At 42.0% G+C, this 144,179-nt stretch overlaps 1 protein-coding gene across 4 annotated transcripts; it reads right to left on the reverse strand.

Moving 5' to 3' along the window:
• Window positions 1-32,727: 32,727 nt before the first annotated feature.
• SLCO2B1 (solute carrier organic anion transporter family member 2B1) lies at window positions 32,728-119,399 on the reverse strand. Of its 4 annotated transcripts, none has more exons than XM_072610834.1 (15): window positions 119,193-119,386; window positions 118,937-119,051; window positions 93,476-93,606; window positions 91,665-91,782; window positions 89,076-89,238; window positions 84,399-84,650; window positions 82,812-82,910; window positions 72,444-72,625; window positions 60,266-60,371; window positions 53,265-53,619; window positions 45,277-45,442; window positions 38,342-38,514; window positions 37,022-37,086; window positions 34,845-34,965; window positions 32,728-33,575 (listed from the first exon to the last, which is right to left on the reverse strand). In XM_072610834.1, exons 4-15 carry the CDS (start codon window positions 91,758-91,760, stop codon window positions 33,395-33,397), a joined length of 1,959 nt encoding a protein of 652 aa, XP_072466935.1. In that variant the 5' UTR covers window positions 91,761-91,782; window positions 93,476-93,606; window positions 118,937-119,051; window positions 119,193-119,386; the 3' UTR covers window positions 32,728-33,394. The 4 variants fall into 4 exon arrangements, with proteins under 4 accessions (XP_072466935.1, XP_072466932.1, XP_072466931.1 ...); XM_072610831.1 differs by having other exon boundaries at window positions 91,665-91,802; window positions 119,193-119,289; XM_072610830.1 differs by having other exon boundaries at window positions 91,665-91,802; window positions 118,937-119,399.
• Between the last annotated feature and the right edge of the window lie 24,780 nt (window positions 119,400-144,179).

Raw genomic sequence — 144,179 nt, forward strand, 5'->3', positions numbered from 1 at the left:
GCAAGAAAATTTCAGATGTGCTAAGACATCAAGAGCTATGTGTAGTATTGTAAATTGGGAAGACATCTTTACATTTAGCAATTCTGATAAGGATCTGATATCCAAGATATGTAAAGGACTAACAAAAATATCTAATGCTCAAGAGTCATGACTCAATGGATATGAACTAACAGAAGAGTATGAACTAATAAATCTCAGTAGAAGAACATCATGATGTTCACAAAATGAAAAATTGCTTCAGAGGTATTCTGCAGCCAGCTCATACTCTCTCCCAAGAGCTGGATGTTAAAATTTCAGCACAAGCATTTTTACTTCCAAAATTGGCAAATGCTAGAAATCAGGGCTTAATTGTTGTTTTGTTGACTGCCTAGATTTAAGAAAATGATGGACCAAATGTTATTAATGCAAATTAGATTGAAAAGTGTATTGTATATACCTTTTAAAATTATTTTTCTGAAATCTGGTTTTTAGCAGTACACACTTGGATCGCTCCAATTCACTCATAAAAGGAATGCAAATCAGAATAACTTTGTGTTCTTAAATCATAACCAGAAATTTGGCAAAGATGACAAAAGATGAGAATAGTTAATGTGGGAGGGAATTGAAGAATGACAGGTACATTACAACATTATTGGTAGAGCTGTGATTTGGCTTACCAATTCTGGAAATCAGTAGGAATCATGCTAAAAAGGTAATTAAATGTTCATAATATTTGACCCAGAGATACCACCACTAGGTCTATATTTTAAGGTAGTTGGACAGAAAGAAAGGTCCAATGTATCCCAAAATATGTATAGAAACCCTTTTTGTGATAGTTAAGAATTAAAAAAGAGGTGCCCATTGACTGGGTAATGGGCTAAACAAATTGTGGTACCTGAAATATCGATGCCCCATTAGAAGTGATGAATATGAAGAATATAGAGAAACATGAGAAAACTTATATGAACTGATGCAGAGTGGAACAAGCAGAAGTAGGAAGCCAGAATACAAAATGACCCCCAAAACTGCAATAGAAAGAAGAGCAACAGCAAATTGAAAATTAAAGCTGTGTAAAGGCAAAGACCAAACTTGGCCTCAAAGAATAGATGAGAAAATGCACCTTCTTCTCTACTTTGCAGAAGTGGAGAAACTACAGGCATGAAACAGTGCACATATAATGCTGGAATTTGTTGGTGTGCTGGTTAGTTTTGCTAAACTCCCTTTTTTTGGTTTCTTTTTAAAAAAATGCTTAAAAGGGATGGTTCTCTAGGCAGATGAGAGGCAGAGATATATTGGTAGATTTGGAAATGAGAATGACTTAAAGATAAAAGTTATCAATAAAAATAAAAATATTCTCAAAGTCTATAAATAGATAGCGATTTCTTGTTTTAGGACACTCTTCTCTCAATTACTCAATTAAATTGGGCCTTAAAAAATAAACAGGATCTGTCCAGTGACAGGGTTCTCACTACCTGTCAAGAAACTTATTCCATCGTGAGTAATATCTGATTATTAGGAAGTTTTTATTTTCTTACAGAAAACTGAAATCTGCATCTCTGTAACTTTCCCTTTCTGTTTCTGGTTTTCCCCTGAATAATTTGCAATCAAGGTAAGCAAACCATGGGGGCAAGCCTTCTAGTCAGGGGGATTACAGAATCATAAAATCCCCAAATTAGAAGAAACCTCAGAAATGTTACATGCAACCACCAGTCAACATATGAATTTCATTTTTAGCATTGTTAGTAAATGGTCATCTATTTTCTGCCTGGAGAATCCAGTGATGGGAGCTCACTCCATCTTGAGGCAGCCCAATTCATGACTGGACATATCTGAACACTAGAAGGTTTTTCCTTTTATTGTAAAAATCTGCTCCCTTGTAACTTTTCCCTGTTGATTCTAATTTTGCCCTCTGGAACTGAACAGAACAACCCTAATACCTTTTCTTCAAGGCCACCCTTCAGAGATTAGAAAAGAGCGATTATTTTCTTTCCCCTCCCCATCCCACCAAGTCTTTTCTTTTAGGGGTTAAATATCATTAGTTCTTTCAGCCAAATCCTCGGATGACATAGTTTTGGGCTTCCTTAGTGTTGCGGCTGCTTTTAATTTGTCCCTTCAGATTGTGACCCAAGAATTGCATGTAACTCTTCAGACATTGTTCCTTCAGCAAAGAGTTTAGAGGGACCATCAGGACCCTCACTCTGGACGGTAGACTCCTATCAATACAATCTCAGATGTCATTATTAATATTGTTATTATTATTTGCAAGGGGGTTCAAGTGGAAATTTTCCAGACATTCAAAATTCTGAGACCAACTTGGATTGTATCTGAGGGAACAGTGTAAGGATGATGGAAATATTGGCAGAAAATAGACCACAGAAGGACCTAAATACCAGGTTGAAATGTTTAGATTTTGTTTTGTGGGTCAAAAGAAGCCACAGTAAAGAGGAGAAATGTTTGAACTTTAGGAATAACAATGAATATTAACAATTATATAGCACTTTGTGAATGTTACCATGTTTGATAATTATTATACCCCAGTGAAGAAAGTTCTATTATTATCATCACTATTTTCTAGAAAAAGAAACATAGGCTTAGAGAGGTTAAGTGACTTACCTGTGACAATACAATTAATAATTGTAGAAGGTGGAGTGATGATATTTGAATCCATTTCAATGTTCTGTTCAATACACTGCTGCACTTCACTAAGACTTTGGGGACACTGGATAAGAAGAACATTACTCAGCTTGGAAGACTGGAAAGCAGACTGGCAAAAAATAAGTTTAAATGAATATCTTATGCCATATATTATGATCAACTTCAAATAAATAGATCGCTTAAAGATAAAATATCATGTCATTAAAAAGATTAGAGGAAAAATGAAGAAGTAACGTTCACAGCTATGACTGGGGGAGAATTCTTACCTAATTGAAGACAGTCTTCACACAAAAAAATTCAGTTACAATCAGAAGGGCAACAGTGAATGGTAGGGAAATCATTACTGCAAATTTCTCTAATGTATGATATTAAAAGTATAAATGAATTGATATTACACACACATACACATATTAGTGTCTAAGGGATATTAGCATGCAATTCTCCATTAAAAAATGCAAACTAGCAATAGCCATATGGAAAAATGCTCCAGATCTCTAATAATAAGCAGCTAAAACATCTGTGAGGTTCCACTTCATCCTCATCAGTTTGGCAAAGATTAGAAAAAGAGAATGATAGCAGTGATTTGGGAAGGTTGTAGAAAGACAGGCTGCCCCACTGGTGGAGCTGCGAATTAGCTCAACCATTCTGGAGACAAATTGGGAACTCCACCCCAAAAGTTACTAAAGTGAACATACCCTTTGAGCCAACAGTATGACGATCAACCATACCCCAAGGAATTCAAGGACGGAGGGAAAATAAACCTATATTTATAGCAGAACTTTTTGTTGTAGTAAAGAATGAGAAGCAAAACAGGTGAATAACAACTAGGGGAGCATCTTAACAAATTATGTTATATCCATGTAATGGAATTTTATTGCACCCTAAAAAATGATAAATATGAAGGAGTCAGAGGACTATGGAAGGACTTATAGGAACTGATGCAGAATGAAAAGGGAAGAATGAAGAGAGCAATTTATGTACAGACCACTATAATTACAGGAGGGAAAATGATTTTGAAAGACCTCAGAGCTCAGATTAAAACAGCAATGGATCAAGACTTCAGAAGTCCTGACAGCAGAACACACCTTTTGCCTCCTGGCAGACGGGTGAGAGACTAGAGGAACAGAATGAAATGTGCCTTCACAGGCGTGCCCAAGGTGTTGATTTGTTTCACTTGACTATATGTATTTGTTGCAAGGGAGGGCTTTCTCCTGGAGATAGGGCAGGGAGTGGGGGGAAGGTGGGTTAGTGGATAGTGATAGATGTGAAAGAAAGAGCTCCAATAAGACATTTTAAAAATGCACCAAAATAAAACAAAAGGGAGGAAGCAGAGCAATTTTATTACCTTCTCATTTAACTATTTTTGTCTTTCTCTTTCAGTGTCTCCATCTCTCTGTCTCTCTCTGTCTCTCTTTCTGTCTCTCTCTTCCTCTCTGTCTCTGTCTCTGTCTCTGTCTCTGTCTCTCTCTCTCTCTCTCTTAAAAATCAAACTACATTACTGAAGTTCACAGTGCTTTCCTATTCTTCTTTGCATTTGTAAATGATTGTGTTTGTTGATGATGGTTAAGTTCAAAAGAAAAAGATAAAATTGTTACTCTGGCAGAATACTTCTAATGAACAGTATTGGAAGAGACTGGAAGCAGGAAGGACTATTACTAGGCTGTGGTATTATTTGAGGTGAGAGGCAACAAGGTCAGGAATGGGACGGAGTCAGGTAGATGGGAGATTGTAGAAGTGGGGATGACTGATGTTGGTCATCTTACATCTTCAGCTAATAAATCAGAGAAGAATTGAAAAGCTGGAAGGGTCATTGGGGGCAACAAGTCTAACCTATATTTAAGCAGAAATTCTCTCTCTCCCTCTACCCTCATCCAACCTCTACCAGCATATTTCGAATAATCTGGAAGTCATGCATGCCTCCCACTTCAGACAATTCTAGTTGATGAGAAATTTTTCCTCATATGGAGCTGTTATATGTCTCTTTGCTATATCCATCCATTCATTGGTCCTTGGTTTTTCTCTCTAGGACCTAGCAGGACAAGTTCATTCCTTCTCCCTTCAGAAGCAGTATGGGATAATGGAAAGAATATTGGATTTAGAGTCAGAAGTTGCAGCCTTTATACTCATTAGTGGCCTGCATAGGCATACTTTTCTCTCTGAGCTATACCTATGCCTATAAAATGTTTATAATCTGCCTCATGGCACTGTCGGAGGGAAGCATTGTGTTAATCTTAACTCACCAAATAAGCATAATTTATTATTATTCTCTATTACAATCATTTAACTATTTGTAGGCAATTTTTATTCTTCCTCCCGCTACTCCCACCCCTTAAAAAGTCTTCCAGATCTTTTCTTCTCTAGGTTCACATTCCTAATTCCTTTGCCTAATCCTCAAATGATGTGATCTCCAAAATTTACCTCCTAAGGATGCACTACAGTTTGTGAGAGTACCTTTTAAAATATGGCCCCAGAACAAAATCCCAAAGTCCGCATGTGGTCTGATTCAGGCAGAGGAGAGTGAGATTGTCAACTCTCATGTTCTGGACACAGTAGCTTACCTAATTGTGGCCTAGGATAGTAAGAACTTCTTTAGCTGCCACATCTCACTGTCGATTGCTGTTGAATTTACTAAGACCCTCAGGTCATTTTTCACCTTTATTACCTGTGCTGATATACACACCTGTGACCTAAATCCTAGCCTTAGATTTGGATACTTCTGGGGAACATCCATTTTGTGGGGTCAGAATGGAGTTAGGGAGCAACCAGACCCTGAGTCTCTTAGCCCACCTTTCTGAGGGTGGATTTAGCCAGCTCAGAAGATGGTTTCCCCAAAAAACAGGCCCATGTCTTGATTATGATGTCACCTTGCCATTCCTCAGCCTGCTGAGTGCTTGCAGCAAAGGATACCGTCCCAAGACTCCCAGGAAAATCTTTGACACTCCTGACTTTGGGTACGAGCAGCTTCAGGATTCCTGCTGTCTCTTGGCATTCCAGGGAGCATATGGCTCTGTGCTTATCCCTTGCCCTCAGTTTCTAGGTTACTGATTTGGGTGAGAGGATGCATAGATGGTATATTCTGAATACCAGGAGACAGATCTGACCTGCTCTTGTTTCCTGTTCCTCTCCCTTACCACCCCAGCCCCCTTCTTAAATATTAGACAGATGCTCTGAGTTGCAGTTTTGTAATCAGTGACATGCTTGTATAATTTATAAAAGTTCATTTATTTTTAGTTTTCAACATTCACTTCCATAAGTTTTAAATTTTCTCCCCCTCTTTCCCTTCCCTCCTCCCTTCTCAAAACAGCATATGATCTGATAAAGGCTCTACATATACATTCCTATTAAATATATTTTCACATTAGTCAAGTGGTATAGAAGAAATAGAACAAATGGGAGGAACCATGAGAAAGAAAGAAACAAAACAAAACAAAAAATACTCTGCTTTGCTCTGTGTTCAGACTCCATGGTTCTTTCTCTGAATGTGGATGGCATTTTTCATCACGAATCCTTTGGAAATGTTTTAGGTCCTTGCATTGCTGAGAAGGGCTAATAAGCTTGTATAAATGAGGGAGAAATGAGAACTGGAACTGGGACCAGGGTCAGGGGTTAGCATAGGATGAGTTCAAAACTCAGCCTGGAACTGGAATCAGGGCTCAGTGTGCACACAAGATTAGAGATGTCAGGAATTGAATGGCTCCATCTGGGACCAGTGTCAAGGTTCAGTCTGGGGCTAAGAGTCTCAGTGTGTAGCAAACTCAGGGCTCAGTCTGGGACAAAGGTAATGACTCAGACTGGGACCAGGGTTAGGGCTCAACCTGGAGCTAGGACTGGGAACAATATGGAGGCATGGGGGGTATCACATCCAAGGAACTTTAAGGAGGATTCATGAGGGGAATGGAGATGAAATGATAACAGGTTCTGTTGGAGGACCAAGGGCAGGATATGAACCCAGGTCACTCTGACTCAAAGTCTAATCAATCAAGTGACATTTATTAAGCATCGACTATATGCCAGGCACTGTACTAAGTGCGAGAGGCACTGTTTAGTGCTCTACCCACTATATGGTGGCACCTTGAAGGGAGAAACTGTTCTCTTTTGTGGTTATTGTATCCCCAGCATCAAGCACAATTTCTTGCATTCAAAAGGGGCTTAATAAATGTGTAACTGAATTCTGTGACACAACAGATCTGCTGGGATTGTTTCTGAATGACCATTTGATTTCCCTCCTCCCCTCTCCCCAGTCTTTCTTGCCCACATGGAGGAATCAGCAGCAGGCTCCGAAGTCTAAGCTCATCTTCCCCCTTCTTCTCCCTACGAGTTTTCATTGCCAGAGAGGGCCTTGTCTGCCAAGCACAAACTCCAATCCCTGGTTACATAAGTGAATTATTCCCTAACTCCTTGCTCTGGTCAGACAAGCCCCTCCTCTTCCTCTGCTTAATTAATTTAATCTTCTCCTCCTGAGTCAAGTCCAAGCTTGGGAGACAGGGCTGAGCAGGCCTCTGCTCACTGGTGACTTAAGCTCCTCATTCATTACAAAGAATCCAGCTTGTGCCTGAGTCCCTGGGACTGCCCTCTCCTTACCACTCCTCAATGCATCTTTGTGGCTCTTGTTGACAAGGGAAGTCAGAGGGGCCCTCTTTTTTATTTTAGGAACAGCAGCATTACGATAGACAGACTTGCATTCTTGGGGCAATGGGAGGCCTCCCTGCTCCAAATCTTTTCCCCTGTTGCCCTCCTGCACATTAGTAACTGAACTCTAGATCACCCCAGGGAAAATTGATTTCCCTGATGCTATATAGCTGGGAACTGAATATGTGTATGACTACTGGAAAAGAAAGGGAAAGGAATAAGCAATTACCTAGCATTTATTATGTGACAAGCACTATGCTAAGGACTTGGATCCTCACAACAACCCTGGGAAGTAGGTAGTGTTGTTAATTCCATTTTATAGATGAGGAAAGTGAGGCAAACAGAGGTTAAGTGACTTACCCAAGGTCAAATAGCTAGTAAGGTTGGATTTGAACTTGAGACTGACTCTAGGCTGAGCATTGTCTCCACTTTCTCACTGATTGGGGAAGAGAAAAGGAACATTTATTAAGCACTTCATATGTGCCAAGTGCTTTACAAATATTATCTCATTTGAGATTCACAACAACCTCAGAAGGTAGGTGCTATTATTATACCCATTTTACAGATGAGAAAACTGAGGCAAAGGCTAAGTGACTCTCTCAGAGTCATACAGTTAGTGTTAAGGTTCAGATTTGAACTCAAGTCTTCCTGACTCCAGGTGCAGATCTCTATCCACTGTGTCACCTATCTGCCCACAGACAAGAGATTTACAAGTGGTACTGTAAAGCCTTGAATTACAGTTTGGGCTGGTACTGTAGTAGGCTAAGGGCTTTGAGAATCAGTATTGTCAAGAGTACCAGCCTTGGAGTTAGAAGAACTGGCTGGAACTTAATTCCAACATTCATTAGCTGTATGGCCTTAGGCAAATCACTTCCCTTCCCTCTGCCTGGTGTCACATTTGCAAAATGGGGCTCAATAGTTCTTATACTACACATCTCATAGGGTTGTTGTGAGGAAAGTCTTACATCACAAGCCTTAAAGTGCTATAGACATAATGTTGCTACTTGGTTCATTCATTCATTCCTGTACATCCCTAAAGGCTGATTAAGCACTTGTAATATCCCTTTCTCTAACATCTTACTCTGATACCTAACCCTGGCCCAGCCTAGACCTAGGTTAGCTTGGGTTTTAACTGCCTTATAAAGGCAGATGCCACACAGTGAGTTCTAAGAGGTGTCTGGAAAGGGGTCTCTTTCTGGTGATAGGTTGTATGTCCTTTATCTGAGGACCAGCCTAAGTGTGGAAAGGCTCATCAAGAGAGGACTGCCCAGTCTGATATAGATTCTTTTCAGCCACAGCAGCTCAGGAAGATTAAGGCTGGGATCGACGACTGTCACTGATGAAGCCGATCTCTGGAGTGTTGTAAAGCTTGTCTATAGCCAGAAGAGATGGGGGAGTCAGCTGAACAATTGCTGCTCCTGCAGTGTTCAAAGAAGGGGAGTATATTAGGTCTATCTCCTCTGGGGGAGCTATGGAAAGACATGGAGAAGAATTGTCCAAGGTGAGCTACGGGGAGCGCAGCTTTTTTGCTTTGTTTTAGGGGGCAATTGGGATTAAGCAACTTGCCCAGGGTCCTACAGCTACTCAGTGTCTGAGATCAAATTTGAACTCAGGTCCTCCTGACTCCAGGGCTGGTACTGGAGGGCTGGTACTCAGGTATCCCCTGAGCACCTTGATACCCCTGGGAGAGTGCAGTTTGAACTACACTGTTCAGGTGTAGGGAGAGCCCATAGTGATGAGATCATGGATCACAGAGTCTCTGTCTTCCAGTAAGATGCAGCTCAGGCATCATCTGCGTAAAACCTTTCCTGACCAGCACTTCCTCCTTTCCCTCAGTGCTGGTGCCCTTTCTCCCAAACCACTTCATACGGAATTACTTAGCATATATTTGTAGTTACCTGAACATTGTGCTTGTTGTCTCACCCTTAGAAAAAGGGGGTCCTCATCAATGTTAATTTAGGTTCACTCAAGTGTTTAAGAAGTTCCTGTCATATGCAAGGCAGTCCTAGATGCTGGAGATATAAGGACAAAAATGAAATCATCTCTGCCACTAGGGAACTAGTATTCTTCTGGGTGTAGGGGTGGGATCTAATAAGTACACAGATAAGCAAATGCTCTCCAACTTCTGAGTTGAAGGAAGGCTTTATGGAAGAGATGGAAATTGAATTGGGTTTTATAGGAAGATAAAGATTCTAAGAAGTCAAAATGATTAAAGGAATGAAATCCAGACAGGTGATGTGGGTAGCGTGTAGTAATGCAAAGAGATGGGAGGGAGAATGTTGAATCTGGGGAAGACTGAGTAGTCTGGGTTGATAGGGATGTACAATATATGGAATGGATTTATGTAAAATAAAGCTAGGAAGATGGATGGAGACAGACTAGAGGTTCTAAAATACCAGATGGAGGAATTTTTATTTTACTCTAGAGGCAATAGGGAGTCATCAATAGTAAATGGTTCTAGAGCTGAGAAGGTGCATGGACTGGACTGCACCATAGGTAGCAATGACAACTGTGTGCATTAGAGAGGAGAGAGACTGGAAGTAAGGAGACCAGTTATGAGGTTGTATCAATGAGAGGTGATGAGGACCTGACCTAAGGTAACCATATGAATTGAGAGAAAGGTATGGTTTTGAGAGATATTATGGAGGGAGAATTAATAAGATGGGACAACTGATTACATGTGGGGGGAGTGTGAGAGGGGAGAGTCAAAAGTAATTCCTATACTGTGACATGGATGGACTAAGAGGATAATGGTGCCCTCAACAGAAATAACAGAGGTTGGGGTTGGAAGAGGGGTTGGTTTGGGGAAAGAATTCTTAACCTGGGGCCCATGAACTTTTGTAAAGAATTTTTTTTGATAATTATCTGTCAATGTAATTGACTTCCTTTATAATCTTATGTATTTATGCATTTAAAAACTTTATGCTGTAAAGGGATCCATAGACCTCACCACACTTCCAAAGGTATCCATCATACAAAAAAGTTAATCACACCTTGTTTAAGGGAAAGGAATCAATTTCATTTGGTTAGATATTAAATACATTGAGTTTGAGATGTCCACCTAGACATCCAGGTGGAAATGTTCAATGGTCAGTTGGTACTGGGGGACTGGATCAGGGATGTGATGGATCAGTGCTTTAGGAAGACTGATTTGTCCATTGTATGAAGGATAAGGGGGAAGAGATGGGAAGGAGGAAAACGAATAACTATCAAAGGCTACTGCAATAGTCCAGGAAAGATGCTTGAACTTGGGTGGTGGCCATGTCAATGGAGAGAAGACAGATCCTAGAAATGTTGTAAAAATATAATTGACATTCCCTAATTGATAAATGGTCAAAGGATATGAACAGGCAGTTTTCAGAGGAAGAAATTAAAACTATCAATAGTCATATGGAAAGATTCTCTAAATCAATATTGATTAGAGAGATGCAAATCAAAACGTCTCTGAGATACTACATCACACCTATCAGATTGACTAACATGACAAAACAGGATGGTGATAAATGTTAGAGAAGTTATGGGAGAGTTGGAACACTAATTCATTGTTGGTGGAGCTGATCCAACCATTCTGAAGAGCAATTTGGAACTATGCCCAAAGGGCTACAAAAATGTGCATACCCTTTGACCCAGCAATACCCCTTTTAGGACTGCATCCCCAAGAGATCATAAAAATGGGAAAGGGTCCTACATGTACAAAAATATTTATAGCAGCCCTCTTTGTGGTGGCCAAAAACTGGAAATCAATGGGATGCCCATCAATTGGGGAATGGCTGAATAAATTGTGGTATATGAATGTAATGGAATACTATTGTGCTATAAGAAATGATGAACAGGAAGACTTCAGAGAGGCCTGGAAAGACTTACATGAACTGATGCTGAGAGAAAGGAGCAGAACCAGGAGAACTTTGTACACAGCAACAACCACAGTGTGTGAGGATTTTTTCTGGCAGACTTAGAACTTCATTGCAATGCAAGGACTTAAAAAATTCCCAGTGGTCTCTCAAGGCAAAATGCTTTCCACATCCAGAGAAAGAGCTATATATTATATTTTGATCTGTTTTATGATTTCTCCCATTCATTTTAATTCTCCTATGCAACATGACTAAGGTGAAAATGTATTTAATAGGAATGTATGTGTAGAACCTATATAAAATTGTATGCCATCTCAGCGAGGGAGAGGGAAGATAGGGAGGAAGGAGGGGGAAGGAGAGGAAAAAAAGTCTAAGTTATATGGAAGTGATTGTAGAACACTGAAAACAAATAAAATTTTAAAAAAAATTTTTTTAAAGAAATTTAAAAAAAGAACACAAGTTTCCCACCCCTGAAAAAAATATAATTCACAAAATTTGGCCATTGAATGGAATTAGAGGGAGAAGGGAGGGAGAGTTAAGAGTAAAATATGACCCTGAGGTTATGAACTTGGGTGACTGGAAGGCTGTATAACATCCTTGACATTTGGAGATAGAGCAAGTTTGAGGGAAGATAACACATTCTGTTATGGATACATATAATGTGAAGTTCTATAGGAATCTAAGTGGAGAGGCCTAATAAATAATTGTTGTTAGAGGGGTGAAGCCCAGGAAAGAGAGTATGACTGGATATATAGATACGGAAGCCATTTAAGCAGAGATGCTGAAATCAAGGGAGAGAATGTAGGAGAAAGAGGTGTAGGGCAGGCCTTGGGAGATGTCCATGTTTAAGGGGGCAGAAGATAGAGAATAATCTGGCAAAGGAAAGATTCAGTTATATGGGAAGGAACAGAACCAGAGGAGAGTGATATCATGGAGACCAAGGGTAGAAAGAATTTACAGGGAGAAGGGCTGGTTGATAAGTGTCGAAAGCTGCAAAGGAAAATGAAACGAGAAAAGTCCACTGCATTTAGGTCAGAAGATCTGGAAAAACTGGAAAATCTTGGAGATTAGACACAAATTGGGGATATTAGGAGAGTTAGACATATGCTACTGACCCCCAGATGGCTTTGGAGGGATCAGACATCAAAGTCCTGAAAGGCAAATAAAAGGAAGAAAGCCTCAGGTAGCATTTGAGAGGCACATATAGTATAGTGGAAGGAGCATGACTTCTGGATTCAGAAGACCTGTGTTTAGGTCTTAATTTTGACATTTCTTAGCTGTGTGACCTTAGGCAAGTTGCTTTCCTTCCTAGAGCCTTCATGCTTTGACTCACACAGTTGGTGCAAAGAAAGTGCTTTGCAAACCTTATGGTAGTTATAGAAATGTGAGATAACATTATCATTATTATTGAAATAGCTAAATCTGCTTTGGGCTTAGTGCTCCACTTTCTAAGAAATTCCGCCTTTCTGATATTTCCCTCTTTCTCCAAATGGTCTCTCACAGTCCAGATCAAGCCTGAGATGATTAGAAATCCCACTACTCCTTTAATCATATTTGGTCTGTTGGGTTGCTGTGACTTTTGGTCTTCCCTATCTTGATTGTGGCCAAACAGAATGGAATTTCAGGATCTAGAATATCAGACTCTAGCACATAGACTATTAGAGCTAGGGAGCTATTTAGAGTTGGAAGAGACTTTAGAACATAGAACATTAACATTTAGAGCTGGAAGAGACCCAAGACACTAACAGGTCCAACTTCTTTATTTTTATAGAGGAGAAAACCAAGACCCTTAGAAGAGAAGCCACTCAGCCAAGATCACACACTGAGTTAATCCAGTAATTAAAATCTTCTCAACAAAAAAGAAGGGGAAGTAAGAAATTCATTTGTATGACTATAGCCTAAGGGAACATCTTTCTGAAAAGCTATCTCTAAGATAATTGTTATAACAACATCTGCTTGGTTTTCCCAGTCACAGAGGCAGGTGGTGAGGGGTGAAGGGAAGTGGGTTGAGAGTCAGGAGCATGAGTTCTAATCTGTGTAACCTTGGGTAAGTCTCTCTCTTTTTCTGAGTTTTAATTTTATTTGCAAAACCAAGGATTTGGAATGCATCATCTTTAAGGTCATACCAGGTGCTGATATTCTAAGGACCCCCTCAAGCTATTGTTTGTTCTAATAGTCCATTTTCTATGTGCTAAGATTCTTTCTCATGTGTTTCATGACTTCTTCTGTTTTCCTAACCCATTTATAGCTATAGGATGTTTAGTCCATCTTGTCTCTCCCAAAATCCTCCTCGAATGACTCATTGTTGGAAGGGACCTTGGTTTCTTAAAGGCTATGCCAGGGGGCACAAACTCTGGCAGATATTACCAAACTGTAATGTCTTTGCCTTCAGGCTCCACAATGGACTATGTGTCTGTTTTTTGAGGGCCAGTCTAGTCCCAAGCATGTAGAGGGCTGACTTGGCCACCAGGAAATGGTGAGTTTGGCCAGAGAAAACTGGGAAATCTCCCTGTTAAAACATGGAGGGGTTAAGTTCTCTGTGGTTGGAGGGAGCACCTAGCAATAAAAAGGGATCTTTGAAAGTAAAGATGTCTGAAATTAAGCCAAATTGACGGTCTGGTGATGACTTTGTTTTTCTATACCTATAGGATGCTGAGTCAGTTCCTTAATGGCCTCTGGGGCTTAAGGTTTCTTTTAAAATGCAGTTGAAAGGTCTATTCAACCCAGGACTCCCAGGGGCATTCCCAAGCCTTTAATCCACCTGTATGGTAGACTCAAACCGCTCAATTCCCCATTTAGCTTCAATCATAGAATATTACAACTGGACAGGACCTTAAAGGTCAATTATGAACCCTTCAATTTTGACAGTAAGCTTAAAGGGGGAGGTCACTTGCCTAAGGTCACACAGTGAGTCAGTGACAGAACCAGGACTAGAATCTAAGCCTTTTGAGTGTTACTTAAGGTCCCTTTTCACTAAAATGGGCCATCAAATGGTCCAATATTAGTGCCCAACTCCCCCATTATATTATTAGAGTAGTGAGTTCCCAGTCACTGGAGTTGTTTAAGAAGAATCTGGAGGACCACTTAGGATTCTTGTTTCAGTTCAAGGTTTTGGACTAGGTGGCCTATGACATTTCTTTCTTCTTGTAGTATGGTAGAAAGAGTTCCAGACTTGGAATGAGGAGATGAAGTCAGAAAGATATGGGTTGAAATCCTACCTCTGGCACTCACTAGCTGTGTGACTCTGATCAAGTCATTTAACTTCTCTATGCCTCAGTTTCTTCACTTGCAAAATGTGAGGGTTTGGATTTGATAAACTCTAAGACCTCTTCTGGCTCTAAATCTATGACCCTGTTATATATAATACAATGACCTAGATCCATGCCATGCTTTTATACTTTCTGGTGACTGTGGTTATATCACTTAAAGTTTTCAAACTTATTTTAATCATCTGGCAAATGAGGATAATCCTGCATGCACAGTTTATCTCATAGGGTTGTTGGAAGGCAAGGACCTGTAAAACTTCAAGTATCATATGAATATATGTTATCTAATGTTATTATCTCCATGATTCTTCCCTTGTCTTAATATGTCTCACAAACTCCCTGACCTTTTGGTTCCCCCATACATCCCAGGGTATCACTTTTCCTCTCCTGTCCAATCAGGACAGTGTAAATCTCTTATCCTTTCTTATGCTCCAGTCCTTGAGATTTCTGGAGATGAGGGATTCTGGAACATTTCCAGACCAAGCTGTATAAATTGAGTTCATCAACAAGGAGAGGGGAAAAGAATATGGATAAGACCTATGTTCAGGGCCATAATCAGAAGGAGACAAGGGGACATTCATCACATGGGCCAGACGAGTTAAAAAAAAAAAAAACAAACAAAACTCTGGGCTGAAATCAGACTGCTGCGTTGGTCTCTGTCCAAGGTCCTGACATCTTGACAGACTGCTCATACACATCATAGATTGTTATAGCTGGAAGAGATCTTAGTAATGGCCATCAAATCCAACCCCTACTCCCTATTCTATAGATGAGGCAACTTGAAGGGCTGGAGAAGGGAGGTGACTTGGCTATGGTCACACTGCTGATTCAAGCTAAGAGATGAACCCAGATCATACTCTGCCATCTTGCTGCTTGTGCTCCACTCTTGACTTTCAATCTGACACTCCAGCTCCCACTTTTACTTCTCCATATCTAGTGGTCCCCAGATCCATCACACTACAGAATGTCTATCTTCCTGCCTTGCTTTGGTCTGTGCCTTCATTCCTCTCCTCTGCCTCTTGCTCTGGGAAGCATAATCAAAGCAATGATACCATCCCTAGAAAGGGTGATCACTTGCCATATTCCTGCATTCACCATACCTGTGACCTTCCAGACCAAGATGCTCAGCTTTGATAATCACTCACTTTCTGTACTAGGTTTCTCTGTTATAATGTAAAATCCTTGAGAGCAGAGGATTTCTTGCATCTTGTGTTTGTGGCTCTGACACTTAGCACAATGCTTGACGTATAGTAATCTACAGTAAAATAGAGGTCTTCTGCTCTCAACTTCTCATTTTACAGGTGAGGAAAGTGAGATTTGGAAAGGTTTGGTAATTTTTCCAAAGCCACACATTGGAATTTAAACCAAAGTGTCCTGACTCTAAATTCTACCCTACCCCTTCCCCACCCTCCATTGATTCAGTCCACTCAGGGAAGGCTTCCTGGAGAAAATGAAATTTTATTCAATAGAGTGAATAAAATGGAGGACTAGGTTGCAAAACTGTGAGCTTCTTAAGAGCAGAAATCATCTCCTATTTGTTTCTGTCCTATGTATGCCATTCCCAGCTCTGCCACTTCTTGGCTATATTATTTTTCTGCCCTCCCTTCCCACTTCCCTACTTCTGCTGTTGAACACACAATAGGTGCTCAGAAATTTTGTTTTGCATGATTGAGCGTATGAATGAATTGATAGAGAGGGTTCCCTGGGAAGGAACATGAGACTTGGAGAGGTATGGGTGAGAAACAGGAGGTAGAAGAAACTGGACTATGGTGAGAGCCAGAGGCTGTAATGATGGACAAAGACATTGAGAAGGGAGGGGATGGAGAAGAGGTGGGACACGTGTCTAGAAACTATTGAACCCCATGGTTTGGAGGCAATTCCTTTTCCTCTCTGCTGGAGATATTGAGAGAGACTGCACAGAATGATTTCATTTGAATCAGAGACTCACAGATGGAATCTGAGCTAGAAGAGGTCTCAAAGGACATCTAGTCTTATGATTCACATTGATTGTTCAAAATTTTCTTCTTTTTGTAGACTTGGAGTGACCTCCATTTGACTTTCTCTCATGCTACTTGTTCTGTGTTCCAGGAAGAAGCAGAAAAAACTAGTATCACCTATATCATGACAGTCCTTTTGATATATGGAGGTGGGTGGCAAGGTATAGATAGAGTTCTGGACCTAGAGTTAGAAGGACCTGGCTTAAAATCCAGCCTCAGACATTGACTAGCTGTGTGACCCTAGGCAAGTCAAATAATCTCTCTGCCTCAGTTTCCTCAACTATTCTTGGGAAAAAAATAACACTTCCTTCCTGGGATTGTTTGGAGGATAAACCAGTATAATATTTGTAAAATGCTTTGTAAACTTGAAAGCACTATACAAATGCTAGCAATAAAAATCACAATAGCAATCATAGTTACATTAGGCAGGTAGGTGTATCCATCCTGGAGCTGGAGATAGTTCAAAGAATGGTAAGAGTAGGCCAAGCTAAAAGGAATTGAGGACATAAGACCCAGGATGTGAGAACTGGGTGGGACATCACCTAATCCGCTTACATCAGTTTCAGAGGAAGAACCTGAGGAACAAAGAGGAGAAAAGGGAATTACCTAGGGTCACCTAGTGAGCTAGTGGTAGTCAAGACAGATCCCAGGTTTTCTGTCCACGGTATTTTCTAGCAGTACTAATTAGCACATTATCTGTCAATTCAAAGATGATCCAATGAATACATGAGTCAGTTGTGCAACTTGAAAAGAATTGTTTAGTTGGCTTGACAAGTGGGTGTTTTTAAAGCTATTTATTTTTAATTTGTGGAATAAAACAAGGATTTCCATAATGTAAAATAAAAAGATGATTGCACATGGAACTGCAAATCTATCATGTACAACTTGCTATTTCTTTTAAATATATAATAAAGTTGTCATGTAAATTTCTTTTTTCTTCCTTCCCCCCATCCCACTCTAGAGATGCCGGCCAATAGACACAAATATATATATGCACAAACATACATACATATATTCACACATATACATATACACACATATATGCAAAATTATTCTATATATACTTCCACTTATTAGTTCCTTCTCTGGATGCAGATAGCATCTTTCTTCATATGTCCTTTATTTTTAATATCTGTATTCATGATAGACAGGTGGTTTTAGTGTTTGAACCTATTACTTGCCCAACTGACCAATGCTGGAGATGTGGGGGAGGGTAGAGGCTGATCTCTCTGTTCCTTGAATGTTGGTGACCTTGCTGCTCGCTCATACTCCTACCTTGAACCCTGCCTCCTGTCTTACACCATAATTCTGGTAATTGATCTGTGAGTCTATACAACTGACCTGGTACTTCTGAATCATCCTTCGAAAAAGTCCTCTCTGCCACATCCTTCTGCTTCCTGGCTCTCAAAACATCTCTCTCTGTGCTTTGGGGAATTTCCTAGATCTACCTCATGGCACGCCCCAACCTCGGCCCCGTTCCAGATAGCACTATGACACACAGCACATGAAACTATTTTATTTAGGTTTATAAAGAATTTTGTCATTTACAAAAGGTGGTATTTGTCTTTAAAGGACTTTCCAGTTTACAAAGAGAATTGTGGTACTGGAGAGAAGCCTGGATGGCCAGTTTTCATTCTACTTCTGGCTGTGCTTCTGACTTCCTGGACTTTAACACTATGCTTCACCTGCAGTCTCATCCTGGAACTGTCCTCAGCACTTGGGGCCTCCTCCCTCCGGAGCATCCATCCTTCCCTGGGGCCTTCTCACCCTAGAATATCTTTCTGTCATGTTAGCCTTTTTTTCCCATCATTGGGTTCTTCAAGGGGCCTCCGTTTTGGGGAGAGGCCCAGGCTGGTCAGCCTTCATTCCCCTCTTAGCTCTGATTCTGACTTCCTAGATTTAAATCTCATGCCTGGGCTTTTGTGACTCTCTCTATGCTCGGCCTTATCTCAGTTTTTAGCTCATTTTTTGTGTATTGTCTTCTTTGTGTGTTGTTGTTTGTCCTTCATTTTTGAAGAGGACCAGTGTCATCATGGGATGATGTCTTGACTTTCTTAAGAATTGTATTTAAGTGCGGTAGAGCTGCGTAAAGTTGTCAGCCTCACTCTCCCTTCTAGAGTCATTGCAGTCCAGTGGTAAGACAAAAGTTAGGATGACTGGTGATGGTTCAGCATGCAGTGGATGACCTTGGCCATAAGTTCCCTGAGGGGCCTTCCTTTTTTATTTTATTTACAACCTCAGCACTTAACACGAGGACTGGCACATACTAAGTACCTACTGTGGTTATCTTCTGGACATTGGATTAGAAGAACTGGGTTCAAATCCACATCTATCATTTACTAGCTGTATAGCCTTGAGCAAGTGAGTTATTCCCCCTCTCTGATTCTGAGGCTTTTTTTTTCTGAAAAATGAAGTTTTACTAAATGATCTCTAAGATACCTTCCTAATATAACATTTTGATTTCAGTAAGTGGATTTTATATTTTACAAAAATGCTTTATAGTTTGCAAAGAACTCTCTAGAATTCAATGTGCTTTAAGGTTCAAAAATGCTTTCTTCTTTATTTTCAACAATATTCCAGTGAGGCTGACAGGGCAGGAATTATTGTCCCCATTTTACAGATGCAGACACAGAAGACCAGAAGAAATGAATTCAATTTATTTTGCCTTTTAAGCCAGAGGATTGCCCTTGAGCTGTCACTGACTGTGAACCCTGGTGAAGGAAATATAGCATGTCCAGAGGTAACTTCACAGACTGATCCTCTCTCAGAGTATCAGGGTCTTCTTACTGGCAGACAGAGGGGCTGGGAAATGAGGGAAAATCAATAAAAATGTAAATCTTATCAGTTAAAGCCTGCCCCAGCCTGAGCTCTGGCTGTGGGGAAAGATAAGACTGTACTGGACAGGAGAGGCTCAGATTAGTCTGGGTTGAAACAGAGTAAGGAATGGAGTTGGAGCTGGTAAAGAGGAAAGAGAGGGAGAAAAACCGTCATTTAAACAAAGGAGAAATGAAGGGAGTGGGAAACAATGGAGAAAAGGATGAGAGAGGAGAAATTATCAGGAGATTTGAGTTCCCTGCAAATTTCTCAAGATCAGAGTCTTTCCCCCCTACCCCCAATCAGACGCTCCTTAAAGGAAGGGTCTTGTCCTCCCCCAGAATGGGAATTCTCAGAAGACAGAGGCTGTTTCTCCTCAATTGTATGTGCATGTGTGTGCAGACCTGTGTGTGCACACGTGTGTATGTGTATGTGTATAATTCCCTGAAGACAGGAGGCTATAGAGTCATAGAATCTTAGAGCTGGGAGGAACTTCAGAAGGCATCTAATACCATCTTTATCTGTAGCATCTCCATCAAATGGCAGTATCCTTCTGCCTGAATATGTCAAGTAATGACGAGCTTAATACCTTATGATGCAGCCCCTTTAATGCCTAGCAGCTCATGCTTTCATGCTCATACTTTCACTGAGCCAAACTCAGCTCCCTGTTGTTCTTGCTGCTGCTAGTTCTGACTTCTGGAGTCATAGAGAAATTTGCTTTCTTTGCTCTATGATAGTCATTCAGGAACTTAAAGACAGCTATCATGTCCCACCAGAGTCTTCTGTACACTAGACTGGTCCCCTGCTGATTCACTTGCAATATAATCTTCAAGACTTTCCCCATTTTTGGTTCCCGTCTTCTGAAAATGTTCCAGTTTATCAATGTCCTTCCTGAAATGGGACCAGAACTGAACACAAAACTATTCATGGGTTCTTGGGCTTTATGAACTTGTTTTTAAAATATTTTGAATATAATATGAAAATGGAAGTTGAAGATGGAAAATATTTTCAGCATAACTAGTTTCCTTTATAATTGTATGTGTTTTTATGAACTTTTTTTGAGAGTTTTTCACCCAACTTCCAAAGGAATCTATGAAAGAAGGAAATGAGGAAAAGAAAAAAGGAAATGTGCCAGACACTATGCTAAATGCTTTACAAATATTATCTCCTTTGATCCTCACAACAGCCCCAGGAGGTTAGTGATATTATTATCCTTATTTTTATAGTTGAGGAAACTGAGGCAGCCAGAGATTAAGTGACTCACCCAAGGATGCACAACTAGTAAATATGTGAGGTCATATTTGAACTCATGTATTCCTGACTCCAAGTTCAGCACTTTATTTGCTACACCACTCAGCTATATCTATATGCCATAAAAGGTTAAGAACGCCTGTTCTAGGTAATCTGATCAGGGCAAAGGATTATAATTTCTCTTTCTCTGGATGCTAGACTTCTAATCACAAACCCTAAGATAGAATTAACTATTTTTTAGCTGTCATTTCACACTGTTCAATCAGGTTGAGCTTGTAGTCCATTAAGACTCTCCAGATCTTTTAAAATACAAACCATGCCTTCCTCATTTTATACTTGTGAAGTAAGCTTTAAAATTCAAGTATACGTGTGTTCTTGCTAAATTTTATTCTACTAAATCTGACCCATAATTCTCTTGAGAGTTTTTGAGACCCTGGCTCTGTTATGTAACTTCTTAGCTATCTGTTTTGCTTCATTTGCAAATTTGATAGACATGGATCTATGTCAGCTTCCACTCTACTGATAAACGTTGAATGGTGCAGTGTCAAGGTCAAACCCTTGGAGCACTCCATTAGTGACTATTCTCTATATTGACTTCCTGATAATGGATCCATTAATGATTACTCTTTGCATTCAGTCATGGAAAGATGTGTCTAGCCTACCTCTATCCATTTTTCCCACAAGGATAATAAAGCACTTGCATATAACCCCAGCTTATACAGTAGGTCCCTTAGATATAGCTACCCTAGTTTCAATGCACTCTGTGAGTCTATATTTCCTCAAAAATCATAGGTTTGAATCCCCATTAATGTGTTTATTTTTGCTAGTCAGTCAGTGGTCACAATGAATTCAAGTGAAAGGTATTTCACAAAAAGTAAAAGGAAGAAAAATAGCAATGATATATTTTCCACATTAACCTAATGCATACTCTCACAAATATACATAACATCAGTGAGAAAAATGAACAGATAAGGAATTTTTATGAAGGGCCTCACGCATGTATGCCTCAACATATGTCTTCTGGAGAGGTCATTGCACTACTCCCATCAGCCCTGCTCCAAGCTGATCTTGTATGGAATAGTATCTCTGCTATGCAGCCTTTGCCAAGTATTGCTCATCAGTGGTTTCATTAGCTACTATTCAACATTGCTTCACTGGTCCCATAGCCAGTGCTGACCATTACCAAGGCATGATTCCATGGGCACAAAGTTGTAGAACTTCTCTTTACTTGTAGATTTGGTAAGAGCGTTATCTCTTTCTCAGAAGGCAGAGTGAGCTCTGCTATCACTTTTTAAACTTAAAGTCTATTGATTTCCTCATGAAAGATTTTTGTTTGGGTTTTTAGAAAATTAGGAACCTTACAAACCTTACAACATTACACAACAAACCCAGTTATGATACTAGTTTTTTTCCCATAAGGAGAAACTTATCTGTCTCAGAATTTTGGCTAGAATGGGTCTTCCTTTCCAGAAAAAGAGTCTTTGATCTAGATGTCAAACTCACTGGACTTTAGAACAGAGCTATCACTAGCAAACCATTGTCTTCAGGCTTAAATATATTTTACCACCTCTGTTTCCTGCTCACTAAAGGCGGACAAAACAAAGCAAGAAACATTTTAGAAGCACTTACTCTATGCTAGTCCCTGTGCTAAGCAATTTAGATACAGATAAAAGCAAAAAAGAAGAGGGTTCATGCCCTCAAGGAGCTCACATTGGAACTGTGGAAGACATAAAACAGAAGAGAGCCCAAGAAAGGGCAGGGGAAGGGGCAATGAGGGTGCTTGTGCAAAGCCATGGTATTGAAGTCCAAAAAGTCAAAAGCACATCCAGAAAAGGATCATTCTGGGCCATTCTGCAAAATGGAGGGCCCATGAAAAACTTAGCAATGAGAGAAGGGGTTGGAAGGGGCATAGAGGTGTTTCTCTCTGATTTAGAGTCCAAAAATTCATGTTACTCCTTGTTTAATTTATAATGGCTAAATTATATTTAGCATCCATATTAGATGTTGCCCTCTCTTCCAAAATATTCAAGGACTCTTAAGATTTGGGGTCTCCAGTTTCTCAACTTCCCAATTCTTTTCCTCTCCCATAAAAATGAGTGGAAGGGGGAAAGTCACAACAAACTAAGCCCAAGAGACAAGGCGATCATCTTCCTCCTGCCTAACTAAACCCGCCTTCCCCACCCCCCACCAAATTCCTTGCTGAAAAAAAGTTAAGAAATGTAGATTATTTAGAAGTGATTCATATTCCAAGTAGGAACTGAACCAGGTAATCTCTGAACTTCCTTACAATCATGAGATTCTTCCATTAAGTTCAACAAGGTGGGATGAAGAAAATTCCTTTTTGTTCTTGATGTTCTTTTGAATCCTTTTTTCTGGGTGATGGGAAACACTTCAATGATATATGATTGTTGTTCAGCATGTACAACTCTTTGTAACCCAATATAGAGTTTTCTTGGCAAGGTCACTGGAGCGATTTGCATTTCCTTCTCCAGTGGATTAGACAGAGGTTAAGTGAGTTATTCAGGATTATACAGCTAGTGAGTCTTTGAGGCTGGATTTAAAGTCAGGTCTTCCTGATTCTAGGTCCAGTGTGCTATCCACAGAGCTATACAGCTGCCTCAATGGTATGTGAAGATCTCTTTATTCCTGACTTCCCTTGAGATAGTGAGAAGAGAGACCACTAATTGCTCAGGAAAAGATAGAATTTATGTATTTTTTTATTTATCTTTGTCGAGAAACTTCCAAGTAGGGTCACAAAGAGTCAAATATAACTGAAAAACAACTGAACAACAGCAAGACCTCATACCTTAGAGTAAGAATAGGTCCCAGGCTTTAGGCTAAGAGGGAAAAGTACTTGGGATTCTTGCACAGGCGGAGTGCTCTCATAGACTGAGGGAACTGGGTTGGTCCTAAGGAGAATCTCTAAATATCAAGCCATTTGAGAACTGAAGTTCTTCTAGAAGTTGGAGCAAGTGTACCATTCCAGCTAAAACATATGCTTGATGGGAGACAGGGAGGTGAAGAGGTCTCTTCTTGATATTTATGGATAACTTTTAGAGCATAGCCAAGTTTCTTCAGCCTATGGGAACACCCTTCCTGAGTAAATTTACCCCATTTCCAAGTACTTTTCACTCTTAGTCTAAAGTCTATTAATTGATTGAAATTTATTCTTACCTCCTTAAGTAGCAGGACATCTTGTCCTTTAAGTGGGAGTCGAGTGATTCAGTTGAGTTTATCAATCAATCCCACTCCTAATTAAATGGGTAAAGTTATAATGCAAGTAGGGGCACCAGAAGCTGGCAAGTAATCAGAGAAGGTCCTGATCGACTAAAAGGGATCTTGGCCCTGAAAGCTAAAAAACTGGCTTTAGGTTTTGAGCAAGGGTCCTGAAAAGCTGAGATCAATCAATCCATTAGCTAATCTTGCTTGTGCCCCCTCTGTGGGCCTCATTGCCTGGATGATAAAATACAAACTCACCACAACCTGGCTTCACACAACCTTTCCAGCTTTATTTCACTTTATTTTCCATCACATATTCTACAGTTTAGCCAAACTAGATTACTATAGGTATCTTAGATTTGACATTCTGTCTCATTTTTCCTTGCTTCTGCCTTCTACTCAAGACCTCCAATGTATTCCTCCCCACCCTGATTTCTTAGGATTCTCATCATCCTTCAAGATTCAGCTCAGGCAACAATGGAAGTATTCCATGATTCCCTTTATTGTTAGTGCCCTTTCCTCAATCTATTTATTTGTGAATATCTCATATCTCCCCCTTCTCTTAAGTAGAATGTAAGTTTCCTGAGTGGAGAAAGTCATTCATCTTTGCTTCTGTATCCCCAACCCATGGTCTCACATGCCTGCTTCTCATCTCTATGTGTTTATGAGAATATGGATAGAGTATATCTTCTATGAAAAGGAAAATAATGTTTTAGCAAATGATTCTCTATCATATCACATCTTTTCAGTCACACAGCTACCAAAAAGGTTAGAAAATTCCTCTTATTAATGTTTATTGTTTGTTGATTATTAAAAGCATTTGACGCAGCAGAGCCAAGCACGGTCCCAAAGGTTGTTGCCAAGTGAGAATTCTCTCATACATAGTGTAAAAACGATACAAGCTTCCTTGATTGATACAGCCACAGAGAAAACTCTCTTTGGTGACTCTGCATACGAAAGAAGGCATAAAACAGAGATATGCTCAACCTAAGGCATTTGCCCCTGCCATGGAGGATGTTTTGTGCAAGGTCTAAAAGGGAGAGGGATTCCTATTAATGCTGAGGTTCTCCAGATGCTCCAGTTTCTGAACAATATTTTGTTGATTCGGTCAAGTTTTCAAATATTACAAGGGCTCATCAATGAGATGAATGAGAATGAGAAAGACATCAGTCCAAGAAAATAATAAGGAACAATAAAAGCCCCACAGATACAATAATGTATTGTTCAGACTATGACGATAAAGCTGGTTGGCCAGGCCATTGACTTGGTTATCAGTGTATATATTTGTGATAAAAAAAACTCCTGATAGATGGGGTGTTGAACCCAAAACAAAGCAGGAGAGAGTACATCGGATCACAACAGGAGAATTGTGCAGTGGTTTTAACCTCCCCGATTTTTCTTCCTTATGCAAAAAGGCTAATCTTTTTTTTTTTTTAATTAATGCAAATGTTTTCTCAGGGATACTCTACATTTGCAGGTCTTGGAACACCATAATTTCTAAGCAGTTAAAGTTGCAGGTAGCCCAAAGGGCAATAGAGACACAGAAGTTGTATACAAATAAGCTACAGCATATCTCCAGGAATGATCAACGAGCAGTATACAGCATGAAGGAATCACTGAGGAAATGGACAATTAGAAAACGAGGTGGGCAGATAATATGAGTGAGTGAGGAATGAGATGAACAGCCTGAAAGCTTCAGGGATATTCTTGAAATGTTATTTTAAAAAAAGACATAGAGGAAGACTTTATAGAACATGTAGAGGACCTATGGAAGAATATGGATGCTTGCTTCACAGAGAGTGAAGATATGGAAGGCTGAGATCCATTCATGGGATTGTTTGTAGAATCAGGCTCAGTGCTGTGGTTTGGATAGCCAACATACACATCATAAAGCTAAGAAATTTGGAACTATGGATTGAGGGAAAGAAAAGCATTTGCAAGTGACTTGATTTAGGGATTTTTATCCCTCTGTTTTTCATTTTCCCATTGATCTGAAAATAACATAAAAAAGATCATGGGGTTAGGAATATCTAGGAGATGCCTAACAATTTGTTGGAAAGGGCATCCTCTAAAATTCTACTGAATAAGTAGGTTGATAATTAGACATTAAGTAGGAAGGAAGGAAACAAGCATTTATTAATTGCCTACTATTTGCAGGCACTATACTAAGCACTTTACAAAATATTTCATTTAATCACAACAACACAAGCATCTATGAGGTAGGTGTTATTGTCACCTTCATTTTACAGCTGAGGAAATGGAGGCAAACAGAAGTTAAGTGACTTGTCTAGGGTCACACAGTAAGAGTCTGAGGTTAAATTTGAATTCAGATCTTCCTGAATCTAGGCCCAATACTCTATCCACTGTGCCACCTAGCTGGAAAGTTAGAAGGACTTTTCTAACCTTACGGTAGATAGAGCTTTCAGACAGAGATATTGCCCTTAGTGATCAAGAAACTGAGGTTAAAAAAAGGTTGACTTAATGCTTGTGAGCTCTACTTAACTCTATGGAAGCTCTATGTTCAAAAGAACTTGGCTTTTGGAAAGAAATCTTTTACACTGAAATTTGATATACTTCCATGTATACATGCTGTTTTCCCTTTATAGATTGCAGATTTCTTGGAAACTTACTGTTTTCTCTTTGTCCCCACATAGTTCTTGGTACTTATTAAATTCTTATTTATTGATAGGAGAAAAAGCCTATCACAACTTTTTTTCTGTGGTCTGATAACGTCCCTTTATGGAGGGAAAAACAGTGTAGTTTGTTCACCTGATGGCTGGTTGTATGAGGGTCCTGTATTGCTGAAATCTCTTACTTAAGCCTTTCAGTTTTAAGCTAAAACAGAGATGACAAAGGCCAGTGCGCCACTACTACAGAAGATATAACACTTCAGCCCATGACTCTAGCTGAAGCCTGAAGCAGAACTAAGCAGTACCAGCCCAAGCTTAGAGGAGTTATGCCTGGCAAGGAACAGACATGACATGTATACCACGTAATCTCTATCATTACCTCTGAGAGGCCATCAAAAAGCAAAAAGAGATGATATGATGTGCAGGACCATCGGGGGCAGGCCAAGTGGAAGCAGTGTGATGATCAGAACTCTTTGGCATCAGACTGGGAGGTGTTTTCAATATATGCCCTCCAGCTATGTGTTTCCTGTATATATGACTTTTCCTGTGTCTCCCCTAGCCTCCTGGCCATATGTGTTCCTTCCACATCTTAATCAGTGTACCTACTCTTCCTATTGGTGGCATGTGTATTTGTGGAACAGCGTCATTCAGGTTTACGGGGGAAATGTGGGGGTTTTTTTGGTACTTTTTAATTATCTTATTTCATTTCTTTAGTTATATCATTTCACTGTTTTGAATTCACTTCTCTCTCTGGCTGACTGAAAAGTAAGCACACTTGTAAGCTTTGTCTTTCAGTGGATGAAATTACATTGAAATGGTCTGACAATTTGATACACATGGTGTGTGTGAGCTCTCAAACTCTTCACCCCTTTAGGTATGAAAGTAGCATCAGTGCCTACATTATAGTAGATGCTTAGTATGTGAGAAATAATTCATTTAGACCCTCCCACAAACACACTATTCCAATAAGTATTAATCATTTTGATATTTTACATAAATCATATAGGGATAATTGGATAAGTTCTTATAGTAGGCCTTTATAATAGACTTCAAACTGTAATGCAATATTCACTACTTGTTGACCAAGTTATGAGACTCACTTGCACAATCACAAGAATGCTGATAAAGATATCTCCATCCTGTTTTGCTCAAATTCTATGACCAAACACAGCATGGGGGATACCTTGATCCTTTGGAAAGGATCAAGCTGGATCCCCCAACTTATTTTTGTACCTCATATCCAACATGAGCAGATGACTATCTTACGACCACTTAGTCAGTGGAGATGCTCCATGCTTCGCCCATCCTGGGACTCTCCTGTTGTTAAGCCATTTTTGGCCTTCAAAATCAGGGTCTATCAACTGATGAGGTTCTGTATTTTACCATGTCTCTTTTGTATATTTGGGTATCAAATGCTATAAAACCAAGGTCCTGGGGACCAGGGGTATTTCAGATTGTGAGAATGTGAGATCCACTTCATTAGAGGGGGCCATGGACCTTTAATAAAGTGCCATTGGCTCAGAGCTGTTTCAGTGGTTTTTCTTGCTGATTGGGCAATTGTAACCCTCACAAGTAAATGCTTATTTGAACATAGTGGGAACTTAAGTCTATTAAATTGAATTTTTTCTCTGTCCTTGTCTTTTATTTGCTTCCCTCTCTCATTTATTATGCTCTTCTCTCTCTGTCTCTGTCTTCAGGAGCTCTGACTAGTCTCTTTGCACCCCTTCTTTCCTTTCTCCCTTTCTTTCTCACTTCTCCTTCTAGCCTGCCAGGTCTTGCCCTGAGGGACTGAAAGGGATGTACAGGTTTCACAGGAAGGAAGGAAGGCATTTTCTCACTGGTGGGCTCAGTTCTAGGTTTGTTTACACAGACAGATGGGGTCAGTCAGCCAGGAAAGAAGCCCTGCCCTCAAAGCCTCAAGAAAATCAGGTGGCTGAACAGAAAAGAAATCAGGCAGTGGGCCAAGAAAAGTCATCAACTCAAAATCAAAGAACATTAGAATTGGCAAGGTCCTTAGAGATTGTGTAAGACCAACTCCCACATTTTACAGTGGGAACAAAGGCACAGAATGGGGAAACGACTTTTCCAAAGACACAAACCAGTCAATGGTGAGACCTAGTTGCTAAGCACTCAGGTCTGAATCCCAAATCAAGACACTTTCCATTGCACTGGGCTGCTGCCTGTCCTGTGTAGTTTTTTTGTTTTTCTGTGTACGTTTTATCTCCTTAAAGAAACTGGCCACTCCCCATCATAGGATGGAAAGAAGGTCGGGGTCAGGACTGATTGCGGCTTGGGGAGGTTGGACTCAGCCCTATTCTGTTTTCTTTCATCTCCTCTAACTCTCTCTCTGTCTCCCACACAGTCTCCTAAGTGCCCATGACCCAACTGTTTCCTAAATCACCATTTCTACCCTCCTGCCTCCCCCCCGCAGTGAAATCACACTGAAATCACTGATTTCACATATTGAATCACATCACTGAAATCACACTGACAGAAATCAGTCAGATGGCTGATATTTCAGGGGACCCTCTAGTTTAATAGATTTTCTGGTTAGTTCCTCACCAGAGCCCTGCTAGAGCTCTACATCTGCTTTCTCAGGGCCCTGGCATAAAGTGACCTACAAATACCAGGCACTACCCAGGATCTGGGCAATGCTACAAACCAGGCATTTCATGGAAAAGGGTGGAGACAGGAACAAGTAACTTGGATCCAGATGTGACAATGAAGGCCAGATGGAAAAGAGGATTTTTTTCAATGTAACCCTTTCCCCTCTTTTCTCCCTTGGCCACTGAGAGACATTGAATGAAATGAGGTGGAGACTGTTCCTGGAATATGCACAGTCTATTTAGACTTCCCCAAGTTGACAGGAATTTTTGACTTGGAAGGGACTTCCTTTTGCCAAGGATACCAAGATATGGAAAAAACATGGTCTTGTGATGGAAGAGGGGCTGGGCTTTTAGTTGTGCCAGTTCCCTATGGTTCTCCAGATGTGCTGGCAGAACATGGAGGTGGGGGGTGGGACTGGGACTACTCATTATCCCTGTGACAATAATCATAGAAAACAAGTAGAATCGATATTTCATAGACCTGTAGATCATATAGGAAGGTAGAGAAGAGACATTATGGGACAGCACGCCAGGGTTGATGTGACTACTAGAATCTACTCCACAGACCATTCCCCCTACCCCATTTCCTTTGGAGCACTCATCCAAGGAAATCTCCAATTCTTTTCCTCATCCTATCCCTTTACTTCCTATTTTCCTTCAGAGGGTGAAAGATATTCAGCTTCCTTGGCTGTAGTCATTCTGATCTGCAAGAGGAAGATGATTCCTTTAAAAACTTTATTCATTCATGATATTTGAAATTGCTATTAAAGTAATATGGTTATTTAAAATAATTTCTGTCCAAACCTATAAGTACACAGTTTGAAATGGAGGGAGCAAGGTAATCCAAAAGGGAATGGAGATTTTCCTCAGTTTAGGCTGAGGTAGGAGGTAAAGTGATTAAAGAAAGACTTTCTTAAGTATTAGTAACATGGGATATTCATATCCCAGACTACTTGGGAACCTGGAGAGAGACTTAATGAGGAAATGAGACAGTGGGTAGAAATTGGCAGGTTTTTGTTCTTTAGATAAACATACATTTTGCACACAGCACACAGTCAACCCCCACCTCCACACATTTTTTTATGTTGCTTGGTTAAGTGTTCTCAAAGGTTTTGAGGAAGAGCTTTTCCCCCTACCCCACTGAGAAGGGCCGAGGCCACATCTTGTCTCTTCAGCCTTGGGTTTTCCTGAAGGCAAAGGCCGTCTTTGCCTAAGAATGAGGACTCACTGTGAACAAGGTTGGTATCTTATCCCTCACACTGGGGCCTTCTTGAAGTAAAGGGAAAAACGTGTGTCTTCTCTTCAGGTCAGAGGATGTGTCTGGACCCTCAGAGTGAGGGGTCCCTAAGAAAAGGGAATGATTCTTCTCTTCCTTCTTTTGCCATTTCTCCTCAAAGTACAAAGGTGGCCCTTGGTTGTGCCTGACCAACGCTAACTGATTGACCATCCCACTCTTCACTAACTGTCAGCATTCGGAGATAGGGGAGACCTTGCTCACAGAATGCAGACCTATCCTCCCATTCTCTCTCCTGTATTTCCCCATAATATCTTTGCTTGGCTTTCTCTTTTGTTATTATTATATTGTGTCTGCATCATGGCTATTTGTGTATTTGTCTAATTTCTACTAGTAGGCTGCAAGCTAACTGAGAACGATGTCTGATTTGTCTTTGTGTCTCCCTGTGACAGCCCAACCTCATAACACTGAACATAGGGTTCTGGCTATGATAATCACAACTACCTTTTCTGTAGCAGGTTAGGGTTCCTAAAACACTTTCCCCTACCCCCACAGCCCTAAGAGGTAGGTAGTGCAAAGATTATTACTCCATTTTACCGATGAGGTAATTGAGGCTCAGTAAGGCACTAGAATTTATCCAAAGTTGCACAGGTTGGTAGGACTCCAAAATGGAATTTGAAACCCATTACTCTAATGCTTAGAATTCAGTGTTCAATTGTACCATGCAGGTGTTGAACACAGCTGCTGAATTAAATAAAACTGAATATGCTTCAACCCCTTATAAGCAAAGAATGTTTCTTATGAACTTTGGAGGGGAATAACTCCTCCTTAGGAGAAGTTCATTACCTAAATTATTATTTTATACTCTAGGGGGAATGTTGGCCTCCATGAAAATCTTTGTGAGAACAGGAGGCTTCCTGAATGGCCAAGAATGAGCCAAGGATTGGTAGAATGAGCCAAAGAGCTCAATCCAGTGAGCCAGGTGGACAAATTACAAAAATTGGCGAATGTTCTAGAAAATATCATTCTCCAGCATTACCAATGAGTTGGTGTTGTGGAGTTCACGACCCAGAGAGAATTATGAACTAAAGTCAGCCTATGATGCTTTAGTTAAGGATTAGATTAGATAATTAAGGTGCCATTTAATTTGGGATTAGATCTGCATCTTTAGACATCTGCATATCTAACACTCCATGGGTTATTTTTTCTGGATTTATGTATTTTTTTTCCCTTGTGAATAAACTCTATGAAATGTACCCATAAGCTCTAAAGCATAAGAAGATGGGATAGCAGGGAAGAGAGAAATGGATGTATACAGGGTAATAATTAGCAATTCTTATGCTTCAGAGAAATTCACCTGAGTGGAGGCCAGCAGTCTAAGAGACAGCTTGATCATGGTTACAACTGTAACAGAATACGGGTAGCCAGGCTCCCAGAGTCTGATCCCGGCTCCTGTGGGGGTTAGGAGGGAAACTGGCCATGGGAAGGGAGACTTAACAGTGACTAACCTTTTGGGGGAGCAGACAAGGGGCTAGCTAATGAAAGATAAGGCACAGGGACAAAGCTTGCTATAGGTGGAAAGCTCAGTTGAGGGAGAGGAGACATAACCCCTTGGATATCAGCAGCCTGGGTACAAATTCTAGGGTGCCCTATTTTAGTAATGGCTCTGGGTACAAAGACCAGGAAATGAGACAATGGTGGCAAAAGGGAGAAGATGACCAGGAATTGGGGACATGACAGATACCTGAGGCCAGGAAACCAAACCAAGCTCTCAGGGGTCAGGAAGATCTACTGGATTCAGGGTCATAGGGATCACAAATTTAGAGCTGGAAGGGGCCCTTGAGGGCATTTAGTCCCTCATTCTTAAAGTGTTCTTAAGAGGTAGAGAATGAGACCTAAAGGGTACCTGAGAGACCATCATAGATTCATAGATCCAGAAGTAGAAGGGACTCCAGAGGCCACTGGGTATTACCTCTTCCTTTTACAGATGAGGAAACTGAGGTCTAGGGACGTTAAGTGACTTGCCTACTATCACAAAGACAGTAAGCATCAGCAATGAGATTTGAAACCAAATTCTCTGATGCCAAAGTCAATGTCCTTATCACTGTGACACATCCTACCCATCTGCTGTACCACTACCTTCCATTATTTCACACAAAGCAAACTGGGGCTCAGGATAAGAAAATGACTTACCTAAGGTCACTCTAAAGATTTTGTAGGGACTAAAAGCAAGCTTTTCTCATCCAAAGGTTGGGGAAATTCTCTGCTTTATGTCAGTTCTGGATGAGAGATGTGGGCTTGGGCAGGAATTTGTCAAGAAGAAGCAATTGTTTTGTTAGGGAAAAGGAGGCATCCCCTGGATGAATGCCTGGGCAAGGATAAGGAGGTGACTATCTATAGTTTGTGTAAACAAAGGCATGTGAAAGCAGGGGGAACCATACCTCTAGATAAATGCAAGAATATAATGAAATATCACTGCACCCAGGCAAACATACAAACCTGCCAAGAGCTTAGGCAAAGAAACCTGGGGCTCGTTGTTCTCAGTCTAGGCTCTGAGAATGATCAAAGGAAGAGTATAAAAAATGGAGTCGGAGTATACAAAAGATAGTCAATCCCTGATGTTAGTGATTGCCAAAAACCAGACAGTTCGTTCTTGGGAATGACTGCACAGCATCCTTGACATGAATTTCTTAGGTAACAGGTTGGGATGAGGTGCAGGAACAGAGAAGCTGTCATACTCATAGTGAACTTAGAATCCTGTCCTTCCATTTCCCCACATGTGAATTTGTGTGGTGACCCTGGAGGTTGGTCCTCTTGTCTCTTTGTTTCTAGGAGAGCTGAGATCACTGGAGAAAGAATCCACTGGTCTCTGTCTGTGGGTAGCAGAGATAAGCCAACACTGAAAGCAAGCAAGATGATCAGATCATAATGGGGAGTGGCTTTCGGCGACCTCTGCCCCGTACTGATTAAGGCTCTCTATCTGAGGCTCTTGCTACAAGAAAATTAGAGTACTGAGAGAGCATCTTAGAGAGAGAAGATAGTGTCTTCCAGTCCCTTGAACGGTTCTTTGGGGAAAAGATCCCAAGTAACCAGTCTCCATTTGCCCCTTTCACTTAGACATAGCCCCCACACCATCCCATGGCACAGGACTTCAGCAAAGGCTATATTTGTTGCAGATGTTACTCCTTCTCCTCATCATTGGTAGGATCATTTGCTCACTTCAGAATGGAGGAAGGAGACAGGCTGGGCCTGGGGCAGCTGGCTCACATTCTGGAATCCTCAGATCTCTTCTCTGAGCTAAGGACCAACTTCTCCTCCTTGGAAACGAGTCCGTTGTGGGACCTAGAGCTAGCAGCCTCCTTCTCCTGCTGTCGTAGGATGATGAACACCAGGGTGAAGCAGACCAGTGTGCCCAGCTTGAAGAAGAATTGGAGCCCGATGAACCTGGAAGAAGAAGGAATGAGAAATGCCGTTGGGCTATGGTCACAAATTCCACTGAGGTTTCCCGCTATACATCTTCCTGAATGTGATCCCATTTGAGGGCAGGGGTACAACCCTAATGAGGGAAGTCTGAGAAAGGCACTCTTCATCAAGTCCAGTGGCCCTATCTCTAGAGGAAAGAATTGTTTTCCATAGCCATCCCTGTGTTCCCAAGTTCTCATGAGCCCTCTGTCACCCTCATCTTCTCTCCAAATCTCAGCCAGGCTTCAAGATCAGCTCCATCCCCATTTCTTCTAGGAGGTTTGCTTTGATTATTCCAGTTTACACTCATCTTTCCCTTCTCCAAAACTCTTAAACTTGAAGCTAGCATTACTAAACTAGATGAATGTTAGGCAATTTCAAACCAATCCCTTTATAGAAGAGGAAACTGGGGCCTAGGAAGTACAAGTAACTTGTCTAAGGCCACACAGTTATTAAGGGACAGATTTGAGGATGAAACCCAGTTCTTCTTAATCTTTGGCCAGTGTTCTTTCCACTGAAAAATAATTTCAAATATTCTGTCCCATTCACAAATGCAGAAAATAACCATTTGTTGGATCATATGTTCTGATTTTAGATTCTGATAAAATATCATCAAAATACTCAAAAGTGATCCAAGTCTAGGAGTAGAAATCAAGACAAGCTTGAAATTAAGTAGACTGAAATCAATCAGTTTTATCTTGATGGGATTAAGATTTATCTGAGTCTCTCTTTGGATTCAGAGACAATACAGCACCTTGATGTTAGAATGCTAGGAGGCCTTAGAACACCAAGCATGGAAGCTTAAAGGGTCTTAGAATACAAAGCATAGAATTTGAGAGTTGGCAGGACCTTAGAACGTAAACATTGGAGTCATATTCTGGGTGACTGATTCCTTCAGGAAATATCTCAGTTTCCCAAATTGTACTCCCTGTCTTGTCCAACTGTCAGACAATTCTCTCCTAAGCCACTGACTATTTCAGAAAATTTCTAGACTTCCTGTGATGTCATGTTTTTTAATGGGTTCCTTCTGACCTGTCCTGTACAAGGTAACAAGAACTATCCTCTTGACAACTTAACAAGTCCCTTGTTTCCCTTCTCAAAGCCAAGGATTTATCTATAAAATCCTCTCTGGGTCAGAATTTGGGATTAAAATCCCTGTTTCTAGACAACCTTAGTAGGGCTTATTGTGTGGAGTCTTTCATTCTCCCTCCCGCCCTCCCTCCCTGACCACACTCAACCTGTGGGACTCACCGATGCCTGAGAAGGTCATGGTCATAGTATCGACAAAGAGACCGCATCCCACAGGTATCAGCCCAGAAGACACAAGCAGTGTCAATGGCACTGCCATGGATCACAGGGCTGGGCATCCAGGCTGTGGGAGAAAACATGGGTTATATAAGTAGGACTGCCCAATTCAGATCTATGGGAATCTACTCTTCCTCCCCAGGGCTGACGGGGGTCATTTAGTGAACACATTTAAAGCCACTGACTGGAGAAGGCAAGGGTGAGATTTTTAGGGGATGATTACCCTGAGGGAAGGCTTTCTCAGATTTGGGGGGCTCCCTGGAGCCAGGGGTTCCTCGAGTATAGGAACTGTTTTTCCCTCTCAGACCAGAGGCTCTGCCAGGGCAGGGGCTATGTCTTTCTCTAAGAATAGGAGGCTCTGAGGGCTAGTTCTCACTCTAGGTGTAGACGTACAAGCAGTGATGAGCAACCATTCTCTGACTCCCTTCAGTAAATGGAAGACAGTGGAAGATGGTTAGATAGTATTCTAGTAAGTGTTGGAAGACATTGGATATTTTACCAAGAGACATAGTGAAGATGTCTTCCCTGAAATATATTAAGAAAAGCATCTTTGTGGAATAGAAGCCACCCTGTCTGAAGCAGAGGGTATTTAATAATCATAGCTAACCACTTTTACCCATGATCATAGATATCCAAAATACCTGGAATACATACTGGAGGCCTATCCTGTCCAGTTCTGTACACATTAGGCCTATCAAGAAGCAGGCTCTGAATGCTGCCCTTCCCCTGGAAGTTGATCTCCCATTAGGTGAGTCCAGGGTGAAGCAGACATTGGGTACTGTCCTCCTATTCAGACTTGTGATCAATTCAGGGACTTTGGGTTATCTTTCACGGGAAGGAGCATGGGGTGGGGGTGGGGGAACATCAGCATCCAGCCAAGAGGGCAAAAGTCCTTACCATCTGGCCACTGTGTCTCTAAACTCTCAACTATTTCCATGTGACCTGTCAAGGACCTCTGGGTCCTTCCATCTGCTTTGCAGCTGGACTCTCCCATGTGTGGTATTTTCTCTACTTAGAATTCACTGACACCAAGGACTGCCTTGTTTTCCTTTTTGTATCTCCAGCATTTAGCATAGAGCCTGACACACTGTAAGCACTTAATACTCCCCCCCTCCCATTCATATTTATAGCTGCTCAAGGCTGAAAGGGATCTTAGAGGCCACCTTATCCAACCCCTTCACATTCACAGACCATCAGAGAAACATCATGGATTGAGTACTGGAATTTCTGAGGTCACAGAGTGCAACCTCCACATTTTACAGATGATAAACCTGAGCCCCTGAGAAGGGAAGCAATTTGTTCAAAATCACTCAGGTGGTAAATGGCAGAGCCAAGATTTGAACCCACATCCTCTGTCTTTAAATCCAGTTTCCTTTCTATTGCCCCATGCTGCTTGTGATTCACCTGGGGTCACCCATCAAGCAAGTAGCAGAGTAGAGATCTGAATCTAGGCTATCTGATTCCAAATCCAGGCTTCTTTCCATGATACCAGACTTCCTGCCCTTTTTTCCTCCAAGTCTTGGTCACTTTCTCCATGGAGCCTCCCATGATCTCCCTTCCCCCAACCCCACCATTATAGGAAGTGATCATTTCTATCCCCTGATCACATTGCAATGTATATCATACATAGTTGTGCCCATGATATATTCCCTGAGTAAAACATAAGCTCTTTGAGGGCAGAGTTTGCATTGTTTTTCTGGTTTGGAGCCTCATTGCCATGAACAGGTGCTTACTAAAGGTTTGTTGAATTGGATTTGCTCTTATTTCTAAGATATCTCTGTGAGGTAGCTAGAACAACTAGTAACTAAACTTATTTTATAGATGGGGAAATTGAGGCCCAAATAAAGAAAAGTAAGATATTTAGGGTCTCATAAGGAGTGAGTGGCAGGGCCAGAACAAGGATGTGGGTCTTCTGACTCTCTAGCTAGTGTTACATACTGCTCAACCTTTCTTGGGATTCTGAGAAGTCCAGGAATCTATGACACCTTGGGCCTCCCCAAATACTGATTAGAATACTATCCATGTCTCCACATTGTGCCTTCCTTCGCCTTCTTTTCCCACTTCTTCTTCCCTCCCTTCTGACTCCATAATGCATCCCACCCCACCCCAGTTTTTGTTTGTACCTAAAACTCTCTGCAACATGAACTGCATTCCAACAGCCAAAGACTTATCTTCTTTCTTCACCCCCCTGCAAACCAAAGGCCACAGATGAATGAGAAGGTTTATCTTGCAAAAAGAGAAAACTTAGGGGGAGCATGATAACTGCTTTTAGGTTCTTGAAGGACTGTCACAAAGAAGAAATATGAAATTTAATTCTGCTCGGTCTGAGGTGGGGGAAAGAGTAAGAGTAATTGTTGAAACTTTTAGTGAGGCAGTTTTTAGCTTCATGTATGGAAAAAAAACTACTTCATTACAATTAGAGCCATCCAAAAGTGGGAGGGAGTGGATTTGCCTTCACCGGAATACTTCATGAACAAAAGTTGGATGTTTACTAGCATGGGATAGGTGCTTATTTCAGAATGGGCTTGGACTAGATGTCCTCTACTTCTGAGATTCTATGCAAGACTCTGAACCTCTTCTCAGTCCTGATCACTGAGTTACTCTTTCCCTACTCACAGCTATGAAAAACTTAGGAACTAAGGAATCTGTAGTTGTAAGATCATAGATATAGAGCTGGAAGAGACCCCAGAAAACATCTGACCCAACCCCCTTAATTTTATAAATGAGAAAAATGAGGCACCTATGGAGAATGACTTGGCCAAGGTTATACAGGAATTTAATTTGTTCATCAGTTCATTCACTAACTCATTTATCACCTTGTTCATTTAGAAATTCATTCATTGATTCTTCAATTCATCCATATGATTCAATCATTCATTCATCAATGACTTCATAGATTCATTCATGTGATTTGTGATCTGAGTACTTACTGTGGGCCTCCCATTGCGGGGTGGTAATCAGGAAAGAAAAGATGTCCCCATTAACTGATAGCCCATTTCTTTATCTAATATAAGAAAATCACTTTCCATTTCTAGAAAACTTTAGGTTTATGAAATACCTTCCTCAGAGGAACAGGGAGGTAGCAAATGCAGGGATCATTATCCTCATTTTACAGATAAGGAAACTGAGGCTTTGAGAAGTTAAGTGACTCATCCAAGCTCAAATGGCTAGGAAGTATCAAAGTTAGAACTCGAACTCAGATCTTTTACTTCCAGATTCAGATCTCTTCCCACTACATTATATGGTCCATTATAATCTCTTCCAATAAACATTTCTGTTACTTCAGCTCATTATCTCAAATTGTGGGCTTGCTTCCCCTCAATAACTCATCCCTTACATTCACTGTTGCCTTTGTTGTAATATGTATAACTGTCCCATCACACAGTGTAATGTCCCCCCAATCTCAAGCATTCCACAATCTAACATGGTATGTGTGCTATTACCTTAGGATAAGCATGAAGGAGGGTGTGTGAGTGATACTGGCCACAGCCCCTCCAAGACTGACGAGGAGAATGAATGGAAGCACTAGATGACTACAGGATGATTCACAGGAACCAGAGGTGACTGAACTATTCCGAAGTCCTGAAAGGAGGCAGCTGCAGTTGGTATAGATAACCTAGAAAATAAAAGGAGAGTCCTGGAGGTGAGAGAAAGATATTGGTAAGCCCTGGTACATCTGGATGAAGGATTATGCATTGACTCTTATGCTTTCCTGCACTACATCAGCTTCATAGGGTACTAGGTCTTCCTTGGAGATGACCCATTGGATCTTTTCCTTGGTCCATTCTACTCCTTAAACATCTGTAACCTATGAATCCCACCCACCCATGACTCCCAGAATCCTCTGGTCATATTTTTTTTGTCCCTGATGTTGCTAGACTTAAAAATATGCTTCTCTCCACCCCTTACCTCCTATCCCCATTACCTTGTTCCTTCCTTTGTCACTGCTACCAAAATTGATGACCAGTTCCGGGTCCCATTTCTTTCTTTCCCTTCTCATTGTCTCCACATGTGCTAAGTCTCAAGAGTGGATTTTTTAGGGTTCATTCACAAGGGAAAAAGGAATATTCAGAACTATAACACCAAGGAGAGGGCAAAAAACAGATGTGGATAAAAGGAAACTAGCCACTTTCTGACTAAATTGTGCTTATATTTTCTGACCTGATCCTTAACTTGTTCCTATGGAATATCCTGACACATGATCCTTTCCAGGCTAGGTCACAGAAACAGACTATCCAAGGGACCTCAGGGGACATCTACTGTAACCTGAACAAGAATCCTTTACAATATGTGTGACAAATAGTCACCTAATCTCTACTTGGAGACCTCCAGTGATGGGGAGCCCACTTCTGAGGCAGCTCATTCCACTTTTGCCTAGCTCTAATTGTGACAGAGTTTCCCCTTGCATCAGGCCCAAATCCCTTTTTCATGTGATAGCCCTTTACATACTTGGAGGTCCATGTTCAGCTCCCTTTCCACAGCCCAAGACAAGAATAACATCTTCCTTCCAAGACATACCCAAATGCAAGTTGCATTTACCTGCTTGGATTCTCTAGATTTAACTCATTGGTCTAACCCAGGGATGGGGAACCTGTGACTTTGAGGCCACATGTGGTCTTCTGGGTCCTCGGATACAGCCTTTTGACTGAGTCCAAGTTTTACAGAACAAATCCTTTTATTATGGGGATTTGTTCTGTGAAGTTTGGATTCCAATGGCTGCACCTGAGGACCTAGAGGGCCTCATGTGGCCTCAAGACCCTTGGTTCCTCACCCCTGGTCTAATCTAAAGTCCTAGTTCAACAATGAACTCAGTGGTCTGTTCTACCATCCTAGGTCTCATCTTCCCCATATCAAGACAACTGGAAGTCCACCTGATTGCAAAGTGAGTTTGTGTTACCTTACTCATATTGTTACAGAAGCACTTGACTAATGAGCTATCTCCTCCTCCAACAAAAGTGAGGGAGAGATAAGAAGAACTATTCTGTATTTCCCTGTCACCAAAATTCAGATTAATTTGATACCACCCATCTCTACAAAGGTTCAAGATAAATGTTTCATTGCTCATCACACCATCCAAAGCCCTCTAGTATATTTCTCTCTCTCTTTTTCTCTCATCAAAGCTGTACCTGTCAAATGGTCACCAAGCCTCTCCTTGAATGCTTCCATGAATGAGAAGCTCATTACCTTCTAAGGTAGCTCATTCTTTTCAACGAAAAATACAGCAAGTAGTCTTTCATCGAACCCAAATCTGCCTTCGTAATATATTCAGTCCCTCTGGGGTCAGACAGAATAGAAGCCAATTTTCTACCAGATAGCTACTTGAAGATAGGATTTTGTCCTCAAATTCAACTACTCAAAGAGACTCACCCTGCTACGGCCCCTCTTAGCTACTCAGTATGCATCTTCTACACCAGCTAGGCCAGTTTCCTTCCTTACTATTCTCTCTCCTTTTTTGCAATCTTCTCCATTCTTCAATGCCTAGCCTAAGCTCCAGTTTCTTCTGGAAGGCTTTATTGGCCACTTCTTCCCAAATTGGTTTCTTGAGAGTTAGATGCTAGGACTCCACATGCTCCTGGGTTAAACAAAGGGTAGACCACTGAAATATGAGCCCTGGCAGGTTCTACTGTGCTAGAAAGGTTTTAAGAAGTATAGTTTTGCCGGTATACTATCTACTTTCTGATGGTCAGCTTATCTTAGTGTCATTAGAGCACATATCTAGAGTGGGAAGGGGCCTTAGAGGTCCTCAGCTCCAACCTCCTTATTTTATTGTACCGAGGTACAGAAGTTAAGTGATTTGCTCCAATTCACATAACTGTGTCTGAGGGGGGATTTGAACCCAAGCCTTCCTGACTCCAAGTCTAGCTTTCTGTCCACCATTCCATGTTGCCTCTACAGCATGTACACAGAGGTTTCTCACCAGGAGCCTGGCCCACTTGGCAGTGAATTCTTTGTCCATAGAAATTCATGAAGCAAAGAAAAATACAAAATGGTGCACAGTCCTTTGTGGCTGCCATCTTTCTATAGTGGCAGTGGTAGAACAGAAAAGGATGACTAGATGGCACAGAAGACAGAGCTGGAAATCAAGGAGATGCCTACTAGCTATGTGACCCTCATCAAGTTACCCAACCTTTCTTAGCCTCAGTTTCCACATCTGTAAAATGGGGATAATAGCACCTACCTCCCGGGGTTGTTGTGAGAAACTCAGAGCTATGCTTGCTGAAACCTTTATAACATGGTAGAACTAGCCTGGGCTTATACTGCAGTGGTACAGCCTTTGTTAATATAGATAGAACACCCTATCAACCTTAAAGTTATACACACACACACACACACACACACACACACATATATATATATACATATGTACACACACACACCCAACGTAGGTATATGTATATATATGCTAGCTATCATCATCATTGTCCCTGTCATTATCTTCAAAATCATCATCGTCATCAAAGAGTGTCATAGACTGCTAAGAATCACACCATTTTCAGACCATCTCCAAATATTAGTTTATCTATTGTTGTTCTACAAGTGAGATTCTCGTCCACTGACCAATGAACAAATGTACTACTAGAGGAACTGAAGCCTATCAATTTCATATCTTCACTGTGATTAAGTCAGAAGACCACAGGAAGTCAGCTACAAGAAAGGACGGCTTGGAGAAGCAAATAAAGGCATTGGCAGATTTAGTTTTATTGTTCACCCAAAGGCAAGAAGAAAGATGTTTTCAAGAATGCTTGGTCATCTTGTATTGCGGTGGCCTTGTCAAGTGTTTGTAAAAATGCTGCCATGGAGATAATGGCAGCTTCTATGCCAGCATCTGTTGTAGGGGATGATGGAAGTAGAGAAGTTCTAAGAAGAACTCAGTAAGTTCCTCTTTATTAAATCAATTTCTATTTTAATGTGCTTAGTGACTTCAACGGGAAGCTAGGCATAGGGGAGAAAAGCAAAAATGTTGAGAAGCATGATCCCAATAAAGGAAAAAACAAGAGCAGTTAAAGAATGATCAGAACTCTTGTCTGTCTGTCTCTGTCTGCCTCCATCTGTCTGTCTTTTTCTTTCCCTCCTACTCTTCTTCTTTCTCTCTCTCCCTTTCTCCTTTTCTCTTTCCTCCATTCTTTCTTACCTGTCTCTCTCCCCTTTCTCTCTCTTTAGAAATATATATGTGCATACACACATATGTACATGCATATATCATGCACACACATATGTATGTATCAAATGGAGACTTTCTTTAAGAAAAGAGTTTTGACATATGGTCAGATATAGACATATCCCTAGGACATATGGGGAAATTGAGACCCAGAGTGGGTAATTCCCTGAGAGAGGAACAACACCCCCCCCAGTGCACAGAATCCTAGAATGTTAGAACTGGAAGGTACCTTACAATGTGGAATGTCTGAGCTAGATGGAACCTAAAATACTGTAGCTGAAAAAGTCCTTATAAATCTTACAAAGTGCAACCTTGTCATTTCATAGGCCTATTTAACATTACAACAGATACTGCAACACAACAGCAAAAACTTCTATCCCTGGTCTGGGAATTAGTTTTTGTCCTAGGTTTGTCCCTTAATTTCTATGTGACTTCTGTAAAATGAAGAAATTGGATTAGCTCAAGGTTTCTTAGCCTGGGGTCTGTGGGCTTGTTTTTTAAATACTTTGACAGTATAATCTCAACTATTGTATTTTATGCATTATGAAAAAATGATTTGGAGAAAGGGTCCCTGGGCTCTACCAGGTGCATACACACACACACACACACACACACACACACACACACACACACACACACACACACACACACACACACACACACTGAACTAGATGATGTCTCCAGGCTTCCCCTACTTCAAGTCTCATGAGTTTTGGAAGGATCCTTCCTGGGTTGGCCAGCATGGGAACCAATCAAATTTCTGAGCATGCTGAAACACATCCTCAGCAAACTCTGACCCTCTGTAAACACAGAAAGATTTTATGTTTAGATACAATACAGCTACCACAACATGAAGAAATTCTACAGTCTAAAGCCAGAGGGCCCCATCTGGTCCAATCAAGTCCAATCAGTCTTGGACATAACTAGTCCAGTCTCCTTCATTTTGCTGTTGACGAAGCTGAGGTCAGAGAAGTCACATGGATTTGGACCAGTCTTCTGATGCTGCTTAAAGTCTAGTTTTTCCATCGTGACATGTTGCCTCAAGATTCAGATAGGAAATAGATAAAAACCACCGAGGCAGAGCCCTACCTTAACTACAGGGTCTCCCAGGAGGTTTCCCTAAAATTAGTCTTAGATACACTATAGTAATTGGAATATTTTTTTGAATAGCTATGGTAGGATGTGAAGATTCTTGCACTTGGGTCCCAGAGATCTGGCTTGGAATTCTGATCCCAGACTTACTCACTGTATAATTCTGGACAAATCACTTAACTATTAGCCTGTGAGCAACCTGAGGGCAGGGACTCTCCTTTCCTTTCTTTGGTGCCTGGCACAGTAGGAGCTTAATAAATGCTTACTGACTTTATTGAACATCTTAACTGCATTAGCTTCTTGGATAGCTATACCACACAGTGGATTCAAGCTGCACCCAAGGTCAAGAAGTACTGCTGCAGTTTGTTCTTCAATGTCAAAGAGGACTGTGACATTAGGGAGATGATGCCATGACATGCAAGTGAGTTGGACTTAAGTGAAGGAGAGCTGTGCAGAGTCACCAGCCTCACTTTCTCCTCCACCCGGGTCCAGTAGTCAGATATGAACTGGGACAACTGGAAATGGCCCAGGATACAGTGGAGGATCTTGGCCTTTTCAACAAATGACAAGACTGAAAAAGGCCAAATTCTATGACCAGAGATGATAAAATGATGCCAATTAAAAATAAAAAAAGAAGTGAATAGAGTCTCTAAACTATAGGCCAGTCAAGGGGTGGGGAACCTGACCACAAGTGGCCTCAAGGCCACAGGTTCCCAACCCCTGGGCCAGTTAATTTGACTTTAATTCATGGCAAAATTCTAGAATGTATTATATTAAAGGGATATTTAGTAAATCTCTAGATCGCAAAGAACCAGTATGACTTCCTTTATAATGGATCATGCTAGACTAACCCCATTTTCTATTTTTTTCTTCTGTTGACTGGGTTCTCTGAGAATGCCATAGGTATGGTTTACCTAAACTTTAGTACAACATTGGATGAAGCCTCTTAAGTTGTCCTTATGGAGAAAGAGCAGAGACTTTCGCCATACAATAACACAAATAGAAAGATTTAAAATGGGTTCAATGGCTATACTCAAAGAATAGTCACTGATAGTTCTATGTCAGCTTGGGGAGAAGTCTCTAGTGGAGTGGCTCAGGGATCAGTAGTTGTCCCTGTGCCATTTAACATTTTTATCAATGACTTGGATGCAGGTATAGACAGCATATGTATTTGACTTCCAGATGACACAGTCAGTGCTAGGGGAGGGGTACCTAACACTTGGCATCAGTCAGGATCCAAAGAACTCTCAAAGGGCCAGAAAGTTAGGTTGCAAGTAATAAGATGAAATGCACTAGGGTTAACTGCAAAGTCATACACTTGGATTTGGAAAACCAACTTGACAAACACAAGATGGGGGAGACTTGGCTAGCTAGCATTAGTCAAAAAATAACTGGGAGTTTTGGTGGATGGAAAGCTTAAGGAGAGTCATAGTTAAATGGAAACCATGAAAGCTGAGGAGGTCTTGGGTTGCCTTAAGGGACATAGTGGCCTGTGGTAGGGAGGGGATGGCCCTGCTGTCCTCTGCCCTGGCCAGTCAGCTATGTTCAGTTCTGGGGAGCCATGTTTTAGGATAAACATCCAGAGGAGGGCAGCAGGGAAGGTAAAGGACAGATGTCTGTTAGCCCTCATGCCAACTCTGATCATCATACATGGCTCAGCTGAAAGAACTGAGAATAGTTAACCTCCAGAAGAGAAGGTTTAGGGGGACATAACAGCTGCCTGCGGATATTTGAAGATCTCAAATATGGAAAAGGAATTGGGTTTGTTCTGTCTTGCTCTAGAAGGCAGATCTGGGTGCAGTTGCTAGAAATAGTGGAAGTAGGATCAGCCTTGATGTTAGGAATACTACAAAAAAGGAGAGCTGTCCCAAAGTGGACCAGACACCCTTCGGTGATCGTGGGCCTGCAAGATTGGAAGTCTTCAAGAAAAGGTTGGCCGAGTGCTTGCCATTCTGTTCTGCTATTTAGTAAACTAGGTGAAGTCTGAGGTCTCTCCCAACTTTTAAGATTCTGTGAATGAACCGTACTCCCCACTCTCACCCGAAGGCCTCCCTCCACTCACTCCCCTGTTGTTGTTACCATTGAAGGAGAGAGAGGAAGAAGGAGAGATCAGTAAAGGGAACTCACTGGGCCTTGACCTGGACCTGGATCACCCTGCAGGCCTGTGCAGCCGGCCTGACAGGGGGTGACATACTCAATGTGGCTCCTGGTATCACACACAGGGTTAAAGTCACTTTTGGAGCAGGAACACAGCTGGGTGCAGCTTAGGAAGTCCTCATTTTCAGGAAGAGTGCTGGGAAGAAAGCAACATCACAAAATCAGATCTCCGCCCATGATACTGCTCCCTGCCCCCAACTTCTATCTTTCCCATATCCATCCTGATGTTACCCAAAGAGCAATAACCTCAGGAATTTAGACACTTGTTCTAGACTCACCTGTAAAAATGGGGATTCAGTATTGAATTAACATAGAGAATAATATTGCTGGTATTGGCATTGCATTCTGTCAAGTTACTAATATTTAGGAACCAAGGGAGATGCAACATTTAGCTAAGATCCAGTCTTCCCCTTAAGGAATCAGCCGGAGCAGCCCCTGCTTGAGTAAGGTATCATCATTTTTTTATAATTTTGAATCCTGGAGGTTCCACTGGATTTTTTTGCATGTTCACTATCAAAATAAATCTTTGCTTCACTCCATATGAAAGCTACTCCTTGCTGAGATGGTATGTACCAGATACACCGAGTTGGAGTCAGTTTCTCTGCAGCTCAAACTGCTAGAGCTACAGCAACCTTCTCACATGCAAATTTTTCTAGGGTTTTTACAGATGAAGCAATCAAGGCCCTGAGAGGTTTAATGCTTCTGCCCTGGGTCACAGAATGTCAGAGCTAGAAGGGATCTTAGATGATAACAACTCAACAAGCAATATTTGTAAAGGGGCTTTAAGATTTGCAAAGCACTTTACACACATGATCTCAATGGATCATCGCAACAGTTTTGTGAGGTAAGTACTTCATATATTATTTCTATTTAACAGATAAGGAAACTGAAACTTGAAGAGGTTAAGTGACTTGCTCAGGGTCACACAGTCTTGTTAGTGTCAAATACAGGAACTGAACCCCAATCTCTCCTGACTCCAAGTCAAGAGCTCCTTCCACTATACCCCATCCCACTGTCTCTTAGCAAGTTAATGACTGAAGGTCAAGTCTTTTGAAGTAAATGACTGATTTAGGGGATCTTGGGGTGGGTCTTTATGTGTGGCTAGCATAATACCTGACATATAAGAGATGCTTAATACTTGTTGAATTGAGTTGGGGGTTGGTTAGTACTCAGGTTTCCTGACTCCCTGAGGCTCTGAAACTCACTAAGAGATCCATCATGAGGCACAATTAGAGTCTGTGTACCAGAGGGCCTGGTTAGCCCTTTGTGGGCAAATTTCCAAGGTGGGTACTGTGAGGGAGCAATGGAGAGTGGAGGCAAGCCTCTGCCTTCAGAGAATCTCTGGCCTGGAGTGGAAGGCATTGTCCCTGCTGTGAAAAACAGATGTGATCTCTGTTCTCAGAGAGTCCCAAGTCAGAAATGGCAAGATCCTGTTCCAAAGAAGCTCTGAGTTTGAGAACTGGTGAGAAACAACCCCTGTCCTCAGAGAATTCTTAGTTTGAGTCCGGAGTCTGAAGGAGAGATAAGAACTGCACCCCAGACATGGACATGAAATAGAAAAAATTAAGGCTAGAATACAGTATAAATAATCTGTAAGCCCTGAAGGAATGCCCAATGAAAGAATAAGTAAAGCTAATGAAGTTAATCAGGGAAAGCTTCCTAGAGGAGGTGATTTAGACAGCAAATACATAGAGGAATAGAAGGGAAAGGGGGAGTAGGTATGTTACTGGGGGATCTGGATGATACAGAGGGTGAGAGGAAGCCCTGGGAAGGAAGGGAAGGCAGGTAAGCAATACATCTATCATCGCGACAGAAGCACAAGGTGGCAAATTTTTGCTCCATATAAGGAAGAACTTCCTAACACATAGAGTGTCTCCCAGTGGGACGAACTCTCTCTCATTCCTGTCATAGGAGTTATTTAAATACTTTATGAAGCCCCTGTTATAGGCTGGCCCCTATGCTCAGGGCTGTAGGGAAGGAAGAAGGAGGGAGAGGAAGAAATGAGGAAGAACAAGAAAGGGGAGGAAGAGGAGGAGGTGGAAGAGGAGATGCGATCTCTGTCTCAAAGGGGCTCAAGTCCCGGGATTCAAGTTCTCAAAGATCAGTCATGATTTAAAGAGTGATTATTCTTGTTTTTCTTGGTCCCACAGAGCAGAACTGGGAACAGTGAGTAGAAGTTACAGGAGAGCAAATTCTGGCTCAAGAGAAGGAAAAACGTCCTAGTAATCGGAGTAGTCCAAAACTATAATAGGCTACCTCATGAGGCAATGAGCTCCCCATCACTGGAAGTGCTCAAGCATTGGCCATGTGATTGGCTATTGTTGGAGATGTTATAAAAGAGAGTCAGGCTCTAAGGAGGGGTTAGATAGTTTCCTAAAGTGCCTTCTGACTTTGAAACTCCCAGAAATTCTGAGGTACTCAAAGAGTTTGGGATGAGGCTTAGGTGGAGGCCAGGTTGGGAAACCCAAATTCTTCAAGATGGTCAGTAGTCTATGGGATAAAAGAGGGAGGGGGTCAAGCATTAAGTACAGAAGTTGAGATGATGATGAGGGTGAGAATGGATGAAGGACAATGATTGGTGATGATGATAACTTTTAACTAGAAATTCCAGCACCTGGGGCAAATTCAGTTGAGCCGAATTAGAAGGTTGGGGCTGAAGATGCCATTCCTAGATTGAGGGAGAATGGTGACAGAGGGTATGAGATTTGAGAAGGCTGAGGGACCAGAAGGCCAGGGCATGCGAAGAGGATAGAGACTGGAGTGGAGAACCCATGAACCAGGTGTTGAACTTGTGGGGGAAGAGGATGGGTGACCTAAAGGTCAAAGATGGTGGCCATAAGGTCCCAGACATGACAGAGAGAGCTCTAAACGAGGAAAGATTTAGAGGGAGAGTTGACTACTGATGGCAGTGGGAGACTCTGGAATGGCAAGTAAGGCTTATGCCAACTCCTCCTCCTGGCCTGCTGTCAGGAGTTTGAAAATGAAAGAGCAGCTAGCTTTGAAGAAGGTGCCAGGAGTGTGGGGGCTTCAGAAGAAGGCGTCAGTGAGCACAAGAAGATAGAATTTGTTAACAATAGATGAGAGCTCCAGAAAGCACAGTAGAGAGGAAGAGGAGAGGAAGAGAAAGAGACTGAGAAGGGCAGCCCTTGAGGGCCTTCAATACTGTCCTCTCTCTTTCTCCCACTCCAGTTCCATGCTGATGGAGGTTATAGGTCCCCAGGACAGGCAGGGGACCTTGGGGTGGGAGTAGCCCAGGGGTGGCACGAGGGAGCAGGCCAGTTGAGTAGGCAGTAGCCCTGACCAGTTGTCCTATACCTGGAGCAAGCCCTGGCCACCCACTGTTAGTTCCAGTTCTGATCAGTTCTCTGATTCTTATAGAACCTCAAAGTACAATAATTCTTTGAAGAGTGTCATTCAAGTCTACACACCCCATTTTCCGGAGAAGAAAATGGAGCTCTAGGGAAGTTTGTCCAAAGTCATACAGATAAGAAGCAGTGAATTCAAAGATTAAACCCTGGCCCTGGTCTCCAAGTTCAGTCTTTTGCCTCTCTAAGTGACAGGTCTCCTGGGAGAGCAGATGGGGGCAAGTCAGGCACTGGGGTCAAAGTGGAGGTGAACTAGTGCCATTCTGTTGTTATGACACTCATAAATGGGAGGGAGTAGGAAAGGCAGAGACCAAAAATCCTAGCACTGAACCTTCTTTCCCTTGAGAAAAAACAAAACAAAACAAAAAACTGTTGATGCATCTAAAACTGTCTTGACATGTCTGACACAAGGGATGGGAGCAGAGGCTGGAAAAACTTGGCTGCCTCTTTCTGTGTGGTAGGACCCAAGCCAGGTGGCACTGGACAAGGGGATGCTGCCTAGGGAAGGGGAGTTTTCCAGAGCAATCTTTGCCAGGCCTTCCAAAAGCATGGCCAAGGACTTGAGAATCAGGCTTCCAATGAGAGAGGCAGTGCAATGAAATGGGGGAAAACTGACATCGGGGCTGGAGGAATGAGGCTTTTATCATGATTATGTTCCCTGTGAACCTAGGCAAGGAAATCACATCTTTTCCCTGTGCCTCATTTTCCTCCTCTGAAAAATGAGGGGCTTAGACTAACTGATCTCTAAAGTATTTTTTAATTTTAAACCCTCTGATCCATGATCATACACATCATCCTTAGGGGTTGTAAAGATCCTTGGGACATATAGAGTCCAGGACATCCCTAAGGCATGGGAGGAACCTGATACATCCCTGGAGGAGTTTGGGGATAGGTGTCACTATCAGTCTATACATGTGGATTGATGTTACCAGCTTTGGCACCACTGGATACAGGAAGGAAGCCTCACGAACAGTATCTTTACCTGCAGGCAGGACATTTTTTATGAAAGAGAGGGAAGGGGGAAGCCTAGCAGTGGCCAACAGAGAGAGAAGAGTTTCTTGGAGGGATCCAGAAGGGAATGTTGAACAAATATGAAGGCTAAAACGTATACAAAATAAGGGAACACAATACTTCACACTTAAAGTGATGGTATGTCCTATGTCCTCCCTGGGACTGAGTGAAGAGGCAGAGGTGGGAAGAGGGGAGGGAAGTTGGTCCCAGAGTTCAGGGGCCATGTTTCTCATTTCTAAGACTAGTGAATCCTGGAGGGCAAAGGTTGTATCTCCTTCCTTCCCCTCAGACATGGGCACCTCCTACTGGACCCAGTATTAGAGAATTGGGCTTAACACAGAGTAGATGCACAATTAGTTCAAATACTTGACTGGTCATGGTAGAAGGAGAAAGCAGCAGAATGAAGATCCTAAGGGGAAGGAGCCAGGACAGGAGTTTCTTAAGGCTGGGTCTTTTATTTCTATGTACAGTACTTTGGGCAGCTAAGTGGTGCAGTGGATAGAATGAGGGGTGCGGAGTCAGGAAGACCTGAGTTCAAATTCAGTCTCAGACACTTACTAGCTGTGTGACTCTGGGTAAGTCACTTAATAATGTTTGCCTCAGTTTTCTCATCTGTAAGGTAAACTGGAGAAGGAAATGGCAAACTACTCCAGTATCTTTGCCAAGAAAGCCCCAAATGGAGTCAAAAAGAGTCAGACATGACTAAAAATGAACAATAGTATTTCTGTTTTTATGAGAGTTCCAATCTCTTGGTTAGGGGCACACTGAAAGGAGAAAAGATAGCAAAGGGTACAAACAAAGCCCAGAAAAGGAGTCAGAAAATTGTAAAGGTCAAATGGGGACCATAAGTATGACCTTGGGTCAGTCACTTGCCCTCCTTTCTGTAAAATGAGGCAACTGGAGGAGATGAGCCCTGAGGTTATCACTAGTCCTAATACACTACTTTTATATGCTCTTCTGTAACTCTTAATACTAATATTCTATGTTCTAGGGGATCTTTCAACTGTGACATTTTGTGTTCCATATTCCAAGGTCCCTCTTAGCTCTAATAATCTATATTCTAAGGCCTCTTGCTGCTTTTATGTTCTATGTTTCAAGGTTCTTTGAAGTTTTGGCATTCTTTGATTCTAGGGCCAGGGTCAGGGATGTTTGGGAAATTCTGTTCTGATGTCAGAGGCAAATATGAGCCAACAAAGGGGCCCCCAAGGGAGATGGAATCTTTCTGGAGAAGACAGAAATGTTAACTTCACCAGCTGTCTCAACAACTTTCAAGTGCCCTAAAAGACAGACTGGGAGACAAAGTAGTGGGAGGGGAATGGGAAGAAGGGTGGAGGGAGGTTGACTGGAAATGATGGGACAACTTGGTCCTCTGTGGTTAAGCAGAAGGTAGGGAGGGGAGTGATCTCTGGCTGATCCCCTAGGAACAAGAGCCCCTCAGCAAGATCACACCTAAAACCTTTAAACTCCTAGTTGTCACTCTGATATGATCAGAGTGAAGGGTTGAGACCAGGTTCCTGACACAATCCCCAAATCTAGAATACTAGGCCCTACACCTTGTTCTGCCACACAAAATCTTTTCTCCTTCCCTAAGTGGGGAATTTCAGTGGAGATCTCATAGCCCCAAGTGGAGTTGCAGCTGGGGATGTTTCCCATTTACCTAGGGTTTTCCCTCTGTCAGTCAGCTAGCATTTAAGAGCCTACTATGTTCTAGGCACTGTGTTAAGTGCTGGGCATAAGGAAAATGTCCAAAACAGTCCCTGTTCTCAAGAGGGCTCAATCTAAAGGGGGCAGAGGGTACCGCATGCAAACAGTTATGTACAAACAGGATCAATTCGGGACAAATTGCAAACATTCTCAGAGGGAAGGTGCTAGAATTAAGGAGGATGAGGAAAGACTTCTTATAGAAGGTGAAATTTTAGCTGGGATTTGAAGGAAGCTAGGAGGCAGAGCTCCCTAATGGCCTGTCTTCCTCGGACATGTTCTGTGTTCTAACGGTCCATCTTCTTTCTCACATTTCTGCCTGTGGCATCACCATTTATGGATGTTTCATATATGAAATTCTGGGTTTGGTTGGGTTTTTTTCCCCTTTCCCCTGTCTCTCAGTTATCAAGTCCCATTAATTGTACACTAGCAATCTCCCCTCTTTTTCTATTCCCATTGCTCTGCCCCCACCTCCATTCTTGGCCCTTATCAGTCCCTGGACTAATGCAACAAACTTTAAGCTCCTCCTTGAACATCCACTCTCCTTCTCCCCCTTTCATGCTATGCATACAACCATATTCATCTTTATTCAGAGATGTGGTTACAGTCATGTTCTCTGCTCTAAGCCCTTAAGTGGTTCCCTGGTATATACCAAGTTATATTCATAGGATCAAATTTTTGATAAAAAATTTAGAGCTGAAAGGGACCTTGGAGGCTATTTAGTTCAGTACCCTCATTTTACAGATGAGGAAATTGAGGCACAAAGGTTAAATGCCTTGTTTATACCACATAGGTGGCAGAACTAGAATTCAAACCCAGTTCTAGTGATAAAATCTAGTATTCATTCAAACACCTATGGATGGAGGCCTGGGATTCAAGGTCTCCACAAGTTAGCTATCTTTCGAGCCTCACTTCTACATGCTCTATGATCCAGTCAAACTGGATGAATTTCCTGGACTCTCATCTTCCCCTTGCTGCCCCTCCAACCCAGTCTTTCCCTCTCTTCCCCCTGTTCCCATCACCTTCTGGGAGTTCCAATCTCATTGCCTTCACTCATACTGTCTTAGAACACCCTTTCTTTACATATCATTCATCTCTTAAAAATACAACTTACATGTTACCTTCTCCAGGAGACTTCCCCTGATCACTTGGTCAGTAATGGATTAAATTTTGTATCTCCCTCATACCCACACAGGGCTCTGCCCACAGTAGGTACTTAATAAATAGTAGTTGAATATTATGGCATTCTCTAAGTACTGTTTCTTGTGCTTTCAGGGCAGGTTCTCTGGATTTTACAAAATGATTATTCAGTGATATGGATGACAGTGATCCCTGCTAGTATTTGAATAAGAGAGGAACAGAAGAAATGCCACCACTGCCATTACCAAGGCTCTCCTTTCTTTCTCAGGTAAGGACCTTTGTAACCCCCCCTCTATCCATTACCTCAAAGCTCCCAATCTAGCAAGAATCCCTCATTAGAAGAACAGTATTTGCCTATCTGGTTGTAGTTAGTTTTAACTTGTCTCTACCATCTAGAGGTGTTGACAAATATTTACTATCCCTCAGTGTACATTTTCATAGGTGCCTTCTACAGATAATATCCTTTCTTTTATGGCCTAAACTGGAGATCATCTTGGAGAAGGAAATGGCAAACTACTCCAGTATCTTTGCCAAGAAAGGCTCCAAATGGGTTCACGAAGGGTCAGACATGACTGAAATGAGTGAATGACAAAAGAGATTCTCAAATTGGAGAAATTTCAGATCTAATAGAAGGTTAGGATGAGTGGAGAGATTTTGGGGACATGTAGGCTTTTGTGGGCTCCTCATTTCCTACTTCATGGATAACTACCCACTTGGCCAGTCCAAAGTTCTCTTACTCACCTGGTGCCATAGACATTGGCGATAGGGTGGGTAGGGCAGCCTATGAAGAAGAGTGGCAGGCCAAGCAGCAGACAGGTGAAGGCCCCTACAATACCAAGAGTGGCACAGCGTGTAGGGCCCAAGTGGAGGCGCTTGACCAGGAACCCCCCAGCCACGATGCCCACGATGGCTGCAGGGATGCTGATACTGCCAATGAGCAGGTTGGCGAAGGAGGCGGTGACAGAGAATTGGCGCTCCAGGAATTTGGGCAGAAAGGTGGCCATCCCAGCCACCATGGAGGACATGCTGACCTGAGCCAGGACCACCAGGAGGAAGATGGGGTGGCGCAGATTCCGTAGCAGCACATGGGGGAAGACTGTCAGGGAGAGAAAATCAGATACAAGCCATTCCTACATGGACAGTAGTCCAGGGCTGAGAAGAAGCATAGCAAGCACCTCTGTCTTCTGACTGTTGCAAGACTCTCCCATGGTCTCCCCAAAAGGAGGCTTGAGCATCTCCAGTGGTGATGGGGAGATCACTGTTGAGGTAAGTTTAGTGGCACAGCTTAGAAAGTTTGATTAATTACACCCACCATACAGAGGAATGACCTGAGTCCTAAGCCAGCCCATTCCATTGTTAGACAACTCTAATTGTTAGTTTTTCCTTAGGCAGAACAGCATTTCTTCCTTTATAACAAGTTCTCAAAGATTTCAAGTGCTTCCAGATAGCAAGCCCAGTCATTCCCAGAATCCCAGAATCTAAGAGTTGGAAGGGACCTTACAAGGGCCCTTTTGCTTCTTTCCCAGTTCAGAAACCCCCTTTATCTATTTTTTGAGCTAAGTTTAATTGATAGATACCAATAGCACCAAGTCTTAGGGTGTTTTTTCTTTTTCTTTACATAGGGTCATAGATATAGAGCTGGAAGAGACATTAGAAACCATGTAGTCCCAAATCCTCATTTTACAGATGGGGAGTCTCCACCAAGGGAGGCTAAGTGACACAGATTGTAAGCATTTGGGATGAAATTTGAATCCAAGTCTGCTTCTAGCAAAGCCAGTTGTTTTTTCTATTGTACTTTATTGCTTTCCCTCCCCTCCCTTCCCCTCCCCTCCCTTCCCCTCCCATCCCCTCCCCTCCCATCCCATCCTTGTTCTATCCCACTTCACTCTATTCTGTCCTATTCTTTAATCCCTACATTCATCCTGTGCTCCAGCCTGACTGGTCCATTGCTGTCTTCTCCCCACTCCTCACCACACGCCAGGATCATTTCTTTTGTTCGTGTTGTAACCTCCGACTTGTATATTCAATTTGATTCAGCCAATATTTATTGAGCCCCTTCTATATATAAGGCAATGTAAGAGGCACTGGAAACCCAAATAAGATGAAAGATGATTCTTACCCTTGTGGAACTTACATCCATGGGGCGAAGGGACAGAAACAAACCATATGTAGATAAATGCAAGATAAATGGGGAATAAAACAAAATTGGGGTAAGGAGTCAGGAAAGTCTTCTCATAGCAGATGGCAGCTGAGGGGACCCTTGGAAGAAGCCAAGGGTTCTAAGTAGAAGAAGTGAGAAGTGAGTGCATTCCAGGATACAAAGACAAGAAGTAAAAAGCCAGGCTCAAAGAGCAGCAAATCTGCCACTTGTGCAGCAAATCTGCCACTTGTGCCGAAATCTCAGGAGCACAAAGAGGAACAGTGTGAAATGTCTAGAAGGGTCGGTTGGAGCCAAATGCTCTCTCCCTTTCTTCTGATTTATTTCCTTTAATTCTGTTCATCCTTCAAGGCCTAGCTGTAGCCTCCTATTCACTAGGAAGCCTTTACTAACTCCAGCCTACCTCCATCCCTACCTCCTCTAACCCTTATTGTTTGGGCTTCTCATTTGGTATCTACCATGAACTATTCTCTAGTTCCTACATGGACACTCTCCAAGTCTTTCTGAAGAACTTTGGAATTGATGGTGAGACACAGGAAACACTGGCACAGGACCACCCAGCATGGCATGCCTTCATCAAAGGAGGTGCTGTGCTTTACAAGTGAAGCAGAATTGCAGTAGCTCCGAAGGAATGTGAGATGCACAAATTTAGACATCTCCTCCCCAAATGTTCATATGGACTATTGGGCCAGTCCTGCAGTAGAGCCTTCAGAGCTGGTATGGGTCTGATCAGCCACAGTCAGACACACTGCACATTGACCCCACCTTAGTGATATCATTTCGGTCCTCTTTGAGTACAAAGGACAGCTATTCCCTAGTGTTATTTATAAGATACAACATAGATTGTAGGAGTTGGAAGGGACCTCAGAAAATAGATTAGCTGTGTTAGAAGGGACCAAAGAACAAATAGTCTTACAGCCAGAAGGAACTTTAGAATATGGAATATAAGACATCACTACCAGAAGAAAAAAACTACTAGAAGAAAAAAAAGAAAATTAGGACTAAAAGGGCCTTTAGAATTCAGGATTCTTCCATCCCTTTGACAAACATTGTTAAGTATTAGGGCCTAAAGTAGCATACTGGCCACTCAAAGAGACACAAAGTTTAGATTGGCCATGATCCTTATCGCCTAATAGGAGGATAAGGAAGAAAAGTAGATGTCCGAACTGGGGGGATCTTAGAAAAATGACATAAAATGGTAGGGGTGGAAGCGACCTTAGAACATGCATTCATTTATTAAGCAAATATGTATTAAGTAGCTATTATAATAGAAACCAAGGATACATAGTTTAGATAGAATTCTGTGTTCTAAGATCGATCCCAACTCTTAGGCAATATACATTTGTTGAGCACCTACTGTGTGCCAAGCACTATGCTAAGGCGAAGGATACAAAGAAAGGCAAAAGGCAATCCCTGCTCCAAAGAAGTTCACGTTCTAATGGGGGAGTCAACATACTGATGATCTTTGTTCTCTTTTACCTTTGGGATCTGATATTTTACATTCTACGGTTCAGGGTAATAGAATCTCAGAGCTGCATGGGTCCCAGGAGGTCATCTAGTCCCAGTTGCTTCTGTATATAAACCCTCTCGATGACACCCCAGTGAGTGGTCATGTAAGCACTACTTGAAGACCTAGAGTAAAGAGGCATGCCTAGTTTCCAAGGCAGCTCATTTCTCTGTTAGCTCTAATTGTTAAGAGTTTTTCCTTAGGCAGAACCTCACTTCTCTGAGTTCTTCTCTCTTGGGCCAAGCAGAAAACCTTTAGTCCTTTTAAGATTTAGGCCATAATTCTAACCTATACCTCATCAGATGCTGACTCTTTCAGCCTATGCATAAACTATACCTCAAAGTTTTGTGTCATCTGCAAATCATATAAACATATTATCTATGCCTCTATCCAAGTCTTCGATCAAAATGTTGAACATCCAGGGCTGAGGGTTTGAGCACAAATCAAAGAAAATCTCTCTCTTCCCCTCCCCTCTCTTTTTCTCTCCTCTTCTCTTCCCCTCCTCTCACCTCCTCTTCCCTATCTTCTCCTCTCCTTCCATATTTGGTGAATTTAAGTTGCTGATTTCCCACCCAGTATTAAAATTCTATGTCCTTTTTTCTGAGGGGACTCCTAGCTCTGAAATCCTCTACTCTATTATCTGAAGTCCCCTACAGCCCTGGAATTACATGTTTCCATGATGGCAGAACATGAAGTACTTGGCTCTGTCTACAACAAGTTTTACTTTATATGTATCAGTTCTGGGTTGTTCAACTCTGAAGGGAGTGACTGAATTATGCTGGGAAATAGTATTTCTAGGAAAACTCAGTAAGGGTAAAACAGCTGGGATGGTTTGAGGTTGAGGTCAAGTGAAGGCAGGATTATGGACTGTGACATTGATAGGACCTTTGTAGAATGAGAGAAGGCTACCTTCCTCCACAGCTAGGGACGTGTCATGTCCTCTAAGTGAGTCTGACCTAGTCCCGCATTGCCTCCACCATGAAATACCAAAATCAAAAGAGAATACTACTCCAACTGGAAGACCATATGGCCTGCCTCTAGATGACTAGCCAGGAAGTCAGGCCAGGAAGCTGTCTCCCATGGAACCAAGAAAATAAATACAAACAGTCCCCTATTGTAGAGTGGATGGATGAGTATGGAATTCCCCCTCTCAGTGTTCTTTATCCCAAACACTCTGTCCCTTCCTGAACTTACACTCTTAGCTGTGCAGAGAGCACAATCGTAAATAGTTAGAACTGGGAGGGAACTTAGAGATCATCTGTGGCATCCTTGTTTCACAAATGGAATGACTGAGGCACCACAAATGGCGTGGCTAAGGGGGAGAGATGGCACAAAATGTCAGAGCAAGGGGAAACCTGAGCACCTAAAATGTGCGCACATAGAATGGAAGCTAGAAGGGACCTTCTATACAATATCAGTCCCTCGAACTCCCTCATTTGCTGGGAAGGAAACTAAAGGGCAGAGCAGGGAAATGACCTAACTAAGCTCATGAGGGAAGCTTCCTCTAACGCTTAAAGTAACAGAGAGACTTTGTGACAGAAGTGAGCCCAGAACCCAGGGCTCCCAGCATTCAGGACTGAGTCCTTTCCTTGCACACGGGAGCCTGCAAAACAACTGGCTTAGTTTTCCAAAGTCATCCAAAAAGCCTTCTTGGATAAACCCTACCTTCTTCGGGTCCCTTCTTTTCACTGTAGACTTAGTGTTCCCTATGAGATTTGAATCTGTGCTTCATTGCAATCATTTTGTAGGCAACCTTACAAAATGTATGTGCAGGGCAGATCCCAAGTAGACTATAAGTTATCTGGGATCAGGGGCTGTATTTCCCCCTCAGACTAGGGCATATCTGAGGTCAGGGATTGTATATTTCCTCACATACTTGACTGGGGGCTCATTGAGGTGCAGAGCTGGACCTTATTCTCACAACAGGGGCCCTTAATACTAGCAGTCATATATTTTCCTCATACTAGAGGCTGCCTGAGGGTAGGGGCCAGGTCTTTATCCTCCATCTGTCTTCCATCAGTCCATAGAATGAGGTACTCAAGGCTTCAGCTGAAGCCTAGAGTCAGGGCTAAGACTGGTCCACTAGTCGAAAGACCTTGTGGACAGGGACACTTTGGCCTCCATGACTTGCATGTGGAAATAGAAACCACAAAACACAATTTGGCTGAGGGCATTGGCTCAAAGAGCCAATTTCAGATACTGACCCTAGCTTCTCCCTGGCTTTTTGCCCTTGTTGACATTAATAAACATGTTATTGTTCCAAAGTAATCATTTCTTCTGATCATCCAGATTTCTATGGTCTCCAAGGTCAAGCAGCGCATCGTCTTGTTTCCAGGAACCATCCCCTATGTAGCCTCAGTCATCCATCTGATAGCATTGATATAACATTTTAAGGTTGACAGAGTGTTTTACAAGTGTTATTTCACATGACCCTCACAACAAATTCTTACTCCTGTTTTATGGATGAGGAAACTGAGTCTTAAAGAGGTTAAGTGACTTGCTCAGAGTCTCACAAGCAGGAAGTATCTGAGGTCAAATTTGAACTCAGGTCTTCCTGATTCAAAGGTCAATACTCTACAGCACCATCTACATAACACCATCCTCATTTTACAGTGTACACACAGCCTACCATTGATTTCAACTAACCTCTGATGGTTTCTTATGTCTAAGTTTTGATTGCTTCAGAGTCACCTGAAGTCAGGAACTCTAGAATATAGATAAGTCAGGGCCAGAAGGGGACTCAGAATATGGTATGTATGATGTAAGAGCTGGGAGAAACAGAATGAGTAACACAATGTCTGAGCTGCACATGGCCTTAGAACATAGTTGCACGTACACTATTGTTGGAGCAGGGGAATGAGATTATTTAGAACTGTGCCATAGAAAGATTATTTTGGCAGCAGTTTGACGGATGGGTTGGAGAGAGAAGACACTGGAGGCAGAGGGACTCATGGGGGATATATTATTGTAGTCTACATGAAGTGGTGAGAAAATGAGGTGAGAGATTGGAGAGATATTGTGGATGTCAAATAGAACTCTGCAACTCACTGGATGTGAAGGGTCAGGGAGATCAAAGAGGCAAAGATGTAGAACATGAATGAAAACACAAATAAACATCATTCATCGTGTGTCTTACACATATGTTTATCACCTTTTAAAAGTTTTCCTTTTTATTCTCCCATGGTGCAGTAAATAGAGTGCTGAGCCTAGAGTCAGGAAGTTCTGAGTTCAAATCCAGCTTCAGACACTTACTAGTTGTGTGACCCTGGGCAAGCCAATCTCTGCATGCCTCAGTGTCTTCATCTGTAAAATGGAGGTAATAGTAGCACCTACCTCCCAGAACCATTGTGAGATCAAATGAGAAAATAATTGTAAAATGAGCTTAGCACAGTGTCTGGTACATTGTAGGCACTATGTAAATGTTAGTTATTATTACTATGATTATTGGACCACAAAAGACTAAACCGAGTGAATTATTACTATTCACTTCTGGTGACTCATGGTACAAATGATTCCTCCAGTATAGAGGCAGCATTGTACAGTGGACAAAATGATGAATTTCAAGAGAGAGACAGAGATGGAGAGAAAGAGACAGAGACAGAAAGAGAGAGAGAAACATTTCGATTTACAAAGTAGAATAGAAAAAGAGGGTTATATGTGAAATCACGAATCTCCTTTATGTATAGATTGCTTTACAAAAAAAGGCATGCAATAAATTCTACATGTTACTTTTGTGTATTACTCTTTTTAAAAGATATCTAGATGTTCTTGTGAAGAAGATAAAAGGACAGTTCTTTCCAAAGATGGCTTTATGTTATCACTGGATGTACCAACACTGCCATTCTTACCATATGGAGCTCTGCCAGATGTTTTGCCTTTCAGAATGAAGTCTCATATTGGAAAAGGTTGGGAGCCACTACTCCAAAAATCAGTGACTGACTATTGTCTTTTGTTTTGTGACTGTGTTCCCCATCTCTCCCATCCCACCATTCTATGTTGTCCAGTCACCTCCCTTTCCCTTTGCCAGAGCTGGTGCCCCCATCTGACTGATCTCTGATGGGCAAAAGGGACACTTACTTTTGACGAACTGTATCACAGTGAGGTCTGGGGCAATCTGAGCTTCTCTATCCTTCTCTTTGTCTGAGGAATTACCTGCTCCCAGCTTGATGAGAGAGTTCTCTCCCTACAAAGAAGTACAAAGAGATTGTTGGGGGGGGGGGGGCGGGATTGCTGGGTACTTTTCTTTTAGCCGTCTCCATCTTGGCTGGCCATGTGTTCAGAGGGGATGGAGCATGAAGGAATGAAGGGGATGGTGCAGATGGGATGGTGACAACAAGGACAGACAGCAATCTCTTCATCATCTCTGGTGGCACTCCTTTCATTCTGAGATAGTTATAGCACATTTCACCACCACCACCATCACCAAGGCCTTGATCATTCCATCACTATTTCCAGTAAGCCAGAACCATGCAAATCCCACCAGAGAATGGTCTGATTCAGGGAGGCTGTGAGACTCAAATGAGACAATGAATGAATATACTTTGAAGCTATAAAGTGCTATATAAATGCCGGTTATTACTATTATCATTAGTCTTCAGGCCTCCAGTCTGGTGATGACCATCCTTTCCTGAGCCTTCTACTCCACTCCTGCTAAGCTCAAGCAATTTCTAAAGAGAAATACGGGGGCATGTTGACAAATGTTTAACAACTGGGGCTGGGGTGACAGGGAAATATGCACACAAACTTTTAAGTTTAATCTTCATCATTAATACTTTCTTAAGTTGAGACAATCAACAAAATAATAAATGAAGCCATGACCGAATATTTAACAATCAGCTCTCCCGAGCTCGTTAGAGCTGGTTCCATCACACCCTTGTCTCTATCCTAGAACACTACCCTGTTCATTTGGGATTCAATCACCTGAGCGTATTGGAGATGGCCCAGTTTCCCAGTCTATGATCCAGACCCATTCTCAACCAATCAGAAAGCCTCCTGATAGCAAGATAGGTGTTCAACTATCCCCTCACCCAAACTAGACAAAGATGAGGAAATTTAAATTGGTATCCAGCATCTTAAAAATCAAAATAATTCAACCTGAAATAGGCTACTTAGGGCAGTTAGGTGGAGCAGTGGATAGAGTGCTGAGCCTGAAGTTAGTAAGACTTCCAGAGTTCAAATCCAGCCTCAGACACTTACTATTCATGTGATCCTGAATAAGTCACTTAGCCCTCTTTACCTCATTTATAAAATGAGCTGGAGAAGGAAATGACAAACCACTCCAGTATTTTTGTCAAGAAAACCCTAAATGGGATCATGAAAAGTCAAATATGACTGAAACAACAGAATATCAATAATAGATGACCCCTTTCCCTATAGCAGAGGCTTCAGGGGTTGCTACCTCCATTTCACAAAAGCTTGGAAAAGTAAAGGAACTTTCTAAAGGTTAAACTGAAGTCAAATTGTGCAATCCTTTTGACCTGGTTCTAGCCTAAGTCTACTTCTGGCTTCTGTAGGATAAAGTGGTATGTAAAGTGGAACAAAAGAAGACTTTGAGCTGAAGAGAAGGGATTGAGAATGTGAACTAGAGGACTTTGGGAGCCCAGTGTTTATATCTGAGGAGGGGAAACAACTGAGAAGCCGATAGATAATGAGAAAAGCAAACTGAAAGAGGAGGGAAAGGTAGGTCATAAGGCAAATTGGTATGACAGAAGAGAAAGAAGGATGGGTGAAGCTGCCAAGGTCCTGTTTAAGATTAAAAGGAGAATGAAAACCGAGGCTCTGAAGCATTCTTTTTTTTAAAGATCATATTTTTTGTTGTGATTCAGTTGTTTTTCAATTGTGTCTGACTCTTTGTGGTCCTATTTGGAGTTTTCTTGACAAAAATACTAGAGTGGTTTGCCATTTTCTTCTCCAGATCATTTTACAGATAAGGAAACTGAGGCAAACAGGGTGAAGTGACTTGCCCAGGGTCATACAGCTAGTAAGTGTTTGAGGCTGAATTTGAACTCAGGTTTTCCTAACTCTAGGCCTGGTGCTATATCCACTGTGCCACTGAGTTAAAATTTAAATTTGAACTTAATTTAAATTTAAACAGTTGATAAATTTATAATTTGCCTCAATGATTTCATTATTCAAAATATGAAGGAAGAGACCAGAGGAGCTGCTATCCTAGACCTGGTCCTGAAGATTAAGGAAGAACTAAATTCTGAAGTAGGAAAGACAGGAACCCTCAGGGGCAAGTGATTTTTCCATTATAGAGTTCATTATCAAGAAAACGAAAGTGGTGCCTACTCTGACATGCACCACAGATTTTTGGAAAGGAGATTTCAGAGGGCTCAGAGAAAGGATAGGTAGGGGCCAGTGGTTACTTATTTTATAGAAATTGGACCAAGAAGGGTGGGGAATTCTTAAGCAGAAACAATTCAGTTAAGAAGGAAAGAAGGGAACTGCCTAAAGAAACTAACTTGAATGCAAAGGGACTTTATGATAAATTATCATTTAAAAAATCTGCATATAAGAGATGGAAGCAGAAATAAATGTCCAAGAATGAATTTTTGTTCAGTTGTGTACAACTTTTCATGATCCCATTAGGGGCTTTCTTGGCAAAGATACCGGACTGATTTGCTATTTCCTTCTTCAGTTCATTTTACCGATGAGGAAACTGAGGCAAACAGGGCTAAGTGACTTGCCCAGGGTCACATAGCTAGGAAGTGTCTGAGGCCAGATTTGAACTCAGGAAGATGAGTCTTCCTAACTTCAGGCCTAAGGCTCTGTGCACTATACCACCTAGCTGTCCCCTCATCATATCATACTACCTCCCAAGACATATGCTGGGTATGACAGAACCACAGAAGACTTGACAAACTGGATGATTACTGTGCATTTCTAGGGGTTCATGGGAATACAAATAATAAGGTTAATGCTGAATTTGAGTAGGAGAACTGAAATCTGAATCCTAGCTCTGTCATTTATAATGTATGACCATGGGTAAATCACTGAACCTCTCTGAGCCTTAGCGTCTTCATTTGAAAAATGAGGGAGTTGAATTAGATGATCCCTTCTATCTCTGGTCCTCCGATCCTATGAAACTATCCAATATTGCTAAAAATTATGAAGTCTTGGGTAAGCAACTCAAAACCTCAGGGGTACAGGCAACATTTTCATTCCTGCTCTGGATGAAAGGCTTCTCCCTTCAGAAGAGGAAGGGAAACTTAGGAGATGAACAACTGGCTAAGAAAACAGAGTATGAGAATAAGATTTGTATTTCTGGACAATAGCCTAAAATATAGGCATGACAGTCTGTCAGCCAGGGATTGAATGCCCCTAATAAGAGCTGGCAAAAATGTGTTTGCCTAGAGAAAGCTAATAAATGGGTCATTACAATAAAGATGGAGGGAGAGAGAGGAAGGGAAAAGGGGAGAGAGAGAGGAAGAGAGAGAAGTGGAACATTTGTTCAGTCTTTACTATGTGCCAGGCACTGTGCTAAGGGCCAGGGTTACAAATATGACTAACAAGTGAGCAAGTTTCTACCTTCAAGAAGTGAGCATTCTGATGGTTCTCTAGGGTGAATGATAAGGAAGAGGAAAAGAAGTACGGGATAGTGTAGCTAGGTAGCATAAAAAAAGCCACAGTGTGGAAACAATAGTAGTAGGGATACCCAGAAGTTCAAAAAGACAAAATTCAAGAAAGGAGTCAAAAAGAAGAACATATGACCTTACATGTCTATATGAAAATGCATAAAGTATGATGAACTACAGATACTACTTCAAGCAGAAAAATATGATCCCAGAGGCCAAAATATCTATCTATCCAATACACTATGGGATGAGACCCAGGATGAGAATATGACACTGGATGATATACTTTATTCAAAAGGTATAGGATAAGTCAAAGGCAGATGGCAGAGTAACTTTCTATTTTAAAATGGTGAGGAATTCTGGGAACCAAAGTGGGGGAGGTGGGGAAGGGGAAGGAAGTATTGCAGCGAGCATCTGGATGAATGAACGGATCACAGCAGCATAGAATCAGGTGTGCTGCAGAAAAGATCCTTGTCCAGGTACGGGTTGGACTGCCTCTATGGCTGCTCTCAACTCAGATTTAGTGATTTCAGCTCTGACGTTCTTGTCTCTTTTCTGTAAGTCTCATGTCCTTATTCTCCTGCTGCTCATGCCCTCCGTTCTGGATCACTGGCACCATTTGCTTTCTCTGCTGCTATTTCCCTAGACACAAACACTGCCAGAGGAAGACATGAAATCTTTTAGGCTTGAACTACTACAAATTCAAATCATCTAATTTCAACTGAGCCCTTAGCAGTCCTTTTATTTATTTCTGGTTAACTCTTATGTCACACTCCCCACAGTTTCTTTCAAATCTCATTCCCAAGCTCCCACCTTTACCTCCCCCTGCCATTTCTCAGCAGGTGCCTTTGTGCCTCAGTTTTGCTTGTCTTTCCTTTGTATCACGCTTATCCTTTTAAAATGTTTTACACCTCATGCCCTCAGCAGACTGTAAACTCTTTGAGATCAGGAATTGTGTCGTTTGTTTTAAACTTTGAATCCCCAGTACTTTGTACCTAGAAGGCATGAAATATATGCTTGTTGAATTGGATTGGATTTAACTTTGGGGTCCCTTCTATCCTCGCTGCTTCGTGATTATCCAATGTGCAATGAATGTCATTGTCTCCCCATTCTATTTCTGAGGTTTCTGGCTAATAGAACTCGAAACAGGAAAGATTGCACCATTGCTCCTACCAGGCTTCCAGGATCCCCATCTGGGCCCAGTTTGCCTAGGTCAGCAGGGCTAGGGAAGTTAATTAGAGCTTCCTCTCCAGAGACACAATGCTGACAGATGTAGGACTGGGTCGGGGTGAGTAAAACCATGTTTTCCTGCATACTTCCTCATTTCAAAGGCTAGACTTAAGAAGGAATAAAGTGAAGGATCCTAGAACATAGACTCTCTGAGGTGAATGGATCCTTAGAACACTGAATATAAGGCCTAAAGGGCCCATGGAATGTAGAACACAGAACGTCAGACTTGAGAAGCACTTTAGGGCATAGAATGTTGGACTTGGTCGGGGGTGGGGTGGGGTGGAATAAAGAACATGGAGGTGGATGGGACCACAGAACATAGAGTATCAGAGTTGGAAGAGATTTGGAAGAGATCTATAACAGATGAGAAAACCAAGGCCCAGAATGGGAAAGTGTCATGTAAGGTGACTCAGTAAATCAGTGGTAGATCTGTCTTTAATATTCTAGGAATCTCTTCCCAGGTTCCTACCCTTGCTTTATCACCTTCAAGATCCTGATTAGATAACCATTTGTTGCGGTAGCCAAACCCCCAAAGTAATCCTAGGGCACATGAATTTCAGAAGTCTAGAATCCATGGAGGAAGATGACAGTCTCACTGCCCTCTGTCCTAATTCAACCCAATGCAGAATACTGTGTTTAGCTTGGGAACTACATTTTAGGAAGAATAATAAAAAGTTGGAATTTATCCGGAGGAAGGTAATCATCTGTGTAACTACTGATACCTTACCTCACCTCTCTGGGCCTCCTCTGTAAAATGAGAGGGTTTCAACATATGACCCCTAAGATCCCATCCACTTCTGAGACTAAGATCCTATATTATAGGGGCACCCTGAGGAAGATGCAGGAGGCAGCATGTGCCAGTCAGGTGAAACAACCACCACCATCTCCCCATAGATCCTGAGAGACAGCATTGGTCACTAAGCCCAAGAGTCGTGCAAATAGCAACATCCCCCGAACTACTGGACTTGCTTCTAATGCAGCCTCCTCCAACATCACTGAGGAGGGAATCATTGAGGAGGAGGGGCCCTCCTTTCTTATCACTACTAGTAACAACTGCTGATCAGCTGCCACCAACAGGCAAAAAAACATTGGAGCCCAGGGAGAGGCTATCCTCCTCGGGCCATCTGTCCTGCTTCTAGCCTAACTCTCACAGTCCTCATCCAGGGAAGCAACCCCGAAGGAGATGCAGGCTGGCAACTGCTCCTTCGGGAGCTACAGTCACATCAACTGAAGATCCAGAAAAGAAAGTTCGTCACCAACATTCTTAGCACCGTCAGATGGTTCAACATCAGAAACATACGATTATATGTGTAGAAATACCATTGAAAATGAGGTATTTCTACCTGTTTTGCTGCCATACCCTAAGAACTATAGATCATTCTATCTGACTTGCAGCCAAAACCTGCGTCGTCTTCCCCATTGGAATGTGAGCTCCTGGAGAACAGCATCTCTGTCTATATCTCTAGCACTTAGCACAGGGCTTTCCACAAAGTAAGCACTTAATCAGTGCTCTATTTATTCATTCATAGGAAGTTTAGAATGGAGGATGTTCAACAAGGAGGAGAAAAGAACTGGATATTTCAACAAACCTTTGAGTAAACTTTCATATGCCAGCCTCACACTTGCTAAAGCCCAGGTTTCCATGTTGCTTCCTGGTCATTCCCTTACTGTAGCCTTTCTCTACAACCATCTCCATCTCATTGGAAACTTGGACTCCATCCCTCATTTTCTTACTTAGGTGAATTTTCCCCTTATCTCACCTGAGCCTAGGCCTCTGTGACACTTCCTGGCCCATTTCTTCACCCTGCCTCCCAGAGAGATATCATCCTCCTTCCCTTTACCAATCTTCCTTCCTTTCCAGAGCCCCTGTGTGTGTGGTCTTCCCCCAATAAAATGTAAGACCTTTCAGAAGTTGGGCCTGTCTTGGTTGGTTTTGTATCCTTAGTGATAAGCACTATGTATCACAGTGTTGGATACATGGTAAGTACTTAATAAATGCTTTATCATCTATCTATCTAATCTATCCATCCATCTATCCATCCATCCATCCTTCTATCTGTCCATCTATCTGTCTGTTTGTCTATTAATCAACCATAAGAGGGGACACAGAATTAGTTGAGTGACAACACCCAAATAACAGCCATTGATGAAATAGATGTTACTGGGGAGGTTTGTCTTCAATGGAGTATCTCAGTGGTCTGTCCCTGGCCCCCTTCTTTTTAGTATATATATATGTATGTGTGTGTGGGTACATATGTATGTATATGTATATATTCACACACATAGATATACACATAGATATACACAGACATACACATATATTTAAAGAGTTAAATTTATAAATTTAAAAATATATTTAAATATATATATTATATATGTATATATAATATATATATTTAAATTGAAGATATTGTGAAAGGAATCCCTATTCAGGAATAGGCTGGGTTAAATGGTCACTGAGTCTCCTTTCTGCTCAGTGGTTCCATGATTCTCTGGTTTAGGGATAGGGAGCTTCCAGCCATCATCTCCACCCACTCAATGGTCAGTACGTTCTTCCTAGACAGATCTTGTATTTGCTTTTTTGCCCAAGCTGTTTCTTCTCCAAGTGGGAGGTAAGCTCCCTGGAGTTAGGGACTGCTTTCATTTTTGTTTATATTCCCACTGCCCAGCACAGAGCCTGGCATGCAGTTTTGCTGTTGAGCCATTTCAGTGATGTCTGACTCTTCATGACCCTATTTGGGGTATTCTCAACAAAGATACTGGAGTGGTTTGCCATTTCCTTCTTGAGCTCATTTTATAGATGAGGAAACTGAGGCAAACAGGGTTAAGTAACTTGCTCAGGGTCACATAGCTAAGATGAATCTTCTTGACTTCAGATCTGGCACTCCACCTACCACCTAGCTGCTCCTATGTATATGGCATATAGTTGGCATTTAGTAAATGTTTATTGGACTGAATTAAATTGAATGATATACCCTAATGATAGGAACTAAAGGAGCAGTTAAGCCTTGGTCTTGCCAACTTTAGCTGATTCTAACCAAACATCTCCCCCTTCACTGTCAATAACTGGCTCCCTGTTACCTCTGGGATCCAATATGAAACCCTCAATTTGACTTTGAAAGCCTGGCCCCTTCCTACTTTCCCAGTCTTCTTGTACTTTACTCTCCCACACCCTTCCCCAACCCCTCATGCACTTTTCTGTCCTATGACACTGACTTCTTTGCTATTCCTAGAACAAGACATTCTCTGTCCCAACTCTTGAGTGTTTTCATTGGCTATCTCTATTCTAGCAACATTCTCTTTTTTTCTGTCTCCTAGCATTCTGCAAGCCTCAACCCAAATCCCAGCAGTCCCCGTTAATCTTAGTGCCTTCCCTTTGACACTATCCTCAATCTATCCTGTCTATACCTTGCTTGTATATTTGTATATAGTTGTATGTATGTTATCTGTCCCATTAGATTGTGAGTTTCAGAAATTAGGGGGTTATTTGCCTTTTTTGTAGGTCCAGTACTTAGAATAGTCCTGGCACACAGTATGAACTTGATAAATGCTAGCTGACTGACTGATCCTGATTTCTTTTGATTCTCAGGTTTTTCTTGTTGTTTAGTTTTTTGGTTTGTTTTTTTTTTTTTTAGTTTAGTCAGTTGTGTCTGACTCTTTATGACCCCATATGGGATTTTCTTGGCAGAGATACTGGAGTAGTTTGCCACTTCCTTCTCTAGCTCATTTTACAGATGAAGAAACCGAGGTAAATGGGATTACGTGACTTGCCCAGGGTCATACAGCTGGTAATTGTCCCAGGATGAGGCAATTGGGGTTGTGACTTACCCAAGGTCACACAGCTAGTGAGTGTCAAGTGTCTGAGGTGAGATTTGAACTCAGGTCCTCCTGACTCCTGCAGTGATGCTCTATCCACTGTACCACCTAGCTGCCCAAGTGGCTGAAGACAGATTTGAACTTGGGAACATGAGTCTTCCTGACTCCAGGCTTGGTGCTCTATCCACTGCACCTATTTCCTATAAATCTAAGGTTTGAAAATTCTGTGATTTAGCATTCTAAGATTCTCCATACACTGTACCTCTTCCTCAATCCTAATCTTCCTCTGGGTTGTACTGCTCCCTTCTGCTCCCCCAGGGTGAGATTTCATTCCCAGGGACCTCCCTGATTTCTATCTCCTGCTTCCATCAGGTTCCCTTCTCTGTCTCTGCCCAGGGCCATCCATCTGATTCACGATCAGCAGCTGGAGAAGGGAGGGAAGGAGGTAGGGCCAGGGCCGGCAGAAGATAATGAAAACATAGCCAGCCAAGTCAGCACTCAGGCGAAGCTGAGGAACAATTCCACCCACATCAATATTTATTGCAGGAGGGAGAGGGAAGCAGAGCTCCATGTTCTCTACAGCCATTCTGGGGATTTCAAACTCTTAACAGGATGAAGCCAGAAAGTGGGATGGGTTGGCAGCACAGAAACTATATCGCTCAAAGAATCTTTGACTCAGAGTTTCAGATATGCTGAGTCACAGCATATAGCCATAGAAACTTAAGAGTTGTATAACACAGACTGACAACATAAACAACCAGGCAATGCTTAGCACACCAGCGGGAGGTGGCCTTAGCAGTGTTGTTTTCAAGTTTACTGAGTGCTTGAACAACAGCCTGGCATGGCAGAGAGGGCTAGTACTGCTGTACCCATTCTACTGAGGACAGAGAGGGTTGAGTGACTTATCTGAAGTCACACAGATAGCAAGTGTTGCTAGAAATAGGGACTGGAATTTGGTTTGGGGATTCCTAATTCAGGAAGACTCATTTTCGTGAATTCAAATCCAGCCTCAGACACTTACTAGCTGGGTGATCTTGGGCAAGTCACTTAACCCTGTTTGCCTCAGTTTCCTCATCCTCATCTGAGCTGGAGAAGGAAATGTTGACCACTCCAGTATCTTTGCCAAGAAAACCCCAAATGGGGTCCCCAAGAGTTGGACATGACTGAAAACAACCAAACACAACAAGGAAAGTAATTAAAAGAGCAAAGGTAGAAGGGACATTGGAGATCATCTACTCCAGCCTCCCCATTTTACAGATGGGCAAACTGAAACCCAGGGTGGGCTAAGCCATGCCCAAGGTCACATGACTAGTTTGCAATAGAGCTAGGACTTCACCCCAGGTCTCTGAATCTCCAAGCCAGTGGTTTTCCTGCTGTCCCTTAGCTCCATAATATACTTGGGTATTAGATGTGGAGACTTTGGTCCAGATTCTGCCTCAGACACAAGCAGTGTGTGACCCTTTGCCTCATCTGTTCTCCTCATGTGTTAAATAGGAAGTGGCTGAACTCAGTGATCTCTACAGTCTCTGTGGCTATAACCTTGATCTTTACTGAGAAGCCTTGAATAAGGGGCATGACTGGGGTGGGATGGAGAAGGCAAAGTTAGCTTGCTGTTGATTACATTAGAATGTGGGTAGAACACTTGCCCTCTCCCTCAGTATGCTCTGCCATTACACCATCGGGTGAGCCTGGGATTGGGAGATACACAAATGAATCTGACAGGTCTCTGAACTCAGGAAGAGAAGAAGTAGTCTCAGGGCCTCCTGTGGAAGTCTGAAGGTCCAATTAGAAGTTTAGAATATATACTAGATGTTTGGATTATTAGTAATGGTACAGATGGATAATTAATTATTAATTAACAAAGTATAGTAATTCATATTTCAATATTATAGTACAAACATTTGTTGCATAATAACCTCTAGATTATCCACATTAAAGGATAAATGGTTCAATAATTCCAAATTATAATCCCCAAATGATTTTTCTTTTTCTGTGGAAAGCATTTTTATGCTTATATTTAAATGTATTTGATAACCAAGAATTCAAATATTTTAAATAAAATAATAAAATCCTAGAACTGAAAAAAAAAGAACTTATACTAGAGAAGGGCAAGAGTCCTATGGCCGGTTCCAAGAAGGAGCTGGAGCTCCAGGAATCTGACATGCTTTTACTGAAGGCTAAAATGAATCCCAGGCCGGGCTTGTCGCAAAGGGACACATCAGCCACTTAACTGCTGGGTTCAGGGTTGTGCCAACACATTGAAGAACTTGAAGAATGGAAGTTGAATTTTATTCTTTTTTATTTTTCTCCCCCAATCTCTTGTGGGTTAGGCCAGAAAGAAGGGCAATCTAAATTAGGATCTATCTGAGGGATTACCTTCCTCAAGCCTACCCCACCATCAGGGACCCTCTCCCCACTGTGAAACAGACACACAGAAGAATATGTTGTGTCTGACTTGCCTCTCACCCCTCAGATCAAGTTCTTTCCTCACAAAAATGCCTCCTCTCCCTTCCTCCTATTTCCCGTTTCTCATTACTTCTGGCAGTCTCTCTAAGATGTCTTGGATCTAACTGCTTCCTCTTCACTCACCCTAGTTCAAGCCCTCTTGTGCAGACAATTGCAATTCTCTAGTTCTGCAATTACTGGTCTCCCTTTCTCCAGTCTTTTCCTTGTGTGACTGTGGGCAGGACACTTACTGTCCCTGGTCTTCAGTCTTACCCTAACCCCACATGGATTCAGGTGGCTCTGGAGGAGAAGTGAGGCTGGTGACCTGCACAGCCCTCCCTCACTCAAAACAAAGTCAAGTACAAGTCATGTCACCATTTCTCTGATGGCGTGGTCTTCTTCAGCAACGAAGGATGAACACACACACACACACACACACACACACACACACACACATACACACACACACACACACACACAACCCCACATAAAATAAGGGCAAAGGGTTTTCAATGGCATCAAAGTGAAATAAAAATGGATTCTGCATACTGACTTTGAAAACCACAAACTGTTGCTATTTTGCATTGTATTCATATTTCTTTTGTTAAATACTTTTCCATTCCACTTTAATCTGGTTTAGGCCCACTCCAGAGTCTTGAGCGTGGGCCAGGAGTTGGACATCTTTGGTCTAGAAGATCTCAAAGGTTCCCATAAATTCTAATCCTATGACCCTATAATCTTTCTGCACTTTGTCAGAGGCCTGTGACATTTGACACAGGCCTAAAAAGGAAAGGGCTCTGAATGTTAGATCTTAATCTTAATTAAAGATAACCCTGTCCCCATCTCCAAATTACATTATGCCACTTATACCCAAAATCCAGTGGAAGTAAGTTCTTGAGCATGGTGGGACCTCAGGGAAATATAATTAATTGGACATGGAAGGTGGTGAAGATCAGGTAATGAACTTTATCCTCTATAGCCCTCTGTTTTCCTTCCTCTCCCTTTCCAGCCAGAATTTCATGAGCAATCATGACTTTTTCTTTTAGATTTCTTTGGGAGCAAGATGTCACTAGTGAAGTGCCACAGAGCTCCATCCTTGACCCTGTTCTTGACCTTGAAAGATGACCTTACACAGGAGAGTAGAAAACATGTAGGTGGATAGTGTCCCTAGCACCAGAGGCCCTTACTTTGTCATCCAGCGAAGGTAAGATCCGTTTCCGGAAACTAAGCTCCTGCTCCTCCTTTGGCATCTCCCGGGGAAAGAAGAAATAAGGGAGTGCAGTCAAGGTCACAGCACCAGCAGAGACCAAGAATCCCAGCCACCAGGCACCGACCCAGCGTGGGTCCTTTGGAGTCAGGGAGATGCCTCCTGGAAAAGAAATCAGAGCCAACTGAGAATAAGAGGATGCTGTGGTGAAGGGAGAGGGAGTCCATTTGGAAGTTAGAGGACCTAGATTTGAAGCCTCATTCTTGTTTACATACATCATGTACCAGTCATTCCCTTTCTCTGGGCCCAATTTTTCTCCTCTGAAAATAATGAGGTTGGACTAAAAAAATCCAGTCCCTTCTTACTCTGGATCCTCTAATCCCCTGAATACTTCCCTGCTTTCAATATCACTTTTGATGATTCCCCCTTAGAGACCTTGGAGCTGACTGCATGACTGTGGGCAAACCCACTCACATTAGGGCTCCATCTCCTTTTCTTTAAATTAGGGATAACCACCTGGCCTGCTTCACAGTGGGAGTGGGGCCCAGGAGAGTATGGAAGGAAAATGTGTGTGAAAAGATCCCTAGACCAACAACCAGAAGACACAGGTTAAAAGGTTAACTTCACTCTTACTAGCTCTGCATCCTTAGACAAATCACTTCTCCCTGGGTCTGTGTTACTTCATCTCTAAATGGCAGGGCTGGACTGAGATTTCAAGGTTACTTCCCGCTATCACTTTCTGTGAGCTGAGATCTTTGGGGCTGCCATATTGGCTCTGCCATCAACTTACCTGTGTGACTTTGGGCAAAGGACTTAACCTCTCTATGCCTCAGTTTCCTCATCTGTAAACTGAGGGGTTTGGCCTAGACGTCCTCTGATGTTTCTTCCAGCTTTAAATCTGTGATTATATGATGTCCTATGTTCTAAGTTTCCTGGCAGCTCTGACATTCTCTGTTTAAAGGTCCCTCTCAACTCTGAAAAATTTATTTTATAAATTATAAATGTAATTATATAAATACGTCATATAAATTATATATAGTTATATAAATATTTGTAAATTATATATTTGTAATTATATGAATACTAATTGCTGATATTTATAATTTTTATTATTTCTAATGGTCCCTGTCAGCTTGACCCTTCTACTGTTTATTGTTTATTGTTGTCTAAAGTTGTGTCCGACTAAAGTTTATTGTTGCTATTTAGTTGTGTCCGACTCTTTGAGACCACATTTGGGGTTTTCTCAGCAGAGATTCTGGAGTGATTTGTCATTTCCTTCCCTAGTTCATTTTACAGATGAGGAAACTGAGGCAAATAGGATTAAGTGATTTGTCCAGAGTCACATAGCTAGAAAATGTCTGAGGCCAGATTTGAACTTGGGTCTTTCTGACTCTAGGTCCTGTGCGCTATCCACTGCTCCACCTAGCTACCCAAATAGTCTATTAGAAGAGTTGATGTTTTATTATGGAGGGGAAAATAAAAACGGAGAGACAGAAATGATACATGAAAGTCATTGTGGCACTGTGTACTACAGAAGACCTGACTGGGGAGGGCAAGAAGGAGGAGGGTGCCGTTTGATGATTTCCAGAAGCACCAGACAAGCGGCCTGGAGATGGTATAGAGCAGTGAGAGGGGCCATGTACCGGAGCTCTGTGCTAAAAGCAGATCAAATGATAAATTCTTGGTTTGCCTCAATTATAATTTCTTCCTTCAGAAGAAAGATGGAGCAGTGAGGGGAAGTGCTGTTCTTAGCCCAAATCTGACCAACAAGGAGGAAATGGCTGCTGAGGTAGAAATTAAGTGGAACCCTGGGAGACAGTGACCACTTCATCCCAGAAACAGGTAGAGAAGAGGAAGCGTGGCATACCCTGACATGGCCTAAAGCTTCTGAGAGCAGATTTCAGTGTTCAGAGAAAAGACAGGTAGGCTCAGAACTCCTGGTTTAATGTCTTACAGGAGATGGAAAAGTCTGGAGCAAAATTTAAGAGGTGTAAGTATAAATTATATTTATGAAGAAGGGGGGTTACCCTAAGATGGGAATGCATAGAAAACTGATGGAGAGGCAATAGTGTGGTGCCCTGGCTTTGGAGTTGGAGGGCCTGCGTTGGAATCCTCACTCGTTCCTTCCTGGCTGTGTGACCTTGGGCAAGTAATTTGAGCTCTCTGAACAGCCATCTCCTCATTTATAAAAGATGAGGGGCTGGAATGGCTAATCGCTAACATTCCTCCAAGCTCCAAATCCCATGACCCACTTAGATTTTTAAAAGTCATTCAGAGAAGATGTAAGTAAGTAAGAAACCCAAGGATGAATAGGAAACGGCAGAGAAGTTCTAGAAGAGTCAGACTAGGAGTGTAAGCATCCAAAAGGAACCTGGGCTTGGGATGAAGGCCAACGACAACAAAAAGAACTATTAAAACTCTTCTGGAGGCAATAAACCTCTAGGGGAACATCACAAGGCTGTCCTTGGCTCTGTTCTATTCAGCATTTTTATCAACGATTTGGATGAATGCAGAGATGGCATTGGAGTTTGGAGATGACATAAAGCTGGGAGGGACAAATGATATACTAGGTGACAGAATCGGGACCTCATAAGTTCTGAACAGCTTGGAACAATGGACTGACTCTTCAATGTCCTTTTATGTGGCATAAGAGAAAGAGCATTGGATGTGGACTTAGAAGACTTGGTTTTGAGTTCCCGCTGTGCTGCTTGCTAGCTGCTGGACCTTGGACAAATCAGTCTCTCTGAGCCTCAGTTTTCTCATCTGTAAAATGGAAGTACTAGTATTTTCATTACCTATCATATAGGGCTATTATAAGGCAAGTGCTTTATAAATCTTAAAGCACTTGGGATACGCTTATGTTTTTTCAGCACTGAATTCAATGCTGACATATAATAGAGATAAATGTGAAGTCCAAGGTGTAGGTTAAAAAAAACAGCCCCTAAGTGGAAAAGGGGATGCTTATGTGGGGATTAAAATTGTCCAATCTACAATAAAAGAACTTGAGGCAGAGCTCTGAGCTAATGGCACTTTTTTAAAGGGTCCATGGTCCTCTGTAATGAAGTGGTCCTCAGACCTTCCTCATGATCTTTAATGTCCCCTTCTTCTGGGACCTTTTCTTATAGGGTGTGATACCCAAATATGCAAAAGAGGCATGGTAAAATACAGAATCCCATTGGTTGCCAAATCTTGCTTTTGAGGGCCAAAAATGACATGTTAGAGGGGGGAGGGGTCCACAGATTGAGTGAAGCATGACTAAGTGGTCCTAATATGGTTACCTGCTTGTGCTGGGCAAGAGAGAATGGTCCAGAGCTACAAATATAAATTGGAGGACTATCCGTGTAATTGAGTCAACTCTGCCATCCTGGGCTTGGTCACCAGGACAAGGAAAAATAAGGGTGGAGGGTCTCTAGCTAGCTTCCTATGATTAAGCAAATGAATTTACAATCTGTAGTGGTTCTGAGGTCTGATATACAGAACTTATAAACACTACCCCTTATGGAATCATATCAAACTGATTAATACTGATTGTAATAGAACAGGGGTCCAAATGAATGATTTCTCACAGTTAGACAGCAAACAGTTCATCTGATAAAAGATCTGGGGCTTTTGGAAGATTTGCAAATGCAATATGAGTTCATTATACGAAAGTCAAGTGGTCAAAGAAGGTAACCCAATTTTAGGTCCCATTAACACAAGCATAGGGTTCAGAAAGAGAGAGGTAATCATCTAGCTATTCTCCTCCTTGGTCAAAACACATCTGGAGTATTTTATTCCATTTTGGGCATCATATTTTAGGAAAGGCGTTGAGACACTGGTGTAAATTCAGGAGATGTCGCCCAGGAGAGTAAGAGGAATGGATGCCATATGGAAGTCTATTAAAGGAACTAGGGATATTTAGTCTGCAGTACATAAGGCTTTGGGGCAGTGAGGTGGTACAGTGGATAGAACACCAGGTCTAGAGTCAGGAAGACCTGAATTCAAATATGGCCTTAGACACTTATTAGCTGTGTGACCCTGGTCAAGTCACTTTATCCTGTTTGCCTCAGTTTCCTCATCTGTAAGATAAGCTGGAGAAGGAAATGGCAAATCACTCCAGTATCTTTGGGGTCATAAAGAGCCAGATGTGACTGAAACAACTGAACAACACACACAGCATTGTGGGGGGCGGAAATGAGAGGTATTCAATTATTTAAAAGGCTATCACATGAAAGAGGGATTAGATTGAAAGCAGAATCAATCTAATAACAAATATCTATTAAGTGCCTACCATATTCCAGGCCTGTGCCAGGTGCCAGGGAGACAAAAGTGAGATAGTCTTTGCTCTTAATGAGTTTATATTTTACCAGGACTAAGAGCAAAGGGTGGAAGTTACAAAAATGAAAGTTTTGAGTTGATCCAAGGAAGATCTTCCCATGATTCTGTGATCCTTTCCAGCTCTGACATTCATTCTTTGATAGCATCAAAAAGTCTCTGAGTTGGAAGGGACCTCAGATGGCATCTAGTTCCATCTACAGTCCACACCAAGTCCAGTTGCAGATTCCCGAAGAAGTAATCATCCAGTCCTTGATTTAAGACTTCCAGTATCAAGCAGCCCACTGTGCCCTGAGAGAGCCCTTTGCAGCCTGAGACCAGGACAGATTATAAAGAGTGCTGGATTTGGAGCTAGAGGGACTGAGTCAAGTATTGCCTCTTTCCCCACCTGTGGGAATTTCTTCATCAGGAAAATGAAGCAGTTTTAGAAGAATGGACTGAGGTCTCCTTCTGCTCTAAAACTAAGATCCTCTTATTAGACAGTCCTTTCTTGGGATGAACTGTTTCCCTGGACCTTCCCTCCCAGTCTTCCTGATTCTGTCCTTGGGGGACCAAGCAGAACAATCCTAACCTCTTTCTCCAAGACAATCTTTTAGACACTTGAAGATAGCTATCACTTTCCCCTAAACTCTTCTCTTGTCTGAATAAAACATCACAGTTTGCTCATCTGATGTTGATATGACAAAGTTTCCATTCCCTTCCTAGCCTGGTCACCATTCTCTGGGCTCATGCCAGCTTGACCCTGTCTTTTCTGTCTTGTGGCATCAGAACCGAACACAGTATGACCTGGGCAGAGGACAGGGATACCATACCACAAAGAGGCTTTGGGAATCTTCTATAATATACAGGGCATGTGGAAAGGGTTTTATAAGATTTTTATAGAGATGAGAAAACTAAATCCTAGAGAGAGAGAGTGAATTGCCTGTCCAAGGTCATACAGCTAGGAAATATCTGCCAAATCCAGTTCTTTCTACCATTCCCTGATTCCTTTTTATAGGCGTTATTATTCTGGACCTCTCAGTATGGGATCCAGAAAAACTGGCCTTATACCAATTCATGTCTTTGTAAGGAATTTGTTATTGTTTGGTCATGTCTGAGTCTTCGTGACTCCATTTGGAGTTTTCTTGGCAAAGACATTGAAATGGTTTGCCATTTCCTTCTCCAGTTCATTTTATAGATGAGAAAACTGAGGCAAACAGGGTTAGGTGACTTGCCCAGGGTCACAGGGCTAAAGAGTCTGAGACCAGATTTGAATTTAGGTCTTTCTGACCCCAGGTCCCAACACGCTATCCACTGCACCCCCCAGCTACCTTAAGGGAGTAGTGAAAGTATTATTAACTGCATTTTATAGAAGAGGAAAGAAGAGAGAAGGTAAAGGGGCTTGCTAAAAGTCACACAGCCAGTCAGTGGCAGAGCCAGCATGTGAACTCAGGACTTCTGATAAAAAATCTTATACTTTGAATACCCACTCTGTTAGGATAGACTAATAAATTGACTACCACATAGTTGAACTGAGTAGAAATCTTTCATGCACACACTATAGCAGAAAAAGCTCTGAATTTAGACTCAGAAGGGCTGGATTCAAGTCCTGAATCCACCAATTCCAGCTGTGTGACCTAAGGCATCAGGTCTCTTAATCTCTCTGAACCTCAGTTTTCCTGTCTGTAAAATGAAATGGTAGGGCTAGATGCCATCTGAAGTTCCTTCCAGTTCCAACAGCCTATGATTCTATATTGATGTCTCATTTCTTTCCCCTGGTGTATTATTTCTAAATTTATATATTTTCTTTCCCTTTGTAAATAAGATCCCTAGGATGTGGTAAGGGAAGGGAGGGAGGTGCCAGGCATTGGTATTCCATTGCAGTGACAAAAGGAGCAGAAGGGGGAAAGTCATTATCCTGCCAGACCAGGGGCTGCTCATCCCTGAGACCAGGGAGCCAGCTGAACCCAGGGACCAGGGAAGTCAGGACATTAGTGAGGATCAACTAGAGTTTTAGAAATGAATAAAGGTGTAAAGGGCCCCTGGATCAGCAGTAAGAAAAGCTGGAATCTCAGGAAGCTGACACAGTTCAGCAAAGCTTCAAGTCCAGGGCTGGATACTGTGTACACCCTGCTCCCTTCCAGTCTCTCTGAGAATTTCCTAGTAACTGGAGGACTATAAAAACAGAATGGGCAAGAGGTCACATGATCCTCCAGAAAGACTGGAGAACCACTTCTCAGGGCTGGTTTTTGGTCCCCCCCAAATCTACTCATAGGGGGCCAGAGGAAAACAAGCAGAGGGCAGTGTCATTTGCGGACTCCTGTTCTAACCCAACCTCACTCTCCACCAATAAAGAAGCTTCTTTGTCAACATCAGTCCCCTACCTGTGTTCAAGGAGGGGTTGGAATAGATAGCCTCTAACCTCCAGCTGAGAGACTCAGTCTGAATCCTCTTTCTAGTTTTATGCCAGTTCCAAATGATGCAGAGAGATAGAGGGTTAAAATTGGGTTTTTTTTGGGGGGGGGGGAAGGGAGAGGGCAGCTAGGTGGCACAGTGAATAGAGCACAGACCCTGGAGTCAGGAGTACCTGAGCTCGAATCCTGCCTCAGACATGTGACACTTACTAGCTATGTGACCCTGGGCAAGTCACATAGCCCCAATTGCCTTGCCGTCCCCCCTCCAAAAAAGAAATTTTTTAAAATCAATGTCTTTTGTTTTTAAATCACCCAAACTTCCACTTGTATCCATCCCAAGTCTTTGGAATATTACTGTTTTTCTAGCCCTGCACCTTTAGCCATCATCCTGGAGATGCATCCTAGCAACCTCTCCTGCAGAGACTACCGCCCCAGTTTGTGAAGTCTCAGAAAGGAAAGTTCTTGCCACCAGATGCCTTGGCACTGTCAGGAGGCTCCACATCAGAAAAGGAAGTGATTTTTATCAGTGGAATTGATATTAAAGAAGACGCATTACCATCTGTTTTGTCCCTGCACCCTAAGGACTATGGAACTTTCCCGTCTCACTTGTGGCTGAAACCGCCCATATGTATTATCTCCCCCATTAGAAGATGAGCTCCTTGAGAGTGGTGACCATCCTATTTTTCTATGCGTATTCCTACAGTGTTCTGCACATAGTAAATGCTTAATAAATATTTCATTCATCCATTTATTTTCTTCCCCCTTCTGCAAACTTAAAGTGACTAATACAAATGTATGGAAGAGGAAGATGAGAACGAAATCAACAACACTGATCAGTATAGTTTAAAAAACCCAATCTAACACTGTATTCAACATTCCATATACACAAACCTCCCCATCAAATCTGCAGAGAAGTTAGGAGAGGCATGTTATCATAAGAAATAATCATAAGAGTTTAAATGAAATTCAAGGCAGCAGCAGGCCAGGAGGTTGTTATGTTTGTGCACGTATTTGCGTGTGTGTATATATACATACACGTACATATCACACACATATATATACACATACAATACTCACACAAACATGTATATAGTGTGTATGCATGTCTATATGTGTGCATATGTATATACATACTCACAAAAATGTATACACATATACATACACATGCATTTGTGTGTGGTATATGTATGTGATTGATATGTATCAATATGTCATATGTGTATGCATGTATATGTGTGTGTATGTGTGTCATTACTGAAAAAAGCAGAGAAGGCACTGGGTTTAGAGCCACTAAGCATGGATTTAAAAAACACCTCTGATCATTAAACTATAAACTCTTCAAGAGCAGGGACTGTGTTCTTGTCTTTCATTGTATTTTCTCTTCCCTGCCCCACTTCCTCCTTAATACAGTGCCTGGCACATAGTAAGCACCAATAAAGTCCTGTTGATGGACTGATTCCTATTTGCAACTGTGAGATCTTAGTTCAACTGCTTCCCCCTCCCCCCCAAAGGGCTCATTGTCCTCTTCGAAATAAAGGGATTGGACTAATTGATAACCATGGCCCTTTCCCAGGTCTAAATCCTATGCAATCAATGAATCTTAGGAACTGCTCTGAGTCTCAGTTTTCTCATCTGTAAAATGGCAGTAAGACCACCTCCCTCTCTTAAAAGGCTGTTGTGTGGAGAGTACTTTGAAAATGTCAAGTGACTCAGAGATAGGAGCCGTTTTCATTGTGATTGTGCATATTCTTTTTTTCCCTTTGTAAGGGGAAACACTTTGAAAATAGGAGCTTGTGGTCCAGAGTGAGAGTGGAGAGAAGAGCCGGAGTAAAATTCACTTGGGGACAGACGCTGTTTCAGTCATGTACCTTTGCCGCTCCAGAGGTTAGCATGATCACTTTGACATAGTGGGCACTTTCTGAAGTGAATCTAGGCAATGTGGTGGCAGCAGTAGGGGAAGGAAGGAAAGAAGATCGTTAGGAATACGAGTGGCACATCTCTGAAACCAAAGGGCATAGCAAATTAAAAGGCTAGGAAAGTCATCCCTACAAGTTTTAGCTTAGGCTTTAGGAAGAGATCAGACAAAGCTGAAAGAATTGGCCCCAGGGCCCAAAGTGTTGGGGAGGCTTTGAGGAAAGGTCAAGACAAGGATGAGATGACATGGTTCCTGACTTTGAGTTTAGGGAGTGTATTGAGGAAGGATGGGAATGAGGGTTTGGAGAGTGATACAAGAATTATGTAAGTAACTAGGATAAAAGGTAGACTGTGAAAAGAGGAAAGGAGAGATCCAGGAAAGGAATCCAAAGGAATTGTGAGGAAAGAGAGAGATGGAAACTCAGGGAAGACCTCCTGGAAATCAGGGCACCTGAGCTGGGCCTGAAAGGGAGCCTGGGCTTCTGATGGGGAGAAATGAGGAGAGACTGTGTCCCAGGCCTGGGGACTGTTTGCATAAATGGGACTGAGGAAGGGGCAGGATGAGGCTGGGAAATGGAGAGTAAAACGATTTGCCAATAATGGAATATATGAAGGGGAGTACTGTGAAATCAGGCCGAGGCCCGAGAGGACTGATGATGAAGCAAGCTTCCCACCTCCTGACAGAGAGGCAGGTGATGGACTCAGAACATAGAATGAGATACATATTTTTGGGCCTGGCCAATGTGGAATTTGTTTGACTTCACTATGTGTTTTTGTTATAAGAATTTTCTTTTTCTTTTTTTTTTCAAAATGAAAGGGGGTGGTAGGAGGAGAAAATAAATACTTGTCAACTGAAATCAGAAGTTTAAAAAAAATAAGCCAGAAGGGAAGACTGCAGCCCTCATTGCCCCTTCCTTTCCTTGAGGTTCCTTGTGCATCCCAGGGTGAGGGTGGCAGGGGTGGGGGGGGTGGTCCCTAGGGTGGCTTCCCAGAACCCAAGACTCCCCGAAGGGCTAAGCCTCTGATTTTAGGAAGTTGCCACCACAGGCCAGAGAAAGGTCTAGGCAGCTTCAACACTAAGTGAGGCTTCCCCATACTGCACCTCGCTGCTCCACCCCATCCTTTTCCTGACTCCGGGAGGGCCTAGGGACTTAGTGTCTTGGCATCTTGTTCTCCCTTTGAAAGATCCAGAGTCATCTTCCTGAGACTTCAGCTCCTTCTTTGAACTAAAAGAATAGTAACAGCAGGACTCTTTTTTCTACATTGTTTTAAGATGTATAAACCACTCTTTCCGCAAGCCTAGGCCATTGCCAGAGTGCCAGCCATCCCTTCCCTCCCCACATCCATTTCCCCAACTGAAATCAGTCTGTCTATCTATCTGTCTCTCCTAAAATTTTCCTAAATCAATCAACAGCCATTTATTAAGCACCTATTTTGTGCCAGGCAGGTAGCTAGGCATTGGGGATACAAAGACAAAAAAAAGAAACTTCAGGATAAGGATTATGTTTCCTTTTGTCTCCCCGCCACGGTAACTAGCACAGGGCTGGGCCTTCAGAGCAAACAAAATCATTTGGATGCTGCAATAAAACTCGTTATAATGCCCCACTAATCCTGTTCCACGTTGTCTCTGGATCTCGGGGATTATCACCCTTCTCTTCCCTCCTCCCCTCCATTTCCAGTGGTAGAAGGATGTTGAGGAAGGGAAGAATTAGAGGAAGGAAACTCACCTTCAGGCATCCGATCAATATCCACATAAAACCTCAGCATGAGGCCTCCAAGCCCATAGGCCAACCCTGGTCCAATGAGAGTCACAGCAAACAGGATCCCTGTTCATGGCATAGAATCTTGGGTCAAGGCATAGCCTGCGACTTCTTGTGCAAAGCCCTGACACACACTCCTCATTCTTCCAAAGCCTCAGAGAAGCTCTGAGTCGGAAGAGATCTCAGATGACCCTTGCTCTAGCCTGTACCCAAATAGGAATTTCTTCTATAAGTGTCCTTGATGAGTAACCATCTGTCCTCTCTTTGAAAACTTCCAATAATGGGGAATTCACAATTTCCTGGGACAGTCTAATGCATCTTGAGATAGCTCAATTCTCAAATCCAAGCCAAGCAATCCAAATGCTCTTCCGCACTTTCCATTAGGCCACTTCTTGCATTACAAATATATATATATATATATATATATATATATATATATATATATAATATTATTTTCATATACATATTTCTCACTCTGCACCTTAAATCCATCACTTTATTGTCAGGAGGTGGGATCAAGTCACTTCTTTCCAATGATTCAGTGTCAGAACATGCTCCTACCGCCTCCAGAAAGGCTTCTTGTTTTGATCAGAAAAAAGCTAACATTGGCCTCCCTCCATACCCATTGTCTAGACAAGAAAAGCTCTTAGATGCCTCTTAGCGCTAAGCTCAAGGTTATCCTTTAACCAGTGGTAAGACTAATTGAAACCTCAGTTTTGAGCCCAGTCCTAATTGCAATCCAACAACTCTAACCCCAACCCAAAGCAGAATCCTAAAATTTACCTCCACTCTTAGTCCCAATCCCTGCTCACCTCAACCTCAATGGTAAATAACAACTACAACGAGCATTCATATAGTTCTTTAAGGTTTGCAAATATTATTCAATTTTATCCTCATAACAACTCTTATAATATTATCTCATTTTACAGATGAGGAAATTGAGGCAGAGGTTAAATGACTTGCCCGGGGTCACACAGCTAGTAATTGTCTCAGACAGGATTTTTACTCAGTTCCTTCCCCATTCCAGGAATCTATCTACTGTGTACCCCAGCTGTGCAACCCTAACCCTAACCCTCCCCAATTGAAAACCCAATTTTAACACCTAACTCTAATCTCAATACCTTTCCAGCCATATCTAAGAACCACCATGAACCTAATTCCAAAACAAACCCAATCCAGTTCTAACATTAATATCACCCTTTAACCCTAAACCTAACCCTTAACCCCAACTACCTTATTAACCCTAACCCCAACTCTAAGCCAGCCAAGTCAAAATTGAGCCAAAATCCCAACCTCAGGCCAAATCCTTTCATCTAGACCCAAACCTAACCCTTTAACTCTACCTCCAAATTGAAACCTTATCTGGATATTGTATCCAAATCTTAATCCAGCCCTCACAAATGCAAATTCTCCCCCTTCCCTTTAATCCCAATGCTTACTCTAACACCAATCTCATCTACAATTTTATATGTAAACCTCACACCAGCCCCAATCCTTAATTCCCTCTCCCAGATTCCCAGGGTCCTGGCCAAGGGTAATGTGTTTGACTCTTACCTAAGTAGAGGGGAGAGTTGCTGGGGTGGGCAAAGTCATCGATGTAGGAGATTCCAAAGGGCTGAATGGGCACAGCACCCACACCAAGCAGGGTCTGTGCCAGGAACATGAGCCCCACTACCACCATCTGTGGGGCCTCCGAGGACAAGGCACAGCTGCTGCTGTTTAGAGTTGGGACTGAGGCAGAGGCCAGGGCCGGTGCTGGGGTCTGGGGCAGCAAGCATAAGGAAGAAGCAGAATCCTGAGGAAGGTCTGTGGAAACAGGAGGAACAGGTAAATAGGGGTGTAGGGAAAGTCACCATAGCATTCAGTCACACTCAGCTCATTCGTTACCCATCCTCTCCACTTACCCCTAGGTCAGCCCCTCTTCAGTATTCTGGCCTCTGCCCCCACCTCCTTCCCACCTTCAAGGTATATAAAGGGAAAACACTGACCTAAACAACAGGAGCACTGAATTAAGAACCAAAGCATCTGAGTTCTAATATCACTTCTACTATTTACTACTTGTGTGGCCTTAGACAAATTATTACCCCTCTCTCCACTTTAAAATGAGGGAGCTGGACTAGAATCAGGAATTCCTTAACTGAGGGCCATGAACTTGCTTTTTAAAAATATTTTGACAACTACTTTAATATAATTGATCACCTTTGTAAATCCTGTGTATTTTTACTTATGCATTCTATGCATATCATTCTGGAGAAGGGGTTCAGAGACTTTCCCAGAGACATCCAATCTCTTTCTGGGATCCATAGCATAAAAAAGGTTACAAGTTCCTGGACCAGATGGTGTCTAAGGTCCCTCAGCTCTGACCAGGTTGGTCACTGACTTCCTATACTTCAGTTTCCTTCTCTATAAAAAGGCAGAGTTTGATCAAACAGTGTCTGAGGTCCCTTCTAAACCTTAATAATTCCTAAACTACTGGATCAGATTGCCTTTTCCCCTTTGATTTCAAATTTATACCCTTTACCTTCATGTTTGAGTCTGTTTAGAGTTTATTCCAGGATACATTTTCCCTTTGTAAAAAAAGCATACTCTCAACAAGGACAGTCAATATTTGTTCACCTCATATAAGCTGCAAATATTTGGCAAACAAATTTTGTAAGACTCTTGTTAACTGACACACACACACAAAATGCATATTTGAGTATTTGTGTGGATGCTCTCTCTCTAAAATCAGGTCATTTATTTCAGGGAGACTGTGTTGATAATAGATGTACTGAAATTCAATAATTGGATTTGGGTTCAAATTCCAGATCTATTATTACTTGCGTATGACCTTCCTTTCTTTCTTGGGGCTTAAGTTTCCTCCTCTAAAAAATCCTGGTTTTGGCTTAAAAGAGCTCTAAGACTCCTTCCAGCTCTGAAATTCTACAGCCTCTGTTTCAAGATACCTTTCAGTTCTGATATACTATGTGGTGTGTTGTACCACGCCCTTGTCAGGTTGCCCTGTAGAATAGTAGAGAAGAACTGGATTTGAAGCCAGAGGACCAATATTCAAATCCTGGCCCTGCTACTCATTTCCCTGTGACTTTGGGTGAGTCCCTTAACATCTGTGGGCCCAAGTTTCTTTGGACTGTGTAATGAGGGTGTTGGACTGGATGACCTCTAAAGTCCCTCTCAGCTCTGACCTTCTATAGTCTAGGGTTTTTCCAGCTCTACAATCGTACTTATGTATTTTTCTCTTTACCTTGTAGAATCATAGCCCTCTTCTCTTCTTTTATATTGTTTTATTTGGCTATGTCATCAACTCCCATCTCTACGCAGATGATTCTCAAATCATTAAGTCCAGTCCATACCCAGGGAGTCTTTCCTGACTCCCAGTCTTGCATCTGCAGTCAGTGCTCATTGGACATCTCCAACTGGATATCTAGCAGATTTCTTAAACTCAAATTGTCTAAAGCTGAACTTCTTCTCTTTTCCCCTAAACCTGTCCCAATTATTAACTTCATTATTATTGTTGAGGATACAACCATCCTTCCAGTCATCCAGCCTCACAACCGAGGCATCATCCTTAACTTCTCACTTTCACTCTTCTATATCCAATCAGGTGCCAAAGCTCTGTCTATTCTACCTTGGAAACATCTTTTGTATATAATTCCTCCTCTCTTCTAGCACTGCCACCTGGAGTAGGTCCTCATCACTTTGCACCTGGACTACTGCAATAGCCTTCAAATTGGTCTTCCTGCATCAACTCTAGAACATCCTCCAATCAGCTCTCAAATTGATCTTCCTAAAGTTCAGGACTGACCATGTCATTCCCCCTATTCAACAGACTCCAGCGGCTCCTTATTACTTCCAGGATCAAATAAGATGTTTTTTAAAGCCCTTCATAACCTGGCCTCTTCCTACTTTTCCAGTCTTCTTGTACCTTACACCCCCTCCCTCCCATGTTCTTGGTAATCCAGTTTGACACTGGTCTCCTTGTTGTTCCTTGAACTAGACACTCTACCTCCCAACTCTGGGCATTTCCATTGGCTGTTCCCCATTTCTAGAATACTCTCCTTCTTCAACTCCACTTCCAGTTTCTCTGGTTTCCTTCAAGTCTCAGCTAAAATTCCATCATCTGCAAAAAATTTTTCTGAGTCTTCCTTAATCTTAGTGCCTTCCCCCTGAGATTGCCTCCCATTTTACCTGTCTGGATCTTGTATATACATACATCCATTACAGATCCCTTCTTGAGAGGAAGGGTCATTTATTTATTTATCCATTTATTCATCCACTCATTCTTGTATTCATCCATAAATCAATCTATCTATCTATCTATCTATCTATCTATCTATCTATCTATCTATCTTATCTTTCTATCTATCTTTGCTGTTTTTTGTATCCCCAGCACTTAGCATGGCATCTGACACAAACTAGATGTTTGATATATGCCTGCTAACTTGACTTTCTTTAAAATGGTAATATTTGGAGCTGAGGTCCAAGACTTTGCACAATAGACTTTTACTGAGAAGATCCAAACCATACAAACTTCCTCAGTTTCCCTTTTCTATGCCTCAAAATTTTTCTGTGTCCTCACCCATTTCTCTATCTGTCCTCCACTCTCAAAGGATAAAGTGCCATTTCTCCACTGTAATCCTATTAGATCTGAAGACGCTGCTTCTCGACTCTGCTCCTAATTTACCATGTGACTTTGGATAAGTCACTTGTCTTTGGATCTCAGTTTTCTCATGTGAAAAAAAAATAACAGAATACATTGTACTAGATGTCCCTTCTAGCTTTAAATTTTTCAAAATTCTTTAAATTTTTTATCTCATCTCCTTTAGGATCATACCCTGCTTTAGGATCATCCCCTGCTTCTCATGAATCATTGATTCTCTCTCTCTCTCTCTCTCTCTCTCTCTCTCTCTCTCTCTCCCTCTCTCCCTCTCCCTTTACTGCATCCTTTCCCTTTGCCTGTAAGCATCTTCTCACTGCATTAAAAATACCCTTCCTTCAATATTTCAATACCAATTCTTCAAGACTTCAGAAACTTCTGATTCTACCAAGCTACCAACATCTTCTTCTTCCTTTCCCCATCAAAGTTGTAGAAAGCATCATCTATACTTGCTGACTCCATTTTCTCCTATCCTCCTGACACTTCTCAGTCCCTTGCACTCTGGTGTTGCACCACTCTACAGAAACAGCTTGATCATAGGTCACCAGTGAGCTCCTAATTATCATATGCAAGACTTTTGGGCAGTCCTCATCCTCATGTGAGTTCCCTGAAGCATTTTACACTTTCTGGACAGTCACAGTAACCTTTTGGTTGGTCTCTCTTTCTAAAGTCTTTTCTACTCAGATCCATCCTCTTCCTAAAGAAAGGACAGGGATAAGTCTGGTTGTTACACCTATGATAGTGTTCCATACTGTCTCTGGGCCCCATGCCTCAGGCGGCCATTCAGTTATCAAAATGATCCTCTTAAATCTCAGGTCTGACCAGGTCACTACTCAACATACCCCTACTCAATATACCCCAGTGGATTCTTATCTCCTTCAGGATCAAATGGAACATCTTTGGTTTGGCAAGGACCACAAACTCTATAGCTCCTGTTCTACATATCAGTTGCCTGTTTCACTCCTTCACACGGGTGCCCCAATGACCACTCACTCTTAATAGGTTCCCAGATCTTACTCATCTTTCCTTCTAAACCTTCTCATTCTTCCAATTTGCTGTTTGCCAATGTTTGCCAATGGCACCACCATTCTCCTAGACACCCAGACTCCAACTCTTAGAATTGCCTTTGGCTCTTTCTTTTCTTTCCCTTCCCTTCTTCATCCAGTCATTTTCCAAATCCCGTTGATTCTACCTCCAAAACATCTCTCATCTTGGTCCCTCCCACTCCACTCATGTTGACAATTCAGCCTAACTCAGGATCTCATACCCTCTTGCCTGGCCTCCTAACTACTATCTTCCTCCAATCTCTTCTCTCTCTAATCCGTCCTTCAAACACTTGCCAAAATAATCTTCCAAAAGGATAAGTCTGCTCTTGTTACTGGCCTGTTCCAGAATATTTAGTATCTGCCCCATTATCTAGAGAATTCATTAGTTTGGCATTCAAGGTTCACTAGAATTTAATATTTCTCCAGTTTTCCAGGCTAATTTCTCACTATTCCTCATAAGAACTTTATGTTCCATCAACTGGGTGAGATCTCCCCACAGGCTCCCAATAGTCTGGTTCCAGGTTCCCTCACCAAGGTTAACGTGGTCATAACGATATGGCTCAGCGATGAAGTGGGGAAGGCTCATGAGGAGCCCTGCCACCGCGACTAGGACAGCTCCAAGGCCAATCAGACGGGGCCGGTGGACCCGGCTCCCAAAGTAGCTCACGAATATGATGAGTGCTGTGTTCCCCACCTGCAAGGGAGAAGAGTTAGGAAAGGGTAAAAGGCTGACAGGTTGACTTCCTCTCCAGGAGCCACTGTGTGATGGACTAGGAACAGCCCTGGACTTGGAGTAAGAAACCTGACATGGAATCCCAGCTCCAATCCCATTCACCAACTGTGTGTGGCCAAGCACAAGCTCCTTTTTTTACCTCAGTTTACTCCTCTGTAAAGTAGGGACCATAATCTTTGTATTATCCACTTTAGGAGGTGACATGAAATAGTTGATAGAGAGCTGGTTTGGACATATCCTTGAGAAAGAGCATGGATCGATGTAGGAATGTTCATGCTTCTGTACTATCAAAGGGAGAGCTGTAGCACTGAGAAGCCCCAAACCCCCACAGTTTATCTGAAGACTAAGTCTTTCTTATCTTTGGTTACTACTTAGCAACATGAGGGTGGGGTGAAGGTCTGATGCTATGGAAATTTACAAGACTTAAGACTAATCCAAGACACCACTGGCTTACTACCAGATTCTTAAGAATGAAGGAAAGTACCCTGGATGTGGAGTCAGAAGACCTTGCTTTGATTTCTGGCTCAGCCACTAACTCTGTGACTTCAGCAAAGCTGGGCTTTGCTGTTTGTTTCCTTGCAAAACACAGAGGTTAGGCTCTAAATGAGCTCTAAAATTCTTTCCTACTCTAGCCCCCAAAGCCTCTGCATCCCTTTCCCCCAGACCCCAAGCTAACTTGATGCTGAGAATAGACATCATCTCTTAGATCTTATCTCTACAGATTGGGGTCACTTCAATCATTCACTTGTCTCTAAGTAGCGTGTTCCAAGAGGCCTCAGTTGTATCTGACTCTTTGTGATTCCATTTGGTTGTGTGGGTTTTTTTTTGGGGGGGGGTGCGCAAAAGATATTAAAGTGGTTTGCCATTTCCTTTTTTCAGCTCATTTTTTACAGATATGGAAACTGAAGAAAACAGAGTTAAGTGACTTGCCCAGGGTCACACAGCTAGGAAGTGTCTGAGGTTGGATTTGAATGCAGGAAGATGAGTCTTCCTGATTCCAGATCTGCTCTATCCACTGGGCAACCTATCTGTCTTCATGACCACCTAGCAGTCCTCGAAAAGAGAATAAGAATATGGAGGAGGCTCCCAACTCCAGATCCTCATCAAGCTGAAGGGGGTATACTAATTGCTATAGATATAGGGGGATCCTGAGTAAAATCACAGAATTTCAAAGCTGCAAGGTACCTAAGAGCCCTGGCCTAGGAGTCATGAGACCTTGGATGTAACTTCTTCTCTTTGACCGCCTTGCTATGTGATCTTGAGCAGATCGCTTAAGCCCCATGGCTTCATGTCTTTCCTCTGTGGGATGAAAAGGTTGAACTAAAGGATCTTTGAAGTCCTTTCTGATCCCAACATCTATGTGATTATGAGTCAAGAACTGCTTCCAATTGCCGCATGACCTAGGGTGATTGATTTCCTCTTCTTGAGCTTCAGTTTTCTCCTGTGTGAGATGACTGGGTGCCCCCCAGCTCCATGATATTACAACTAGCCCTTTCAGATACTCTGTTCTAATATTCTCATTTCACAGAGGAGGAAACAGGCTCAGAAAGGGGACCACTTGCCTAAGGTTGCATACAATTGAAAAATCTCTACTTTCTATTTTGAGGCTGAGACCAGGAAGGAGGGGTGAGGGGGGGAGGTTGGGGTAAGCATTTGGTGACTTTGAACAATTGTACTGTGTGGTGAGAATGAAAAACAGGCCCAGTTCTCCTTAAAGGAGTCTGTCTGACCAGTTCCAGCCTTCACAAAACAAATCCAGGGTAGGTGCTTACTAACTGTTCATATACTAACAGAATGTCAGAGTTGGAAAGGACCTTAGAACAGAATATAGCAGACAGCTAGATCCTAGAATATTTGAGGGGAAAGGAAAGGTATCCTAGAACATAGAACTCAAGGTCTATGAGGGACCTTAGAACATAGAATATTAGACCTGAATGGACCTTATAACAGAGATAGTTTGACCTGGGAGAGACCTTAGAACATAGAACGTTAGAACTGAAAGGAACCTTTAGAACATAGAATGTTAGGACTGGAAGGGACTGGAGAGATCATTTAATCTAATCCTTTATTTCTATAGAGGCATATTCTCCCAGAGAAGGGATGTGACATGTTGATAGTCACAGGGTGTTGGAGGAAGTCCAGGAGTCTTCCTGCTACATACAGTTGCCTCTTGGACAGTCAACTGTTACTTTTAAAGGCACAGGGTGAGTCCTCAAAGGCTTGAATACAGGGGAGTATCACTGGGGAGACCCACCCTAGAGTCCTGGGCATAGTCAGCAGAGAAAGCTGAGACAAGTCAGGTAATGGGAGAGAGAAAGAAGATGCCTTCACTTGCTCCCCCCAGAGGGTCAGGATAGCCCAGAGTAGGGCTAGGGGATTAGACATACCTCATTGAAGGCAGCTAGAAGTCCTGAGGTCTGACTGGACAGGCCAAAGCGTCTCTCTATGGTGGAGATGGAGCTCTTCAGGTAGCCTGAGATCATGAGTTGGGCCAGTTGCAACAGGCTGTGGCAGAATACAAAGAACTGCAGAGACACGGAAGGGGAAAGGGAATAGAGTGATAATGGAGAGGGGAAAGACAGAGATAGAAGAGAAGGAGGGAGAGACAGAGACAGAAGAGGGAGAGAGGGAGGGAGAGACAGAAGAGGAGAGAAGGAGGGAAAGACAGAGACAGAAGAGAGGGAGAGAGGGAGGGAGAAACAGAGACAGAAGAGGGAGGAAGCAACAGAGCAGGTGGTGGGAGAGATAGAAGACAGGGACAAAGGGAGGAAGAGACAGAGGAGAGGGAAGAACAAATAGGAGAGGGAAAAGGGAGGAAAAGACAGAAGAGGGAGGGAAACAGAAGAAAACAAGAGAGGGAAAGAGAAGAAAGGGAGGGAGAGAGAGAAGAGAGGAAGAGAAAGACAAAAGAGAGGGAGGGGAAGGGAGATATGATTTATGTGAGAAGGAGCATGAGGGAGAGAGGGAGGGGATACTTATTAATTCCTCTTAAGTTTCTGAAGCAGAATCCCTAGGAGGTGAGAAGGGACGGGGAGAGAGACAAAGATGCCCAGGCAAGACTCTTGGGGAGCTGGTGGGGCCAATAGGATTAAAGATGTAGAACTCCAGAAAACTTTGTTGGTGGCAGCTTAAGTTTGTGGGCTGTGAATTCTCCTTTATTTCCTAGATCCCCTCCTCCACCACCCTCCACCTTGCCAGGAGCTGATGTCTACCTCAAAGTCAGAGCTGAGCCATATCAGTTACTTGCTGGGGTTGGAAAGGGTAGGAGAGCTCCTGGAAGAGTGAGTGGGGGTGGGTAGAGCTATGAGAGCTCTTTCTGGCCTTCCAATATCTACCCTGGAGCTGAATTAGGAATATCTTTCCTCATCCCAACCACCATGTTCTATCCCTTATGTCTCAGTTATAGGCCCTTCACCCAGGAAGGGTTCCAGGACTGACTCAACACAATCACCCCTATCCTCCTCCCACTTCTCCCTCCTATCCCCTAGGACTTCTCTAATTATCTTTTAGGATTTGAGGTCAATTCCGATTGATTCATAGTTCAGGACAAATCCCAGGCCATTCTATTATCACCCTGTTCCCTACCCCCACTCCCACTCTCCTGTGACTCTCGCTCCTTTTCAGGCAGAGCTCTGGGATTATGAGAGAGATAAAAGAAAAGAGAGAATGAAAGAAAAAGAAAGAGACAGAGACAGAGAGAGAAACATACACACAGACAGAGAGGGACAGGGACAGGGACAGAGACAGACAGAAAGAGACAGAGACACAGAGACAGAAAACTAAGGAAGAGAGGGCAGAATGTATCTCATTTGATTCATGATCAAATAAAAATAATTTTTTGGATAATAGTCATTTGGCCCAAACTTTCTTTAGGGTAGAGAATCAACTGTTGATTCTTTTGTATTTATAGATTTTTATTGATCCCATTTATAAGTGATCTGTCTTCTTTTTTCTGACTAGGGGCTCCTTGGGTTCTACTTTTGAGGGTTCTGGTAACTAAGTCACCAGCCAGACCCTCTTCCAAATTTCCTTGTTCCTAGGGCCACGCTCCTCATTCTCATTTCTCCTTATAAATATTTGTTGAATTGAATCTAATTTGAGGATGAAGATTTCCCTGAACCCTTCTTCTCCAAGAGCAGTCACTGTTGGACTGTCTCAGCCCTTCCTCCCCAAGGTCCCCTGATGGCAGATTTGGTACCTTGATGCTGAGAAATAGATTAGAACACAGCCTCTTCTGGACTGACTCAGGTTGGCTTTTATATGCAGGCTTACTGCTCATCTTGATCTCAGTTTTGGGATCTGACATTTCAATCCTCTGCTGGACTGGTCCTATAAAGAGATGTGTCCCACCATGGGGTAGAAAGAGATTAGGTCATGGGTCTTTCAGGAGATCAGTCTCCTCTCTTGGAAACCTGCCCGATTAATTAGCACATAAGTGAGACTTGGCCAATCTTCTCCCTTCTCCCAGAACTGGCCATCCTTAGATGGTCACTAAGACAATCTTAGCATTTTCTGCCTTTTCTCCTCTTCACTCAGGATACATATTTATAATTTATACCTCCTAGAGGTGCGCCATATTGGAGGGAGAGTGCTAGATGGAGAATTTACAAATTGCTCTCACCCAAATCATTTCATCTATTCCTTTCAACAGCCCCAACAAAACAACCCTTTTGGTTTTGGTCTCTGCTTTGGAATAGGAACAGCAGTTCATGAGACTTAAGACTAAACCAAGGAACTGCTAAATATATGACTCCCAAGGGTCCAAAAGCAGAGGCACTGGAACTTGAAGCCAGAAGTCTTCGGTCTGATTTCTTTGTTTCATGGCTAACTCGTTGTATGACTTTGGGGAAATTATGTAACTTCTCTTGGCCTTAGTTTTTTGTTGTTGTTCAGTTGTGTCCAATTCTTCATGACCCGTTTGGGGTCTTCTTGGCAGAGATACTGGAGTGGTTTATCATTTCCTTCTCCAGATCATTTGACAGATGAGGAAACTGAGGCTAACAGGGTTAACTGACTTACTCAGGGTCACACAGCTCCTAAGTGTTTGAGGCCAGATTTGAACTCACCAAGAGGAGTCTTCCTGACTCCAAACCTGGGGCTCTATCCACTGGGCCCCCTAGCTGCCCCAAGGGTCTCACTTTATTTCCTTCTAGTCCTAGCATTTATGAATTTTAAGCTTTGCTTCTAAGGATTCCTTTTGGCAAGATGAAATCAACTGGGAACTCCCACCTCCTCAGCACCCTCTACCCCTTGGAGATGACTTCTCCTTCCCTGTGGTTGGAGAGCATGGGAGGTGGCCATCTGGGAAATCCTTCCCCCCTGAGCCTCCTCCTCTTAGGACTGGCACCCAGGGAATTCTTCTCATCATTTCCCACCTGGCTCCTTTCCTAGACTTCATCGTCTCCAGAAAATCATCCTTCTGCAAGACAAAATCAACTCAGAAGCTCCCACCTCCTCAGATCATTGTATGATGTCATGGGGAACCTCTCACCCTCCCTGGCTCTCAGTTTCTTTTTTGTGTCATTCCCCCCATTAGACTTTGAGCACCTTGAGGGCAAGGATTGTCTTGTGCTTACCACAGTGCCTGGCACACAGTAGGTACTTAATAATGCTTATCTGCTATGACTCAACTTATTTATTTCCTCCTCTCCCAATTTGATGATAAAATGAGTAGTATATCCTCTTGGATGGCCATATGCACTGATTAGGGGCAAGTTATCCATCCCTCTATCTTCAAATAGGGTCAAATGTTACTATTTCCATTTTACAGGAAAAAAAAACAACAAAGGCCCAGCCAGAGAGGAGCAGTTAATTCCTCAAGGTCACATAGCTAGTTAATAGCACAGCTGGAACTCAGATCTACTGACTCGAAGGTTCCTCTCTCTATCCATTACTGTCCCTTAAGACCTATCTCAGGTGTCACCTCCTCCATGAAGTCTTCCTTGATTCCTCCGCTAACAAGGTATTCCTTCTGCCTAGAGATACTCAGTTTTTTTCTGAACTCTGCTATGTTGTTAAGCATTTTCTAACATGTATTATATTTATTTGTTCACCAGCCTCATACCCACTACTAGATAACAGGGGGAGAGGGCCAGGGACTAGACCGGGGATTTCATTGATTAGGAAAATTCCTCTCCCAGTACAGATCACCACCCTTTCTGCAACTTAAGACTCTTATTGAGTTGCCTTTCAGTTGCCTGAGTGATTAAGGGACATGTCCAGGGCCAAACAGCCAGGATGTGAACCCGGCTTTTCTTGGCTTTAAGGCCAACTGTCTATTCACTAATCCATACTTCATCTCAGTAGAGATGACTAGATTAGAAAATTTAAAAATCAAGCGTTTTCACTCTCCTCTAGTTTTCTTGCATCCTCTGGATCTCTCCTTTGCCCCTCTCCCATTCAGCCTTTCATTATTCTTACTGATGTGTATGTGTGTGTGTGTGGTGTGTGAATATATGTATGTATATATATATATGTATATACATATACACACATATGTATGTATATACATTGTGTTTATATGGGTGTGCATACATAAATCTGCCTACCTCTCTCTCTCTGCCTATCTATCTCTATCTCTCTCTCCCTCTATCTATCTATCTATCTATCTATCTATCTATCTGTCTGTCTGTCTATCTATCTATCTATCATATTCCCTTAGGAAACTAGAAGGACCTTGCGCTTTTAAGAGCCAGAAGGAATCTTAGAGGTGATTTAGCCCAGCCCCTCCGCATTTTACAGATGAGATCACAGAGGACAGTGGAGCTCAAGTGATTTGCCCAAGATTCAGCTGGTCAGAAGCAGAGGCAGGATTCCAACCCTCATCCTCTTACTCCAAAATCAATACTTTGCACTTCTAGCACTTTGTATCTCCCAGGGCCTTGTCCATGGTAGGTACTTAATAAAGGTGCAGGATTGAATTGGGAATAGGCAGAATTGCTCTAGGGGCCTGGACTCCCCATACAGGTTTGCAGAAGTATTAAATCATAAAACCAGAGACCATGAAGGACTCAAGAGCTGCATTTCTGGCCTATTTTTCTTTTTTTTCAATTCTACACTTAATATTCCAAGGACAAAAGAAAGAGGCTTGCTTATTAAATGGCCAGTCTCTCTTATGTATTGTTTCCAGTTAGATTTTCCATAAACTCCTTTTCTTGCCTGCTGTATTCCAACCAAGTCAGCCTTCCTGCCTTTCTCCATTCTGGACATTCCATCCAGGCATGCTCTGCCTGCTTCTTCCACACAAGGTCTTTCCTGTTTCTAGGCTCTCCCAGCCAGTTTGTTAGGACTCTCTCCTTCCATCAAACTAATTGGTATGTGTTTTGTATAACCTCTGAAGCTTTTTCTAGCTTCAGTATTCTGAGATTCTAAGTTTGTAGCTATCTTCCAAAGCCTCTCCCACTCTCTCCCCTTACCCCTCCTGATTTCATGCTGAGAATGAATAGCATGTCCTCTTAAATTGCTATCTCTTGCAAGAAACTTGCTTGAATGCTTGGCAGCTGGGAAGGGCCTGTTGAACTCCACTGGCATCATCCTAGAGTCTGAGAGGTTTCCTTCCACATGTTTTCCTACAATTTCCTGAGGGAATGAGTTGGAAGATCCCTGGAAGAACTCAGATTTTCAACACCAGAAGCAACTTTAAAAGATCATTTAATTTGATCCTCTCATTTTACAGGGGAAGAAATTCTACTTAAGCAAGGGAAATGACTACCCTAAGGCCACCTAGGCAGAAAGAAGTAGTAGATGATCTGAATCCAAATTTAGTGCCTTTGGAGTTATTTCCCAAGGATTTGGGGAAACTGATGCAAACCTGTAACTGAGGAGACATCCTCTAGCAACTTTATTTTTTTCCCTCTGAAAGTCCTGAATCAGCCTAGACTGAGCTATGTGAAGGCCAGCCTGTCTGGAGGTGAGGAGGGTAGTGTTGAACAAGATGACCCCAGGAGCCCGGGCTTGGATCAGGAGGTTCACTGAGGTCAATGTGATGATACCTGCTGGGAATACTAGTCTTCTTGTCTTCCTGGGAAGCCCAGTGAACAGATTAGCAAAGACTTCCTCCAGGCTCTACTTGGAAACCCCTCTGATTGCTTTCTTTCTTGTGCTTTCTATAAGGAAGTCTACTGCATGGTTCCCCTTCCTCTCACCTCCTGGACTGTCTCTCTCTGTGTCTCTGTCTCTCTCTGTCTCTCTCTCTCTCTGCCTCCTCCCAGAGTTCTCCCTCATTCAATTCCCCTCAAACTCACACAAGAAATTCATAGGACAAGGAACACCTTCTCCAGGCATATTATCCATTTTCCTCCCTCCACAGCCTATGGTATCTACCTGGATTGTGTTCTCACCTGTAGCATACTGAAGAGCCCTGGTCTGAGAGTTCACAGAAGCCCTGGGATTTAGTCAGGCTCTGCCACTAACTTGCCATACTACTTTAGCATCCCTTCCCCTTTCTGGATCCCAGTTTTAGCCTCTGTAAAATGAAGAAATTAGAGTAGTTGATCTCCCTAATAACTGTCATATCTACAGCATCTACATTTCATCAGTTTTCATTAGCGCTTTCCTCCTAACTATGAAGTAGGTAAGTGTTCCAGTTTTCATCAGTGCTTTCCTCCTAACTGTGAGGTAGGTGGTGTATTATCCCCATTTTACAGAGGGTCAGAGAAATTAAGTTACTTGTTTAGGGCGCATACCTAGCAGCATCAAGACTTAAATCCAACTTTCCTGACTAGATCCAGCATTCTTCCCAACTCAAAAGCCTGCTTCTCTATTTTCTGAATGTTCTTCCCTGATTTCCATATATTTATTTTAACATATGCTTACTAGCTGTATGACCCTGGGCAAGTCACTTAACTTCGTTTGCCTCAGTTTCCTCTTCTGTACAATGAACTGTAGAAGGAAATGGCAAACAACTCTATTTTCTCTGCCAAGAAAATCCCAAATGGGGTGACGAAGAGTCAGACAAACTAAAAAATGACTGAGCAGCAGCAAAAACAAGCCTATCTGGCACTGGTTTTGCTATATCTTGTAACATTTCCCAACAATGGTGCTGAATCATCCATTAGTTTTCCAAGAGCTACCACGTCCCTGGGAGAAAGGTGGAAAGAAGGCTTCGGATCTTGATTTTTGTAGATGAGGAACCTGAAACTCAAGGGGAGGAGACTTCCCCAGGGGCACACATCATAGAGCTGATATTCAAATCCAGCCCAGGGCTCATTTTCCTAGAGAAGATGAATGGGGCAAAGGGAAGAAGAGCATCTGACCAGCAGTCAGGTGACAGTCTGCCCCTGACTTCTGGTTGTGTGATTTTGGATAAATCACCTCCGTTTTCTGGGACTCAGTTTTTCACTGTTGTAAAAACACATCTATTCAGTTCAACCTCTGCTTTTTAAGCACCTTCTACGTGCAGAACCAGGAGAGGCAAAGTTTCTACAGATAAAACAAGATCTTTGTCCACAAGGTGTGTGGGAGAATGTAATACAAACGCAGGTAACTCGTTATACAGTAACGTGCCATAAGGGCAGGGGAGGGGAGGTGATGAAGGTTTATGGGTGGGAGGCACTTTTGGAAACCTTGGAGTCTTAGACGTCTTGTAATTGCCCTATAATGAAGTAAGAGGAATTTGTGTATTAGAAAGGGGATGGGTCATGAATTGACCCAGAGAAATTGGAGATGAGATAATGAGCAGCAGACCAGGAGCGAGCTAACCCAGAGAACATAGCTAAGTCCTGCTGCTTCAACAAGGAGGAGCTAGTAGAAACAATATTAAAGTAGGAGGTCTGAAGAAATGGGTTTGAATCCTGGATCTTCCACTTCGTAGTTGGGTAATCCTGGGCAAGCTGCCTAACATTTCTCTGCCTCAGTTTTCTCAATTGTAGATGGAGCTAATAATAGCACTCATCTCACTGGATTGTGATGAGGGTCAAAAGGGTATTTGTAAAGTGCTTAACACAGTGACTGGCACAGAGTAGGCTCCCTCCTTCCTTCCTTCCTTCCTTCCTTCCTTCCTTTCTTCCTTCCTTCCTTCCTTCCTTCCTTCCTTCCTTCCTTCCTTCCTTCCTTCCTTCCTTCCTTCCCTTCTTTCCTTCCTTCCATGGAATTATGTGAACCAAATTGACTCCACCTTGTAACTAAGTTCTGGATCTAGCTTAGTTTCCTTTCTATTCAAAAGTCCAACTTGTGTCCGGTGAAAAAACTATATTCAATTGTGGGAATTGGGAGCAAACTTTGTTGTATTGTTTGAACCTATCTCTGTGTGACTGGGAAGCAGAACCACCTCTAACTGTTGCATGGAGACCCTTAACTAAAACCTAGGTTATGTTGACCAGAAACCTGGTCAGATCCGAAGATGAATGTAAGGAATTTTCTCATAATTAAACATCTCAAGCAACCCATGTGCCTTATCTGAAAACTGGCCCCATACTGGTCACTTAATTACTGTTACTGTTTCCATGTTCCTTTAACTGAGTACAGACACTTGGGAGAGGAGGGTGGCACTGATGAAAACTTAATCCTTTTTTTCCGATTTCAGGGAATTATACCTGTTTGCTCTCCCCCTCCCAACTCAGAAAGCCCCTAATCTTTTCTCCAATCAGAAATCAGATTCTTTAATCGTGTGTCTTGATTTTTGTTGTTCAGTTGTGTTTGATTCTATGTGGCCCCACAGGGTTTTCTTGGCAAAGATACTGGAATGGTTTGGCATTTCCTCTCCAGTGTATTTCCCATTTTACAGACAAAGAGCAAGTGAGGTTAAGTGACTTGCCCAAGGTTACATAGCTAGTAATGTCTAAGTCTAGATTTGAACTCAGGTCTTTCTGATTCCAAGCCACTCAGTGCTCTATCCACTGAGCCACCTAGTTGCTGTATTCTAGTTTACATCCTGTTAATTGCTTTCTTTTAGTGCATAAAAATCTGTCTCTTCCTGTAATGAAGGTCCAGTGCCAAGCTAAGACCTGGTCCCAATTTGTTATGCAATTGGCATGCATTACTTAATAAATGGATATGCTTGCAAGCTCAAACCTTTGTTTCCTCAGTTATTTCAGATTTCACCCTCCCTTCCTTCCTTCCTCCCTCCCTCCCTTCCTCCCTCCCTCCCTCCCTCCCTTCCTCCCTCCCTTCCTTCCTCCCTTTCCCCTTCTTTCTTCCTTTCAAAAAAAAGAAAAGGTGATCTTTGGACAACCAACCTCATGGGGCTGTTGGGACAGTGCTGTATGTACCAAAGTACTCTCAAAACGAGCTGTTTCTATTATTATTATTGTCAGGACTGATAATTTCATCCATGTGGGACACTTCCAGTGTGAAAATGCCCTCCACCAATGCAGATGACCTCATCTGCTGCTGTGTATCCTCAGAGAGTTGTCTGGGGGTTATGAGACTTTCCCATGATCACCCCACCAGTGAATGAGAGGCAGCACTTGGACATAGGGCTTCCTGACCGAGGCTGGTGCTCTACCTACTATGCCATGACATTTCTCATTAGTTATTATCATTAAAACACAATCAAATTGGCTTTGAGTTGGCATTACCTGCCCACTTGTTGCATTGGGTCAATCTGACACAGTGTGTGAGGGCAGAAGGTAGAGCCAAATCCATGGGACTCATGGGACTCCCTGAGCTTGGGTTCCTGAACCTAGAGCACAAGCCAGTCATCAGGGTGGAGAGGAAAATGAGCCCTAAAGGGGACAGGAAGATGCAACTTTTAGCCAATGGGAAATTCCCATGGCTCAGAAAGACTCCTTTCCCCCGGACAAGGGTGGGGACATCAAGAGCTGGACCCCAGTGAGCCTTCAAGGATAAAAGTAGCAAAGCTGACAATTCAGCCGAAAAACCGCTGTACTTAGGGGAAGGAAGGACTTACATACTAGCTTTATAACCTTGGGCAAGTCACTTATCTCCACTCCCCAGAGTCTGCCCATCAGTTTCCCATTTTCCCAGCTCTCATTCACCTGAAACCCACTCAGCCCCCTAATCATTGGCTAATGCCTTCCACTGCTGTCCTCAGTCCTTTGCCTGACTTAATTAAAACTTTCCAGTGTGACTTGGAAGTAATCTAATAGATTACTTATATGGTCTTTTACTGGGGGATAGATTCTAGGGTCTGAGAGTATAGGAGGATGAAAGGGAAGAGATATAATTTTCCTCTAGGGCACAAGAGCTGTCAATTAACCCATAGTTTGTTGACAAGTCATTCGTTCATTCATTCATCCAGTCAATCAATAAATCAACTAGTTATCAATTGTCAGTTAGCTGGTCCATCTAGCATCTTATCCTTGGTACTTTCAATGTGTAAAATCCTCTATTATGGGGATGGAGGAATCATGGGTAAATGTTTGCTGCCCAAAAAGCCAGAACACTGAAAGCCTCCTAGGTTTCACCTGCTGGGCCCAGAATCATCTGACCCAGGGTTCCTAGAAGGGAGCATCTCTGGACAAGGAGTTAGTGCCCTGGCCTTAACTTTGTTATCCATCTGGAAAGCCCCAGACTCTTTACCAAGTATATTTGATCTGGATTTTAGTTTCTCAGCAAAACAACCTCAGGCCTCATGCACTAATCAACTTCCAAAGGAAGGCTCTGGTACACGTCCCAGAAAGCTGCCAGGTAGCCATCCTCTCAGTCTATCAGTCAATCTTAAGTCAACAAACCTTTGCTAAAGGCTTACCATATGCCAAGGGGCACTGTGCCAAGCCCTGGGAACATAAAGAAAGGTAAAAACAGTCCCTGCCTTCCAGGAGCTCACAATCTAGTTGGGGAGATAATGAATAAACAATTACGTATGATCAAGCTACATAAAAGATAAATTGGAGATAATCAATAGAGGGAAGGCACTACATTAAAGGGATAAGGAAAAGCTTGTAGGAAATGGCAATTTATCTGTGACTTGAAGAAAGCCAGAGAAGCCGGGAGAGATGAAGAGGGAGAACATTCCAAGTGTAGGGGACAGGCAGAGAAAAGGAATGGAGTTAGGAGATGGAGCATCTGGTTCAAGGACCAGCAAGGAGGCCAATGTCTCTTTACCAAATAATACATGGAAGGCAATGTAGAATGTAAGAAGACTAGAAAGAGGCCAGATGGTAAAGAACTTTAAAAGCTAAATGGAGGATTTTCTATTTGATCCTGAAGGATTTTACTGAATAGGGGAAGTGACATGGTCAGACCTGAGATTTAGGAAGCTTACTTTGATAACTGAGTAGAGAATGAAGTAGAATGAAGACAGACTTGAAGATCTTTTCCCACTCCACAGGAAAGGAGGGTATCATTACAGGATGACAAAAACAAAGGGAAAATTCTTGAAACTGGGAATGAGCAAATGGTGAGATGTCTTGGGGCTGGTCTCGGTTAGGTTGGTGGGGTTGGCATTGTGGATTCAAATTTGGAGAGGGTAGGGTAGAGTCTGCCTTATGCCAGTGATCAAGAGGAGCTGGGTAGCTTGGTAATTGAACAATGGAAACCTTGTGATTGGCTTTACCCCCATTAAACAGAAATGCCCCCCTCCCCAGCTATGTGGTACAGTCGACACATTTGAACACCTGTGTTCAAATTCTGTCTCAGATACTTAAAAGCTGTGTGACCCCGGGCAACTCACTTAACCTCTCTGTGCTTTGGTTTCCTCATTTGTAAAAGTAGGGATAATAATAGTACCTAACTCACAGTGTTGTTGTGAGAATCAAACAAGTTGATATATAAAAAATACTTTGCCAACCTTGAAGTACTATGTAAATGCTAGCTATCATCACTACCATTTTTATTAATATATATATAACATGAATGATAATGAGGCACAGAAATAGCTTTGAAACTGGAGACAGAGAACCTGAGTTTGAATCCTGCTACTACTGCTTACTGCCTATGTAATTCTGAGGATTTACCTCATCTGCGAATATTAAAAGGGCTGGACTTGAAGGTCTCCAGTTTTGATGAGCTGAGACCCAGAGAGGGCAAGTAATTTACCCACCATCACACAGCCTCCTGGCACATCATTCAGCCCAAGTCTCTCAATTCTAGCCCTGAGCTGATTCCACAATCATCATAAATGATTGGAAGGGCTATTAAAAATAAAACAAAACAGCCTTCTCCTTCCACCCACCCTCCCTTTCCATGCCAACCACTTCTCAAGAAGATCAAGTTGGGTCAGAGGGAGGAGAGGGATAAGGGAGATTTATGATGTTGGCTATGGGAACCAGAAATTAGGGAATTTTTAAGATGTCTTTTTGGCATCAAATGTCCATACCCTCTGGATCCTTCCCACCCCTAAGGGCCAACTTCATTTGAGCCATGCCTTGTCTGTTTCTTCCTCTTTTATCAGCCTCCTTCCCCTAGTAGGAGGGAATTAGTATCTGGCTTAGGATCTGACTAGGGGGTGGAGATGATGTGAATCCTGATCCAGTGGCCTCCCATCTAACTGAAGCCCATCTGAATCCTCCAATGGAAAGTCCTACACTAGGAGTCAGACTTGGGCTTTAGTCTTAGATCTACCACTAACTTGACATGTTTTTAATCTCTTCTTCCTCCTCTCTTCTCCTTTTCTACTCCATTTTCTCTTATGCTCTTCCTTTTCCCCTCTTATTCTCTCCTCTTTTCTCTTCTTCCTCCCCTCCAACTTCCACTCCTGTTTAACCTAAGGCAATCACTTAACCTTTTTTGTCTCAGTTTCCTCATTTGTAAATGGCAAACCACTCCAGTATCTTGCCAAGAAAACCCCAAATAGGGTCATGAAGAGGCAGAAGTGACTGAAAATAACTAAACAGATTTTTTTGACAGATGGCTCAGTGGATAGAGCACTGGGCCTGGAGTCAGGAAGACCTAACTTTACATCTGTCCTCAGACACCTCTTGGACAACTCACTTAACCCTGTTTGCCTCAGTTCCTTATCTGTAAAATGAGCTGGAGAAGGTAATAAATAGCCAACTACTTCAGCACCTTTGCCAAGAAAATCCCATGAACAGTACTGGTGTGTTATGGTTCACAGGGTCATGAAAAGTCAGACACAACTGAATGACTAAACAACAAATATTGGACTAGATGGTCTCTGAGATCCTTTCTAGGGCTAAAGTCCATGAACCTAACAACCAATGTGATGTTGAACAAGTCATTTCCCTTCCTTTCCCTACTGAGCCCCAGTTTTCTCTTCTGTAAAACAAGAGATGGCTGGACCTTCCATCAATTCCTCCTGAGCAATATCCCTTGAATCAGCCTCCTACCTTCTCTCCCTGATCATACATGTTCTCATTATCGCCTTCCTAGACTTCCTCTGGAGAGCTCTTCCTGCCTCCATTGGCTTCACCTTCACCCTACCTTGGAGCCCTATGGCAAAATAAAATGTTCATGCAGAGATCCCATCATGTCACACTTCTACTCAAGTCTTCAGTAGCTCCTTATTTCCTACTAAATAAAGTTCAGACTCCTTTGTCTGGCCTTCAAGTCTCTCCATAGTTGGTACCGTTGTACTTTTGCAACCCTGTCTGATGAGTCCTCTTCCACATTCTTTATTCAGTGGCTGAACTGGGCAACACTCCAACCTTTGCAATGTACCATCTCCCTGCATTTGTTCATTCAACTCCTTGAGTCATGGAAGATCCTCCCTTTTCCTCTGCTGGATTCCTTCTCTTTGTTGAAGACCCAACTGAGAAATCTTTGGGAAGTCTTCCGTTATATCTCCTGGTCAGCAACAACCTTTCCCCTTAAGCCCTTGGAAACACTTTATTCACACCTCTTTAATGCTATCCTGTGATAATATTTAATATAAATTTTGGACTTTAATAAGGGCCAAAGCTTAAATTAAGAAGTCTCGACCTAATAATCTCTTTTGTTATCTTAAGTAAACTCAGAGAATGCCTTTTGGTGTGTCAGCAAAGCAAATGGGGCTGACTTAGTAATTTCCTAAGGAGACCTTTTTTTTTTTTTTTTATGGCATATTAGTGATAAAGAACACAGATGTCCTGAATTGTAATTTCAACTTTGTCAACTCTGTTAAAGATACCCTTTCTTGTGTCAGCAACTTCAAGGACCTGTTTATGACAGGATGCCTGCCACTAGAGTGGTGGGATTTTCTCCTTCTTGTATGTCACAGAGACATATGCTACAGGGAGGAAATTCACACAGCTTGGAATCATAAAACCCAATTGACACTACTTTGTTAATTGTCTTGTCTTACTAAATTTACAATTTGTTCAACTAAGAGCGTTCCTTTCTCATGGTAAAATGTATTGAAGCCAGATGATTTCTGTACTGGGTCAGTCAGGTTCTGATCCTGGCTTCATGGAATCCATGTGCTGTTACTTTGGAGAGAATTTATAATTAGAATAATAAAAATGTATGCATTTAGCCTGCTGTCTCTACTTTAACCAAACTTTCAGGTTAACACCTGTGATATTGGATATTAATCATCTGTGTTCATCTCTTCCCCTGCTCAGTTGTAAATTCCATGAGGTCTGGATAATGTCATCTAAATTGTTTATCTTTCCCATCTTATCCTAGAGCTCTAAGTTTGGACATTGGATGCTTACTAAAGGTTTTGAATAAATGTTTGTAATGCTAATCAGAGAGTTAAAGCTCTTCCCCACCCATTAATAGGCCTGCTCATTAAGGAAAGCTAGGTGGAGGGAGGCCCATACCTGTTAATTTTTAATGCACTGGTTCTCAATGATTGTGATACCTTCTGACTCAGAGAAACGTATAGAGATTCTGAGGGAACATTTAACTTGGGGGCTTACTCAGTGGAAGTATTTGTTTGGCCAGACTCTGGGCAACCACTAAGGAGTCCTGCCCCCACCCCCCTCCCCCAGCTTTGAAAACTCATGTTGGTGTTTCTCTTTCTGGTAACTGCATGTATTGATTATGGTCAGACAGCTGGAAACCCTGTGGATGATTATTTCTTTGTATTTTATCTTTAGTTCAGGCTGCTGACTTTTTCCCCTGAACTAAGTGAATGATGCGTATTCTTGATTAAAATGATTGTTGATTCCTCAAAAATTGCTTTCCTTTTAAAAAAGCACATCAAAGAACCTGTGATAGCAGGCTATCCTGGAGGTGCCAGGGTGCTTGCTTTTATAAAGGTCCTTTTCAGGTCTAACATTCTATGTCCTATGCTCTAAGAGTCTTTATCCCTTCAAGCTTTAATAGTTTATGTTTTGTGTTCTAAAGGTTCTTTCATCTCTAATGTTCTATACCCTATATTCTTAGGGTGCTTCTCCCTTTCAGCTCTAGCAGTTTGGCTCTGTATTCAAGGCTTGCCTTTTAATCTCTAATATTGTTATCTTATGCTGTAAGGGTCTTTGTCACTTACAACTAACAGTTGTGTTCTATATTCCAATGATCCTTTTTGCCTCTAGTATCCCAAGGATTATGCCAATGCCAAATTGAAACAGGGGACATTTGTCTTTTTTACCCTTCCTTTCCTCCATTCAGCTCCCTCAAGTGACTGAGCTAGCTCCTCTGTACCCAGAGGATCCTCTTCAGAGTATCTGCTTGTGACTTTCCCCAAGCCTTCATCTCAAGCTGGCCAACATGATAGCCTGTTCCCATGAGCCACTAGTCCAGTTTAGGTTAATTTGTATCTATAAATATTTATCGAGGACCTGTTCTGTATAGTGTCTTGTGTTGGGTCAAGCTAATAAAGAGACAGAGACAGATAAGTCAATCTCTGCCAGTCAGGTGTCTCACATTTGAGTGGGGGCACTCACACACAAGCCAGTGTGGTAGAGTGCTAAGAGTGCTGGATATGGAGTCAGAAGGCATAGATTCAAGTTAAACCTATGAAACTGTGTGACCTTGTGCAATTCAATTAGCCTCTTAGACCTTCATTGTCCTCTTCTATAAAATGAGGATAATAATACTTACCTTTTGTCAAACTATTATATGCAGATGGATAGACACATATATAAGTTGGACTTAGAACTTGGGCAATCAAGTGGGCCCAGAATTGGACAGGAGGAAGAAAAGAAGGTAGGTTAAAGGCAGTGGACGATAGTGAAAAGAGGACTGGCTCTAGAGTCTGAGGACTTGACTTCAAATCCCACATCTGATGCTGGCTACCTTTATGACCTTGGACAAGTCACTGAATCTCCATGGGCCTCAAGGTTTCTTCATGTGTTAAATGGAGGAACTGAACTAGATCACCTCTGAGATCCTTTTATGATTATCGTTAGGATATTATACTGTAATTTTAATGACTCCAAGCTTCTTCCTGAAACAGAAGCCCATTTCTTTAACAACAGTGATCTTATGGTGATATCATGGGACTTCAATTCATGGAATACTGAGATTGGCCTCCCAAGATTTGAAGTTGAGGGTCGACCAAAAGACAATAGTGTGTTTGTGAGTGTGTATCCACATGATGGGCACAAATAGCTAACCACATTAATAGCTAAGAATTGCCTAAGAGAAGGGATGTAAAGGATGTCAGATGACCAGAAAGGAAAGGGGGGGTAGTTGGTGGTGACTCAAGAGCAAAAGATAACTCTGTGCAGCCTGTGTGTGTACCATGCAATATGAAGAGAAGTAGGAGAAGGCCCCTAGCATCTTGGGAAGAAATGTACATATCATCTACCCTCATAGTACAGGCACTCAGGGGTAGATGCCACAGGCTATTTGAATACTTTCAGAAGGATCTCATTCGCTCCCAAGGCTTTAATTATCTTCTCTCTACTAATCCTTTTCCAGTCCCTCTCCCTCTCCTGAGTTTGAGTTCCCCATCTCCAATTTGCCTGCCAGACATCTGGATGTCCCAAAGCCACTTCAAACTCCACATGTCCAAAACCAAACCTTCCCTTCCTCCCCATGTTTCTGTTCCTGTTAATAGCATTACCATCTTCCAAGTTCCATAGACTAGAGATGTCAGAGTCATCATTTACTCTTCCCTTTCTTGGCTCCAACATCCAATCAGTTACAAAATCTTTTCCATTCTACCTCCACAATACCCTTCATATCCAGCCCCTCTTCCACCCCTCCTATTAATGTCATCCTAACGGAGGACCTCATCACCTCTTGCTCAGACTACTTGCTTCAGCTCATTTCCTTGCCTCCAATCTCTTTCTTCCAATCTATTTTCCACAGATGTCAGTTACCTAACTTCTCTGGGCCTCAGTTTCCTCATTTTTAAAATGAAGGGGTTAAACTAAATGACCTGTGAGGTCCCTTTCAGCTCAGTACCCATGACTCAATGACTGTCTTTGGGAAATTATACATCTTAAATGATTGAAAACTCTTCCCTGAAACAAACCATTCATCTTCCGGCCTTCTCCTATTGCCATATATTTGCATTTTTCATCTTGGAGCCTAGAACCTACTCTAATCTCATCCCTAACTCCATTCTGCCTCCTCACTTTAAAATTTTTTCTCTTTCTAAGCCTCAGCTTATGTCCCCCTATCCTATGGAATTTTTGATCTCCCCAGTTAGAAGGAATATTTCCCTCCCCAAATGTCTCAGGTCACTCTGTGACAGCTTAGGACCACAGAATCTCAAAGCTGGAGGGACCTCAATGACTGGATGGATAGTCCAACCAATACATGAAAGGAATTCCCCTAAAAATACAGCTGACAAGTGGTCATTTAGGCTCTGCTCAAAGACCTCAAGCAAGAGAGAACTCATTACCTCCTGAAGGGACTCATTCCACTTTTGTGCAGTCAGCTTCCTCTCCTGTTAGGCTCAAATTGGCCTGTTTGTAGCTTCTGCTGTTTTCTCCTTATTCTACCATCTAGGGCTAAACTGAGCAGGCCTAATTCTTCGTCTGTGGGACGAAGAATATATGAAGATGGCCATCATGTCCAAGGCTCGCACAATAGATTTAGAGCTGGGGAGCACCTTCAAAGTAATCTAAACCAACCTCTTCATTCTAGAAGGCCAGCGAGGTTCATTAACATTAACAAAGTCACACAGGGAGTAAATGGCAGAGCCAGGATTTGAACTCAGGCCCAAATCTAGCACTCCTCTATATGGTTAAGAAAAAGTATTCTTTGGAGTGGAAAAGAGAAGACAAAATATAGCTACCGTTCAGTTAAAATCCAAGGAGATAATAAGAAAGAACCTAGCTGCTACTGGTAAATTAAAATCATTGGACCCTGACAAATTACATCCCTGGAAAAACAAATGAGTCTGCCAGCAAATGGTGGAAAACAGAGGCCTTATAGCACCTCAAGTATTGTTTGGATTTTCAAAAGGGGAAGAAAATGGAGCTATAGGCCTGTGGGCTTGACAATACAAATTTTCTTTCTTTTGTTTTGTTTTCCAGTAAACTCCTTAACCAAAATCTGCTCTTCCATGAAAATAATTTTCTCATTTTTGTTTCTTTCTACGAAGCACATGATTGGTATTTTGAATCCCCTGGAGTTTTTCTTCACTTTTGATTTCTTTCTCCAGTGGTGCTGATGGGGTTATGGGACCTGGACAACAATCTCTTGCAAGGAAAAGTCCATGTTTCTAGAAACAACCCAGTTCCTGAATTTTCCCTTACATTCCAACAGATTAGATCACTGGCATCTCCACCCACCCACCTAGATCACCTAATTAACTTACTGGACATTCCTTTCACTTTCACTTTCCCCCTCCCCACACAGACACTACTTAACATTCCTTAATCCCATCCAGTTGCTTTCACTATCCTTTTTGTATATAGGCATTAATCTCACCCCTATTAAGTTGCAGGTTCACTAGGAATCCTGCCTACTTGTATTGGCATTACAATAAACTTTGCTGCAGACTGGAAGATGGTTTGCATGATTTCATTCAAGGTGGACACTGCCTTGTACCCTGACACTTCAGGCTTCTCGGTAACCCAAAATGTGTCAGTGCCACCATAGGGCACAGTTTCTGGTTCCTTCACCATCCTGGATGCCTTTCTCTGGACACTCTCCAGCTTTTGAAAATGGTGGCACCAAGAACTGCTTATACCACTCCATGTGTGATCTGACAAGGGCAAAGGACAGAGTTCTTATCCCTCCAAGTCCTACACACCCTATCATTCATAATACAACCTAACATTGCTTTAGATTTCTTGGCTGTCACACCAAACCTCTGATTTATATTGCATTTATAATTCACTAAATTCCCAGATCTTTTTTAAAGATAAGTGTCTCTCTAGTCAAACCTCCCCTATCTTGTACTGTGAAGATTACTCTTTGAACCTAAGCATGACTTTACATTTATTTCTACCAAGTTTCATTTTATTGGATTCTCCCGTGCACTTAATCACTGAGGTTATAATTCAAGTCATTAAGTCTGAAATTCCCCCTTTCATAACTCATGCCTTGGGGAAAGTTAATTTAAATGCTAACTTGGCTAACTGGTAGGGATTAATACACAGTTTAAATTCCTCTGGCAAACATTCAAAATTCAGACCCAGTCCCTACTTGACTCTAACCCAGCAGATTAGGGATAGAAGAGACCTTAGAACAGAGTGTCAGAGTTGAAAGGGAACTTAGAAAATAGGATGTTAGGGTTGGGAGGGATCTTCTATCTAGGCTTTGTTGATCTTGTTCAGTTGTTTTCAGTCATGTCCGACTTTTTTTTGACCCCATTTAGGGATGCTTGGCAAAGATATTGGAGTGGTCCTCCATTTCTTTCTCCAACCCAAATTTACATATGAGGAAAGTGAAACAAATGGATTAAGTGACTTGCTCAGGGACACATAGCTAGCAAGTGTCTGAGGACAGAATTGAACTCACAAAAAGCAGTCTTCCTGACTCCAGGCCTGGTATCCACCGGGCTACCCAGCTTCCCCTCTATCTAGGCTAGAGGTTCTTAGACTTTTTTATGTCATGGAGACCTTTGGCAATGTAGAGGAGCCTATGAATACTTCAGATTGTGTTCCCTTAAAAATTCATATTTGAAAGAAGTATAAAAGTTCAGGTAAAGGTTATTGAAAATAAAGATTTGACTTTTCTTCCAGTTCAAACTCATGTATACCTGACCACAAACCCTGGGTGAAGAATCTTATCAGTTATAGGATCTTAAAAATTTTATCTAGTTCTGACTCTACTTAATTTTCTTTAAGGTCAATCATGATTCTGACATTTTAGGTTCCCATACGTCTAAAGAGAACTTGTCTCAAAATTAGAGAGATAAACAGATTGACAGATAGATAAATAGAGGAATAGATAGATGAATGGATAGATAGACAGATGATAGACAAATGAATGAAGAGAAAGCTCAGATACATACTTCAAACTTAACCATTCCAAAACAGCAGGCTTCCTTCAAACTCATGGCTCTTTCAAACTTTCCTCTTTCTTTTGAGGGCACTATCATCATCCCAGTCACCTATGTTCATGACGACAACCTTGACAACTCACTCTCCTTTACCCTACCCATCCAATCAGCTAGTTTCCCACTCATTTCTATCTGCACAACAGCTCTCTCATACAGTCTCTTCTCTCTACTCACACAGCCACTGCCCTAGTTCAGGAACTAATATTCCATTACATTCAAATACCACAATTTGTTTAGCCACTCCCTAATTGATGGGCACCCATTTTGTTTCCAGGTTGTTGTTTGTTTGTTTTTTTAACTACCACAAAAACACTTCTAAAAATATGTTTGTGTATACAGGACCTTTCCCTCTGTGTTTGACCTCCTTGTGGTCTATGCCCCATAGTGGAATTGCTGAGAGTGAACAGTTTAGCCTCTCTCAGACCACACATCCAAGTATTTGCCAAGTCTTGCCATTTATACCTCCACAGAACCTCTCTTCCACAATCCCTCTCTCCACTCACAGCTCCCAGAGTTTAAGCCTTCATCACTGCTCACCTGGACTATTCCAAAAGTCTTCTGGCTGAGCCTCAAGGCTCTCCTCATTCTAATCCATCTTCCACACTCCTGCTACAGTGATTTTCCTAAATCTAAGAACTGACCTTGTCACCCACCTAAGTCCACAAACTCCAGTGGCTCTAATTGCCATAGGATTGAATATTAACTCCTCTGTGGTGAATTTAAAGTACTTCCCAATCTGGCTCCAGCCAACCTCTCAAGTCTTATTCAAATGCTCTCCAGTGCAGCCAAAGTGTCCTTGAACACAACCTTTCCATCTCCTTCCCTTTGTACCAGCTGTTCCCCTCATCTGGAATGCACCTCCTTTCCTCCACTTCTTTAAAGCCTCAGTTTCCTCCAAGACTCAACCTAAGTACCAACTTCTACAGGATCCCCTTGCTGAACCCCTGATTTGCTAATGCCCAGCTTTCTCCCCATCATTTTGTGTTAATTCTGTCTATATCTATGCATACATGTGCTCAGGGGCAGCTAGCTGGTGCCAAAGTGCACAGAGTCCTGGGCCTGGAGTCAGGAAGACCTGAGTTCAAATATGATCTTAGATACTTATTAGTGGTGTGATCCTGAGCAAGTTACTTAACCTCTATTTGCCTTAGTTTCCTCAATTGTAAAATGGGGATAATAATAGCAGTTATGGTGAGAATCAAATGAGATAATAACTGCAAAGTGCTTTGCACAGTAGACATTTAATAAATGTTTAAATGCTTTCCTTCCTCCTTTTTTCTTTCCTTTCCTTTCCTTCCTCTCTCCCTCTTTCTTTCCTTCTTTCTTTCCTCCTTTCCTTCCTTCTTCCTTCCTTCCTTCCTCTCTCTTTCCTCCTCCAATTGTTTACAAGTTCCTTGAGGGCAGAGACTTTCACTTTTGTTTTTATACCCACTGCATGGGGCAGGCACACAGTGGTGCTTAACAAATGCTTGGGGATTACTTTCTTGTGTAACATCTCATAATTCTAAAATGTTTTACCATTTAGAAAACTGTTCGTGAATATTGGCCCTATGTGGTAGGTATGGCAAGCTTTTTCCCTTTTGTTTTTACTTACAGGTTTATTATTGTTTCATGAGCATGGAGAAAGGAAGTGATCTGCATGAAGCCACACAGCAGGTCAGTGACAGAGCTAGGACTCTGTGGAAGGCAAGCTCATCCCTTTCTACTAAGAGGAACACCCAAATCTGGAGCAAGGGCAAAGCTCATCTGCTTACTCCCTCTGCTATACAAAAGGCCCCAGTAGGGGGTAGAAGTAGGACTAAGTGGGAGGCCTGGAAACTTGGCCCATTCTGTAGCAGCTACTCGGGGCCGGGGGGGGGGGGGGGGGGGGGGGGGGGGGGGGGGGGGGAAGAGGGAGGGGCTGGGGAAATTTCTTTTTAGTAGACCCACTGGGTGGTCCCACAGGAAAAGCAATGACCTCACTGAAGTCCTGCTGTTTCTAACAGCTGCTACTTGGCCTGAAGTAGCCTTGGCAGGTTGTGGGGTCTGCAGAGAAATGATGTGTTTAGTTTCCAGGGAAGGTCAGGGAGCTGAGATTCCTAGGGTAGGAGGGGATTTTTACTTCTCTGAACCCCATCCCAAACTCAACCACCCCCTTCCTGACCCATCTTTCTATCCAAAACATAACAGATAAGATGAGGGAGGGAGAGTAGAGAGATACATTCTGGCCTCTAACATTGGGGGCATTTTAGATTATTTTATCTCTTAGATTATCTGCTTTCTTTTTTTTTAAAGGATTCATTTGGGCCTTACCCCAGGGAACTGATCTATGGCCCATAGCTTCACATATTGCCCAGTCCATCCTCAGTCCTTACAAGACTCATCCCCAAACTCACAAGACTCACCTTCTGAAGGCCCTGATAAACAAAAACACTGGCTGATTGCTTTGCCCCTTTTGGGGGGAATCATAGGCGTTAGTTGAGTTTGAGATTTATTGTGTTAACAAGCCAAGAAACCGTCTTTCCTTCTAAGGCTCATTGAGTCTGCCTCCACAGTATCTCTTGAATTTGTTGCCTTTTCTCCTCTCACACAGCTACCATCTTGGTTAAGGTCTCTATCACCTTTCATCTGTGCTATTGAAATGGCCTCCTAGGTGGACTCTATGCCTTCAGCCTTTCCCTTCTTCAATTCATCCTACAACAAACTGGCAATTCCTAAAACATATCACTTTCCTGCTCAAAAATATTCAGTGGTTCCCACTTCTGCCTCTACAAATTCTTCTGTTTAGCACTGAAAGCTTTTCAACATCTGGCTCCTGGGCTTACTATACATTATTCCTCTTCTCTCACGCTACAATCCAGTCAAACTGGCCTTTTTGCTGTTTCTCACATACAATATCCCATCATCCACATTCATGCCTCTGTACAAGTTAGCCCCAATCCTGAGGCTCTCCCACAATGTCCTCCCCTTTCTTCCCCCAACTCTTCCTTTAAGGACAGCTCAGTTCAAGTCCAAGAAGTCAGAAAAGAAGAAAATAAATGATTATTAAGCACCTACTATGTGGCAGATACTGTGTAAGCACTTTATCCATATTAACTCAGTTGGTCTCCACAACAACTCTGTGAGGTAGGTGCTATTATTATCCCCATTTTACAGATGAGGAAATTGAGGCAGACAGAGGTTAAGTGGCTTACTCAGGGTCAGAGAGCTAGTATTTGAGGTCAGATTTGAATTCAGGTCCTCCTGACTCCAGGTCCAGGGCTCTATCCACAGAACCACTCAGTTGTAGTCATGAAAAGATAGTGGTTAGAAGGAACTTAGAGATCATCTAGACCAGGGATGGGGAACCTTCAGCCTCAAAGCCTCATATGACCCACTAGGTCCTCAAGTGCAGCCCTCTGACTGAATCCAAACTGAATCTTACCCTTGTTCATAATCCTGCAATTAGTCTCTTTGAACAGAATTTCAGAATATCAGATTTGGAAGAGACCTAAAGATGAGGGGTTCCTCTAGATGTTGAGAGGGAAGGAGGTGTAGAATTCATTTAGTCCAACTCACATCATTGTACGGATGAAGAAACCGAAGCCCAAGAGAGATGAAGTTGCTTTTGGCTTCCCCATCATGCTCCTGTATCAAGCATCTCCTCTGCTTCCCCCACCCCTTTTAGCTTCTTTTGGAATGTTGTCTTTAAGCTCCCTGAGAGGAAGGACTGGCTTTCTTTTTGGGGGAATGGAGATTTGTATAGCATAGTGCTTGACACATGTAGGTACTTTAAAATGTTTATTGATTGACTAACTGACTTGCCCAAAGTAGTAAGGGGCAGTCAGGATTTGAATTCATATCATCTGAATCTTTCCACTGAACCACAAACGTCAGAGGTGGAAGGTTAGAAGTACCAAACTCACAGTGGCCCCCAACACTCCTGGGTGCATCCAACCAGATTATGAACTGGAGAAGGAAATGTTTAACAAATAAAAATATAATACAACATCTGTTATTTCCTTCTCCAGCTCATTTTACAGATGAGGAAACCGAGGCAAACAGGGTTAGGAGACTTGCCCAGGGTCACACAGCTAGTAAGTGTCTAAGGCCAGATTTGAACTCACAAAAAGTTCTTCCTGACCCTAGGCCTGGCACTCTATCCACTGCATCACCCACCTGCTTTAGATACTTATTGACTATGTGAATCTGGGCAACTCAGCTTAAATCTCAGTTTCTTCCTCTAGAAATGTGGATAATAATAGTACCTACCTCAGAAGGCTAGATCCAATGAGATAATATAGATAAAGAGTTTTACAATCTTTACAATACTAGCTAAAATCATTATTAATGTCCCAAGGAAGGAGGTAGGACAGGAGTTATACCCATTTTACAGAGGGCATTCCCTTAGCCCAGGTCACACATTAAGTGACAGAGTTGCGACCAGGAATCATAACAGCAGCTGTAATAACCCTTCACATCCCTCTGGCGCTCTTCAGCTAGTTAGTAACAGAGCTGTGATGTGAACCCTAGGTCTCACTCCTAAGGAGGCCAAGGCTCTTTCCAGTTTAGAACCAATTGCCGGTAAGGGTGGGAGACTCTTAATATCCTCCCTTGTGTGATGACTTCAGGGAAGCAGCTGAGCCTGGACTGGAAAGGGCCAAGGCCAAGAGGAAATGCTTCTCCTAAGGGGCCATTTCTGCTGGGCCAACAGCATTCATTATCTGACAGAGGAAAACCTGACCCCTGTCCAGGACCTTGGGAAGAGGGAAACACCAGGTGTCTGAAATGGAGGAAAGGGGGAGGCTTCCAGGAAGAGATGAATGGGGAAAAAATTATTGGCCAAGCATTTCCTGTGCCCCAACTGTATCCCGGGTTGGGATTTAGAGAGGTTGGAGGGGGGGTGGGGAGGAGGAATGGAGAACACTCACAACCCTGACCTCAGGAGTTGCTCACCTGGAGATGAGACAAAACACACCAAGTCACAATGATGTGAATAACGTGAAGAGAGGGACAGACTCAGGGATGGGGAAAGTCAGAGAATGAAGGGATCTCAGAACTGGAAGGCATATAACTAATATTAGAGCTTATATAACTTTATACTTTGCAAAACATTTAAAAGTATGATCTCATTTGCACCTCACAACAATCCTGGGAGGCTGGTGCTATTATTATCCCCATTTTATAAATGAGGAAACTGAGGCAAAGAAAGTTATGTGACTTGCCCCAGGTCACACAGCTAAGATCTGGGGCAAGATTTGAACTCAGGTCTTGCTGGTTCAGGTCCAGTGCTCTCACTATTATGATACTTAACTGCATCTTACAGAGCATCTGGTTCTTGAACACAGATCCCCTCAAAGCAGTCCTCTAGCCCTGTCTGCAAACCTGTGGCAATGGGGACCTCACTATCATCTTCCTTCTCCACGCCTACTTACCTTCCACCTCCTTCCTAAGCAGAGTTCTAGGCAGTTCTAGACAGCCCCATTCTCATGGTGAAATGGATAGAAGGCTGGGTCTGAAGTCAGGAAGACCTAAGTTCAAATCTAGTCTCAGATACTTCGTAGATATATGATTCACACTGTTTGACTCAGTTTCCTTATCTATAAAAGAGGCTGGAGAAGGAAATGGTAAATCACTCCAAGTATCTCTGCCAAGGACCCAAACAGGGTCACAAAGAGTCCAACAAGACTGAACAAGCAACAGCAATCACAAGGAAGTGTTTCTTTACAGAGTGTGGAATTCAGAACTGCCACTGTCCTCCATATATGTCCTGGGGCCTGGCAGGTCAAGCCTGTTCCCTTTATCTCAAAAGAAATAGTAATGATAGTGATGGTGACGCTGGACAATTATATATCACTATGAAATTTCCATTTGTTATCCTGTTTGATGCTGATAATACACCTGTGAGGTGGGTACTATATAATATACAAGCATAATGAACCTCCTTTTAAGGAGGCAGAAAGTGCAGGTCTCTGAGAGGATAACTGACTTGCCCAGGCTGACACAAACTTCCTACATCTGAAGACAGTCATTCTGTCCACTGTCCACTTTTTATTTTCTGGATTCAAAAGTCTCCAGTTCTGTCAACTGATCAAGTAAAGAAACATGAGCCTTTGCTCACCTAGAATCATTAGGGAGCAATCCTGATTCTACCTCCCTGCTTTGTGACCCTAGGCAAGTCATTTGCCCCACCTGGCCCTCATTTGTAGAAAGGAGATAATTTCTAAGGTTCCCTCTGGCTCTGAATCCCATGTCCTTTGGTCAGTGGGTCAAATGAGAAATTCAGATTCTATCTCTGTTACTTACTAGCTGTGTATCTTTGGACAAGTCATTCTCCCCCTCGCTTAGCCTCAGCTTGCTCATTTGTAAAATGAGAATAATCCCTGCATTTGTGCAAGCTTCCTATGGCTACTCCTATCATTAATAGTGAGATTCCTAAAGAACTTTGGGGGGGGAAAGTTGCAAGAGTCTCAGTCTACAGTCTCCACACCCCAACAACCCTGCCCCTCTCACATCGACAAAGTTTTCCCTTGAGTCTTGCTTGAGTTTCTGTTGCTGCAGTTTTAAAAGCAGGATTTTCAAACCCTTGTTCTCCCAGTTTCTTTTTTCCTGGCCCTGCGACGCTCTACAAAGTGTGGGCAAAAAGCCTTCCTCTCTAGCTCTAGGAGGCAAGCTGGGCCCTGCCCTTGCTAAATTGGTTATAAGCTTCCTGTCAAGGGATGACTCCCAGCCAAGGTGTAAGTTCATCAGTATAATCTTAAGGTTGACTGCTTGGTTACCTTGGCCTCTGATCCTTTCGCTTTCTGAGAAGCCTCTGTTCCCTCCACCACCCACCTTCTCCAGACCCAGGCTCCACCCTGGCTTTCCCTTCCCCTCCTCTTTTCCCATGAGTCCTAGCCAGTGACCTCTAGCATTATCTTGGGATTTTCTTTCCTCTTCTCCATTTCAGGGCAACATCACACCAATTTTTCTCTTCATGCCATTTGGTTCACTGTTTCCCACCCCCCTGTCCCACCCCCACTCCCATCTCCGCTTGTCTCTGTCTCTCCTTCCCTGTCTCTCTTATGCTATAGGGGAGACAGCACTGAACTTGGAGAATCAGTAGTTGGCAAATCACTCCCCTTTTCTAAGGCTGCTTCTCTCTTTTGTTAAAATGCACTAACCACTCGGCTAGGTTTTGCCCAAAGCACCCTGTACGCTAAAGAATTGTCTCCCTTTTTAAACTGTCTCTCCTGCCTGTCACTGTTCTAACACCCTCTCTCTTTCTGCCTGTTTCTATCTCTCTGCATCTCCCTCTATCTGCATCTCTGTCTTTTCTGTGCACGAGGGCCCCTTGATAGTGAAGCAGGTATCAGCTGCCTACGAGCCTTCCCGGCTCCCTATCAGTGCCCACTCCCCACCTTCTTCCCTCCACACACTTGTCATCCCGGTGCCCTCCCTCTCCGAGATCCCCATGCCCCGCCTCCCACCATCCAGGTCCTGCATCCTCCCCTCTCCTTCCACACTTACCAGAGCTTCGAAGTCTTACACTGTTGGCGTGGATCTGAGCCTGCTAGGCTGCTCTGGGGTTATCTCTAGGGGAAGGGGCTTCACGTTTACCTTACCACCTTTTTAAAGTCAAAACCTGGGTGAAGGAAAATGAAACTCTAATGGAGGGATTTCAGGCAGGGAGACAAGTGTCTGTCGAATCTCACAAAGGCAGACAGGCTTCTAGGTGCCTCTGCTCCTCATTAGTAAGAGCAGCTTTGCTCACTCCCTCACTGACCTCTGTTTCTACTTCCTTTAGTCTCCACATTCGTGTCACTGTATGTTTCTGTCTTTCTTTCCCGGTGTCTTCCTGTTTGACTCCAGTTTCTGTGTCTCTCTCCTTCCTTCTCTCTCTCCTCTTTTAGTTTCTCAATCTCCCTCTGCCTCTCTAAGTTTGTGCTTCTCTCATCTGCCTCCCTCTCTCTGGCTGGGACAAACCTCAAGCAGCTCTGTGGAGAAGGCGGGTGTGTGGTTGGGATGGTCCCATTGAGCGGCGGCCACACCCCTAGGGGCTGGCCCTCTCTACTCCAGTTTGCTTAGGCTCTCTCTGTCCCCTGCACTTGAGCTGGTGCTCTCTCCTTTGAGGCAAGCAATGGAGAGGATGATTCAGGGATGTCTGATCAGATCTGGGGGGACCATGAAATGCCTCCAGTGTGAGACCAGATGAAGTTAGCAGATAGAGACACTGCTCTTTCCTGGTAAATAGGAGGTTTTTAAGTTTCTTTTCTGAGTATCAGGTTCTTTTTAGCCCTGAGAAGGTACCTCCATGAGGTACTCACTGAGCCACCATCTTTCTCATTAAGCTCTTATATCCATACTGATAAATCACAGAACCCCAGCCCCACACTTTATTTTCATTTCCATATCTGAAACTCTTCTCACTGATCTTCTATTTTGCTACTTGGCCAACACCTTGCCTACCAAAACCCCTATCGTTGCCCTCACTGACATCTCATCCCTCTTAGTAGGCCCCCACCTCCAAAATGAACTCCCATGGATATCACTGAAGACCCACCACTATTCTCACATTGAGCCCTCAAACCCCCTATTGAGCCCTCAATATAAACCTGAATCCTATTCCCTTTATCAATCTCCCATTCTCTATGGGAACCCTCATGTCTCTCACTTGCTTCTCATCCCTTCATGAAGACCTCATGTATATCACTGAATCTCAACCCTTTTGCTCAATGCTTATCCACTCACAGAGGCCCCATCCCATCACTGAGATCTAATGGGATTTACCTATCCTTAATCTCCTCCTAGAACCCTTTTGTTCCTTATTGGGATATCACCCCTCTTCCTGAGACTCCATCTTTTCTCTGATCTCTCATTCTCTTAATAAACTTTCATCCCTTTATCCCCCTTCCTTAGCCCTCCTTCTCCTTACTAGGACCCTTTTTATCTCCTAGCTCCATCTTCTCACAACCCTAATCTCCTCACTGAGGCTCCATTCCCACCATTGAACTATCTGCCCACTCAAAGCAGACCCATTCCTCTGAGAACTCTTCCTCTCAGTGAGTCTCCATCTCCTCACTCAGTCCCCATGTTGCTGGACTTGTCACTGAGCTGCTTTTCTTTTCACTGACCTTTTGTCATACCACTTAGCCATCCTTCTCTTTGAGTGCCATTCCCCAAATGCTCACAAATCCATTTGACTGAGTTCCAATTCCATCACCAAATCACCCTTCCCACTGGATATCTTAGCACATCATTTAGCCATCATCCTGCTCATTGAAACTCTTATTCCCTTCACTGAGTTTCCATACCCTCCATGCTTACTCACACCCTCTCTGAGGCCCCACCTTTCTGAAATGCATTCCTTCATTCAACCACAGTCAGCTCCATGAGCATTTATGCCTTCTCTAAGCCTCTATTCCTCTTTGTGAGACCTCAATCCTTCACTAAGTTCCCATCCTCTCAGGGCCTTGATCCCTTTGATGAGTCCCAGTCTTCTTCATTGAGTTCCCATTTCCTTTTGGAGTCCTCATTCTCCTTATTGAGACTCAACCCTTTCACAGGGCTCCCATCTTTTCACAAAGACCCTTCCTACTGGCAGAATCCTCATCCCACTTTCCAAGTCCACTACCATAAGTGAGTCCTTTATTGAGAACCATTCCCTTCATCGAGCCCCCTGTTCTTTCACTGAGTCACTATTCCCCTTACTCATCTCATATTCCATCATTGAGTCCCCATTCCCCTTATTGAAACCTGTTCCCTTTATTGAGTCTCCATACTAAGCCCACATTGATTTGAGGTATCAATAAACTGGTCCATAGAAGAAGGACTTACTTAGCATAGTACCTGGAATATAACAGGCAATAAATACTTATTTACTGTTTCAAGATTATATGCCCAGGTAGGAGCCAGAACCCAACCTGAACTGACAAAGGTCTTGGACTGGGTCCTAGCTTTCAGTTTCAGATGTGTCTCTATCATGTGTCACCTTAAACAAGTTAGTTCTGTCTCTGAGACTTACTTTCATCATCTGTAAAACAAGGCAGATGGATTAAATGACATATCTGGGGAATCTTAGAACTGCAAGAAGATTGACTACAACCTCCTCATTTTACAGGGATCTTCTGTAAGGATAAGAACATCACTTGATCATTATGCAGAAGAGTGAATGTGCAATCCTAAAAGATAAAGCATGCAAGTATTATTATCCCATGTTGTCGTTGCTGTTCACTCATTGCAGTTGTGACTAACTCTTTGTAACCCCATTTGGAGTTCTCTTGGCAAAGATACTGGAGTGATTTGCCATTTCTCCAGCTCATTTTACAGATGAAGAAACTGAGGCAAATAGAGTTAAGTAACTTGCCCAGTCACATAGCTAGTAGATGTCTGAGGCCAGATTTGAACTTAGGAAGATGAGTCCTCCTGACTCCAGGCCTGGCACTCTGTGCACTATGGCACCATCTACCTATCCTATTTTATATATTAACCCATATTACATATGAGAGAACTTAGGAAGATGAGTCCTCCTGACTCCAGGCCTGGCACTCTGTGCACTATGGCACCATCTACCTATCCTATTTTATATATTAACCCATATTACATATTACTTATGATCACAGAGTGATCATAAGAATCCAAACCAGAAAGATCCCAACAGATCATTTTGTCCAATTTCCTTGTAACAGGAAGGACCCTGGCATACTCAGGAAGGCCTGCTGTACAGGTTCTTAGATCTACTTTTCTAAAAGGAAAACAACTTTTGAGGGGTCAACAATTACTTTAATCAAGTACATACATCATTCATTTAGCTCAGGGGGAAAAGTCAGCACCCTGAACTTCAGAGAAAATACAGAGAAATAAAAATCAACAGATAGGGTTTCCAACTATCTGACCATAAGCAATACATACATCACAGATCAACAGACTGATCCAGCTGTCTGACCATTACATACATACATAGTTACCAGAGAGAGAAGCACCAACATCTGGATTTTCAAAGCCGGGGGACTTCTTAGCAGTTTCCCAGAGTCTCATCTGGCACATGAACCTTCTTCTAAAAACTAAGCCCCAAAACAAAACCTCACCTCAGAGTATTTATACATTTTTCAGAGCCAGAGAGCATCACAAACCTTGAGAACCAGTGCCTCATTAGAAATTAATAATATGTGTGGGCCTTCCTACAAAACAAATCTCCCCTAATCAAACTTCCCTTAATGGGCTCGTCCATTAATAAGTGGGGAAGATCTTTAACTCTCATAATTACCATTACATCCCTCATTTTTCAGATGGGAATAGAAAATTCAAAACAACTGAGGTTTTTGTTTGTGACTATGTGACTTTCTCAAGATGACCCAGGTAGAAAAAGTCAGAACCAAGATTTAAATCCAGGTCCACTGAGGAAAATCCTGTATTTGTTTTGCTGCAGGAGACAGCTTGCCCATGGTGCCACAGCTAATAAAAGTCTGAGCCAAGAGCCAATGAGTCACCTCCTAGTTATCTAGGAGCTAGTCTTCCCTTTGTAAGGTCAGTGAAAGCAACTTGGATATGATGGTGGGAAGAGAGAGTTAGGGAGCAAGGGAAGAAAAGAGAGATGAAGGTCCAGAGACTCTCTTATTGTTGCCAGTTCTAAACAGCACCATCAGCACCTTTATTCTCCGTTCTGCTTCTGGTAAAGAGGAAGAGAAATCCAAAATAAACCCAGCTCAAAACTGACACATAGGAGCATGTGATTACAAAGCCCAGAGCCTCCAAGATTCACCCCCACCTTCAGTCTACCAATGCCTCAACCCTATCATCCCAGTCTTTCCTGACTCCTCTTCTTCACCCCTGCCCCTCCATACCATCTAGAACAGGGTAGGGAACCTGGCATGAAGGAGACTTTCCCTCTTCATCTCTACCTCCTGGCTTCCAAGCCCCACCTAATAAACTATCTTCCACAAGAAGCCTTTTCTGATCTCTCTTAATGCTAATGCCTTCCCTCTGTGGATTATTTTCAATTTATTGTATCTATAGCTTGTTTGTATATAGTCATTTGCATATTATCTCCCTGTTAGATTATGAGCTTCTTCAGAGAAGACAATATCTTTTATTGTTCGTTTTTTTGGTATCACCAGCACTTAGCACAATGCCTTGCACATAGTAGGGGGGAGAATAAGCATTTATATAATGCCTACTACGTTCTAGGCACCATGGTGAGTTTTTATATATTATCTTATTCGATCTTTACAACAATGATGTAGATGCTATTATTATCCCCATTTTACAGATGAGAAAACTGAGGCAAACGGAAGTTAAGCCACAAGTGAAGAGTCACACAACTCGTAAATATTGGAGGTAAATCTGTACCCAGGTCTTCCTGATTCCATATCCAGAGCTCTATCCTCTGTGCCACTACACTGCTAATGAACACTAATACGTATTTATTGATTGACTGACTGACTGACTGACTGACAGGATTGAGGGCCCTTCATTCTAATTTCCTAGAATAATTTCCATTTTACAGAGGAAGGGATTGAGGCTCAGAGACCAAGGTCACAACAAAGCACTTCTGTTCCATGTACCTCGGTTGCCTCCTCTGTAAAATGACGGGGTTGGACTAGATGATCCAGATGTTGCCCAGAGTCTCAGGGACTCTGGATAGAGTCTTAAGTCAATCAGAAGAGAAAAAACATGAGTTTGGGTCTTTAATATAATGAGGGAGACTGAAGGTCCCTTATCCCAGGGCACCAAATAATGAATTTAGCACTTCTAAGGTTTGCAAATCACTTTTTACATACATTATCTCACTCAATTCTTGTGACAGTCATTCGAGGTAGTTATTATCATCCCTATTTTATAGACCTAGAAACAGAGGCTCAGGTTCATAGGATTAGAGCCCTAGAATTAATAGAAACCTTGGATGACATCTAACCTGATCCCTTCTTTCCACAGAAGAAGAACCAAGGCTCAGAGAGGTTGTGACCCAGTCACACAGAGAGTAAGAAGTAGTAGAACCGAGATTCAAACCCAAGTCCTCTGACTTTCAAGCAAGCGTGCTTCCTGTTCCATACCATGCCCTCTCCCAACAGAGCTGCCCATGGTTGCATGTCTATTAGATGCCAATGACAGGATTAGAATTCTGTCTCTCCTGATTGAGTGTTCAACCACTAAAGCATACTGACTGGAAGGAACAGGGGAGGGTTTGCTCTTTGGGGATCGTCTGATCATTTTACAAAGAAGGAAACTGAGTCCCAGAGAGGAGACAGGACTTACCCAAGGTCACATAACTCAATGGCAGAGTTGCGACTAGAATCTAGTTCTTCTGACTCCCCCAGCCCAAATTACTTTCCATTACAGTATTCTACCCCTAAACAACATTGTTCTCAAAGTGACTTTGCAGACTGTCTAGTCCTATCCCCTCATTTTAAAGGAAAGGAAGCCCAGAGATGCAAAGGGATTTCTTCATTTCCTAACTCTGTAGGGTGGGGCAGGTCACTCTCCCACTCTGAGCTCCAGTTTCCTCGTCTGTAAAATGGAGATAATACTATCTGCCTCATTCCCTCTCTTCCTTTTCTTATTTGGGTCTAGGTTCCCAAAGAGCAAGGGCTTGACTGCTAATAAAACTGTCTGCCACTGACATCCCTGGGATCAGGGCTTTCTCCTCTGGGAATCTTAGTCCTTTATCTTTTCAGTTCTCTCCAATGTGCTTCCCCTTCTTCCACCCCCACCCCTACCTCCATCTACACCCCATCCCTTTCCAGCTGGTTAGCATGAAGAACAGGCTTCCTGCCATTCCTGGAAATGAAATGGAGGTCAGTCAATTTCTACCCAAGAGGAAGTGAAAGGACTGTAGGAGTAAATCTCTACTCTCCAGGTTATAGGGGAGATTAAAATGTTTCTAGAAAGAAAGGAAGCAATGTGTCAAGGAAGAAGAAGAATCTGGACAGACTGAGTCCATTATCAGGGAAGTGGAAGAATGTAACACAATGTACTTTTTGTACCTTTGAAGCTATTAATGCATGATTGGATGGATGGATAGATAAAAAGGCATGCATTAAGCACCTACTATGTGTCTGGACACAGGGAAGACAAATACAAAGCCAAGAGGAGCCTTGTTCTCCTACAAGGGGCTTATATTCTAATGGGGGAGCCAACACATATAGGGTAGTGGGAGTCACAGAAGGGAATCCCAGGGTTGGTGAGTTGATCCATAGAGCAACAAATTGCCATGCCCTTTTAGGAGCAATAACAGTACTGATTGGATTTCTGTGCTCAGAGCAAGAGGTGGAAGGTCAGGAAAGGCAAATTTTGGAGACAGATTGGAAGGCAAAATGGCCAATGTACATAGCCGGATAGAATAACAAGCATGAGGTGATCTGGGACCAGTTAGATATAGTGGGCTGATTTTGTTTTGTCCACTCACTAGTCAAGAAAGCTCAGTCCCTTGGCAGTGTATATCATTTATCTTAGATAAGAGCGATGTGGATACAAAGGTACCCTAAAGGTTGAGTTGCCTTTACCCTGGTTTGTCCTCTAAAGGTACCTTAAAGTCTCTTGATACAAAGGTACCCTAAGGGTTGACTTGCTCTTTCCCTGGTGCCCTAAAATCTTCCCTTATCTTGAAATAACACAAAACTTCCCCTTATCCTGGACCATAAAATTCCTTCTCTCTCCCCCAATCCTGGGGCATGAAATTCCCTTGTCTTCCTTATCTTGTGTCCTTATCTTGCAAGACTTATCCCATCCCTAAATCTCCAACCTTCATTAGAAACCCTAAAAATTACACCATCATCCTATAGGCTGTATAGCTTTATAAGTCTGGTTCTTCTATATCAGTGCCTTTGGTTAGTTCCTTGCTAAAACTCAGACCTGCTGCTGTTGTCTCAATAAAGCTCCCAATAACTACAGAGAAGGTCTAAGTGAATTCTTTCAAATCTGAACCAGCTCTATCAATTGTAAACCTTGTCAAGAAAGTTGGATATTCTTAGGAAAAAATAGTTGTAGTAGTATCAGTAGTGGTAGTGGTAGTAGTAGTAGTGGTGGTGGTGGTGGTAGTAGTAGTAGTGGTGGTGGTGGTAGTAGTAGTGGTGGTGGTGGTGGTAGTGGTAGTAGTGGTGGTGGTGGTGGTGGTGGTAGTAGTGGTGGTGGTGGTGGTGGTGGTAGTAGTGGTGGTGGTGGTGGTGGTGGTGGTAGTAGTGGTGGTGGTGGTGGTGGTGGTGGTAGTAGTGGTGGTGGTGGTGGTGGTGGTAGTAGTAGTGGTGGTGGTGGTGGTAGTAGTAGTCAGAATATATCTAATACTTTAGGGTCTTTAAATCCCATTACATTTATTATCTCATTTGATCCTTACAACAACCTGGGAAGGTGCTATTATTATCTTCACTTTATAGAGAAGAAAATTAAGACTGAGATTCACTCAGTGCCATAAAGTTAGTAAGCATTTAAGAGAGGATTTGAACTCAGGTCTTCCTGGCTCTAGGTCCAAAGATCTAACAACTGCACAACCTGGCTACTTAGGAAACAAGTTGATGATGAAGACCTATAGGTATTATCAGGAGCTATTCATTCATTAGTATTCTAAGGGAGAAGACAGAAGTACTCATAGTTGGAAACTTTCTACTAAGAGGTGTTGGAATAGCCATGTCGATGCAACATGAACAATAGATAGCCAACACACAGATGCAGGATGTGAGAGACTAATGAGCACTGCCTTCTCTTACACATTCACCTGGGGACAAAGGATAACATCAGAAAGCATTGTTGTGGATGATAAAGCCCAGGGCAAGAAATTGAAGACTCAGAGAAGCACAAGATGTTTTTATCTCCACTATTAACAGAAGAGAGGAGTTTCTGAAGAGAAAGGAAGCTTTGGGAAATAAACAGCTGGTTAAAAAAGATGATGTCTGGGGATGGGATTTGGATTTCAGGACAATAACTTAAATGTATACAAATGATGTACTCTTGACCAGAGATGGTATACACCTACTGAGGGCAAGGAAAAATATATTTCCCTGGAGTTTTGTGAATTATATCAAGATTCATTTAATTATAAGAAGAGGGTTGGGGAGAAAACTGCCCACATACTTACTAAACCATATACTATTGTGGCACATACCACTTATAAAGAAGAATAATAGTGGTGAGGACTGGTAACTGAAGAGAGAGCCAACAATAATCCCCATGATCTTCAATGTCTATGCACACATCTATGCAATATAAGAAACAAATATGATGAACTGGAGATCTTAGCACTGAGAACTCAATGGATGAAACATGCCTATGACTGTAACTATGGCTCTGTGCATTCAGAAGGCATTGAACAGATAAAAGTGAGGGTAAAATAGCAGTGTACATTAAGAAGATATGGTCAAGTGAAGAAATTCAGAAAACACATGGTGAAGAATGTTTACAGTTGAAAGTCAATGGAGTGGAAAAAAAAGCAATAATGTGGGGGGAGTATACTGAATAGATGGTGAGTTTGTGTAACAGATCATAAACCCAGAAGCATAATATATTGGTCAATCATGTACTCTTTCTCTCTCTCTCTCTCTTTTTTTTTTTTTTTACAAAAGCAGAGTAACTGATACATGTTTTTAACTTACTCTACTTATAATATTAATCTTCAAAAAGTAGAGGAAGTGAACAGAGAATTAAGTTTTCTGGACCTGATTCTGATGAATGAGAGGAAACTGGTTGTTAAAGTATAAGTGATGGGGATCTTGGGAGGAAGTGACCGTTTTGACTTGGAATTCACAAAGGACAAGGAAAGGAAAGTAGAATATAATTTAACAGGCTACTTAGATTAAGGAAAAGGAGACTTCAAGGAATTCAGAGAAAGATTTAAAATACTGTAGTGGAGGTTGTTTCAAAAGGGATGGGATGTTCTCAAGGAAAAAATTGCGTATAAAAACAACATCTCCTCCAAATTCCAATCCCCAACAAAACATGATTCCTATGAAGAATAGGTAGTATAATGTTGTCTAAAGAGACCCATGTGGAGGGATGCAGGGAGAACTCCTCTACTAACCTGGATTTCTTAAAGACAAGTGTAGAAGCAAGGGCAGGTAAAAGGATAAATACAACAGAGTGGATTGCTCCTTGGTTTTAGGGAGAAGTTTGGGGTCATAAAATCACTACATAATTTCTCAAAGGTAATGCAATCTGCTTTCTTCCTTTTCAGTTCTGGTCACAGTCCATTTATCGTGTTGTTCAGTCATTTTTCAGTCATGTATGACTCTTTGTGTATCCTTTTGGGGTTTTCTTGGCAAAGATACTGGAGTGGTTTGCCATTTCCTTCTCCAGCTCATTTAACAGATAAGGCTAAGTAACTTGCCCAGAGTCACACAGCTAGTCAGTACATGGGGCCAGATCTGAACTCACGAAGATGAGTCTTCCTGACTCTAAACCCAGGGCTCTATTCACTGCACTTCCTAGCTGTAGGGTCTATCAGCTTTATAGATCATCCATCCAATTTCATATCTTAGTTAGGACAATAAACTCTCTTCATCCACTTAGTTTTTCCTGAACTCTTTTGAGCAATAATGGATGTCATTCAAGATGTTCTAAAGTGCCTCAAGGCCTGATGAAATCAGAACAAAGTTATCTTGCAAGCCGCATGTGAAAGACTTTTTTCTAGGGAATCCTCTGTGTTGCAAAACCTCCTATTCCACCCCACCCTGTCTTCTCACCAGCCACTGTACAGTTTTGACCAGAGATGATGCCATGGAGGATTTAAACCTTTCAGAAAAATAATTTATTAATTATTTTAATATATTTTATTATCTAATTATATAGATAAAATAAATATATAACTTCATATATATAATATATATAACACTTGCTTTGTGTTAGCCATTGTTAATATTTAATATAAATTTTAAACTTTAATAAGGGCCAACGTTTGAATTAAGAAGAGTCTGGACCTAATGGTCTCCTTTAGTTAGAGGATGCCTACACCTTGGGTTGTGAATAAACAATTCAAAGGCCTGTTTAGGACAGGATGTCTGCAATCTGGGTGATGGGACTTTTCCTTACCTTGAATCACAAAGGCATGCTAAGGAAGGAAGATGCCCATAGCCTGGGATCACAAAACCCAATTACAATGTGTTTACAATGTGAGAACTCCTTTCTCATGGCAAAATGTACTTAAGACAGTCAATTTCTGTATTAAGCCAGCCAGTTCTGATCCTGGCTCCGTAGCGCTATGTAACTGTTTTCTTTATGGGGAATTGATTAATTAATTAAATCATAAAATGTATGCATTTAGCCTGTTGCCTTTTCTCTAACTAAGTTTCCAGGTCAACACCATTCTTACATACTTGGAAAATTTGGACACTGTCTCTTATTGAAAAACTCTAATTATTCTCATAAACTTTGGGTACCTTAGTTTAAATGAACATATATTTTTAGTTGTCAAAAGAAGAAAAAACATGGAAATGAATACACTGGGATGAATGGATTTTTTTTAAGTGATGGTTTTCACAGAATCTCAGAATTGGAAGGGATCTCAGTAACTATCCTAGTCCAACCCCTACCTGAACAGAAATTTTCTCTGTCACATGCCCAGCAAGAGGGCCTTTACTCCAGGGACAGGGAGATCTACTATTTTCTAAAACCGTCCATTCCACTTTAGGATAGTTCTAATGGCTAAGAAATTTTAGCCACTGTGCTGAGCTTGCAAGTAAGTCAGACAGTCTTTGCCTCCAGGAATTTACATCCTAATGAGGGAAGACAACAAATGAAGAGGGGGGGGGGGGGGGGGCGGCATTCTGGGAAATGTTTTTGGAAGACTGATTCCAGGCAAGATAAAGTTAAAGTGCCTCTAGCACCAAGGGCAAAGAGGCCAAAGTTCTTAAGGGAGGGGGATGAGGCTGATGGCTGGAGTACAAGCAGCATGGTGCAGAGATGGCTGGGAATTTAGCTCCAGAACGCTTGTTTATCAGTTTTTCAGTAAGAGATGGAGTGTTCAAATTTCACAAGTATATGAGAATGGCTGACACAAAGTAAGCACTTAATAAATTCTCTACCTGAAAGGGTTAAGTCCTCTGGGGCATCATCTCTGGTCAAGGCTGCTCCATTCACACCTCATTTTCCCCCCTTAATAGTACTTTTCCCCAATTACATATAAAGATAATTTTTAACATTCATTTTTATAAAACTTTGAGTTCTAATTTTTCATCCCTCCTCTCCCCCTCCCTAAGACAGCAAGAAATCTGATACAGGTTATACATATACAATCATGTTAAATATATTTCCACATTAGTCATGCTGTGAATGAAGAATCAGAACAAAAGGGAAAAAAACAGGAGAAGGAAAAAAAGACAAAAAGTGAAAATAGTATGCTTCAATCTGGATTCAGACTCCATAGTTCTTTGGATGTGGTTAGCATTTTCCGTCAGGAGTCTTTTAGAACTACCTTGGATCATTGTATTGCTGAGAAGAGCTGTCTATCATAGTTAATCATCACACAATGTTGCTGTTGCGTTGTACAATGTTCTTCTGATTCTGCTCACTTCACTCAGCATCAGTTCATATAGGTCTTTCCAGGTTTTTCTGAAATCCGTCTGCTCATCATTTCTTATAGCACAATAGTATTCCATTACATTCATACACCACAACCTATTCATCCATTCCTTAATTGATGGGTGTCCCCTGAATTTCCAATTCCTTTCCAGCACAAAAAGAGCTGCTATAAATATTTTTGTACATGTGAGTCTTTTCCCCTTCTTTGTGATCTCTTTGGGATACAGACCTAGTAGTGACACTGCTGGAGCAACAGGTATGTACAGTTTTCTAGCCCTTTGTGCATAGTTCTAAATTGCTTTTCAGAATGGTTGTATCAGTTCACAATGCCACCAACAGTGCATTAGTGCTCCAATTTTACCACATCTCCTACATCTATCATTTTCCTTTTCTGTCATATTAGCCAGTCTGATAGATGTCACCTGCCCCTCTCCCCTCATTCACCCCTTTCCTAATTCTGGAACCATGATCAAAGGTATATTGCCACTGCTCCTGGAAAGGATTAAGTCAGTCTACTTCCACTTGACTCCACTCACCTTCATTCTCATTTTCTAAACCAGAATACTACTTTCCTCCATGTATTGTTTCCCATGACTAGAATGTGAACTGCTTGAGGACAAAGATTGTCTTTGCTCTGGTTTCTATAGCCTCAGTGTTTACAGTGCTCGGCACATAGTAAACATTTACTAAATGCTTAATAATGAATGAATTCCTTCACTCTTTATCCGTGTCTCACTTTGACGAGGTTCAGGGGTGATGGGGACCCTAAAATACCAACAGTCCAGGTCGTGCTCGAATGAATTCGACTCAAGCCTTCTTAAAGCCAAAGAAAACAAAGTTTATTAAAGATTCGCCTAATTGGGTTGCCTCTTAAGGAGCCTAAGCATTTGTGACACTTGTATTCACAAGCAGGCCAGACACAATCCCAGCTAGACAGAGTCTGAGCTGGATTGCATCTGACAACCTTCATTGAGGCAAGATGGAACTTAAATACAGAAAAGAGTATAGGAGGGATGGGGGTTGAGAGGGCAGGGAGTCTGGTAGTCTAGAGTGATGGGAGAAGAAGTTCAGGAAGGGACTCCAAGGAGGATCAAAGGCTGGAAACAGCTGGAGGTAATCAACAAACATCAGACTACGGGGTGCCTAGGTGGGAAGCAGGCAGGGCAATCAAGAGATAACAGACCCTGGTCACAGATTTGAGTATGAAAGGTCAGATTCTGTGAGGAGATACTAGGAGAGCTCAATTTGAGTATGAAAGGTCAGATTCTGTGAGGAGATAGAGGGAGAGCTCAATTTGAGTATGAAAAGCCAGGTTAAGTGAGGAGATTCCAGGGGAGCTCAAGGAAGTTCCCAGAGTCTGAACCCCATCAACTTGATATTAATGACCAGAGCATCACTTAATAAAATTGTATCTGTTGTCTTTCTAAGAATCTTGTATAATTTTGATATAGGCAAGGGAGCCACCTTGTTGGAGGAGAGCCAGAGTCTGCAGTTTGCTCTATGGAATCTTTTTTTTTATAACTAACAACCAGTGGATGTGATTCTATATCTCTACCTTTCAGACAGTTGCCTTCCTTGCTTCTAAGGTTCCTTTGAGTTTTATTTGTATATAGCCATCTATTTATATACATTGTCACTCCCCATTGGAATGTAAATTCCTTAAGGGCTGAGACTACGTGACTTTCATCTTTGTGTTCCCAATGCTTAGCCTTGTGCTTGGCAGATAGTAAGTGCTTAATAAATGCCTATTGATTGACTGTAAAGATGTGGTCTGTCGTAGAATGTCATTTGCACAAGTCTTCTAGTCTACTCTTTCCTTTTCATGTCTTCATCAAGAATGTACTCAATGTACCTGTAGAACACTCATAAAAACTGTGTAGAGACGGTCAAATGTGGCTTCAGCTCTGGTTCACCTTTTTTGGGGGGGGGGGATAACAATAAAAACTGAGTCCCTCCTCCCCCTGCCAGGCATTTGATATTCTCTCCTATTTCTTTCTATTTCTCCCTCCCTCCCTCCTCTTCCTATTGTTAATATTTAATATAAATTTTAGACTTTAATAAGGGTCAAAGTTTGAATTAAGAAGAGCATAGGCCTAATAGTCTCCTTTGTTTAACTTAGAGGATACCTTTTGATGTCAAGCAAACAAATGGGACTTCCTTACCACACCCTTTTTCTGACATCTTAGTGATAAGGCCTGGGGTTGTAACTTCAGCTTTTGTCAAACTCTGTTAAGGCCTGTTTAGGACAGGATGTCTGTTATCTGGGTGATGGGACCTTTTCCTTATATTAAATCACAGAGATATGCTACAGAAAGAAGATGCCCATAGCTTGGGATCATAAAACCCAACTGACGCCACTTTGTTTACAATGTGTTTATCTAAGAGAACTCCTTCCTCATGGCAAAATGTACTTAAGACAGTCAATTTCGGTACTAAGCCAGCCAGTTCTGATCCTGGCTCCATAGCGCTATGTAACTGTTTTCTTTATGGGGAATTGATCAATTAATTAATTAAATCATAAAATGTATGCATTTAGCCTGTTGCCTTTTCTTAACAAGTTTTCAGGTCAACACTATCAATTGGTTCCTTCTCTACTGCCTAATGTTTGTCCTTTGTTTCAAAGAGGACCAATGACATCACATATAATTACCACTTAATAATACAGTTTGAGATCACATACAGCTAGATAGCCTTCCTTCACATTATTTTTTCATTGATTCCTTTAATATCCTTGACCTTTTGTTCTTCCAGATGAATTTTATTATTTTTTCTAGCTTTTTAAAAATGTATTTTAATTTATTTCATTAATAGATTAATTTAGGTAGAATTGTCATTTTTATTGTATTGGCTTGGCCTACCCATGGGCAATTAATATTTTTCCAATTTTTTCGATCTGACTTTATTTGTCTGAAAAATATTTTGTAACTGTGTTCAGGTAGTTCCTGGGTAAGTCTTGGAAAATAGACTCCCAAGTATTCTATATTGTCTACCGTTATTTTAAATGAAATTTCTCTTTCTACTCTTGCTGCTGGACTTTGTTAATCCCCCATCCTTAAAAAGCCCTCACTATATATAACCACCCTCACTACCTATTGTTCTGTATATAGCCTCTTTTTCTCAGCCAAGCTCCTTGAAAATTCTGTCTCTACTCAAAATTCCATTTCTTCTCCTCTCGTTCACTTCTAGACTCTCTGCAATCTGGTTTCCGTCCTTATCACACAGTTGCAGCTGCTCTCTCCAAGGTTAACAATGATCTAAGTTTGCAGATCTAATGGTCTCTTCTCAGACATCATTCTTCTTGACTTCTCTGTAATATTTGACATAAATGATCACCTTTTCCCCCTGGCTATTCTCTCCTCTCTGAGTATTTATGGCATGATCTCTCCTGATTCTCCTTCCATCTAACTGACCATTCCCTAGACTTCTAGGATTTTTTCTCTCTATATTCTCATTTTGTGACATCTTTAGTACTCATATTTAAATGTCATCTCTATGCAAGTGACTCCTAGAGATATATAGCTATAGATACTTACATATCTATATCTATCTATCTTGCCCCACTCTCTCTCCTGAGTCCTATGCCCACATTACTAACTGCTCATTTGACATTTCATGCTAGATGCCCCATAGGCATCTTAAACACATCCTTTTTCAGAACAGTTCTATTATTGTCAAAGTTATCATCATCTTTTCAGTTTCCTAGTTTTACAACCTCTTTGTTATCCTGGATCACTCACTCTCTTTCACCCACCCTACTTATCCAATTAATTACCAAATCTAGTTAGCTATAACTCCATGACATCTCTCACGTATGTTCCCTTCTCTCTATTCTCGTCACCACCACACCTTAGTTCAGGCCCCATCACTTCTCACCTAGACTAATATAATAGACTTCCTTTGGTTTCCTTGCTAAGAGTCTTTTCCTACTCTAACCCATCCTCCATACAGCCACCAAGTGATTTTCCAAAAGTGCAGGTTAACCATATCATGTCTCTTACCCCACCTTGACTCAACAGATCAAAATGACTTCCTTATTACTTCTAGGTTCAAACACAAACGCCAGCGTTTCACATGTACAGCTTTTCACAGACTGACCTCTTCTGACCCTTCTATGAGTTCTCTATTGCAGCCAAACTGGCTTATCTGGTATTAGTCACATGATCCTCATCACCATTCCATTGTATTCGCTGGCACCCATGCTTTGAATGCCTCCCTCCTCACCTCCATCTTTCATAGTTGTTCTTTCAAGGCTCAGCTAAAGTGCTACCATCTACACTGTCTTTCCTGATCCCTCTCGTGCCTCCCTCCCCCAAATTATCTCGTATTTAGTTTGTATATATTCTTCATATATTTGCTCAGGTACTTCTTATCTCTCCTATAAAACTCCTTGAGCATGGATTCACTTGCATCTTTGTGTCCTCACGGCTTGGCACAGTACTTGACATAAAGAAGATATTTAGCAAATTGATTTCTCATTTTTCAGCATCAACAACATATTTAAAGATATCAGATCAGAAATAGCTCGATTGTATTCCATATTTCCTTCTAATTCTTTCTTTCTTCTTGCAAATTGATATGGATTTTGATATTTTCCTTTAAAAGTCCAGGGTCACAGAATGTACAAGGAGAACTCATTTTTGTAAATGGCATGCTAACTAAGGTCAATGCAAAGGACTTTGTTACATATGTTTATGGAAAGAGGAAAATGAAAGAAGGTTCTTACTTGGGGTAGATAGGATGATGAAATCAGATAATGAAGATAAGGTAGAACTGTCCAATTCTTTTTAAAAATATTTTTATTTATTTCCTTAAATATTTTCCACTTACATTAAACATTTTTAACATTCACTTAAAAAATTTTGAGTTTCAAATTATCCAATGCTTTTTTTTTTTTTGGCCACTATTTTCTCTTCCAAGGAGAATGGTTTTTAGACCAGGAAAAATAGACCGAAATATCTGAGAGAGTTGAATTGTAAGATAAACGAGCAAACAAGACATAAGCAACTAATTGTCCTCAGTGATGTTTAAGTGACTACGCCTGGATTTTTCCAATCAACAAGCATTTATTAAGCACCTACTATGTACAAGGCACTATGCTAGGTGACAGAAACAAAAAAATAACTCCTTCTTTCGAGGAACTGACATTCTGTTGGGAAACAGAGTGAGGAATAGAGTCTGATAAATGAATACAAAATAATTTTGAGGAAAAGAAAGCAACAGGGCAATGGCTCTCAAATTTTTTGGTCTCAGGATCTCTTTATATTCTTAAAATTATTGAAGATCTCTCAAAGAGTTTTCATATGAGTTATATCTATTGATATTAGCTATGTTTGAAATGAAAACATCTTAGTATTGAAAAATACTATGAATGAAATGAAAAATAGTTTTGATCTTGAAAACTCCCTGACCTGAAGTTTCCTGGACTACACTTTGAGAATGACTGAATTAGGGGATCACTAACAGCTTTCTGTAAGATGTGGTACCCAGAACTTAACTCAAAATTCCAGATATAGTCTGAGCAGAAGAGAGAGTACAGCATTACTATTAACTTCTTTCTCCTAGACATTATGCCTCTCAATACAGCCTAAGGTAACCTGATATTTGGGGGCTATCATATTGTTGGTACCTATTGAGCTTGTAGTCCACTAAGATCACCAGACCTTTATCCACAGAAACTGTGTCCAAGCATACCTCCCCTATTCTGTACTTGAGAAGTTGATCTTTTTGAACCCAACCCCAGAACTCAAGACTGATCCTGTTATATTTGAGAATTAAGGAAAATTGAGAGACAATCAATTTATTAGTTAGGCTAGCTATAACCAATAAATTGAGCCAATGTCCTCTATCAATGATCAAAGACCCTGAGGTAGCCTTAATATAGTTTTGGGGAGTACAGAGTTGAATAGGTGGGGAAGACGATACAAGTGGTTACAGGTTAGACAGCATCATGGGGTTTGGGACAACATGATGGGCTATTTTAAAGAAAGCAGGCTAGCACAACCCATGGGGCTAGTGACCTAAGGAACGTTAATTATTTTATGAGACCTATCAGCATCTTGCAGACCTTGTTTGTAGACCTGAGTTAGCAGATTCCCTTGAGCCTAGGAAATTCTATTAGGGAGATGATACCCCCATAGACAGGCAAGAATGGAAACTATACCTTTTGGGGATGATAACAAGTTAACTTATAACTTTAACTCAGAGGGAAAGCTGACTCAGTTATAAATTTGAGATAGCATAAAATCAGTTAAACTCTTACAGGGATCATAGAGTGTTATTTATTTTTGTTTTTGTTGGTACATTTATGTCTGATTCTTTGTGACCCTTTTTGGAGTTTTCTTGGTAAAGATACTGGGATGGTTTGCTATTTCCTTCTTTAGCTCATTTTATAGATAAGGAAATTGAGGCCACAGGGTTAAGTGACTTGCCCAGGGTCACACAGCCATTAAATGTCTGAAGCCAGAAGTGAACTCAGGTCTTCCTGACTCCAGGCTAGTGTGATAACCCCTGTACCAGCTAGCTCGTTTTATAGATGATTAAGCAAAGGATCTTCAAGGTTAAATGGCTTGCCCACTGTCACAAAGCTAGGAAGGTTCAATGCTGTAACTTGAACCCATTTCTTCCATCTTCAGGTCCTGTGCTCTTTCTAGTGTAATCCACAGCTCAAAGCCCATTGGAATTTACACTTGTAGGCACTTAATACATGTTTTTTGAATTGAGTTGAATTTATAAATATTATCTCATTTGATCCTTACAACAATCCTGGGAGGTAGGTGCTATTATAAGCCCCATTTTACAGTCAAGAAAACTGAGACAGACAGAGGTTAAATGACTTCCCTGAGTCACATACTGAGTGTCTAAGGTTGGATTTGAGCCCAGGTGTTTCTAACTTCAGGCCCAGCCCTCTGTCCTCTACATCACCTAGTGGTCTTGAAGAGTGGATGGGACTATAAGAGAAAGAGGGGGATTGTGGAAAGAGCTAAGGAGAGGCAGGAAAGAACAGAATGAGTTTAGAAATGAATCCAATTTGAAAAAATCACAGGGTTTGGTTTGGAGAAGTGTAATATGAAATAAGATCAGAAAGGCAGCTGGGGGCCATATTATACATAACCTTGAATTGCAGGCTAAGGAGTTGGCCTTTTATCCCAAATAATAGGAATCACTGCAGGTTTTTTATAAAGTAAGTGATAGAATTGAGTCTTTGTAAATTATAATAGAATACTATAAGTTACAAATTATAAGAATTCAGGTCATTCCACATTTAATAAATGGTCAAAGGATATGTTCAGTCAGTTTTCATACAAAGAAATAAAATCTATCTATAGTCATATGAAGAAATGCTCTAAATCACTATTGATTGGAGAAATGCAAATAAAACAATTCTGAGGTACCACATCACACCTATCAGACTGGCTAACATAACAAAACAAGAAAATGATAAATGTTGGAGAAATGTTTTGGAAAATGGAACATTAATGCACTGTTGGTGAAGTTGTGAATTGATCCAACCATTCTGGACAGCAATTTGGAACTATGCCCAAAGGGCTAGAAAACTATGCTTACTCTTTGATCCAGCAATACCACTAATAGGTCTTTATCCCAAAAAGATTTTTTTTTTAAAAGGGAAAAGGACCTGTTTGTATAAAAATGTTTTCAGCAGCTCTTTTTGTGGTGGCTAAGAATTGGAAATTGAAGGGATGTCTATCAATTGGGGAATGGCTGAACAAATTATGGTATATGATTGCAATGGAATATTATTGTGCTATAAGAAATGATAAGCAGGATGATTTCAGAAAAACCTGGTAAAGGTAAAGACTTACATGAATTGATGCAGAGTGAAGTGAACAGAACCAGGAGAACATTGTACACAGTAACAGCAATATTGTATGATGAAGACATGTGAATGACTTTGCTATTCTCAGCAATATAATGACCCAAGACAATTTCAAAGGACTCATGATGAAAAATGCTGTCTGCCTCCAGAGAAAGAACTGATGGCATTTGAACACAAACTGAAGCATACTATGTTTCTCTTCCTTCCTTCCTTCCTTCCTTCCTTCCTTCCTTCCTTCCTTCCTTCCTTCCTTCCTTCCTTCCTTCCATTTTCTTCCACAAAATGATGAATATGGAAATATATTTTACATGATTGCACATGTATAACCTATATTAGATTGCCTACCATCTCAGGGAAGGAGACAGGGATAGAATTTGGAACTCAAAACTTAAAAAATCACTGAAATGTTAAAAAATTGTTTTTACATGTAATGAGGGGAAATGGGAATAAAATAAAAGGAAGGACAGGGTTAGAATTGAGCTATAAGAATCTAATGCTTCACAACTCCATGGAAGACTCTCCCAGCTTAAAAAAAAAAAAAGACAGAGACAGTAGTTCTTGTAGTTACTTCAAGTAATTCAGACAAGAAACAATGAGGTACCAAACTACCAGAAAATTATTTTATAGAGCTAGAAAAAATAATAAGAAAATTCATCTGGAAGAGCAAAAGGTCCAGAATATCAAGGGAATTAGTGAAAGGAAATTCTAGGGAAGGTAGCCTAGCCATACCAGATCTTAAATTGTATTATAAAGCAGTAATCAACAAAACTACTTGGTACTGGCTGAGAAATAAAGTGGTGAATCAGTGGGATAGGTTAGGTATACAGGACACAATAGGCAATGACTACAGTAATCTACCGTTTAATAAACCCAAAGACTCCAGCATCTGTGATAACTTACTGACAAAAACTGCTGGGAAAACTGGAAAATGGAATGGCAGAAACTGGGCGCAGACCAATATCTTACACCATATACCAAACTAAAGTCACAATAGGTACATGATTTAGATATAAAAGCTGATGCTATAAGCAAACTGAGAGGACAAAGAAAATAATAATAATAATAAAAAGAAGCAATGAGGCCTTGAACTAGGTAGGTGTGTGTGTTTGTCCTTCATTGCCAAGGAAGACCATGCCATCGGAGAAATAATGACATGACTTGCACTTGACTTTGTTTCGAGTGAGGGAGGGCTGTGCAGGTTACCTGCCTCACTTCTCCTCCAGAGCCATCTGAATCCAGTGACCAGATATTCCTCAGGATGACTGGAGATGACCCAGGATGAGGCAATTGGGGTTAAGTGAGTAGCCCAAGGTCACACAGCTAGTGAGTGTCAAGTGTCTGAGGTGAGATTTGAACTCAGGTCCTCCTGACTCCTGCACTGGTGCTCTATCCACTGCATCACCTAGCTGCCCCACTAGGTAGGTGGTTATACTAGGGGAGAGGAGATTAGGGAGGAAGAATTGACAGGACTGGACAATTGGTGGGATGTGGGGGAGAGGCAATTCTCCAAAGTGATTTTGAGGCTTCAAACCTGGATGACTGGAAGGATGGTACTGCCAGCAAAAGAAATCAGGAAATTTGTACAAAGGGTAAGCTTTAAAGACAAGATGTTGAGTGTCCTTTTAGACATGCTGACCATGAAGTGTTCCCAGGGGGTGTTCAAGGGGAGGTGTTTCAGTTGATGGCTTAAAACTCTTCTTTTTGTAACCACCAGACTTCGTGTTCATGGTGCATTCATTCTTGTCCTGGAATCTGTTTAGCCTCTCGCTAACCAAGCTTTTTCATAATGACCTCTCCCCATAGCCCTTGAATGAATTCCTGGCCTTTTTATTCAATCCCTAATTCTTTAAAAAGATTTCCCTCTCCCTCTTCTTCCCTGACACCTAGCTCTGGCCACCCGTCAACAAGACTGACTCTAATCTTATATGTGCATACATGTATACACATATATACATGTACACAGATATATGTGTAAGATAGATAGATAGGTAGATGGATAGATAGAGGGATAGAAAGATAGATGATAGATGCATAGATAGGTAGATGGATAGATAGATGAATAGATAGATAGGTAGATGGATAGATGGATAGATAGATAGATAGATAGATAGATAGATAGATAGATAGATAGATAGATAGATAGATAGATAGATAGATTGATCTGGCTTCTTTTATGTCTCTCTCTTTTACCATCCACTTCCCATTACACACAATTATATACCACAAAAGGATCTCAATGTCTATCTAGTCCAACTCAGACTCACTATATATCTGATGTGATCATCCAGCCTCTGCTTGAAACCAAGCAAAGAGGAAACTACCATTTCTTGAGGCAGCTCATTCCACTTTAAGACATGTCTAATTATGATGTTTTTCATGACCATTTGCTTCTTCGTAATGTTGCCACCTATAGGGTTGGCAGGGATAATTTCTTATTGTGCTTATGTCTTCCTCATTACATAGTAATAAATATTTATGGGAATATAGAGATGGAAGAGACCTTAGAAGAGAAAACAATCAGAACTGTAAGGAAGCTTAGAACAGAAAATATTAGAACTGGAAGGGAACCTAGGTCAGAGAATGTCAAGAATGAGAGGGACCTTAGAATATGGAATGCCAGAAATGAAAGGGATCTTAGAATATAGAATATGGAAAAAGACTGGAAAAAGTTCTTAGGAGGTGATGTGATTTGTTCAAGGTCATAGAAGGAACAGATACTGGTTGATTAATTGAATCAAGGGCAGGGAAAGAACTAGAACTAAGGACTCGTTTTTACACTGTACTGTATGTTCCAACACAAATCATGATAATTTGGAAAAGAAGGAGCATTGGATATAAGATAAAGGACAGGACTCAAACACCTCCCTCCTTCCTTAATACCCTCTCCATCAGAAGTTAACTCTCCTTTGAAATCCCACAGTCTTCTGTTGAAATCTTTTTATGGCCCCAATCACATTTGTGAAATGTATCAGGATTATCTGTGTCTGTATCTTACCAGGGACCCCCCTTGCAACTATTCCCCAACAAACTGGGAATTCTTCAAGGCGAGGCCTCTTGCTTTGTTTACCTCTGTTTCTCCCAATCACAGGCTTTGTCCAAGGTAAGATCTCAATAAGTATCTATTGAATTGAAAGGGAAAATACTTGAAAATCAGAAAGTAGACACAAAAAGGCAGAAGTGTGATATGCGGGAAAGATTTGGAATCAGAAGACAGTGACACAAGGACAAATTGGTTCTTCCCCCTTAACAGTATCAGTATTTTCCTCCGTAAAAGGAAGAGGTTGGGCTAAGAGCCCCTTTTAGGTTTGAGGCACTTTTTTCTCTATTTTAAGATACCTTCTAATCCTAGCATTCTATTTTCTATGTTTTAAGCTCTAGCTCAAACAGTCTCTAAAGTTCCAATATTTCATGATTTTATGGCTTAATTGGGTTGTTGGCAGAGGGAGGGCATGGGTCTTAACTAGTGATATCTTCATTGTTTAGAACTCCCAGTGTGAAAACTCCCTCTTTCAATGCAGGTAGGAAACTCATCCTAACCTACAGTTTTAGAGAGTAGCCTCAGAAACAAAGAATCTCAGTGGCTTGCCCATAATCCCACAGTCAGCATATATCAGAGGCTTGAACCCAGATCCTGACTTCAGGTCCAACACTGTTTTTTATGGAAAAGATATCTCAAATATCTGTGCTCCCCCATTGTCTTTTGAAACAGGGAGCTCAGAGGAATCAGACCAGATGTACAGGCTGTTCTAGAAGCACTGAACAGACATAAATTGCCAGGATGCCAATTTGAGAGTTTTGAAGGAACTCAAGAGTGAAATTGTCAAAGGCTGCGCAAATTATCCTTAGGGAAATCCATTGAGCCGGGTCTGGAAGTCTGCCCATCCTTGGGGAAGTCTCCAGAGAGGACCCTGCATATCCATCCAGCCTTGTTCTACCACTGTGTGACCTTGGGCAAGCCACTGAACCTCTAGGGGCCTCAGCTTCCTCATCTGTGAAATGGGGTTAATGACGCTTTCTTTCTCTGTCTCCCATCCAGTGCTGTTGGGAGGACTGAATGTGAAAATGAATTCAAAAAGTATTTCAAGTACTCTTCAAAATTGCTACAGTCACTGTTACAGTTGTTGTTTTTCACATTAGCTGAAAACTGGTCAAATTTCTCAGAAAGAGGAAAAAAAAAAAAGCAAGAAATGGCTAAATGATCCTTCACAGCTGTGAACTGATATAGATTCAAATTCCAGTTCTGCTATTTACTACCAAGAGTGTCTAAACCACTTCCCTTCTGGGACTCCTTTTCTTCCTCTATAAAGGGAAGGATTTGGATATAGATGATTTCTAAGTTCCCTTCCATCTTTGAAATTCTGTATTCTATGTTCTTTGGCCAGATAGTCTATATCTCAGGTCCTTCCCAGCTCTGATACTCTACATTCTGAGGTCCCTTCCACATATGGCATTCTGTGTTCCTTCCCAGCTCTAAAATTCTCTGTTCTAAGGTTTCTTCCTTTTCTGACATTCTTTTCTAAGCTCCCTTTCAGTTCTGACATTCTCTGTTCTAGGTTCCCTTCCAGCTCTGACAGTCTATGTTCTAAGGGCCCTCCCAGTTCAGACATCTCTGCTCTAAGCTTCCTCCAGGCTCTGACATTCCATGGCCTCAGCTCTTTTCTACCTCTAACATTCTCCATCACTTCAATACTCTCTCCAGTTTGGCAAGTTCTTTTCCCATAGGATATAAGGAGAACTCATCAGCTGTTCAGTGGATAGACTCTAGAGGCTAAGTGATCTCATCCTAAGGTGATGTGATCTATGCCTTTTCCTAAGCTATCTATCCCCTCGCCTGGAATGCCCTCTCTCCTGCCCTCTGCCTTTTAGAGTCCTTAGCTTCCTTTAAAGATTGGCTCAAGTGCCAGTTCCTAGGTGAGACCTTTCCTGATCACCCAGCTATTTTCTTCCCTTGCTCACAGTGACCCCGTATTTATTTTATATTTACTTATCTGTAGATGTGTTGTTTCTCCCTATAGAATGTAAATTCCTCTAGAATAAAGACAGTTTCATTTTTCTCTTTGTATTTTCACATACAACAGGCATTCAATAAATGCTTATTGATTGATTGAATACTTACCTACCCTCTCCCCTCTTCTGTGGTGCCAGTGCTAGTCTTCCAGTAAAACACAAAAGAGATTTCACTCTCACATTAGTACCATAGATCTGTGGAACCCAGAGTCAGGAATACTTGGGTTTGGATCTTGTTTCAGACACTTACTGTGTGACCATTGACGTCACTTAACCTCTCTCAAACGGCTTTTTCATTTGTAATATGGAGATAATAATAGTTATAATATCTTTTCCCTAGGGTAGACTGTCATGTATTTTGCATTTAAAGGGAATTTGCCAGAGCTTGGGTCTTTGAGAATCCGAGGTCAGATCTGCTATAGAGCAGGATGC

The sequence above is a fragment of the Notamacropus eugenii genome, chromosome 5, assembly GCF_028372415.1.
Source record: "Notamacropus eugenii isolate mMacEug1 chromosome 5, mMacEug1.pri_v2, whole genome shotgun sequence".
Lineage (NCBI taxonomy): Eukaryota > Metazoa > Chordata > Mammalia > Diprotodontia > Macropodidae > Notamacropus > Notamacropus eugenii.

Coding starts and splice junctions, on each gene's coding strand:
- SLCO2B1 (XM_072610830.1), bottom strand. CDS start 93,583: ATGTCAGATCCCAAAACTGAGATCAAGATGAGCAGTAAGCCTGCATAT. Junction 91,803..93,475: donor ATCTATTTCTCAGCATCAAG/GTACCAAATCTG, acceptor GTGTCTCTGCAG/TTCTTTGTATTCTGCCACAG. Junction 72,626..82,811: donor TATTGATCGGATGCCTGAAG/GTGAGTTTCCTT, acceptor TTTCTTTTCCAG/GAGGCATCTCCCTGACTCCA.